The sequence below is a fragment of the Chiloscyllium plagiosum genome, unplaced genomic scaffold, assembly GCF_037043375.1.
Source record: "Chiloscyllium plagiosum isolate Xiang-an unplaced genomic scaffold, Cpla_swu_hap1 HiC_scaffold_4, whole genome shotgun sequence".
Lineage (NCBI taxonomy): Eukaryota > Metazoa > Chordata > Chondrichthyes > Orectolobiformes > Hemiscylliidae > Chiloscyllium > Chiloscyllium plagiosum.
Genome location: NW_028270142.1, coordinates 98,894,016 through 99,038,194, shown reverse-complemented (window position 1 = coordinate 99,038,194; position 144,179 = coordinate 98,894,016). Strand labels below are relative to the sequence as shown.

Below are 144,179 nucleotides of genomic sequence, written 5' to 3'. Positions count from 1 at the left end.
TAACCTAACTATCAATTTCTTTCATCATCCAGCATTCCCTATACCTACCAGACTTTCCTTTCACCTTAACAGGAATATATTGCATCTGGACTCTCATTATCTCATTTCTGAAGGCTTCCCATTTTCCAGCCATCCATTTACCTGCGAACATCTGCCCCCAGTCAGCTTTTGAAAGTTTTTGCCTATTACCGTCAAAATCGGCCTTCCTCCAATTTAGAACTTCAACTTTTAGATTCAGTCTATTCTTTTCCATCACTATTTTAAAACTAATAGAACTATGGTTACTGGCCCCACTGACACCTCAGTCACCTGCCCTGCCTTATTTCCCAAGTGTTGCACCTTCTCTAGTAGGTAGATTCACGTATTGAATCGGAAAATTTTCTTGTACACACTTAACAAATTCCTCTCCATCAAAACCCTTAACATTATGGCAGTCTCCGTCTATGTTTGGAAAGTTAAAATCCCCTACCATAATGATCCTACTATTCTTACAGATAGTGGTGATCTTACAAATTTGTTACTCAATTTCCTGCTGACTATTGGGGGTGGGGGGAGGGAGCTACAATACAATCCCAATAATCCCTTTCTTATTTCTCAGTTCAACCCAAATGACTTTCCTGGATGTATTCCCAGGAATATCCTCCCTATGTACAGATGTAACACTATCCTTTATCAAAAATGCCATTTCCCCTCCTCACTTGCCTCCCATTTTATCCTTCCTGCAGCGTTTGTATCCTGGAACATTAAGCTGCCAGTCCTGTCCATGTTTCTGTAATTGCTATGATATACCAGTCCCATATTTTCAACCATGTCCTGAGTTCATCTGCCTTCTCTGTTAGGCCTCTTGCATTGAAATAAATGCAGTTTGATTTATCATTCCTACCTTGTTCTCTGCTTTGTCCCTGCCTGCCCTGACTGTTTGAGTCGCTGCTTTTCTCAACTGTACCAGTCTTAGATTGATCTCCTTCCTTACTATCTCCCTGGGTACCAACTCCCCCTCCCCACCTTACTAGTTTAAATCTTCCCAAGCAGCTCTCGCAAATCTCCCTTCCAGTATATTAGTCCCCTTCCAATTAAGGTGCAATCTGTCCTTCTTGTACAGGTCACTTCTACGCCAGAAGAGATTCCAACGATCCAAAAATGTGAATCCTTCTCCCATACAACAGCTCCTCAGCCTGTTCTATTCTCCTATTCCTGCCCCCACTAGCTCGTAGCACCAGGAATAATCCAGAAATTACTGCCCTCGAGGACCTCTTTTTTAAATTCCTGCCTAACTTTCTACATTCTCCCTTCAGAATGTCATCCCTTTCCCTTCCTATGTCATTGGTACCAGTGTGTAAAACGACCTCCTGGTGGTCCCTCTCTCCTTTCAGAACATTCTGCACCCTCTCTGAGATATTCTTGATCCCTGCATCAGGGAGACAACACACCATTCTGATTTTTCTCTGCTGGCCACAGAAACATCTGTCTGTGTGCCTGACTAGAGAGTCCCTGAACACAATCAATTGTTAGGAACCGACGTACCCCTCGTTGCATTAGAGCCATTCTTGGTACCAGAAATTTGGCTGTCCATGCTACATTCCCCTGAGAATCCATCACCCCCTACATTTTCCAAAGCAGCATATTTGTTTGAAAAGGGGATAGCCACAGGAGACTCCTGCACTACCTGTCTACTTCTCCTAACTTTCCTGGAGTTAACCCATCTATCTGACTGCATCTGCAGCTTTTCTCCCTTCCTCAAACTGCTATCTCACCCCCCCCCCCACCTTTGCTCTTGTCAATTCCTCATTGCCTCTAACTGTGTGTCCAACCAATCCATTCAATCAGATAGGATTCGCAACCAATGGCATTTGTTGCAGATACAATCCTCAGTAACATGTAAACTCTCCCTAAACTCCCACATCCGACAAGAAGAGCATATCACTTTACTAAAGGCCATTTTTGATTTTTCCAATCTATAGATCCAGAAAATAGCACCATCTAATTTCTCTACAAAACACTGCTCTAGGTTAACTTAATACTTATGGCTTCAGAGACATATCTCAATAAAAATATAATCAATAAAGAACCCACTCTATTCACTATTGTAGATTACAGCAAGGCTATACTTAAAACTATTCACTAATCTGTTTCTGTGCTGTGACCTCTCCCAAACAGGTGCCTCCAAGATCAGTTGTGAATTTCACTGTTTGTTAATTTTTCCAAGATGCACTCCAATGTCCAGCAATCCATGAATTCAAACACCAAAGGCAATAACTACGCAGGTTCACTGCTGTATTAGTTAGCAGTTTGGGTTTCTTTCTCTCTCTCTCTCTCCTGCACTACCATGTGCTGCCTTTGTCTGTCCTCCCTTTTAAAAGTGCCGCTGTTTTGGGGTTTCTTTCTCCACAGTTCCAAAACAATGCAACTGCATATAAAACAGTAATTGCTGCTCCTGGAATTTGAGGAAATCACCTCCAACACCTCAAAACAGGAGCAGCATGTTCCAACCAGAAACATTTCCTGTCCTCCATCTTGGATTAGCCAGAATCCTCCTTCTTTGTGGTCGGGGTTGTGAGACTCAGTCTTGCAGTGCAACCAGTCCAAGGATGACAGGTAGGTGACTTGGAGTGTTGTGGAGACAGCTGGATTGTGATCAGTTGAGACTGTCCTGCCACGTCAATCTGGGTATTAGGCCACGGGCAACCCTGAGGTGGACAGAAGTTGATCAATAATGACGTTTCACAGAGTCTTGGGAAAGTGACAACACAAGTTTGAGAATGGACTTCATTACACTAGGTCACTGAGGGAATGGTGACAATTGATGAGACGGTTTGCGATAGTAGAATTGGAAGTATGGTCCATCCAGTTTCATTCTTTCCTTTAGACTTTGTAGCAGTTTGATACCCTTGACCACTTTGCTAGGTCATTTCATAGAGAAATTAAGAGTCAACCATGTTTCTATTGTTGTGTCATCTCATGTAGGACAAACCAGGTAAAGGCAGCAGGTTTCATTCCCTCAAGGATATTAATTGGATTTTTACCACCATCAGCAGTGGTCACCATTAGATAAGCTTTTAATTCCAGATTTTATTGCTTTCAAATTTCACCAGCTGATGTGCGAGGATTCAAACGCATGCCATTGAAACAGTAGTCTTAACTGTTTCTCAGTCTAGCTTCCTGTAAACAGACAAAGCCTTTTCATTCCCTCCCTTAAGGGACCAAATCTGCTTCAGATGTCCAGTAATCAGCCTCTTATTGTGGGTAATTGTTTCAGATTTATCCCCTTAATTGCTCGTGGGATTTTATTGCTGTCCACAGCTTTAAAAGCTTGCTTCCCCTTTTAGCATTGGAAAGACCCTTTTCAGACTTTCAGGGTTCTGGCCATTTCTCCTGATGATTTTTCTGTTCAGAGATGTTTCCTTCATAGTACTTGTTCAGCTCTTGGCTATTCTGACTGCCAGCTGGCCTTAAAGCTGTACTGACAATTTCTTGGAAAAAATGAATGTTTTAATTCATTTCTCCAGATGGTCTGACTCTTGATCATCACTGACTTCATGCATTTTCTAGGCAGTGGAAAACATTGCTGCCTCCATCTTTTATCACATGCTTTTCACTCTATAACTTTAGATTCACAGTATACTGGTTGAGGAGAAGACCAAGTCAAAAATTGTCTTGAAGATTAGACATCGGCAGCCCCCACTTTCTCCCATTAAAGTGACACTGTTTATATATGATAATCATTGATATACCACATTCAAAATAGTAGATTACATTGGGCAATAATTCATCTTCTTTGTGCGATCATATGCATGTGCTTTAAAGACTGTCTTACATTCTAGAGTGTAGTATAGTATGGTAATTTCCCTAACTGCATTGCAGTCTGATCTAACTCTGCCCAATTGTGCATATTCTATTCAGTGAAACACAGTTCCGTGGCATCATCACAGGGTTGCTGCAGTGAAATGAAGCTTGTCTGCAACAGAAGTGGATCTGAGGATCTCCGGGCACTGGCCTCTTCTTTGTGAAGGTTCATTGGATGTCGCTTTGAGAAAAGGGGGAATTAGGTAACTAAGAAGGTTAGAAGCCTGTGTAGGTTAAAAATGATTTAGCATTGGTGTTAATGGAGAGCAGAGCAGCAAAACATGACAAAGTTTTCTGGGTTGGTTGGCTATTGATATCTCTCTATCCACACATGAATGGTCGTGGTCTTCAGCAACTAATTGGAGAATCTTTTCCTCATATGGAGCAAGGAGCCTGATATCAGCCACCACCTCTCACTGGTCTTGGGCTTCTTGATTATTAGCCATTATTCCTGAAATGAAATACAGGGAGTCATTGGACTGATGGAAGAGCAGCTAGTGGTGCTGCAGGAGCAGCATAATTAGGAGATGCAGAAAGGTTTAGTTATTTAGGAAGATGAATTTGGTGATAGCCAGCAAATAAACTTAACACATGCAATAGTGGGAGTTGGACTCTATGGCCCCTGGTGAAATAGTGCAAAAGTTCACGTGAGTGCTGGCCCTGTGAGTGTGAGGTTGCAGAGAGAAGATGGCAGCATTACCCTTGCAGAATACAGAAGATCATTGACATTTTGTATACTTTGCTAGGTGTCCCACTTCACCCGGGACACTGCATTACCCTGGGCTAGCTGAGCCCAGGAAAAGAAAAATACAGGAAAACTGACAGACCTTTTCTCCATCACCCCATCCAGGAACACCACCAAGACTCTGTCTGAAAAGTAAAGTGTGAGATTTTCTTTGGTGCCGTACTGGTTGAGCACATAATTATGAGGGTCACACTCTAGCTTGTCTGAAGTAACATTAACATTAGTTATTACATTCTGACCTTTGCAAATATTGAGTAACAACATGAAGAGCCAAATAGCTGTGATGTTTGATACAATCCACCACTCATTGAGACCTTCTTCCAGTGTGCCGAGCTTCATAGCAGCACTGACATTTGTATATCATATTCTCATTTCGGTGGTCCTCAAAATGTTTTTTAGACTATTCACCAGCGTCCTGTTAAAACTGTTGCTGCTCCCTTTGAAATTTGGCATTCTTACATCTAGGAGACAGTGAGGTCTGCAGATGCTGGAAATCAGAGTTGAGAGTTTGTTGCTGGAAAAGCACAGCAGGTTAGGCAGCGTCAAGGAGCAGGAAAATCGCCGTTTCGGGCCAGAGTTCTTCATCAGGAATGGATGAAGAGCTCCGGCCTGAAACATCGAACTTCCTGCTCCTCTGATGTTGCCTGACCTGCTGTGCTTTTCCAGCAACGCATTCTTACATCTGTCCAGATAAGTATAAGACAGAAAGCTTCAACAACATGTATCTTTTCTTCACCTATATGTTATTCAGTAACCTGACCATGACTCAGAACTGAATTTGACTTAATTAAGAAACTAAAGGCATGAAAGAATTGTAACATATGTTTGAATTACTGAGTGCAGTAGGTAATAAAGTTAATGGCCAGATGTGAGTAACAAACTAGAGTGAAATACCACAAAATTAACAGACCTCACCAACATAAGGTAGTAGAGATTTTGTTTACACCCTTTACAGCAGTCAAGGTAAACTATACTATGTGCTGACATTTTACATTATGTTGGAGGAACATTCAAGTAGTTTGGGAGCCAGTCAAATGAGCAGCTTTACCCTGGATGTTTTTTGACTACTGCTTGAATTGTGTGCATCCATTCAATTGAAGAGTATTCCAACTCATCTTTGGTTTCTACCTAGCAGATGATGCACAGAGTTTGGGGAAAGAAAAGATGCATGACTTGCCACACAATTCCCAGCCTCTGACCTGCCCATGTACCGATGATATTTGTTTCACTGTTCACCTTAGTTTCTCAGCAATGCTACACCCTCCCCCCCTCCCCCCCCCCCGCCCCCCGCTATACTATTCCTTCTTTTATCATTATTAAACTTTCTTCTCAGTTAATTAGTTTGTCTTCATTAATGGTTCTTTCTTGTGACATGTTTACTTGCTCTGGTCTTTACCACTTGAAATCATTAGAATTATACCAGGCTCCTTAAACAAAACTGCAGCATCAGATCTGATTGATTTCTCATCCAGATCTGGTATTTCCAAGCCCTAATGCATTGAGCAAGCACTTTACTGATCTTCTGATGTGTGCTAAAACAGCTTTGCCTATATACAGAGAATACTAAATCATAGGGATGACAAATTGTTTGCATATATTATTAAATATTACATAATGATTGACTTGTCATATTTTCCTTTTAGTAATTATATATTTGAACATTCCTTGTGGCTAGGCCTGCATTTATTGTCCGTTTCTAATTGCCCAGAGGTCAAATAACCATCAATCACATTGCCATGGATCGGGAGCCACATACAGGTTAGACTCGATAGGGATGGCAGCTTCCTTCCTTAAAGGCATTAGTCAAGGCTAAACATATTTTTGTTTCATTGTCATGTTTACAGCAGAGGTTAGAGGGTGAACTTCTTTCTTTCCCAGTCCCCCTCTTCAAGTGGCGATATTAACTCTGAAGTTAAAAAGGGCAATGACATTGCCCATTATATAGGCATTCAACTGTGTTTAGCTCAGTATCAGAAAGCACATAGACAGGTTTCTTTAGATGAAAAATTACCAATTTATTACAAACATGACTTACACATGCGAAACGTTTCATAAGATTTTATATATAATTATCATTCCTGAAAACTAATACATGTATACACTCACACAGAGTCTGAGAGACAAAACAAGATCTGCAGTGAGTTATTTTAGATTAGATTCCCTACAGTGTGGAAACAGGCCCTTCGGCCCAACCAGTCCACACCAACCCTCCAAAGAGTAACCCAACCAGACCCATTTCCCTTTGACTAATGCACCTAACACTATGGGCAATTTAGCATGGCCAATTCACCTGAGCTGCACATCTTTGGACTGTGGGAGGAAACCAGAGCAAACCAAGGCTGGAATCAAACCTGGGACCCTGGTGCTGTGAGGCAGCAGTGCTAACCACTGAGCCACTGTACCACCCTATCTTAAAACTACTTTGAGAAAAGAATTATCCACTGATCTATAACTTTGGTCTGTAACCAAAGTAACTTTTCACATAAAAACAGTTGACGCAGGGGTGTTTTTCTCCATCAGTTCATGCTGCCTAAATTCTCTTCTCTGGAGACAGAAGGCCAGATATCAAAATCTACTGTAGGAACCCTGCTAACCAGTGAAGAGTATGTTTTTGATGCTTACACTTTCAGAGGAGGATTACAGAAGGAGAGAGAAATCACACAAAGGGCTGTTGCTCCTGAGGAAGGTGATCTAAGACTCTGTCTCATGTCAGTAGCTCCAGTGTACTCACAAACTGGGTCATTGCCCTCTCAGAAAATATTGTTGACTGGTCCTTGCAAATGTATCATTGTTACTGTAGTAGTCTGTGTCTTTTGCTTTGCAAAGTGACTCTTTCTAAAGTGACTCTTTCTAAAGACACAGATCCTATTCTAAAAGGGTAACCCCTAATTTTTAAAATGTGAGTCCCTTGTCTGACTGATCCACCTTCACTCCATGCCCATCTCGGATCTTACACACTTCAATAAGCCCAACCCTCAGTCTTCTAAACTCCACTGGCAAGACGCCCAGTCTGTCTGACCTTTCCTCATAAGACACTCCAGGTAATGATCTCGCAAACTTCTTTTGAAGCACCACTAATGCATCTCCTTCATGAAGAGATCAAAACTGCCTAAGGTATTCGAGCTGTGATCTTGTCAAAACTCTGCATTGCTGAAGCATAACAGCCATACTTTTATGTTTAATTTCTCTTGTATTAAAGAACAACATCCACATGATTCTCTTTGATTACATGCTGTGTTCAGTATGATAACCTTTTGTGACTTGTACACTAGGATATCTAAATCTTCTGCACCACAGAATTCCATGATCACTCTCCATTTAAATTATTTTCTACTTTTTCATCTTCCTACATTAAATTCCTCTAAATTTCTGCCCACTCAATCAAACTATTTGTATCTCAAGTACAGGAAATATTCATGGAGAAACTCACCCATATGCTATCACATTGTATGAGAAATGGGGGATGACTTCAGTCTTGTCAACCTCACTCATTCTGAGAATAATAATAAGTGAGCTTCATAATTATCTGCACAAAATTCATTGCTGACCATACATTTAGCTGTAACATGCACCTTAGTTTGAAAACAAGCAAAAGGAAAGATTAATTAATATAACACCGTTCATGAGTATTGGGGATTTCAAAGCACATTATAGCCAGTAAAACATATTTGAAATGCAGTCACAATTCTAACATAGGAAACACCACCGACAATTTACACAATGTTAGTTCTCACGAACAGCAAGGTGATAATGACCAGATAATCTTCCTCATGGTGTTGTCTAATTATTACATTTTAGCCAGGACACTGAGGAAAGCATTCTTGCTACTCTTGGAAATAGTGCCATAAGATTGATTTTATATCCTTTTGGACTAAATGTTTACACAGTGTTGCAGCCAACTTTTACATTTTGGGATAAATTTATTCTCCATATTCACACTACCTGTCTGTAACCAGATTGGTCCTTATTTTCTTTTTTTTTTAAGGAATTTTCTCCACTCCCCATGGCACCCTCTCCTAAAATCTCTGACTTTCAAGGATCATAACAGAACTGTGATAAAGATAAACCAAAAATAGGGCTTAAGTCACACACTTTTAGACACCGTAAAGTCACACAATATAAACATATTTACAAGCATAAAAGGAAATATAGAATCAGAACTGATAAAGATAATATTCAACTAATACACTTTAAATAGAAAAGAAACACCTCCAACCTTGTGGGGTGGCATGGTGGCTCAGTGGTTAGCACTGCTGCCTCATAGTACTAGGGTCCCAGGTTTGATTCCAGCCTCGGGCAGACTGTCTGTGTAGAGTTTGCACGTTCTCCCTGTGTCTGTGTGGGTTTCCTCTGGGTGCTCCCACAGTCCAAAGATGGGCAGGTCAGGTGAATTGGCCATGCTAAATTGCCCAAAGTGTTAGTCAGGGTGGAGAGTGGGTTTTCTCTTCGGAGGGGTGGTGTGGACTTGTTGGGCCGAAGGGCCTGTTTCCACACTGTAGCGAATCTAACCAGTCTTCAAATGTAACTGAGATGCACTTGTGTTTTTTTTTAACTTTAGGAGTGCCATTCATTCAACAAGCTGTCCTACATACTTCTCGTCTAGATCTGAATATAATGATTAAGGTCATAAAATCCCTACAGTGTGGATGTAGACCATTCAGCCCATCAAATCCACACTGACCCTCCTAAGAACAACCCAACCCAGCCTGACCCATTTCCCATGGCTAATCCACCTAGCCTGCACATCTCTGAACATTATGGGGCAATTTAGCATGGCCAATTCACATAACCTGCACATCTTTGGACTGTGGGAGGAAACCAGAGCACCCAGAGGAATATCATACAGGTACAGGAAGAAATTGCAAACTCTGCACAGACAGTTGTCCAAGGCTGGAATTGAGCTGGAAATGTGTTGCTGGAAAAGCACAGCAGGTCAGGCAGCATCCAAGGAGCAGGAGAATCGACTTTTCGGGCATGAGCCCTTTCTTCAGGAGCCCTTCCTGAAGAAGGACTCATGCCTGAAACGTCGATTCTCCTGCTCCTTGGATGCTGCCTGACCTGCTGCGCTTTTCCAGCAACACATTTTCAGCTCTGATCTCCAGCATCTGCAGTCCTTACTTTCTCCTACAAAGCTGGAATTGAACCCAGGTACCTGATGTTGTGAGCTAGCAGTGCTAATGACTGAGCAAGCATGTCACCTAATGTTTTAACATCACACAAAGTTAAGAGAGTGCAAAAATCAATATATTGCTTCTACATATTTTAACAACGGAAGAAAATCAGATTTAGACAACATTCTCAACACAGAAGAAAATGACAGGGTCAACTCTATATCATTGTTCAACTATTGTTTCTTTACCATTAACCTAAAGCAACACAAATATATCAACATTAGCCTGGAAATTCTTACCAATGATGGCTTTGAAATTGTCAAACAAGAACAGATGCTTCTTCTTTATATTCATCCAATCTATACATCACTGGTAAGCAAAGTCCTTTTAAGGTGTGTACATGCATGATCATGGTTTTCCAGCAATCCAGACTACACTTCCCAATGAACTGGCAGCTCACAGCAGCAAGCTCAAGAGAATGCCAGGTAAGCATCAACTCACAACGCAAAATTAAATACTGTCTTTCTCCTTACCTTTTCTAGAACTAATCTAAACCTTAGGATGATATGATCACTGTTCCCTAAATATTTCTCTAATGAACACATGATCCTCTTGCCTCATCTGATTTCCCAGAACTAGATCAAAAAATCCACCTTGCTTGTTGGATTCTCCAAAATACACTTCTGAAACTGCTCCTCTTCAATATCTTCTATATCATTAATATTCTGATCTCTCCACTGATTTAAAAGATTCTGTCTATTATTTTGAAGAAAAATGGGTAGATTATCCCTGGTATCCTGTTTAATGTTTATTCTTCAGTCAGCATTACCAGCACAGGTTACCTGGCCATTATGGTGTTGTTTGTGGATGCTTGTTGAGTGCAAATTATCTGCCATGTTTCTTACATTATAATAATGTCTACATTTCAAAGTACTTAGCTGATTGTAAAGCATATTAAAACATCAGCGATCATGAAGACCGTTATGTAAATACAGATTGTTCTTTTCTTCCCAATCTATATTTGAATAATCAAAGCCTCACAGAATTATTATTCTACATAAAGATTTGTGGTGAGTTTTTGCACCTCTCTATAACTTGCTTGTAAATTTGCTCTTCTGTATCATGCCCACAGTTGGTGGTCTATAGAATATATCAGTAGTAACTTTCTCATTCTTACAGATATTTTTATTAGAAATTTAACATTTTTACAAGTTTACAAAAATAAACAAAACTCTCAAGTACAAACATTGATATACAATTAAATCTTAAATATACAATAGCCAAAATTTAACAAAAGAAAAATACCGAGAAAGAAAAAAACAAAACTCAACTAACTACTAATCAACCTACAACTAACCAGAGTGTATATTTAAGTCTCTTACATTAAACTTTCTCATTCTTAACTTTAACCAAATGTTGCCTTGATTCATCTATAGCATCATTTCTTTCTAATGCACTAATTTTCACCCTTAATCAATGTTACAACACCTTTTTTTATTTACTTCTATATCATATCTGTACACTTTGCATCCAGGAATATTAGATTCATAGAGACCAACAGCACAGAAAAAGACCCTTCAGTGCCTCACAACTGTGCCAGTCAAAAACAACCACCCATCTATTCTAATCTCATGTTCCACTACTTGCCCAATTGCTTTGTATGCCTTGGTATCATAAGTGCTCGTCTAAATACTTCTTAAATGTTACCTCTACTACCTGTCCAGACAGTGAGTTCCAGATTCCAACCAGCCTCTGGGTGAACAATGTTTTTCTTCATATCTGCTCTAAACCTTCTGACCCTTACCTTAAATCCATGCCCCTCCAACAATACTCTAGTTATGGCCCAACTAACAGGTTGTACAGCTTCATCATAGCCTGCCTGCTTTAAACCTCTATGTCTCTGTTCATAAAGGTAATATACTATATGCCTCGTTAACTATTGGAACCACCTATCCTGATACTTTAAGGGACCCATGTACATACACACCAAGGTCCCTCTGATCCATCCTAGGTCCTACCATTCACCATGCATTCCTTTATCTTGTTTATCCTGCACAAATGCATCATCTCTCATTTATTGGAAATGAATTCCATTTTTCACTGATCAGCCCCTCTGACCAGCCTCTCATTATCCTTTTGTGGTCTAAGGCTATCCTTCTCACTATTTATCACCCCACCAATTTTGATATCATCTACAATCTTACTGATCATATTTAACACAGTCCTTTTTTAAAAGGCAGATCTCTGATCTTGCCTTGTCATCAACTTTCCCCGTAGCTAGTATTTGCTGCCATTTTTATATGTGCACATATGCTGCTGGTACTATTACCCATCCTGTTGCAATTTCCAGATTCTACTATTACAGTATTTCATTTCCCATGACACAGCAGTGAATCCTCCATTCTTTTTTGCCTTCAGCTCACCTAAAGCTCTGTCACTTCTATCTGTGCTGCTCACATATTTCCCTTGAGTGCATTGACCTACATTGACTCTTTATCCCTCAATGCTATAAATTCAATTTCTCATCCTTACATTGAAATTCCTCCTTATCTGCAGAACCTTTTTCAAAGTTAAAGTCACACAACACCAGGTTATAGTCCAACAGGTTTATTTGTAAGCAGTAGCTTTCAGAGCACTGCTCCTTCATCAGGTGATTGATGAAACAGCTGATGAAGGAGCAGCGCTCCGAAAGCTAATGCTTCCAAATAAACCTGCTAGACTATAACCTGGTGTTGTGTGATTTATAACTTTGTCCACCCCAGTCCAACACCTCCAAGTCATAACCTTCTTCAGGTTTTGATCTCTATATCTGAGGAAAAATGGTCTGGCTATGAAGGGAGTGCAACAAAGCTCTACTAGACTAATGCTGGGATTGGTGTATGAAGAAAGACTGGGTGGCACGGTGGCTCAGTGATTAGCACTGCTGCCTCACAGCACCAGGGTCACAGGTTCAATTCAGCCTCAGGTGACTGTCTGTGTGGAGTTTGCACATTCTCCCTGTGTCTGTGTGGGTTTCCTCCCACATTCCAAAGATGTGCAGGCCAGGTGAATTGCCCATAGTGTTAGGTGCATTAGTCAGAGGGAAATGGGTCTGGGTGGGTTATTCTTCAGAGGGTTGGTGTGAACTTGTCGGGCATGTTTCCACACTGTTGGGAATCTAATCAGTTTGGGTTTAATCACAGGAGTTTAAAAAAAAAATGGAGTGAGGTGGATCTTATAAAATTCTAATAGGGCTAGACAGGGCAAATGCAGGAATGATGTTCCCAATGGCAGGACAGTTCAGAACCAGTGGATTTTTTTTAAAAGAATAAACTTTTGATCCAGCATTTCAGGGATATGTGCCATTTTCCTGTCATGTGCTCCTCTACTGAGACACACATGTTGTGTAGGTACACACATGTTGCAGCGAGTACACTTCTTTTTTCTGGATTAACCGACTTCTAGTCTATTATCAGATATCAGGAAGAATGACTATCCAGTGTATGGAATCCCTACTTCTTCCACTTTGATGTAATTATCCTTATAGTCAACAGGCAGAGGCTTTAACTTTAGAATATTAAAAGTCTCCTATCTCCCTGTCTGTTTCCAGAACTTTCTTCCATGGTTCCTTCTGGAGGTGTCACATGGACCTCCTGCTGCTCAGTTTAAAACATTTCTTTCACACAAATGAATTGATCCCATTTTATCAATTAGCTCAATTTTCCTTCCCCAACTCATATTCATTACTATTCCAAATTGTTCATCAAAATTAAATTAATTGAACCAATTGTCACCATTTGCCTTCATCCAACTAATTATGAGAAGTAACACATTGCTGATTTAGTACCTCTGGACTTAATTTATGATTTACAATGTGCCCTTGAAACGTATAAAGTTCTATGTAAAGCAGAGAAATACTCAACAACTGTTTTGTAAATCAGGACAAATGTCCCTGTCAAACAACAGTGAGCTCCAGGATAGCAAATTTTATTCAAGCCCTCTTAGGACTGACAAATAAAATTCATGACTCTTCTGAATGTCCATTTCAGAGATCAGTAGAATAAGTTTCAAAGTCATTCATAGTACAAAAACTAAAATGTCATGAAAACTGTCAAACAAAATCTGCATTAGCAAACACTACACAATAGAAGTGCAGTTGCAAATAAAAAGGAACAAAATATGGGATTTTTTTTAGTCAAGATTAGGGTGGTGCTGGAAAAGCACAGCAGATCAGGTAGTATCTGAGGAGCAGGAAAATCGATGTTTCGGGCAAAAGCCCTTCATCGGGGCTTTCCTAATGAAGGGCTTTTGTCCGAAACGTCGATTTTCCTGCTTCTCGAATGCTGTCTGACCTGCTGTGCTTTTCCAGCATCACTCTAATCTCCAGCATCTGCAGTACTCACTTTTTCCATGTGATTTCTTTTATGATCACTCTCTAATTTTTGTAAGCAGAATATGATGATTTTGCGATGTTGTGAAGGAGCAAAGCAACAAGAGCACAATTGAGTGATGTTCAGATGAAAAAGCATTCGCAATTGTGTTTGTATTTGAAATATTAATCTATTATGAAAAGTAAAGAAATAACACCACAAATAAAACGTCAGGCAATGTAATTGTCCTATCTTAAGTAACAGAATTTTAAATATGGGCTCCCAACCTTGAGAGAGATCTGGTAAGGGAAATCAGAAGAAACCTTTCGGTTGTCTTAGCCATTCTTTCTTGCCCAAGTTTTTTTTAACAGTAGAGTTTTTTTCTAATTTATCCAGGAGATGTGGGCTTCACAGGCTGTGACAGCAACCATTGTCAACATGCTTTTGAGAAGGTGGTGGTGAGCTGCCATCTTGAACAGCTGCAATCCATTTGCTGTAGGTAGACCTACCATGTCATTAAGACCCACAATAACATTAGTTCCAAGATTTTGACCCAGAATCACCAAATAAACAATGATATATTTCCAAGTCAGATTAGTGAGTGACGTGGAGATATGCGCTGCCCTTGTCTTTATAGAAGGTAGCGGTCATGGGTTTGGATTGGTGCTATCTAAGGGAATTTCTGGTGAAGCGACAGAGGGCATTGCGATTTGTTGGGTTTCATTCATTTTAATTTTGGGCGAACTCGCAGTAAGAGATAACTTTGTGAAGAATGGAAAAGCTTTCATAGGTTCAGTGAGAGCCACAAAGAAAAATATTTTCATTGGGTTGGGATACCTGGTCGGCATGGATGGGTTGGACCGAAGGGTCTGTTTCCATGCTGTACATCTCTATGACTCATGCAGTCAGTCAATATGTTCATCCCTTCTGGGATCTCAGGTGTCTGACAGTTTTCACCAGCTGGAAAAAGCACAGTGAACACATCATTAGGTTCTGATGAATGGATATGAGGTATTACACTTTGGACACAAGTGACAGTACAATCCAAGTGAGAAAGGCGAAGGAAAGAAAGCTGGTTCAAAGGATTTGGAGACCTGATACATAACTCCCTGTTCACGGATGGGCCAGGAGACCAAAAATCCAAATATATTTCTGAGGTATCTGTAAGTAATTAGAACTTTACCAACTAATATCTAAGAATGTTGCTGACACTTTACACACAAGTATAATAAGGGTGAAGGTTTAACTCCAGTCCCAAACAATAATGTAATTCTAGGCACAAATTAAAATCACAGATTCACACTACTTTCATTGCTATAGCTACAGCAGTGAACATAAGAACTAGGAACAGGAGTAGGCTTTCTAGCCCTTTGAGCCTGCTCCACTACTCAAATGGCTAATCTTTTCATGGACTCAGCTCCACTTACTCGTGTTTTCACCATATTCCTTAATTCCTTTATTTTTCAAAGAAGTATTTACCTTAGCTTTAAAAGCGATTACTGAAGTACCATCAACTACTTCCCTGGACAGGAATTCCATAGATTAACAATCCTCAGGGTGAAGAAGTTCCTTCTCAGTTCAGTTCTAAACCTGCTTCCTCTAATCTTGAGGCCATGCCCTTTTGCCCTAGTCTCATCTACCAGTGGAAACATCCTATCTATTTATATTTTATCGATTCCCTTCATAATTTTATATGTTTCTTTAAGATCCCCCCTCAATCTTCTGAATTCCAATGAGTATAATGCCATCTACACAACCTCTCTTCATAAGACAATCCCCTGAATTCCACAATCAACCGAGTGAACCTTCTCTGCACCCCCTCCAGTACCAGTACATCCTTTCTTAAATAAGGAGACCAAATCTATACACAGTACGCCAGGGGTGGCCTTATTATACTGTTATATTGGAAAGTACAAGAAGTCTCAGTTTATTTTCAAATCAACCTGTTCAGGGATGTTATTACACACTTCTGGACAGGCAGGACTTGAACCAGGCTTTCTGGCTCAGAAGCAGGGATACTGAAACTGCGGTACAACAGCCTTCACAAGGGGTCTCTGGATCACATTCCTTCAAGCAAAATTTGTCTGTCTATTTATTCCAATAACATTATTATCCCTGTATTATGGCATGTTAGATAAATGTGTGGTGCTGTATTTTGGGAAAGCAAATCTTAGCAAGACTTATACACTCAATGGTAAGGTCCTGGGGAATGTTGCTGAACAAAGAGACCTTGGAGTGCAGGTTCATAGCTCCTTGAAAGTAGACTCGGAGGTAGATAGGATAGTTTGGTATGCTTTCCTTTATTGGACAGTATATTGAGTACAGGAATTGGGAGGTCATGTTGCGGCTGTACAGTACATTAGTTAGGCCACTTTTGGAATATTGCATGCAATTCTGATCACCTTTCTATCAGAAAGATGTTGTGAAACTTGAAAGGGTTCAGAAAAGATTTACAAGGATGTTGCCAGGGTTGGAGGATTTGAGCTACAGGAAGAGGCTGAACAGGCTGGGGCTGTTTCCCCTGGAACTTTGGAGGCTGAGAGGTTTATAAAATCATGAGGGGCATGAATAGGGTAAATAGACAAAGTATCTTCCCTGGGGTGAGGGAGTCCAGAACTAGAGGGCATAGCTTTAGAATGAGAGGGGAAAGATATAAAAGAGACCTGCGGGGCAACCTTTTCATGCAGAGGGTGGTACGTGTTTGGAATGAGCTGCCAGGGGAAGTGGTGGAGTGGTGGAGGCGAGTACAATTGCAACATTTAAAAGGCATCTGGGTGGATATGAGTAGGAAGGGTTTGGAGGGAGATAGACCGGGTGCTGGCAGGTGGGACTAGATTGGGTTGGGATATCTGGTCGGCATGGACCAAAGAGTCTGTTTCCGTCCTGTACATCTCTATGACTCTAAGTTAGTGTTAGGGTGGAATATCATAATAAAATCGAGTTCTTTGTATTGGTGGTACTAGAAGGAAACAAAGTTTTCTTGATGAAAAGGCATTGTCTTAAGAAGGGACACTTCAACTGGGCCAAGTTATTTACAATAAGGCCATTATGGGTATATCTGACATTGAGAATTTGCGAAGAAAAACATTTTGAGAAAGCAGGACCAAATGATAAAATTAGGAATCACATGACCAAGGGCAAAATAAAGGATAATGTGCAGCCAATATTTTCCAAGGCAAGGCCAGACTCACAGTAAGTATCATGAAGCAGAGGTAAAGAGTTGAATAGATGAGGAAGAATAGGAGAAATTGAGAAGATGAAGAAAATTGAATGAGCTGTATCTGTTGTTGTCAATAAGAAAATGTTCAGTAAAATAGATCTACATAATTACAATCAAACACAACTAACAAGGGTAAGAATTGCTTGCCATTCATGTTTGTAAAGGGTTGTACCAGTTTGTGAGATTACTAGTTAGGGTCTCTACATCTTCCATGGTATCATGAATCAGATGTCATTAGGGATGATGGGATTATGTTGTTTCCTAAATGACATTCTGATCAGCAGTAAGACTGAGAAAGAGAACCTTGCAAAGTTAAGAACAAAGTCCTCAATTGTCTTCAAAATTATGCCATCCAGTTTCACAATGTCCAGTGTAAGATTTCTGGATCACTAAATAGATTGTGAATACATCCATCTAATGCAGGAGATGGTTTTGAATGAAAAGGGACCAGAAAACAAATAAAAGCTGACAACAGTATTAGGGATTATTACATATTATTCTAAATTTGTACCACATTGAATACAATTGTTTTCAGATGGATTAGTTTGCTAATGGTCTGTTGAGTGTCAGAAATCATTTGAAGAGGTGAAGAAAGCGCTGACTAGTTATGCTATTTTGACTAACCTATACCAAGAAAAACTAATCCTTTGTATGTGATGCCACAACACCATAGTTGTAGTTTTTCTCACATACAGAAAACACTGTAGAAAAGCATCTGCATCACTGAAGTAAGGTTTGGGAAAATTATACACAAGATGCATTGGCAATCATATGAGGTGAACTAAACTTCCAAAAGTACCTGTACAGTAAAGGGTCCACTTTATTAACTGTTCACCAAGTCCATATGATGAGATTTGGTTTGAAGAAGGGTATAACATCTCTGGCACCAGGATGTTTTCACATACTATTTAACACATGCTGCCAAGAAGGATTTTTTTAAGCTTGTAAATTGCTATGGTCATATCATTCATATACACTACAGTTATGATTGCAGGAAGAAAACTTTGTAACCCAACCTGTTAAACTTCAGATGCAATCAACATTGTCTTAATCATTTTGTGTGTGCATGTATCATTTTACATTTTAATGTAGAATTTTTTTAAGCGGGAGAGAGTACAGTATAGTCTAGCATCTCCCTACAGGCCTCTCTATTGAAGAAGTCTAAAGTTCTTTAACATGGCAACTCACAGTTGAGCACATTTAAGCTTTTTGTCCGTGTTGTACACAAGTAGCTGTTTTTCCCTTGATTCCCATTGACTTCAATTTTGCTAAGAATTCTTGATACCAAACTCATTCAAATAGTTGCTCAGAAATCAAGAACGTTATCTCCTCTGGAATTTTATGGTTTTTTTGGACCAAAGCTGTAATGAGATCTAGCCCTGATGGAATCGCTACCCAATTGGTTATGTTCCTTGAGAAAAATGATTTACTCCCATTATTTTATTGGTACAAGTATAGGATAAAAATGCTTGATGCAGCCTTTCAGGTACATAGACAAAAATGGTATTCCAATATATTCAGAGATGAATTCTGTGGCAAATGATTTGTCAATGCTAGCAGTAGTGCTATTTAAGTTGGGGTGGGTCATAATCAAAAAGGCCATGGTCCAGGAATCACTTTAAAGTCAACCACTTTGGATGTTAGGACCCTGTTAAAACTGTAAATAAATGCTGCTTAACTAATAAATTCCCAACCGTGATTATGTTGCCATTTTGAGTGTGATATGAGCTTTAAGATGAAAGTGGGAGACATTGGCTCGGCTGTGCTGAGTCCCTAAAACTGGCTTTCACTTCCTTGTCTTTCAGTTTAAGCTCTTGTCCCAAGTTTGTGGAGAAATATTTATTTTTAACACCACTGAAAGTGAGTTAGGCAATTGAAATAACTGCACAAAGGCCGGTAACTGTCATCGGTTTCTGAGCAACATTTGAATGAGTTTTGGTATCAAGAATTCTTAGCAAAATTAAAGTCAATGGGAATCAAGGGAAAAACAGCTATATGCGCACAGCACTGACAAAAAGCCTAAATGTGCTCAGCTGCGAGTTGCTGTATTAAAAAACTTTAATTTATACTTCTTCAGTAGAGAGGCCTTTATTTGCATGTGCTCAGTATGTAGGCTGTGATCAGCCAGCTCAGAGTCAGTCCCGAGAATAAGGAGACTCTCTAAATCTCCTGTTTATATCTGTCAGCCAGAACTCCCTGATTGTCCCAGGTTAACAACACTAATTGAGGATCTCATAGTCAATGAGATCCACATGGTGCTCATTCCAATCACTACAGCATGGCTGGGAAAAAATGCAGTGTGCAACTTGTAAGAATTAGAAACTGCAAAATATGTATATAAACATTCCTATTTTGGGTTGTCAAATGTTCAAGTGTGAGATCTAGTAACAGAAATTCTCAGTAGAAAGAAATTGGAATCGGTAATGAAAAATAATGAATTCTGTGAGTGAATCAGTCCTTATGATCCGCCAGAGGCTATTTGATCATATCAGATATTTGAGTTACTTGAGTCTCTCTGTCATCAATCATACAACGTTTTTAGTGTCGAGCATGGATTTTCAGGTGAAACAGAACCTTGTACTAAAGCAAAGAATTGAAAAGTTTTGCAAGGGATTAAGAGTTTAATCATGGCTCTGTGTCATCAGGAAATTCACAAGCAGATGGGTTAGCAGAATAGAACAAAAGGGATTAGCATCTATTTAGTGCTGAGAGAATTTGGAGTGAGCCACACCTCAGTAAATTAGAATACCTTGAAACTAGGGACAGTAATTTTCAAAAGGTAGGAATGCCAACCTTCACAGGACTGCTGCTGCTTCCAAGCTTACACAAAAAAAATTAAAAGTAAAACAATTGAGAGAAACTTATCAGAACAGAAGCTACAGTTGAATAATCCTTGTATCGAATGTAATTAATGCTAAGTGAATGCGAAGCAACATGAATGGCAGGCAGAATTCAGGCACTGTGAAGGGTGAAGCAAAGACTCATTCTTCATATTTTGTAGAGGCAGCAGGTGCAATAGCCAAATACTGCTCTGTAAAGTAGATATTGATGAAAACTAAGGTTAGGACAATTTGCATGTTATACAACTGCTGACAGAGGCAAAAATCCTCTTTGAACAGTAAATAAAATGCCTCCAGGAATAGAATTGCTGTATGCAACAGGAATTAGACCTTTCTGTCTTTCTTTGTCAGTTTTCCAGGCTTGAGGATGACTTATTTCCACTCCAGGGATGGGGCCAGGAAATGGGGAACCAAGCTGGGGATGGGGGTGGGGTGGGAATGGGACCAGGGTAGGGTGGGAGGTGAGTGGAGTAGGTTCTATGGTGGCTGAGTCGTCCAATCCAGAGGGGCAGGTGGTGTTTGAGGAGCCAGTTGATTGGGACATCCCGCACTCTTCGTGTAGTTTGTGGCTAGCCTCCACATGTTCCACTCAGTGAGGCTGAAATGGTTGACTCCTTTACGAATACTTCTTCTACAGGTTGTAGGGCAAACAATTCCCATGTGTTGGTGAGCCTGTTGCATTTGTTTATGAAGGCTTTCAGGATGTCCTTGATGTGTTTCCTCCACAAACCATTGCAAAGATTGGAGTACAGCATTTTTCTAGGGAGGATTGTAATGGGCATGTGGACAATGTGGTCCACCCATTACAGCTGGTCACATACAAGCAGTGCCTCCCCGGGGACCTGGAAGAGGATGCTTACTTTGATACGGTTATCCTGCCGGTGGATTTGCAAGATTTTGCAAAGGCAACACTAATGATAACTCCCCAGGTGTGCCACAAAGGAGGCTGGTAAATGATATCACACCCCATGGTATTAGGCAAGATATTGGCATGAATAAAGGATTGGCTTGAAGGCGGAAAGCAGACGGTAGTGATAAAGGCTTTTTTCCAGGATGGTAGCCGATGACAAGCAGAATTCCACACAGGTCGGTGTTGGGACAACAATGACTAATATCTAGGTGGAGGAACTCAGGGCATCGTTGCTAAATTTGCAAATAACACAAAGGTTGGTGGAGGGGCAGGCAGTGTTCAGGAGTTGGGGAGGCTGCAGAAGTACTTGAACAAGCTAGGAGAGTGGGCAAATAAAAGGCAGACACAATGCAACATGGAAAAGTATGAGGTTATGCACTTTGGTAGTAAGAATAGAAGCATAGTCTATTTTATAAATGGGGTAAAGCTTCAGAAATCAGAAGTACAAAGACATTTATGAGTACTAGTTCAGGATTCTCTTCAGGTTAACAAGCAGTTAGGAAGACAAAAGCAATGTTAGCATCTGATTGAAACTTACAGAATACTGAGAGACTTGGATAAAGTGAACGTGGGAGATGTTTCCACTAGTAGGAGAGATGACGACCTGAGGGCACAGCCTCAAAGTGAAGGGACAACCTTTTGGATGTAGGTTTGCTCACTGAGCTGGAAGGTTCATTTCCAGCCATTCCATTACCCTACTAGGTGACATCTTCAGTGGGCCTCAGGCGAAGCAATGCTGAAAATTCCTGCTTTCTATTGATGTGTTTGGGTTTCTTTGAATTGGTGATGTCATTTCCTGTGGTGATGTTGTTTGCTGTGGTGAAGTCACTTCCTGTTCCTTTTCTCAGGGGGTGGTAGATGGGGTCTAACTCGATGGGTTTGTTGATAGAGTTCCGGTTGGAATGCCATGCTTCTAGGAAATCTCATGTGTGTCTTTGTTTGGCTTGTCCTAGGATGGATGTGTTATCCCAGTCGAAGTGGTGTCCTTCCTCATCTGTATGTGAGGATACTAATGAGAGAGTGTCAAGTCTTTTTGTTGCTAGTTTTCTGCCTGCTTGTCCAATGTAGTGTTTGTTACAGTTCTTGCATGGTATTTTGTAAATGACACTAGTTTTGCTCATTATCTGTATAGGGTATTTCAAGTTCATTAACTGCTGTTTTAGTGTGTGTGTGAGCTACCATGATGCCAAGATGTCTGAGTAGCCTGGCAGTCATTTCCGAGATGTCTTTGATGTAGGGAGAGTGGCTAGGGTTTCTGGACGTGTTTTGTCTGCTTGTTTGTGTTTGTTGCTGAGAAATCAGCAGAGTGTGTTCATTGGGTACCCATTCTTTTTGAATACACGGTATAGGTGATTTTCCTCTGCTCTGCGTAGTTCCTCTGTGCTACAGTGTGTGTTGGCTCATTGAAATAATGTTCTGAGGAACTACGCAGAGCAGAGGAAAATCACCTATACTGTGTATTCAAAAAGAATGGGTATCCAATGAACACAGTCCACCGATTTCTCAGCAACAAACCCAAACAAGCAGACAAAACACGTCCAGAAACCCTAGCCACTTTCCTTTACATCAAAGACATTTCAAAAATGACCGCCAGACTACTCAGACCCCTTGGCATCATGGTAGCCACAAACCCACCAACACACTAAACAGCAGCTAATGAACTTGAAAGACCTTATACAGACAACGAGCAAAACTAATGTCATTTACAAAATACCATGCAAGAAATGTAACAAACACTACATTGGACAAACAGGCAGAAAAGTAGCCACCAGGATATATGAATACCAACTAGCCACAAAAAGACATGACCCTCTCTCACTAGTATCCTCACATACAGATGAGGAAGGACACCACTTCGACTGGGATAACACATCCATCCTAGGACAAGTCAAAGACATGCATGAGAATTCCTAGAAGCATGGCATTCCAACCGGAACTCTATCAACAAAAACATCGAGTTAGACCCCATCTAGCACCCCCTGAGAAAAGGAACAGGAAGTGACTTCGTCACAGAAAATGACATCACCAACCCAAAGAAACCCAAACATATCATTAGAAAGTAGGAATTTTCAGCATTGCTTTGCCTGAGGCCCAATGAAGATGTTACCTAGTAGGGTAACAAAATGTCTGGAAATGAACCTTCCAGCTCAGCGAGCAAACCTACACCCAAAACCTCAACTTGAGCTACAAATCTCCTCAAATCTCGCTATGAAGGGACAACCCTTTAGAACTGAGATGATAGGGAGTTTCTTCAGCCAGAGGGTGGTGAATCTGTGGAATTCATTGCCGCAGAAGGCTGTGGAGAACAAGTCATTAAGTGCGTTTAATACACAGATAGATAATATCTTGATTCATAAAGGGATCAAGGGTTATGGGGAGAAGACAGAACAGTGGGGTTGAGAAACATATCAGCCATGTTCAAATGGAGGAGCAGACTCAATGAGCCCAATGGCTTAATTCTGCTTTATCTACTATCACTGAGTACGAGAACTATGGATGTCATTGTGCATAAGAAACCACCCATTTTGTGGTTGTAAGCAAGTTGCTGAATTTCCTACACTCTTTCCACCCACTATCTATTCTTTACATTGCACATTCTTTACTGCACTTCTGCTTTCAGTTGCCTATAGGCTTATTTCCTCTAGCTTGAGTTTTGGTGGAGCTGCCAGATCAGGCATTCTCATGTTTAGTCTTGGAGTTCCTGGATCTCCTTATCATTCTCATCGATCCAGAGTTGGTGTTTCCAGATGGACAGGTCAAATGTCTCTGTCGTGGTGCTGACTGTGGTGATTTCGAGGGCATACCATGGGTTGTGAGTACTCTGTGACTCTAGCACATTGGTCATCACCAGCTTGGCTGTGAGGTGCCGCCTGAGTAGGTTGATCATCTCAGGGTCTTTTGAGTCCAGCACCATTGAGTCTCCTGCAGCAGAGTTTTCTCAGCCTTTGCTGATTTGGGGCCATGTCGATGGAAATGAAAGAGTGGATTAGTTGGTTGTCAGTCCAGCAGTCATTGGCTTAGGTCAGGGTGTGAGTGATGTGGACATCTTTGTGATCCCTCACTCAAACAATGATGTAATCTATCAGGTACCAATGCTTGGAGCAGGGACTTTGCCATGGGGGATATGTTTTTGTTCCTTTGGAGCTACTGGGAGACTGTTCTGACAAGATCATGTTCTGGGCACTTCATCAGGAGGAGGACTCCATTGGAGTTTGCTTTCCCTGCACCTTCCTTGCCTAACATGCCTTTCTGAATGTTTACATTCCTCCTGATTCAGGCATTGAAATTGTTGATATGTTTTAATGAGATCACCTCTCTTTCTTCTAAACTCCAGTGAGATAGAGAAACAAACTATTTATTCTTTCCTTGTAAGATAATCCTCCATACCAGGGATCATCCAAGTGAACATTCTCTGAATTGCCTCCATGAAATGATGTATTTTCCTAAATAAGGAGACTAAGACTGCTTACAGTACTCCAGATGTTGTCTCACCAACACCTTTTAGAGTTGCAGTAAGATCTCCCATCTCTTATACTCCAATCTTCTTGAAATAAGGGCCAATGTTCCATTAACCTTCCTGAATACCTGCTTCACCTTGTGCTAGTTTTCTGTGTTCATGTACAATAGTACCCCAAGTCCCAAGTCAACAATTTACAATGCTTAAATTACTGTATATGTTATGATCCCAATTGATGGTAATATCAGACAAGTCAGACTCCAGAATGAAATCTGGTTTGACAGAGTATAAATTTGCTACAATAGTGGTTAATTACAAAACATACGCACATGTGCAAATGCTGGCTAACCAAAGAACACAGGTCGGTTCAACAATAGAAGAAAAACAAAGCTACATGTAATCTTTCTAAACTGTCATATATAAGGCAGTTTAGAAAGATTTTAACATAAACAGCAGACCAAAGTTTAATCCATTTCTAACCAATATCCCTGACAGATATTCATTCCCAGCGAAATAGCATGCCTACCTCAACTCCCCAATTTCTTACTTAACTGACTCTTTCCAATTTTCTTTTCTGAATTGTTGAGATGATTTTACAACATCTCTCCAAATCTTCTGGCATAGACCTTATTTCATTTGTAATTATCGAAACCTATATTCAGTTCTGACAACTTGCAAAGTTTGATTCAACTGTTCATCACTTAGAGACTCCATAAACTAAAATCCTTATACTCAGCTGATCCGAAAACCTGAATCTTCTACTCTGTAGTCAAGGCTAAACTAATGGCCTCTTAGCTGCTTTACTCTGTGTAAACTTAACTGCATATAAATTTTCACATTAACATCCCAATTGTTCTGACTGGATCACATGCATTCTTGGAAATTAGCACTTCAGTTCACTATTCCAAATGCTCTTCTGGTATCAGTTACTTACACTGAACTGAAATCACGCATCAACCTCCATTTTTAAAAACACTATATACAAAATGATAATATATTATACATCTTTTATCGCATATAGGAAAAAATGACAATCTTAAATATATAAACCTATTGAACAATAAAAAAAATTACATTTCCCTAATCAACATTGAATGAAATGACAACGTAAAGCAAAAAAAAAGATTGTAAATCATGTTGTAATTATGCATTTAGATCATTCTGAAATGGGAATGAAGATCAATTTCTTCACTCATATCAACGTAGATCTTTGAATCCTCTAAACCTGATTGTCATGGATATTCTATCATTGAATATTTCAAAGTTGATGTAGACAAATCGTTTGCTCTATCAGGGTATCATCCATGGTCATATTGAATGGCAGGACAGGTTCAAGGATCTGGAAAGACTACTCCTGCTCCTATTTACTATGCTCTTAAGATTTTGGCTTTGCTGACTGAGAAATAGTTTGTGCTCCAAGATGGGAGCACCAGCCTTGAGAATTGCAGTGCTCAGGTTGGTCGATACATCAAGACTAAGACAATAACTAGTGGACAGTTTCAAGATCCAGGGCATCCCGTGGACACAACACTGAAGAATTGCAGCACAAATTGAGTCAGGAGAACCTACTGAACATCTTGATGGAGAGATAACTGAGCCAAACAGGACACATCCTTTGCCTCCTGAACGTACACCACATCAGCATGGCAGTGGAATGGGTGTCACCAAATGGGAAAAAAGATGGAGCTGGTCAAATAAAGCTTGGAAATACATTTAAAGAGGATATTCAAAAGTAGGAGGCCAGCTGAGCTGGAGATTGTAATACACCTGGGTTGGTGGCAGTACATTATCTCACATGAAACCCAGGCATTTAACTTTAAGAAAGTAAGCGCGATTGTGGCAATATCTAAAATCGAATTGCAAGGAAAAAAAATCATAGCTATAAAACTGAAACATCACTATATAGTACATAAAAATTAAGAGCAGGAGCAAGCCATTTAACCCTTTGAGCCTGTCCCACTAATTAATAAAATCATGGCTGATCTCATTACCTTCACTCCACCTCTGATAAGTTTTCACCCCCTTGCTTAGCAATAGTCTATCTACTTCTGCCTTAAAACATTCAAACATTCTTTGAGTATTAGAGCTCTAAAAACACACAGTCCACTTGGAGAAAACGTTTCTCCTAATTCCTGTTTTAAATGAATCGATCCCTTATTTATAAACAGTGACTCCTAATTCCAGATTCTCCTCCATCCACCCTGACAAGACCGTTCAGGATTTTCTATACTTCAGTCAAGTTGCTTTTTACCCTTACAGGTTTTGCAATTCTTTTGGTAGCAGGGGAAGGTGCCAGGAGAGGAGGTTGAGTCAGTGGGAGGCATGGACCTGACAAAAGAGTCGCAGAAGGAATGGTCTTTACGGAAAGCGGATCTAGGTGGGGAGGGTAATATCTCTCTGGTGGTGGGGTTTATTTGTAGGTGGCAGATTTTATCCCGAGTATTAAGGTAGGTCCTCCACCAACAAACAGACCCCATCACCAGAGATATATTTTCCTCCATTTCCTCCACGATACTCTTGTCAGGTCCACGCTCCACCACTAACCCACCCTCCCTGCCCCTGCCACCGCAGGAATTGCAAAACCTGCACCCACACCTCCCCCGTCACCTCTGTCCAAGGCCCCAAAGGAGCCTTCCACATCCATCAGAGATTTGCCTGCATTTCCACTCATGCTATTCACTGAATCCGTTGCTCCGATGTGGTCTCCTCTACTTTGGGGAGACTGGACACCTACTTATACAGAAGACTTCAGAGAACATTTCCGGGACACACGCAAGAAGCAATCCCACTGCCCCGTGGCCGAACACTTTAACTGCTCCTCCCAAGGACATGCAGGTGCTGGCTTCCTCCATCACCAAACTCTAACCACCTGACGCCTGGAGGAAGAATGCCTCATATTCCACCTTTGAACCCTCCAAACACACGGGATTACTGTGGATTTCATCAGTTTCTTCATTTCCCCTTCCCCGTCTTATCCCAGATCCAACCTTCCAACTTGGCACCACCCTCATGACCTGTCCTATCTGTCCATCTTCCTTCCCACCTATCCGCTCCACCCTCCTCTCCAGCCTATCCCCATTACCCCCCACCCTTCATCTACCTATCACATTTTCAGCTACCTTCCTCCCCAGCCCCACACCCCTCCCATTTATCTCTCCAACCCCTGGACTCACAAGCCTCATTCCTGATGAAGGGCTTATGCCCAAAACATCAATTCTCCTGCTCCTCGGAATTGCCTGACCTGCTTGCTTATCCAGCACTACACTCACAACTCACTTTCATGCTTACTTTTCTGTCATTGGTAAATTAAGCCATCATACTTTCGGTCTCTGCATCTTTGTCACTTATATAAATTGTAAAAGGTTGAGGTCCCAGCATTAATCCACTCATTACATCTTGCCAACCAGAAAATGACCCATTTAGGTTTGTTTCCTATTGGCAAGCCAATATTCTATCCACACCAATATGTTAACCACAACACCAAGACATTTGATTTTCTGCAATCATTTTGATCCATGGCCAGCTCCAACAACACTGAAGAAGCTCAATATCATCCAGCCTGCTTGATTAGTACCCCATCCACTAGCTTCAATGTTCGTGCCCTTCACTATTGATGCACAGTGACAGTATTATGTACAGTCTGCAAGATGTACTATGGTAACATATCAAGGCTGCTTCAACAGCACCTCCCATTCCATGAATTTAATCATCTAAAAAGACAAAGGCAGCAAATGCATGGGAACACTGCCACTTGCAAGTTCCCTCCAAGCCACACACCATCCTTACTTTGAATTATATTGCTATTCCTTTAATGGTGCTGGGTCAAAATTCTTCCTAACAGCATTGTGGGTGTCCCACACCCCAAAGATTGTAGCTTACCACCACCTTCTCCAGCGTTATCAGAGATGAGCAATAAATGTTGGCCCAGCCTGTGACACTCATATGCCATGAACAATTATTAAAATAGCATTTGATGTGGCATCTTGTCAAACACCTTCTGGAAATCTAAATTCCCTTTATCCACTGCGCATGTAATTCTTCAAAGAATTCCAATAAATTCATTAAGAATGATTTCTTCTTCAAACAACTCCCAGTTAGCCTAATCTCCATTTTGGGGGGAGGCATCTCTTACCACTATTAGTTTTCATAGGGTTGGACCAGCTTCTCCATCAATCATGGTACATGGATCTCATGGGATCATGAACCGTGATCCAGTTTTGGTAGATTTTTGATAGGGATGTTCAAAATTTCCATGATCGTTCCATACCAACACTATGTCAACTTCTGCCCCGCATCCATCTCCAAATGGCCCTCATGCCTTCCATGACAATTTCCCCAGTATGCACTATGTACAAAACAAACATAATAATAGTATAATATGTGCATCTGCTTAGATTTAAAAAAACACTCATTTATAATATTTTGGAAAAACAGTGGTGCTGTTACTTGTTTGTCAAGATAAGTCAAAACCAACTCTAATATCAAGCAATATATACCAAGACTCATTATTAGGTAATGAATGAATATGTCTGAAAATAGATTTAGACATAATTTGTAAGCATTCTATAGATAGTCAAGTTTTTAATTTTTTGTATTGTGAGTTCAGTGGTGTGATTGTAAAGCTATGTCATTTGTTAATGACTTTAAGTATTATATAAATTCCCCAAATTATAAATCCTAAAGGTGAAACTTGAAAGATCTTCACTCCATTACTAGGTGAAGTGCTGCCACTTTGTGGACATTTTAGTTACTTCATTGAGAGTGCAGACAGATAGTTGACTCTTGGCACAACCTTCATCATGGCCAAACTAAGTGCTGGTATAACAGAAAATAAGTCATAGGCAATTATTTATTTGGCACGTATCATTTGAACAATTGTATGTTGAATTTAGCCCAAGAGCAATCAGACAAAAGTAGCATGAGAATGTAAAAAAAGAGAATGCAAGGGCTTTGTCAAAGACATAAAGGAGAACTTAAACAGATGAGGATGAAATGAAGAGGCAAAGAGCTTTACAAGATAATTTCACAGCACTGAGACTGAAAGCATAGTCAGCATTGGTGGACAAATCAAGTTGAGGATGTGCAAATAGTTAAAATTGGAGGAACTGCATTATTGAATTTTCTGGAAAACTGCAGAGTTGGACAAACTTGCAGGATAGAGAAGAGGTGGCCATTAAGTAACTTGAACAAAAAGATGAGAATTTGAAGTTTGAGTTGATGAGCGTTCAAGGTCCAACTTACATTAGCGAGCACAGAAGTAACGAGTGAGTGGAACTTGGTACAGTTCAGAACACGGCCAGAATTGAAGGCCGTGGAGGGCAGAGTTCAGAGGTCAATTAGAAAGGAATTAAAACCCTCGAATCATTAGTGGGAAACAAAAACAAAGATTCCGTCATGACAAGCTGTGACTAAAGTTGAATAAAAAGTGGTCCAAGTAAATTATTTTTTCTGATAGATTGGATATAGATTTGGAAAGTTGGAATGGGATCAATGGACATTAAGGTCCAGGTTTTTGCAGAGGAAAGAAGATTCTAGAGCTTATTAAAAATGGAAGGCTTGGAATTCTCCCCAAATTCACAGCCATAGCAATTTTTGCAGGCATGGGATAGTGAGCCTATTCTTATACTCCCAATTTGGCTAGTCTCCATCTTGAAGGTAGGCATCTCTTATCACTGTTAGTTTTCATGGGCTAGGGGCCATCTTCTCCATCAGTCATGGTACATGGATCTCATGGAGAAATAAAACACGATCTGGATTTAGGAGACCTGTGATGGGTAAGTTCAAAAGTCTCCAAGATCCTTTCATGCCAACACAATGCTACTTCATGTCCCCTTCCATCTCCAAAAGGCCTCTCACATCTTCCAGGACAATTCACCCAATATGCACTATGTACAAAATAAATATAATAACAATAATATGGGTGAATCTGCTTTTAAAAAACACTCATTTATAACACTTTGGAAAAAAAGTGGTGTTTCTACAACCTATAAAAGTGAGCGTTAGGTGAGAGCCCTAGACCAAAAATATGATCATGTGAGTGGAAAATTGTTTATATACCCAGAAAGAACTTTTGATCTTTGTTGATTGACATGATGTGATTATGAAAAGTTGTTCTGTTAAAATGTTTATTTGCACAAAATTATGATTTGTGAAATGCTTAGGTTTTTGCTAATTGTGCTGTAATAGCCTGTTGATTATCATTTTAAGTAGTAATGGGAATGGCAGTTTTGCAAAGATTATGAATGACCTTTTTTAAAAGCAGTTTTACACATCCATTATGATAGTAGTAAAATGGACTATAAATTTTTGACTTTCATTATTTGACTTTTAATGGCTGAGACCTTTCAAGGATTAAAATGTTTTCAAAATGGAAGAAAACTGACTTAAGATATCCACAGTGATCACCTCACTAGGTGAAGCCAATCTCAAGAAATAATCAATAAACAAGAGCCAAACTGAAATTAACATCAAAATGACTGAGGTCAATCACGAAAATCCTATTGGAAGTTGAACATATTGAGATAAAGGCACCCCAATGGAATGCCTAATTTGAAAAAAAAATGAAGTCAGGCACAGGAATACACAAGATGAATAATATTTCAGGCAATAGCTTTGGGCAGAGAGATTGCGAGAGAGAGAGAGAGAGAGAGAGAGAGAACAGAAAGGCATACACTGTCTCCCTCTCTTTCTTTGTCTTTCATTCTTTCTCTTTGTGTTCTCAGTCTCTTGGAATACAAGGCACAGTGGAAAGCAAATTGGAAAAACAGCAATAATTCACCAAAAACTTAAAATTATCTACAAATTTTCACTACTGTTTAGGATACATGTTAAACAACCACGATCTCAATTTAAACCTGACACTTCAAGATCTCTAAGGACGTTATTTTAATAAAAATGCCTATTCTTGATCTTTCATTTTATACCACTCTACTCCTTTTAAACTTTATACCTCTGTTTCTGTGTGTCTTTGACACCATATTTTATTATTTTTTCCCAGGGTTAATACAATAAAATTCTTCTTTCCTTTACTGAAGAAAATGTTGTAGTTAGCTGCTTCATTTCTGAATCAGGAAACTACTTTTTAATTGAAGTTTGATAGCTGCTTGTTAGGAAGGAATTAAAAAGCTTCCTTGTGATTAATCATATGTGCCAAAAAGAGGAGCTTGATTCACCCTCCTCATTTGGTTGTAACACGTTACATGAAAGAAAAAAAATAATGGAACATTGCAATTTGGCTTCACTTTGGACAATGCTGTCCCTGGGTGGGCATTCTGAAGGTTTAGGAATTACGTTTCCCTTAATAGCAGCCAATTAAAAGCATCGTCCGATTCACAAATCAAAGTCTTAAAAATAAGTAAATGCAACATTCTGAGGAAGGGTCACTGGACCCAAAACGTTAACTTTGATTTCTCTTCACAGAGCATCTGCAGTCTTTCTGTTTTTAAATGCAACGTATGTTTTGATGCTAGTCTTGGACCAATGATAGCACTCCCAACTCGGAGTCAAGGTAGTATGACAGTAAGCCTGAATCTGGGCTAATTGACACTAATACATCAGTACTGATGGACTGCTACAATGTTGATGGCATGATTTTGCAGATAAAATGTTAAACACCAAATACTATCTCAGTTAGACATAAAATATATCATATTGAAAAATAGCAGGGAGTTCTCCCTACAATCATTGTCAACAATATATATCATTCAACACTTCAAAAGAGGTATTCTGATCACTATCAAATGGTGTGGCCTTTCTGTGTATAAATTGACTACTGTGTTGTCCTATATTACAGCAGGGAATATGTTTGGATCTATTTAATTGGTTATTTTTAGTTTTTATTAGTACATTCTGTAGTTTTGAAACACACTGTGTAAAGCACAAGTCATCCTTCCTGAGAGGGAATATTCACTGATGAATATTATGCTGCAGATTTCTGTCAGACTTTATGCAAGTCAGGTGGGACATGTAGCCCAGCAAGTAAGTCACACCTGAGTCTTACATTTATCGCAGCTTTCACCAATAGTGATACACAAGTCTATCTTGCCTTGGACCCCACCATCTGCCTTCATGTCCCCATCCCATCTCACGGAGCCCAGTCACATGAAAAATCACCTGTATCTTACTGATATGACAGCTGAAAAAGCAACTAACAGCAGCATATCTATTGATCTATTAATCTATTTACAACAAAGAGATTAGTATAATCAACTCAGCCATTCTTCAAATCCATGGCTGAATTTTAGAACTAAATTTGAAACCTGACCAGCTAAGAGAGAAATATAATTTTAATGGTCCAATTTGAGATTGTCACAGAATTTTAAGCTCAGAGATGATACAATATGATTCAAGAATATCTTCTAACCACTTTAGAGATCGTTGATTTATAGACTCAAGTTTTGTTTTCCTATTCATTAATATCCACAAGTATTGTCACTTTTAGATTCATACATTCCAGTACAGCTAGAATCCACACAGATGAGAATAATTGCTGGGTAGTATAGAATTTAAACATTATCAAAAAGGAGACAAAGAATTGAATTTTTTTGTCTTGCACAGGACTAGGACACTAGAAACAAAAAGGGGCATTAATTTATATTACGTGAGAAACAAGTGCAGATTTGTCAGCCCATTGTTGACATGGTGAAGACAGTTAAAACTTATTGGATAAGAAAATTCACAGATGTAACAACCTAATAGCTTTTGGGGAACTATGGACAAAGGCTGATGTTGGCTTTTATAAAACTTAATTCATTCATAGAATCCATACAGTGTGGAAACAGGTTATTTGGCCCAACAAGTCCACACTGACCTTCCGAAGAATATCCCACCCAGAACCCATTCCCGTATCCCATTACTTTACATTTCCCTTTGACTAATGCACCTAACCTACACATCCCTGAACACTATGGAAAATTTAGCAAGGCCAATCTACTTGACCTGTGCATCTTTGGACTGTGGGAACAAACCGGAGCACCAGGAGGAAACCCATGCAGGCACAGGGAGAATGTTCAAACTCCACACAAACAGTCACCCAAGGTCCCTAGCACTGTGAGGCAATAGTGTAACCACTCAGCCACTGTGCGTACATTATTAAATTTATTTCAGCATATTGCAAATGAGCTGGAAGACAAGAATGTAAGAACTAGGAGCAGGAGTAGGCCATCCTTCAAGCCTGCTCCACCATTCAATAAGATCATGGCTGATCTTTTCATGGCCTCAGCTCCACTTATCCGCCCTCTCACCATAACCCTTAATTCCTTTACTGTTCAAAAAAAAATCTATCTTAGCCTTACTCATACGTGAAGAATAAGAGAACGATCAGGGAGAAGGTAGGGCCGATCAGGGATAGCGGAGGGAACTTGTGCGTGGAGTCTGAGCAGATAGGGGAAGCCTTAAATGAGTTTTTTGCTTCGGTTTTCACAAAGGAAAGGGAACTTGTTGTGAATGAGAACTTTGAGGAGCTGGGATACAGGCTTGAACAGATCAAGATAGATGAAGCTGATGTGCTGAAAATTTTGGCAAACATTAAGATTGATAAGTCCCCAGGGCCAGACCGGATTTATCCTAGGTTGCTCTGGGAAGCGAGAAAGGAGATTGCTGAGCCGCTGGCGAAGATCTTTGCTTCCTCATTCTCCATGGGAGTCATACTGGAGGAGTGGAGGGAGACGAATGTTGTTCCTCTTTTCAAGAAGGATAATAGGGAAATCCCTGGCAATTACAAACCAGTCAGCTTTACGTCTGTGGTCAGCAAGGTTTTGGAAAGAATTCTGAGGGATAGGATTTATGAGTATTTGGAAAAGCATACAGTGATTAAAGGCATTCAGCATGGCTTTGTGAGGGGCAGGTCATGCCTCACAAATCTTATTGAGTTCTTTAAGGAGGTGACAAGACAGGTCGACGAAGGTCAAGCAGTGGATGTGGTGTATTTGGACTTCAGCAAGACATTTGATAGGGTTCACCATGGTAGGCTCATTCATAAACTCAGGAGGTATGGGATACAGGGAGATTTGGCTGTCTGGATTCAGAATTGGTTGGCTGACAGAAGGCAGAGAGTGTAGATGGAAAGTATTCTGCTTGGAGGTCAGTGTTGAGTGGGGTCCTGCAGGGCTCTGTTCTTGGGCCTCTGCTCTCTGTAGTTTTTATAAATGATTTGGATGAGGAGGTTGAGGGGTGGGTTAGTAAATTTGCAGATGACACAAAGGTTGGAGGAGTCGTTGATAGTATTGAGGGCTATTGCAGCGGGACATAGACAAGATGCAGAGCTGGGCTGAGAAATGGCAGATGGAGTTCAACCTGGATAAATGCAAAATGATGCATTTTGGAAGGTCGAACTTGAATGCTGAATATAGAATTAAAGACTGGATTCTTGACAGAGTGGAGGAACAGAGGGATCTTGGTGTTCAAGTACGTAGATCCCTCAAAATTGCCACCCAGGTGGATAGGGTTATTAAGAAAGCATATGGTGTTTTGGCTTTCATTAACAGGGGGATCGGCTTTAAAGAACCACGAGGTTTTGCTACAGCTCTACAAGTCCCTGGTAAGACCACACTTTAGAATATTGTGTCCAGTTCTGGTCGCTCTACTATTGGAAAGATACGAGGCTTTGGAGAGGGTGCAAAGAAGGTTTACCAGGATGCTGCCTGCACTGGAGTGCTTGCCTTATGAAGAGAGGTTGACGAAGCTCGGACTTTTCTCTCTGGAGAGAAGGAGGAAGAGAGGAGATCTGATCGAGGTGTACAAGGTAATGAGAGGCATGGATAGAGCCAATAGCCAATTTTCCCTAAGGCAGGATTGACTGGCACGAGGGGTCATGGTTTTAAGATATTAGGAGAAAGGTATAGAACGGACGACAGAGGTAGGTTCTTTACGCAGAGAGTTGTGAATGCATGGAATGCGTTGCCAACGGAGGTGGAAGCAGAGTCATTAGGAACATTTAAGTGACTGCTGGACATGCACATGGACAGCGGTGAATTGAGGGGTATGTAGGTTAGGTTATTTTATTTTACATTAGGATTAACCCTCGGCACAACATCGTGGGCCAAAGGGCCTGGTCTGTGCTGTACTTTTCTATGTCCTATGTTCTTTAAAAGCATTTACTGAAGACGCCTGAACTACTTCACTGGGCAGGGAATTCCATAGATTCACAACTCTCTGGGTGAAGAAGTTCCTTCTCAACTCATTCCTAAATCTGCTCTCCTTATACTCCAAACACAAACCGTGCTTCACTAATTTTAACCGGACAATGCACTGGGGTAGTGCACTATAAATCAAGACCACCAAAACGTTACAAAATTTAAACTTGCTATAAAAGTACACACAATTTCCCAACGTATACATCTGTTTCGACCCTGGTTATCAGACATTATGGATCAGGTTCACTTAGATGATCCCTTTGCTTGATCTGACTCTCTCCTCCAGGCATATTTCATTTCCTTGCTGGAGGCACAGAGCTATGGATTCTCAAATTATAAGGTCTCTGACTTATTGATTAAAATCATCAGTTTATAGTTACTGGCGAGGGAAAATAAATAGGCTTTAATCAACATTAATTGTTTTTAACTGCAAAGAGGAGGATACCACCTCCCCTTCCGGAGCATGTACTATCTACAAGATGCCCATGTCCCACAAGTGGATTTAAAAAAAGCTGCTCACCTACCTGGAGTTAATCTCATTGCTATTGGCAGGCAGAAGGCCTCTGTCAGTGACAACTATTCATCACTCCACAAACCAATCAGCTACTTGTTGGTGGACAAATCTCACTTTGTGCACATCCCTTCATGGCCAGTTTGTCTGTAACTGAACATCCCCACTGGTTTCACAACAACAAGGCAGCCAACACTTAGAATATATGCTGGTAACTCGCTTTCTAAGAGTGCACCAATTGCTACCATAATCCTTGGTTTTTAAAACTGTCCTTTTCCCATTTCAATCATTTTTTAAAACTATTTATTAACATGATTTATTATTTGATTTATATGATTTATTATTTATCTTATTTTTCCCATTTCAATCAAGAATCTTACGGACACGAACCACTTCAGTATCTCAGAAATTGCATATGGTGCTGAAAGTTGTGCAATCACTGATGAACATCCTTATTTCTGATCTTATGATTCAGGCAAGATTATTGATGCAACAGCTGAAAACGGTTGGGTCTAGTACACTACGACAATGAAGTGCAGTGAAGTCCTGTGACTGAGATGATTGACCTCTAATACCATTACTTCTTGCTTGGTATGACTCCAATCATTGAACAGCTTTCTTCCTGTTTCCTATTGACTTCAAGTTTCCAGGTTTCTTTGTTATTATACTAAGTCCTTTTGATGCCAAAGGTATCACTTTTACCTCATCTCTGGACTTCAGCAGAACCCAAACTAAGCAACAGTGAGCAGGTTTTAGTTCTGTGAGCTGTTATTGTTGCCAGTCTTACCAGATCTTAGGGGCTGCTCTCTTTTAAAAGAGAAGCGACTGGTGGTGATTTAACCTGAGGGCTACCAGACCTTAGGTGAGGGGTCAGATTGAGAAGAAGAGTCCTTCATGGTAACCTCAAACTGGTGATGGGAATTGAACTCACGCTGTTGGCATCACACTGTTCTGTAAACCAACAATCCAACCAACTGAGCTAAACCAATTCCCAGCTCTGTGGGTACTGTTTGATAATACTGTTGATAACACCTCCCATTGCTTTGATGGTGATTAAGAGGAAACTGATAAGTAGTAATTGGCTAGATTGAATTTGTCCTGCTTGGCATACCTGGACAATGTTCCACATAGAATAGATGCCACTGTGATCATTGCAGTGGAATAGCTTGGCTCGTTTTGATTTGATTTGCTCTGGTTTATTATTGTCACACGAACCTAGATACAATGAGAAGTTTTGTTTTGTATGTGGGACACACAGATCATACCATACAAAGATCATAGGGTGATGGAACAGCCTGAGGAATGTACAATTATGGCTGCAAAGAAGGTGCACCAAAAGCAAGATCAACATTAGGTATGAAATTTGAGAGGTTCATTTAGAGGTCTACTAACAGCTGGGAAAATGCTGTTCTTGAACCTGTTGGCACATGTGTTTAAGCTTTTGTATCTTCTGCCTGACAGAAGAGGGTGGAAAATAAAAATTATTGCCGGGTTGGGAGGGGTCTTGGATGATGTTGGCTGCCTTTCCATGGCAACAAGAAGTATAGATGGAGTCAATGGATGGAAGGTTGGCGTGTGTGATGGACTGGACTATGTTCACATTCTCTGTAGTTTCTTACGGTCCTGGGTAGGGCATTTGCCATACCAAGCCATTATGCATCCAGATAGAATAATTTCTATGGTGCATCTATAAAAGTTAATGAGAGTCCTCATGGACTTGTTGAATTTCTTAGCCTCCTGAGAAAGAACAGGTGTTGTTATGGCTTCTTGACCATCGCGTAAATGTAGGTGGTCCAGGACAAATTGTTGGTGATTGTCACTCTACGAAGTTGACGTTCTTAGCTATCTCCACTTCAGCTCATCGACAGAGATAAGGGTGTATCCTCCTCCTTGCTTCCTGAAGTCAATAATAAACTCTTTAGTTTTGCTGACATTGCGGGAGAGATTGTTTGTACTATGACACCAAACATCTCTTTCCTGCACTCCATCTCGTCATTGTTTGATATCCTGCCTACAATGGTGCTGTTATCGCGAATGTGTAGATGGAGTTTGGATGAAGTTTGGCCACTCAGACATGAGTGTATAGGGAGTACAGTAAGGCACTAATTACATATGCTTGCAGGGCACCGGTATGGAGATTGATTGTGGTCTGTGGATCAGGAAGTTGAGCATTCAGTTACAGAGGGCAGAGTAGAGACCTAGGTCTCGGAGAGTGGTTTGGTTGGAATTATAATGCTGAAGGCAGAGCTGTAGTCAATAATTAGAATCCTGACATAGGTATCCTTATTATCCAGATATTCCAAGAATGAGCATAGGGCTATGGAGATGGTATTGGCCGTGGACTGTTGCACCAGTGGGCAAATTGTAAGGGATCAATACAGGCTGGGAGGCTAGAGTTGATATCAATCATGATTATACTTTTGAAACACTTCATATTATGGATGCCAGAGGAACCAGGCAGTTAGTGGGTGGCACGGTGGTTAGCACTGCTGCCTCACAGCGCTAGAGACTCGGGTTCAATTCCCGCCTCAGGCAACTGACTGTGTGGAGTTTGCACGTTCTCCCCGTGTCTGCGTGGGTTTCCTCCGGGTGCTCCGGTTTCCTCCCACAGTCCAAAGATGTGCAGGTCAAGTGAATTGGCCATGCTAAATTGCCCGTAGTGTTAGGTTAGGGGTATGGGTGGGTTGCGCTTCGGCGGGGCGGTGTGGACTTGTTGGGCCGAAAGGCCTGTTTCCACATTGTAAGTAATCTAATCTAATCTAGTCATTGAGGCACACTGCTTGTGTTTTCTTTGGTGGACTTCTTGATGCAGGTGGGGACTTTAGATTGTAACAAGGAGAAATTAAAGATGTCAGTGAGTACTCTTACCAGCTGATCCACACAGGATCTTAGTGCCTGGCTGGGGACTCCATCCGGGCTAGTTGCTTTTGTGAGTTTACTGTCAAGAAGGCCAATCTGACTTCTGTAAAGGGGCTGGAGCATAAGTCTTCACTGTTAGTGGCAGGATGTTGTTCAGCACCTATAAACTTTGCAGTGTCCAGTACCTTCAGCCATTTGTTGAAATCAATTGCAGTGAATCAAACAGTTTAAAGATGGGCATCTGTGCTAAAGAGGACCTCAGGAGAAGGCTATGATCATCCACTTACCACTTCTGACTGAATTTGAACTCAAATGCTCTTGGTGTTTTGCACAGTGTGCTGGGATTCCCCATCACTGAGGATGGGAATATTCATAGAGCCTCCTCATCCAGTGAATTATTTAATTGTCCACCGCCGTTCATGACTAGATGTGGCAAATGTATGGAGCTTAGGTCTGATCCATTGGCTGAGGAATTTCTTAACTCTTCCTAACAAATGCTGCTTCCACTCATTGGCATTTAAGGAGTTATGTGGTAATAAAAACTGAAAGTGCTGGAAATACTAAGCTAATCTGGCAATATCTATAGAGAGGGTTGGTGTTTCAAGTCAAGTATGACTCTTCACAACACTCAGGTTTTGGTGCGCTGTTAATGCCGTATACCTTTCACTGATCCAGTACTGATGCTTCGTGAAAAGGACCACAGTAGTTCAAGAAGGCAGCTCATCACCACCTGCTCAAAGAGATAGGCAGTAGAGTCACAGAGACGTACAGTATGGAAGCAGACCCTTTGATCCAACCCATCCATGCCGACCAGCTATCCCAACCCAATCTAGTCCCACCTGCCAGCACCTAGCCCATATCCCTCCAAACCCTTCCTATTCATATACCCATCCAAATGCCTCTTAAATGTTGCAATTGTACCAGCCTCCACCACTTCCTCTGGAAGCTCATTCCATACACGTACCACCCTCTGTGTGAAAAAGTTGCTCCATAGATCTCTTTTATATCTTTCCCCTCTCACCCTAAACCTATGCCCTCTAGTTCTGGACTCCCCGACCCCAGGGAAAAGACTTTGCCTATTTACCCGATCCATGCCCCTCATCATTTTGTAAACCTCTATAAGGTCACCACTCAGCCTCCGATGCTCCAGAGAAAACAATCCCAGCCTGTTCAGCCTCTCTCTACAGCTCAAATCCTCCAATCCTGGCAACACCCTTGTAAATCTTTTCTGAACCCTTTCAAGTTTCACAACATCTTTCCGATAGGAAGGAGACCAGAATTGCATGCAATATTCCAACAGTGGCCTAACCAATGTCCTGTACAGCTGCAACATGACCTCCCAACTCCTGTACTCAATACTCTGACCAATAAAGGAAAGCATACCAAACGCCTTCTTCACTATCCTATCTACCTGCGACTCCACTTCCAAAGAGCTATGAACCTGCAATCCAAGATCTCTTTGTTCAGCAACACTCCCTAGGACCTTATCAATAAGTGTATAGGTCCTGCTAAGATTTGCTTTCACAAAGTGCAGCACCTTGCATGTATCTGAATTAAACTCCATCTGTCACTTCTCAGCCCATTGGCCCATCTGGTCAGGATCCTGTTGTAATCTGAGGTATCCCTCTTCGCTGTCCATTACACCTCCAATTTTGGTGTCATCTGCAAACTTACTAACTGTACCTCTTATGCTCGCATCCAAATCATTTATGTAAATTACAAAAAGTAGAGGACCCAGCACCAATCCTTGTGGCACTCCACTGGTCACAAGCCTCCAGTCTGAAAAACAACCCTCCACCACCATCCTCTGTCTTCTACCTTTCAGCCTGTTCTGTATCCAAATTGCTAGTTCTCCCTGTATTCTGAGAGATCTAACCTTGACACTCAGTCTCCCATGGGGAACCTTGTCGAATGCCTTACTGAAGTCCATATAGATCACAATCTACCACTCTGCCCTCATCAATCCTCTTTGTTACTTCCTCAAAAAACTCAATCAAGTTTGTGAGACATGATTTCCCATGCACAAAACCATGTTGACTATCCCTAATCAGTCCTTGCCTTTCCAAATACATGTACATTCTGTCCCTCAGGATTGCCTCCAACAATTTGCCCACCACCGAGGTCAGGCTCACTGGTCTATAGTTCCCTGGCTTGTCCTTACCACCCTTCTTAAACAGTGGCAACACGTTAGCCAACCCCCAGTCTTCCAGCACCTCACCTGTGACTATCGATGATACAACTATCTCAGCAAGAGGTCCAGCAATCACTTCTCTAGCTTCCCACAGAGTTCTCAGGTACACCTGATCATGTCCTGGGGATTTATCCATTTTTTTGCATTTCAAGACATGCAGCACTTCCTCCTCTGTAATATGGACATTTTGTAAGATGTCACCATCTATTTCCCTACAGTCTATATCTTCCAAATCCTTTTCCACAGTAAATACTAATGCAAAATACTCATTTAGTAGATGCTGGCCTAGTCAACAAAGCCCATGTCCCATGAATAATATTTTTTAAAAATCCATTGCTAGGATGGGGATATTAAAGTGAGGGATATACTGAGCCAAAGGTTTGCAGATTGTGCTTGAATACAATTCTGCTGTTAGCGGCCACAGCACCTCATCAATGCCCAGTTGAGTTAGTATTATGTTTGGTGTCTAACCCATTTAGCACATTTGTAATGCCAAGCATGATGGAAGGTACGCTCAATGTGAGAATAGGACTTAATCTTTGCACTGTACAGTTTTCACTCTACCTATATTTTTATGGTCAGATTCATCTGCTATAGGTAGACAGGTGAGAATTAGGTCTAGTAGATTTCCTGTCTGAGGATATGCGATAGGCTGAGAGGGAAACACTATCTGGCAGACAGTCCTTCAGGACTCACCAACTCAGTCAATAGTTCAAAGTTTGTGCGAAGATTTGTGCAAAGTTTGTGCAACAACTACTTGCAGATATCAACACCTACCAAATGAAGGAATTTGACCCCACACCACAACTCACCAATAGGATAAATAACACACTAAGGAATCTACAAAAAAACGGACAGATAACCAGAGCTGACCTACAAAGAATGAAACCGGAAAGCAACAACACCCCCAGATTCTATGGATTACCTAAAGTACACAAACCAGACATCCCACTCAGACCCATAGTATCACTGCCAGGGACACCATCATACAAACTGGCCAAAGAACTACAGCAGAAACTGAAACACCTGGTCAGCGGATCCAAACACTCTATACAATCAACAAAGGAATTCTTGGACATCATCAGAAATATACACATAGACAAAGAAGAAACCATGATATCATTCGACGTGACGGCACTGTTCACTTCAATTGACAAAACCCTAGCCAGAGAAACAATAGCCAACCTACTGGACATACAGAACAGAAAACAGGACGCTGAACCTATCAACAAAGACGGCATACTTAAACTACTGGACTTGTGCCTCACAACACACTTCACATTCAACAACCAGATATACGAACAAATCAACGGAACACCCATGGGATCACCAATCTCGGGACTCATAGCAGAGGCAGTTATGCAAAGGTTAGAACAAACAGTCCTACCACAAATTCAACCCAAACTCTGGATCAGATATGTCAATGACACGTTTGTAATCATTAAAAACACGGAAATAGAAAAAACACACCGGATCATCAACGCCACACTCACAGGAATCCGATTCATGAGAGAAGAAGAAAAGGATAGCCAACTCCCATTCCTAGACGTGATGGTACAGAGAACACCGAACGGAGAATTCACTTCAAGGGTATACAGGAAAGCCACACACACAGACCAAGTCCTAAACTATGAAAGTAACCACCCCAACACACACAAACGAAGCTGCATCAGGACACTATTCAAAAGGGCCACAACACACTGCAGTACACCAGAACTGCAAAAAGAGGAAGAGGAACACTTACACAAGGTATTCGCCAAAAACGGATACCCGCACAACTTCATCAACAGATGCCTAAGAGAAAGACCACGGAACAAGGACATACCACAACCAAAAGGACTAGCCACACTACCTGTTTTAAAAAATTCTCAAGGTCAGGTTCGTAGGAGAGTAGTCTGACACAGAACAAACGACCAAGAGGCGAGACTGCTAGAATATGGGCATTTTATTCCCCGCAGTGTCGCACAACGGGTCTGGTTTATGCTCACTCTACATGTTACAAAAACTGGGAGCCGTCAGTTCTTGTAGAGCGGTTGCCAACAACCCACGCTCGGCGGTTAAACGTAACCCCGGAGCAGACTCACCGAACTGGAGACTTTTCCAGCTTTTTATTCTTTTCCAGATATAAACATTCATGTGAACAGCAGAGCAAGGCTAAAAAACACATTCCATTCTGGTTACATACAGATAAGAAGATTCACACGGGACTAAGCAACACCTCCATTCTGGTTAGATTCACACATGTATTGGGACATAATTTTTAACCGTTTCACCACATTCCACTGCTTGGAATTTTACACCACATTCCACTGCTTGGCCCAATACATGTGTTACATTATGCTTAATTCAGTTCAATTCGTTTCAGTTAATTTCAGTTCAGTCAATTCAGTGTAATTCAATTCAGTTCCGTCCATTTCAATTCAATTTAGCTCAGTTCCATTTTGTTCCGTTCAATTTGATTCACTTCAGTTCCACTCAGTTCAGTTCAGTTCAATCCCATTCAATTCTGTTAACTCCGCTTCAGCCTTTTGGACATGCCCACATCCTCCGCTGTACCCCAGGCAAGGGGTTCTTCGGCAGGACTGGGATCCTTTCTCAAACAAACTGCCACGTACATGCCCACATCCATGCCATCCCGGGACGGTCGGGACCTCCACAGTTTGTTCTTCTGGTTTCTTAGTCGTTTTCCAAAACATTGTTCTGTATCAAAATCTCTCCTCAATTGCGATTGACCCTGCTCGACTACGCCAAATGTTTTAAAAAATTCTCAAGGTCAGGTTCGTAGGAGAGTAGTCTGACACAGAACAAACGACCAAGAGGCGAGACTGCTAGAATATGGGCATTTTATTCCCCGCAGTGTCGCACAACGGGTCTGGTTTATGCTCACTCTACATGTTACAAAAACTGGGAGCCGTCAGTTCTTGTAGAGCGGTTGCCAACAACCCACGCTCGGCGGTTAAACGTAACCCCGGAGCAGACTCACCGAACTGGAGACTTTTCCAGCTTTTTATTCTTTTCCAGATATAAACATTCATGTGAACAGCAGAGCAAGGCTAAAAAAACACATTCCATTCTGGTTACATACAGATAAGAAGATTCACACGGGACTAAGCAACACCTCCATTCTGGTTAGATTCACACATGTATTGGGACATAATTTTTAACCGTTTCACCACATTCCACTGCTTGGAATTTTACACCACACTACCATACATCAGGAGCATCTCGGAACTGACAGCCAGACTACTGCGACCACTAGGACTCATAACGGCACACAAACCAACAGCCACACTCAGACAACAACTCACCAGAACGAAGGACCTGATACCCAACATGAGCAAAACTAATGTAGTGTACAAAATACCATGCAAGGACTGCACAAAACACTATATAGGACAAACAGGAAGACAGCTAACAATCCACATACATGAACATCAACTAGCCACGAAACGACACGACCAGCTATCCTTAGTAGCCACACACGCAGACAACAAGCAACATGAATTTGACTGGGACAACACTACTATCATAGGGCAAGCCAAACAGAGAAAAGCCAGGGAATTCCTAGAGGCATGGCATTTATCCACAAACACATTGACCTGGACCCAATATACCAACCACTACAGCGGACAGCTGAAACTGACAACCGGAAGCGGCAGGGACAGACCACTATAAACACCGGAGGAAATATCAAAGAAGCGCTTCGCAGGAGTCTCCCAAGCACTGATAATGTCGCCTAGCCAGGGGACGAAACGTTTGCAACAAAAACTTCCAGCTCGGCGAACAGAACCACATCAGTCAATAGTATTGCTGTGGATGAAATCAAAAATCACACAACACTGAGCTATAGTCCAACAGGTTTATTTGAAACCACAAGTTTTCAGAGCGTAGGATCTGAAAGCTTGCAGTTTCAAATAAACCTGTTAGACTATAACCTGGTGTCTTGTGATTTTTGACTTTGTCCACCCCAGTCCAACACTGGCACCTCCACATCGTTGCTATAGACAGACATTGAAGACCTTTCCACTACATGTTTTGCATCCTTGCTACCTTGACTGATTCACCATTCAATGATAGTTTCACCATTATTGACTCCAGTATTCAATTTCAGATTTTTGTTCATTAGATTCCAGTTGCCAAACTGAGATTTGAACCCAGGACCCTAATGTGGTTGTTGTCTGGGCCTAATTAGTCTAATGACATTGTAACTACATCACAAATCTTCCTTTGTCAACCAGCATTTCTTTTTTACTGTTATGCTTTAAAAATCCACAACAGGAGTTGAAACAAGTCATTAGATGAGGCTTAGTTTAATTACAGGTGATTAACAAAGACTTGTAACTGCTTGTGATGAATGTTAATTGGTTTCATAAGCTGATTGAAGTATCTTTGGCACATTGAGTTCATTTAGTCAGGCTTCTCTCTGTTCTCCAAATCCAGTCCTGTAGGGCTCAGTGGAGATTTCTGTTCTATATCTGTTTTCAGTTAAAGTCTATGTAGCAGAAGAGATTTCAAAAGACTGTTGGACATGTTTTATGAATAAAATAAATAGAAAATTATTAGCAAGATGGGAAATGATAACTCTTATTTGTGCTTTCTTAAAGGTTGATGAACTCCTGCTTTATGATTTTCTGAATGACCTCATTAGTCTATTTGCTAAAATATGGGAATTAAAGGTAGCAGTTTGGTGATTCATTATACATTCAGCACCTCGACTAGGTAGAAATGCATTACTGCTGATCATTTTTCACACTTTCTGGTGATGTTACTTTAAAACATTAAAATGCATTTATCGCATTTTTAGCATTATTGGCTCAACTTGATTTTAAAGTTTTTGACTTCTGTACAATTTATATCAAAAATTGTGCAAATTCCACAAGATAATCTTAATTACTGTGTCCATCCCATGCTTCCTCAAGCATAGAACAGTGAATGACATCATACCTAGTGACTTGTCAACATAAAGCTTTTGCAAAGACAGCACTTAGTAGATCATAATATCCTTCATTGCATGAGTACATTTTCTGCAACTTTACAGAATAATCGAACAGCCCAGCCAATAGGGCTGTGTACATCTTACAAAAGATTGAAAAGTAAAATATCTCAATTAAATTCAAGTATTCATTCCTTTTAAGGCCTCTTGCAGAAGACCCTGGAGTTGACAAGTTCTTTGTGAATTGCAAATTTGCAAAAGCATCATAGAAAGCTACACACATGTAACTCTAGCACTTCGCCAGCAAAGGTGCCACATTGCAGCAGGCTGCCTTGAGATCCTCTCTTCCTATCCATTGCTTCTCTGCCTTAAATTGGCATAAACTTACATAATGAATATTTGTTTTTACTCCTGCTGTGTATCCTCTGTCTCTACTGGTATGGGTGATCCTTTGCTGCATCCAGAGCAGCAATAGATTGCAACAGTCACAATGAGATATAAATGTCAGCACTGGGAATGAAATGCTACAGATTGCAGTTACATTAGATGGAAAAATGATTTTGGGATGGACACATGAGGAGTTAAGAACACTTACAGTAAAGGCAGGAGTATCAAAGCACAGTCTGTTGCTTAAAGAATAACAATTGTAAGCACCAAACTTACAAGGAAGTAATTATTTATGCCATATGTGTTTAACTTCCTAGAGTAATGTAGGTGAAAGTAAATCCTGTTACCTCAATACCTGGTAGATCTAAAGGTCTTCCTCAATGATCTGATGATTTTTTAAATGTTTGCATTATGCAGCTCACCTTGTGATCCTATGGTGGTCAATCCTAACCATGGCCCACTTATGTGTCCCAGAGACTACATTTTTAGCTACACCAAGAGAGTTTGATTACACATCTGTTAACTACAAGGAGGAAAAACATCTGTGACCCCTGGTCCCTTCCCTTATCGCCCATATGTGTTTTTTGAAAGGAAGGTATACACATTTTTCTTTACCTCTGACAATATGTGGACAATTTTAATCAGAATATTAAGCTTCCCATATGATTAAACATAGAGAATAATGTATTCACAATAAAAATCTAAAGTTCCATCAGTGACTCTCCCCGACTCTGTCACACACATATATATATGCAGCTGCAGAACGTAGAGTTAAAAGAGAGCTATGCAAAGTTATAACCAAACTCCAGTTGTAAATCATGTGATTCTCCATTGAAAACACATGGGGCAGGCTAGTTCCAATCTGGTTAAATTCAACACCTGAAATGATTTTTCAAAGTTGTTATAGGATTCTCTCAGAGGGACAAAACTTTTGTGGGTCACAATATCGGTCTCTTTACAGGGACAGATTTCTGTACTGGGGCACAAGACAGCTCCATAAAGCTGGGCTCGGAAAAGTCTAAGGACTCATGGGGGTGGGACATTGAAGAAGTCTTTGAACCACTTTTAATTTAAGTTTGCAGATGGTGGGGTAAAAGAAACCCACAAGCAGTATTGATTTAGTTTAGCTTCACAGTATCAGTACTCAGAGAAATTCAGAAACAGTACCAACTAAGAGAAACTGGCTGTCTGCAGTAAAGCTGGAGTTGTGGCTGTGAGCAGTTTCCAGAAACTAACACAAATGTCGTCCCAGGAGAGCCAACGGTCAGGACATGAGTAGTCATTGACAGAATAGCTTTTACGGGAACTTCTGAAGCTAGGTCTTTGAAAGAGAAAAATTGGAACACTTATAAAGTTTTGATGACATTTGATGACCCACATCATAACTGATGTCTGGGCAGAGAAGGACTGCTCAGAAATCTATGCAATCTATCCTGACCTCATTTGTTATTTGTTGTGCTTGGTAAGTGATTAAATATAGTTTATTGTTACCCATATTTACCTTATGTTATTTCTGGATGTTAGATTATAAATTGTATATTACTAAATATATAGTAAATTGTCTTACAGTTCTAACTTTGTATAGAAAATAAATGTATTTATCTTCCAAGCAAGTACCCAGGAAATCACGTTTTGACTACTTTTTAAAAAATGTTATTGTTCTCTTGCTAAATCATAATATAAATGTGTACTAACTACAAGATGCACTGCTGATATTAATCAAAGATCCTCAGACAGCACCTTCGAAATCCATGACCACTTCCACCTAGAAGGACAAGGGCAGCAGAAACATGGAAAGACCATCACATGCAAGTTTCCCTCCAAGCCACTCACCATCCTGACTTTGGAATATATTGCCATTCTTTCACTGTTGCTGGATGAAAATTCTGGAACTCCCTCCCTAATGGCAACGTGAATCAATCCAAAGCACATGGACTGCAGCAGTTCAAGAAGGCAGCTCTGAGATTGGAACAGGCCTCAGAAAATAATGGAGGCTATCCTCATTGTAAAAGTGGAACTTTAGCCTTACAAAGACTGTGCAGCAGTCACTCACACCAATGCTGTCATGGACAGCTGCAGTGTAAAGGTAACATATTAGAATAGATAGGTTTGCTGATTGGCAGAAAACAGACAGTATGCATAAATACATGTAGGGGTCTGTGCTAAGGCCTTAACTTTTCCAGCACTCATCAATGATTTAGATGAGGGGCCTAAAGGTATGGTAGCTAAATTCACAGATTATATCAAGATAGATCAAAAACTATGTTGTGGAGAATGCTTAAGAGGGTTGCTGACAGATGTAGATATTTGAGTGAGTGGCTAGAATCTGGTAGATGAAGCATAATGTGGTAATATGTGAAGCTGCTCACTTTGACAAAAAGAATTATAAAAGCAGAGTGCTGAATAAACTGCAGAATTATGAAGTGCAGAGAGATTTAGGTGTTGTGGTGCATGAAAACTTAAAGGTACAGCACGTAATCCGGAATGCTCATGAATTGCTATCCTCAATTAGAAACAAATTAAAAATAAAAGTAAGGATGATGTGTTGGAGCTATGCAGACTATTGGTGAGACTACATCTCAAACATAGTGCACGGTTTTGATCTCTTTATTTAAGGAAGAATGTAAATGCTTTGGAAGTGGTTCAGAGGAGGTTTACTAGATTGATGACTGGAATGAGTAGGTTGCTATATTAGGATACTTTGAATAGACTGGGCTTATTTTCATTGAAGTTTGGAACAGTGGGAGGTGACCTGATTGAAGTATATAAGATTCTGATTGGATTTAACAAGTTGGAAATGGAAAGGCTGCTTCCTGTTTTGATTGAGAGTCTAGAACTAACAGCCACTGCTTTAAAATTAGGAAGTTGGCTTTAGGGCAGGAATGAGGAGAACTTGTCTCTCAGAGAGCTGTGCAACTTTGGAACTCTCTGCTGGAGCAGACGGTGTCATTGAAACTTTTTATGACAGAGTTGGATGGATTCCTGCTGAGGCCAGGAAATCAGGGATTATTGATAATGATGGTTGGGAAGTCCTTCAGAGACAATTTATTATTCATGAATGAACTGGTAGTTACATGGAAAGGGATTTGGAAGAATCAACTTGAATATGTAAAAGCTTTAGAGTTATGTGTAACTAACCTGTTAGAGATTTTTGAAATGGCAACAGAAAGGGTGGATCAGGGTAACACTGTTGATGTGGTGTACATGGATTTCTAGAAGGCATTTGATACTATGCTACACAACAGATGTGGGAGGAAAGTTACACATCATAGAATGAAACATCGATAGCAACATGGATACAAAACTGCCAAGTGATAAGAAATAGAGAGTAAAGGTCAATGGATATTTATCAGGCTGAAGGAAGGTTTGTAATGGAGTATCCCAGGGTCAGTATTGGTACACCACCTTTTCCTGATACACATTAATGATCTCGATCTTAGTGCATAGGGGGCAATTTCAAAGTTTTCAGATGAAAACAAAACTTGGAAGAATTGAAAACTGGAAGGACGACAGTGTAAAAGTCTAGAAGGACATAGAGAAGTTGGTGGATTGGGTGGATAGGTAACAGATGAGGTTCGATTCAGAGAAGCATCAGGTGATCGGAAGACCATTGAAAGACAATATAAAATAAGAGTTATAATTCTAAGGGGTATCGAGGAGCAGAAGAACCTGAATGTATTTGTGCACAGATCATTGAAATTGGCAGAACAGGTAAAGAGAGTAGTAGATAAAGTGTACAATGTCCTCAACATTTTTAATGGAGGCATAGAGCAAGGAGGTGACGTTGCATTTCTGTAAGACACCTGTTAGATCTCAGCTGGTGTGTTGTTTACAGTTGTGAGTGCCATATTATAAGAACAATGCGAATGTATTGGAGAAATGGTTTACAAGAATGGTTCCAGGGACGAGGAACTTCAATTATGAGGATAGGTGAGCTTAGAGACTGGATTATACAAGCGACTACAATGTAGAAGCCAATACAGAGATATGGTTGAGAGAAGGGCAATACTGGCAGCTTCATGTTCCAAGACTTAGATGTTTTAGGTGTGATAGTGTGGGATGTAAAAGTGTGGGGAGTTCCACTACTGATTAAGGAGAATGTCCCAGCTGTACTAAGAGAGAACATCTATGAGGGCTCATCCAGCGAGACAATATGGGTAGAATTTAGGAATAAGAACAGTGCAATCGCTGTGATGGGGTTATACTGTCAGCCTCCCAATAGCTAGCAGGAATTAGAAGAACAGAAATGTAGGCAGATCACAGAAAGATATTAAAAACAATAGGATTGTGGTGGTGGGTGATTTTAAATTCTCCAATATTGGCTGGGACTCCACTAATGCCAGGGGCTTAGATAGAGCAGAATTTGTTAGGTGCATCCAGGACAGATTCTTGAAACAATGTGTAGATACCAATTAGGTAGGGGTGGCATTAGATCTTATATTGGGGAATGAACCTGGCCAGATGATCAAAGTTTCAGTTGGGGAGTATTTTGGGAACAGTGATCATAATTCCGTAAGTTTTAAGATAGCAATGAAAAGGGATGAGACTAGTAAAAGTACTAAACTGGGGGATGGGTAACGACAGAAATATTAGGCAGGAACTGGAAAAATTGGATTGGGAGAGATCGGGTAACTGTTTGAAGATAGGTCCACTTCTGACAAATGGGTATCTTTTAAAAGCCAGTTGACTAGAGTTCAGGGCCAAGTTTCTGTGAGCTTGAAACATAAATATGACAAGTTTCGGGAACCGTGGATGACAAGAGATGTTGTAAATTTAATGAAGAAGGACAAGTAGGCATATGTAAGGTTCAGGCTACAGAAATCAGGCAAGGCCCTTGTGGAATATAAAGAAAGCAGAAAAGAACTTAAAAAAATAAATTAGGAGAGCTGGAATGGGATCATGAAATATCCTTGGCAAGTAGGATTAAAGAGAGTCCCAAAGCATTTTATATGTATATTAGGAACAAAAAGGTCACTAGGAAAAGGGAATATTCATTCAAGAAAAGAATTTGTGTGGATCCAGAGGAAATGGGTGAGTACTTCACATCAGTACTTACAAAGAAGAAAGAAATTGGGCATTGCTAAGTTTGAGGAAGGTTTTGTTGGTGCACTAAGGCACATTAATTTTAAGAAGGAGGAGGGTGTCTTGCAAAACATTAAGGTAGATAAGTCCCGAGAACCTGATAGGACCTTTCCCAAGATACTTAAGGAGGCAAGGGAAGAGATTGATGACAGAGGTCTTTGCATTTGTTTTAGTCACAGGCAAGGCCCCAGAACACTGAAAGATAACCAACCTTCTTCCTTCGTTCAAGCAGCACAATAGGGATAATCCAGGAAATTACAGGCAATAAGCCTTATATCAATGGTAGGGAAATTATTGATGAAGATTCTTAAGGATGGGATTTACCTGCATTTGGAGAAGAATGGACTTTTTATGGTCAGTCAGCGTGGCTTTCCATGCGAGATGTTATCTCATAAATTGATTGGGATTTCTGAGGAAATGGCAAAGATGATTGATAAAAGATAAGGCAGTGGATGCTGTCTACATGGACTTTACTAAAGCGTTGATAAGGTCCCTAATGAAGGCTGCCCAGAAGATCAAACCACATGGAATCCATGGTTAGTTGTAAAGTTGGATTCAATATTGGCTTGGCCCATTGAAGACTGAGGGCATTGAGGAGGGGTGTGTTTCTGTTTGGAGGTCTGTGACCAGTGATGGTCCACAAGGATCAGTGCTGGGACCTCTGTTGTTTTTAATATGCATAAATGATTTGGATGAAAGTGTCAGTGGTTTTGCAGATGACAAGAAAATGGGTAAAGTTGTAGATAATGACTAAGAATATCAAAGGATGCAGCAGGAAGGTTAGGTGGAGAAATGTCTGATGCAATTTAATCTGGACAAAGTGCGAGGTGATGCATTTTGTGAGGTCAGATGCAAAAGAAAAATATACGGTAAATGACAGGACCCTCAGGAACCTCTCTATCCCAGAGAGATCTTGGGGTGCAAGTCCATAACTCCCTGAAAGTGGCAACATAAGTGGATAAGGTGGTAAGGAGGGCATACAACATGCTTGCCTCCATCTGTCAGGTCATTGAGTATAAAAGTTGGCAATTCATGCTGTAATTGTATAAGACTTCGGTCAAGCCACACTTGGAGTTTTGATTGCTGCACTACAGGATGTGGAGTCTTTGGAGAAGATACCAAAGAGTTTACCAGGATGTTGCCTGGCTGGATTCTATTAGCTGTAAGGAAAGGTTGGACAAACTTGGATTGTTTTCACTAGAGCATTACAGGTTGAGGGGCGACCTGTTGGAGTATATAAAATTAGATAGGTATGGATAAGGTAAATAGGTGGAGTCTCTTTCCCAGGATGGAAATGTCAAATACTAGGGGGCATAGGTTTAATGTCAGAGGGGGCAAGTTTAAAGGAGAAGTGCAAGGAAAGCTTTCTAACCATGATGGTAGTAGGTGCCTGGAATGTGTTGTCATTGGAGGTGGTAGAAACTGCTATGACAGCAAAGTTTAAGACAGCATTTAGACAGAAAATGGAGGGATATGGACCTTGTGCAGGCAGATGGGATTAGTTTTGAATAATGTCATGGTTGGCACAGATATGGTGGGCTGAAGGGTCTGGTATTCTGCTAGTTATACCATCTTTTGTTGTTACTTTAACAAATTAGTTAAGCTAAGTAATGATATTGTACTAAAACTATATAGTACACACACTTCCGGCAAAGTGCATGCATTCCCAAATAATTTTGATTTCTCATTTAGTTTTAGTAACAGGGAATTCTATTACATCCTTCACCTTCATTCTCTTTAGCAACACTTGGCCTGTCCAACAAGATGTCGCAGGTAAGTTACTCTCTCTTTCACATTTTCACTTTTGATAAAATGTATTACCAAACCACTGAATTGTAATTGCTTAAACAGATTTTACACTTGTCTCACTTCCCCTTCACATGTATTAGTATATTCCACAACATCACCTAAATAAATGACATTGTTATGGACCTACAATTTGATTCATAAGCCTATGGAATATAGTTGGGGTGTTATCCAAATGACGTCACTCTCAATTTCTTTATCCCACGTTGTTATTGGCACTTGCTATTTTTCACTCACCTCAGCATTTAACTCCAGCGTGTCCAATTTGATTCATGGCCTTTTCCTTTTGAGCTTTCATTTAGACTCATTCTTAAGAGCTCCAACAAGTTCTATGAGATTCTCCTGAAATAACCCCACAGAGGCCAGTATCCTATCACTAAGTCACCCTTTATTTGCATGTTGAGAGTCCTTGACATTGTTCCAGCTCCCTCAGAGCCAGAACCTCTGACACTCCTGTTTATATCTTTTAGCCAGGGCCTCCTGACTGGACTGGATTAATAGGGAACTCATATTCTATGAGTTCCACCTGGGTGACATTGTTACACTCACCACAAGCACATTTTTATTTTACCAAGCCTTTTATGGTCATATCTAAATGTCAAAATTATTTTTCTTAACCCTCTCAAATTGAATATGGATTTGCTCAGACTGTTCCCTTAAAATTTTGGAACTTTTTTTCTAAATATCTCAGGCAATAATTAATTTAGCACAGTTTTTCACAGGATCATAATCCAGAGAAACCACCTCTGACAGTTAAGCATAAATTTCCTTACCTGTCAACTTACCCTGCACATGCAGTATCTCTGCCTCAAATGTCCAATTCATGGCATTTTCTCAAATACTAAATACATTCTAGCTACAGGAAAATAACTATAAATTGTTGACATATAGTTTTACTAGTTAAAACTAGTAAAGAAAATTGGTGTTATGGATGGAGGGGCAAATTGAGAATGCAATTCAATGCCCCTTGTCCATTAGGTTCATGAAGATGATCCTTTTTGTCTTTCCAGGACTTGCTGATTGAGTATTTGTAGCTTGCCCTGTTTATATTTCATGGTTTCTGCCATTTGCAATACTTTGCTGCTTATTATATGCTTCATGCCATGCATTTGCAAGATTGGTTTGTTTTCATTTAAAATGAGAAAATATTTATCACTCCTTGCAATGTATAGATTTTCTGAAAACAAAACTAAAGTCTTTTGATGTTGCTGTTCAGATATTGGCTGTGACCAGGTTCAAAGTGAAGGCTGATCCATATTGAACAAACACATTGTTTGTAACTGGCTAACAAAGCAGCACCGGTCATGGGCATCACACTGAATCCTGACCTTTGATAGTTTGACACACAGAAGTACAGAGTAAAAATGTCAGGAAATTATGCTAAACCTGTAAAGGACCACTCAATCGCAGTGGGTCTATGGCTTCCAATTGTGAACACATGACAGATGTAAGAGGGAGGTATGTGCGTGTGCGTGTACATACAGGGCTTGGAAACAGGCAAAGTGCCAGGGCCTACGAGCTCTCTTCCTCACCTTGGTCCAGTGATCTTACCATTATGTCACCAATTGTGCAAATAACCTTTAACCTCATGCAAAATGGATCAGTGTATATTTTAAGGGAACATAAGGGGAACCATTGTCTCCGCATGCAGCTGGAGTGTGGCTGTTGATGAAGTTGTGCTCTCCTGGCAGCAGCCATGATGCTTTCACCCTGGAACAGTCAGCAGCTCCCAGCATACTGAGTTTAGTGATAAGGGCCAGTTGTTCTACACCTAGCTCATTACTTTCCTCCACCATCTGACCAAATGTGCACACATCCAAAAACCATGCTGCCACCAGGAACACTGGGGAACAAATTGACAGTGTGTTTTCTGTTATCTACTGTGCTGATATAGAGACCTCTGGTGCTCAGCAAAGCAAGTCCTTACACTCATGGTTGTCTGCTGCATCCTCTATGATCTAAGGGTGCAAACCTTGCTATATGTGGGAATCTTAAAGTAGATGGAGAAAGGAAGAGGGGTGTCCAGGATTTCTTTGTTCTAATGGATTGTCTGTGAGTGGCTATTTAGATTCTGGTTCCCCTAATGACTTATCCCATCAGTCTGGGGTATCTGGCAAGCCTGGGCAAGAGAACAGATGTGGTAGTGGAGACAGCATATTGTCCACCTAACAGAAGCCAGCAGGTTTGTGCATCACAGAATTACATTCCCTTGCTTTACACCTTGATAATCCTGGTAATTTATGAAAGTACAGATTGCTGGACTTCTAAAAGACTCTGCAAGCCATTTTGAGCAGCGGTTATCATATTAGCAAAGTACTCTCCAACCTTGCAACTCCCAGAAAAGTATAGGTAGGCCACAAGAGGGATAATCATAATAGGGGGCATAGAGCTGGACACACTGGTCAGAATGCTTCTACCCTCACCAATGCTTTCACTATACCAACCTACCACATCATTCAACCTCACCCCATAATGTTCTAACAGCCAAGTCAGATCTGCACAAACCCAATTGCAGCAGTGGTTATTGGGTCCCTCCAAAAACTAGAGGACATTAGCCCAGTGTTTCTCAGCAGTTTGAACATGGAGCTGAGCAGCCTACCTCTACCACTACTGAAACAGAAGGGATCACATCACATGCAAGTGCTATGAAGAGCAAGTAGTCTTCTCTGAATGTTCAAGCAGAAAGTGAGGACTGCAGATGCTGGAGATCAGAGCTGAAAATGTGTTGCTGGAAAAGCGCAGCAGGTCCGGCAGCATCCAAGGAGCAGGAGAATCGACGTTTCGGGCATAAGCCTGCCCGAAACGTCGATTCTCCTGTTCCTTGGATGCTGCCTGACCTGCTGTGCTTTTCCAGCAACACATTTTCAGCTTCTTCTCTGATGAATGGTCAAACAAAAGTTAACACAGAATAATGGATAAATGTGAAAGGGTTGCGGTAATGATTGCTGGAATCCTTTACCTGTGTGGGATGGGGAAAGAGGTGAGTGTGCCAAGTGGATGTGGCTTGTGGCTGCTGCATTGGTGCAACCCAACAGAGCCCTGCACTGGCAACCTGCATAGGACTGTGCAACACTGCTATTGCACTGACTACATCATGTTCTGCATTTTCTCTGAGGCTCCATGTCCCTCCTGAAGGTCCAAATTTATCCAATGTTGTGTATGAAGTTGTATAGAATATGGTACAGAGCACAGCACACAGACCATGACTATTTTGGAGACCATGGTTGTGCATGTTGAAGGGCATTTCCAGCATTGAGGGTTTGCTCAGTGACACATTCTGTCATCATAGCAGCTTTTATCGTATTGCTCCTTGATACATTGTTATTGGTTACATTTCTCACTAATGAACTCTCTTTTTAAGCGGCAGTAAGTTTATTTCAGTGTACATAGGGACGAGGGTGACTGGAGTGTTGCAGCATTACAAAAAATCACGTCGGCTCTCCGTTCACCTGTATTTCTCACCTTGTTGTGATTTCATATCTGCTGCTCAGTGATGGATTGGGATGGTGTATGGTTTATAAAACCCTTGGGTGATTTTGGAATGTCCCAATTGCCACATCTTTGCAGTCAACGCTCAGATGTTCTAACCTGTGGGAAAATAACCAAGCCTTCAAACCCAAACATCATAACCTGAATAAAATCTAGAAAATGCTGAAATATTCTGTGTCAAATCCTCAGATTTCCAGTGGTAGCTCAATGGTTAGCACTGCTGCCTCAGAGTGCCAAGGACCTGGGTTCAATCCACCCTAAGGCGACTACGTGGATGAGGTTAAAAAGCTTTTACTCCTAAATTAAACTTGTTAGACTGTAGCCTGGTGTTATGTCATTTTTTAACTTTGTCCACCCCAGTCCAACACTGGCACCTCCACATGTCTGTGTGGAGTTTGCACATTCTCCTGGTGTGTCTGCATGGACTTACTCCGGGTGCTCAGTTTCATCCCACAGTCCAAAGATGTGTAGGATAGGTGGATTGGCCATGGGAATTGCAACGTGATTAAAGAGTGGAGTTGGAAAAAGCACAGCAGGTCAAACAGCATCACAGTAGGAGAGTCAACAATTCAAGTTGGAACCGGTCAACATGGAAAAAAGCAGGTGAGGACTTGATGGACTAAATGGCCTGCTTCCACACTAAGGATTCCAGCAGCTCCAGTGCTTTGTTTTTACACACACATTCTGACTAGTACGATCATTGACAAGTGTACAACTGCCTTTGGCTGAAAAGCATCAGTCACTTGAGCGATTTGTTTGTTTGCTGCTGACTGTGGAATCCTGTCAATGTCAAAAAGCTGATCCCTGAAAGGTGTCAGAGACAAAGTAGAGAGGGTAGTGGTAGTTTTGACAGGTACTGATAAAAGCCACAGCCCCAGGTCTGCTTCAAAAAGTCTGTAATTGTCAGCCGTGGCCTAATACAAGACACTGAACCTGCTTTGATTTGTAAACGTGGCCAGGAAGCAGGCTGTCTGCTTGAACACTCTAGGCTGTGGATATCACCTCCTGTGAGGAGCATCTCATCCTCTGTCATTAGGAGTGGCAGGTCTGAGGAAAAGGCTGCAGCTCAGGAATTTTGCTTGTCATTCACTCAGCTTCCTCAAGTGCCACTGTCTTATTGCTTTGTTTTTACCATCAAGTCCTAGGAAACTTACGTTCAGTCAATTCCCAAAAATCACTCCCAAGATAGTCTTCAACTAATTACGAACGTAGCTCCCATGCAGCCTACAGCACTGTAATTAAACGTAGAGGTCAGCACTGAAGCCCGCTCCTCAAAAAAACAATGTTAACCTCTACGTACGTCCAAAAGTTAAAAATTCTCTCCAGTGTTGGAATCTGCCCACACTCTGAACGACATGAACTGAAGCAAGAAATGTGGGAGAAATGTATGAGAACCTGAGTGAAGTCTCTCTAAACATTGGGAGCAAGAAATTTTTTTTTCCGGCTACATTCCAGACATCAAAACAAGATTCTCACTTGTGGGCAGTCGGAGACCTATCAACAGAGCTTATCACTCATTATCACACACGTTACCAACAAATTTTACATAGTCATTACGCCCATTCCCATTCTGCTACACACTGAATAGCAACTACACAGAGAACTCCTGACCTGAAAATCAGAGAACATTCTCAGTTATTCCCCTAGACTTCCACCTTGGACATCAGGCACCAATATCTAAAGTTATGCTCTACTAACAGGCACAGATTGTGCTCCACATTCAGAGATCCTGCCATCTGACACCTTCCAGCCTTTTGCACTCTCAAGGCACATTTCTGATCCACTTCCATACATTAATTTCCATACTTTAATGATGCATTTTGGAATGCACCAGCATCTCTCATTTGAATGATGTTGCAAGGATACTTTGCAAAAAGGGTTAGACATCCAGCCCTTCCACTGGACTAAGTTGGTCACTTGCTCTTCGTGCTCACTTACAAAGAGCATACCTGGTGTCTCTGGGCATCTGTTTAGCCTTCCTTTTTGCACTTTGCTCCTTATCAAAAGCTTAATAGTTCACAGTATTGCTGCATTGCTTTGCTGCTCAGTACAGACGCAGAGCCAAGCAGATTGTCACATTGGTCAGCATTCAAAAGGGTGGCTATTTTGCTGTGTGGTACATTGTTATGTCAGTTTCATACTTGCACCACATACCAGTTACATACACAGAAATGCACTGCATGTGCTACAAGAAAAATGGCCCTGTCTGAAGTGAAGGGAGACATTTACCAATCAGGGAATTCTTGGCACAATAGGTCAAGGGCAGTCACTGACCTCAATCCAGGTATTTCAGCACAGTCAAAGAGTCACTCAGGGCTTCAGGAGCAGTTTCCTCACACAGAATGAGAAGATGAATGTTGGGTACCCCACTACGCAGCATGGCTCTTTCTGTGCTACTGTTGGCGGTTTTCTCCTGAAATGAAAGAAAATTCAGGATTGTATGAGATCAAAGCTATTAGTACTTGTTAGGTAGGTTCTTGGTAGGTAGAGGGATCAAGGGTTACAGGGATAAGACAGGAGAATGGAGTTGAGAAAGATATCAACACGATTGAATAGTGGAGCAGACTCAAATAGTCCGAATCTGCTTTGATATCTTATGATCTTATGTGTCAATAAATAGTATAGAGGCCATGCCTTGGTTAGTAGCATGGGAGGGTTTGGGGTGGGTAAGAGTGAGGATGCAAGATGCTGCAGGCAATAGTGAGAATAAAAGGACCATAAGCCTTAGGTGACATTTGGGTTCAGTAGCAGAGATAGAGTATGAGGTAGCAGCGACACCTACGCTGATGGAGCAGAGAAGGTCATTGACTTCCTCCGTATGCACTATTGGGCATCCCTCCAGATGGCTGAGTTACCCAGGTGGGAACTATGTACTAGGTTGGCGGCATTGGGTGCAATGGCCTCCTCTGCTGGTCCTGGGGGAAGTTGGAACTCACCTGCACCATCCCACCCTCCAACCTATTTCCTTCTCTGTCACAACTGGGGCAAATATCGTAAACTGTGCAGCTCTGGACTAACAGTAGTTGACTGGATGCACAACAGCCTTTTAAAGGTGGCACCAATGCCAGAGATATTCCAACAATGGCAAGTATTACCAGCTATGCTGAGTGGAGAACCAGACAAACAACAGATGAGAGGGACACCATGGGGTGTGGCAGGTAGTTCATGAAGCAAGTTTGAGATGATAGTGAGAGAAAATTCACAAGGTCCTGTGAAGAGAAACTCTCAGAGAAACTCAAAAAAGACACTTTGCTAAAATATAGCCCCATAGGTCTGAAAAGCTCCAGAAACCTCATGTATAAAATTATTGAGTTGAAGACATAACATTGAGTTTTACCAATCAAATTCCAGGGTCAAGTCATACATTTAATTACAAAATTAATCAATGAGTAGGTAACACATCAATGAAGGTAGTAATAAAAGAATCTTTTTGTCTACAATTAATATGATAGCAAATCAAAAGAAAAGCATTGTCACAAAATAACAAGTAAGTTTAAATTAAATAAAGAGTCACCCAATACTGTGGTTTAAGGACTGGATGAGTTTATTGAAGAGATGCTGATGAATTGTTGAACAATACTATTATTTTTTCATGTGTTTGAATTTTGAGGTCAAATAGAAATGCATACAGTACAGCAGTGTAAATGACTAAATTACAAGATCCTTTCAAGAAAGGAGTAGTAGGAGCTGATTAGGATAAATCCAGCACTGGGTACAAACAGAGCGTGGCAAATGGAGAAATCTGACTCAATTATGTAAAAGCAGCATAATTAAGAGGAGAAATGCAATTAATCTTAAAACTAAAACTGAAAATGCCTGAACTGTTCAGTACATTTTTGACATCTTGATTGGAAACAAAAGTCTTCAGACACACCAAGGATGTTGGGGGAGGTATTACAGTCTTAATCACCGCGAACCGGCCAATCTTGATGTTTCCGGCTGCTGGAATATTAACTTTGATATTATTCAGCTGTCAATCAGGCTTACTGGAGGTTTAATTAAACTGTAAGAGTTACCACTTAATGACATTGGCATTATACCTAGCAAAGCCTTATATGCCAGAACCATGGCAAAGAGAGGGTGGGGTACTTTTCAAAAAATGTCTCTCTCCTTGCTTTTTGGAGAAGAAATAAGAAGGTTGTCTGCAGATCTTTGAAGCAGTCTTTTTCTATTACTAAATTTCTATTATTAAATTTCCACTTCTGCTGCCAAATCAGGGAATAAATCTGACTGGGTGTCCAGCATCTTTTGAGGAAGCTTGATTTAATTCAACTCTCCAGGTTTGACACCCCAACTACTAGGCTTGCACAAACAAATCTTGTTACCTTGTTAAATTCAAGACAAATATCTTACACAAGGCTCTTTTCCTGTTCTAAAGCCATCTCACTTATATAATAATAGTCCTTGTCAATGGCCCTACACATATCAACCATCTTTTTGGCTTTTGCCTTGATTTTGGTCAGTTATCTAGCATATGTTTTTATATTTAATAGACAACACAGAACTTAAAATGTTAAGAATTGGTTTAAAAATTGCCAATTAATACAGCCAATTTTAAGTCAAATTGCATCACATAATAACATATGTGATGTTATGATGTGTTAAAAACTGCATCATTTATACAAGACTAGGTGGTGGTGTGATGTACTAGTAATCCAGAGCTCCCACACTCAATGGCCATTGACTTCCAATTTCACCTAAGCAGCCAATGGAATTTAAATTTAATTAACCAACCTGAAATTGTAAATATACTATGAAACAATCATCAATGGTTTAAAAACCCATCCAATTCACTAATGTCCATTGGGGAAGGATACCTGCCAGCCTTAGTGACTCCTGGTAACGTGGTTGACTGAATTGCTGACTGAAACACACCAGCAACCATCTTATTTTAAGGGCAATTAGGGATAGACACACCCACATCCTATGACAGAATCAGGAAAAATAAACATGGGTTGGATACAAAGTCTATATTATGATTAGCTTTACTTCTATTCTATCTTCAATTACTAAACCTAAAAAATGTAAAGCTCATAAAATACAATTACACAATACTATGATGATATGCAAACAAATCTCAATTTTAGAATTAAACAACTGAAACTGCTGTATGCTTTGGTGCCAGATACAGGCATATAGTCCAAAAATCCAAAAGTTAAATTATCATTCAAAACAACAGTACAAAAACTGTAAAAGGTATTGGAGGCTGACAAAAAAAAATCTGCCAAGCATTACTAAAAAGGTTATCAAAGACAATGAACATTTTTACAAAGACAGCAACTGGTAAATGATTATGATACAATGGTTTGACCTCACTGAATTTTAGTGGATTGTTTCAACTATATGCAACAAAAAAGTTGCCTTAAATTTACATACAAAATATTTATAATCCAATAAACTATTTTAAATAATTTTAAAACTATGAAAAATTTCATATACAGTGTTTGTTTATCGTTGCGTTTTTAAATTTATTTTGAAGAAAAAGTATCAATTTATTTGATGTAGTGTATTTCAAACATAGCTGTTAATTTAGAGCAGTTAAGGATTAGGTTCATTTGGGGGACGAAGTTTGCGTGTGTTGAAGTAACACACCACTTGTTGAGGCAATTCAGCGAGGACACTTTGTGCAAGAGCTTCTTTTGTTGCCTGTAGAGATAGAAATGTTAATATAAAACAAGTCAATTTAACGTGAAATCTGACAATAAATTGCTTTTAAGATTTAAATAAAAATCCACATGCTCAAAAATCCACATCAACATGCCCAAAAGTATATCAAATACATATAAATTAGAGATTCAAATAATCTCAACATTGTATAAATATTTAAGGGTAAAATTGCCCAGTAATTAAAATCCAAGACACAAATCTTCTGCCTTGAAAAATGTCATCACATTTCTGTCAATAGTACTTCCTGCAAATTTGCATTGACAAAAATAATGTATAACCAGAAAGGAAGAACTTGCTACAAACAGTACAAAGACAGGTAAACTAAAGTACATTGTCATTATTAACTTTCCTTAGAGCACAGAAGGTAAAACAGCAAAAATAAATAAAACTGAATTTAGGAGGTTACAGTAGTAGGATGATGCAAATCATGGAGTCAATTCCAGTAAATTAGTAAAACAGATACTGCAACTCAGACAACTGTCACTTTATAATTTGGTTAAAATGCATCAATGAGAGAGGATTCCAGTAATTCATGAAGATAGGGTATAGAATTAGGCTTTAGAGGGTAACTCCTGCAAAGACCTAAGAGTTACTTGGCCATAATGAAGCACTTATAACAATTAGCTAACAATGCTCTGGAGTCCACAAAAGATATAAACTAAACATACCCTTTTTTGGCAGGATAGTGCAACGTTTGAAATGGAAATGGGTAGAGAAAGGAAGACTATTCAATAAGAGGTCTTTGAGAAATTTTCTGGGTGTGACATTCGCAGAGCCAACTTCAAGTTAAATAACATTTCAATCTTACTACCATCAGATTATGGATACAGAAGTGGATGGTTTCTCGGGTCTGTAGGTAGGGTAGATGGCTGAGAGGCTAAGCGGATGCACTAATAATCCTTTGCACGCTTTTAGGCATTTAGCATTGAAATGAGCAGTGGGCTCAAAGGATTATATGGTTCTTCTGATGTGCTTAATTTGGTTTTACTCAATAGTGACAAATATCCAGATATTATAATCTTGTGTTGAGTACATATGCTGATTGAGTTTAAAAATATTTTCATGAACATAGAAACTGGCAATAAAATCACTTCACAAATCACTTTCCTGTTTTATTCAACAGTTGCAAATTAATCAATAATAATGTTTTTTCTCAAACTTTCTTTCCAAACTTAGTTACTCTTCATTCTAATAGGATTGAACCAGAAAGAATATCTAAACTGAATTGCATGTGCATTAGGTCACAGTGAGTTTAACCACCTGAAATATAGATTTAGAAATTGTAATAATCTCAAATGTATTAGGAATGGGAATATTAATAAATTATAAAGAAAAATACAAAATCAGCAGTGCAAGTAGCAATGTCTAAGCATATGGTGATTAATACAAAGCTGCTTACTTCAGGAATGATGAGGTGGTTGTTGTTATTTATGCATAAACAACAAACAAGGAAGCAAAATGTTACTCTGAGACACAACTAAACTCAAATATGGTTTTCCAACTTGTGCCACTCCAACTACATAGAAATGGACACTCACTTACTGCCTCACTGTTGAAACGCATGAAAGATATGAGAGTTGTTTTACTTATATGATCAATTAAAATTAAACTTGCCACAGAAAATTAAATACTAATCATTCTATTTAATAACTTAGGTTAATAATTGTTCTGACACTAAAACATAAATATCATAAGCACAAAGTCTCATTCTTTCAGGTCTTAATTGTTAGAAGTTTAAAAATGATGAAATTAATTTAGTTTTTCAAAGTGATGTTTCAGGTTTCCATTCAAAAGTATTTACAATGTCACAAAAAAATCCTTCATAAAACACACAACTGAGCACTGCTTTGCAACATAATTATTTTCGTCCTCACATTCAAACAATTCTTGATATACTTAACAGCGGCAAAAGTGTGTATTTTTAATATAGCGGAAAATAGGTTAATCATAAATAATATAAAACAAAAAGAACCGTGGCTGCTGGAGATCTGAAACAAACAAAAACAAAAACAAAAACTCAGTAGGTCTGGCAGCATCAGTGGGGGGAAAAACAAGCTATTGTTTCAAGCCCCATGACCCTTCTTCCGAATTCTGTTTGCTCCCCACAGATGCCACCAAACTTGCTAAGTTTCTCCAGCAATTTATGCTTAGGTTTATCAAGAAGGCAAGAACCTTTAGCAAGTGTCTGGTACAGCAGCTATATGTAATCCAATTTTAAATTTAAAAGCATACAGGACCATTTACTAGCTTTATTGCTGTACACTACCAGATAGGTACTTAATCTTCAAATTCCTACTTAAGTCCTGCAAACAGAGCCAGTTAGTGGAAAATTGTTGAGCTGGTTCATTCAATTTAGGGTTTGTGGACATTTGTGGATGGAGTATCTTTCAGAGCAATGATCTTTAAAACTGATACAAACCATCCCAGAAACGTCATTTACAATGAACGTGACTTGTGCTGGAAAGTTTTTGACTCTTTGAACAAGGTTACAAAAGCCTTAATGCTGATAGTATCAAAATTGCATTTTATTGTTTATTTTTCCCAATATCTTCTCTCGCTCTCTGAAGCTAATATTTCACTTTCGGTGTCTGACTTCACATTAAACCCATTCCGTTATAACCAAGTTATTTATTGAGAGCACAGACATGGATCATTTGGTCCAAAAGCTCCATGCCTGTTGTGTTCCACACAAGTTTCCTCACACATAACATTCATCTAATCCTATCAACATTTCCTTCTATTCTCCTTCATCGGTGTGGTCAGGCAGTCAGCAGTAGAAATGCTTATAAGACTGGTTAAGGGCTACAATCAAGCATGTTGGGAGTTTTGATCAAGCAAGTTTAAACTCTGACCTCATTTAGATCTGTAGCCTGGATATATTGTGACCTGCAGTTTCTTGTGTTGACCAAATAAAGCAGGTGTCATTAGACCAGCTAGATAGGCTGGCACTATACTACCTTATATAAAGAATGGAATGTGACTAATTTTTGTAAGTTTTTTTTCAATCATAAAACTTCATTGGCTTGGATAAAATGATGTCAGGCTTTGATCAATTAATTGACTGAGTACCAGAAAATGGTCTGAAAAAGGAGCACATTTTGACATAAATTAAAAGAACAAGAATTTCTTTTTCCTGGAGAAACCTTCAAGACCATATTTGAGAAGTACAGTCTGTTCTGATATAAAGCGATAGTTTTGTTCTCACTGGATGTTTTGTTATAAGAAAATCATGCAATAACTGTGCCATTTAAACTAATGGGGCCAGAATTGCGTTATAGCCAATACAGGTAAGGAAAGTTCGCATTCTACAAATAACTGTCTAAATTCTTCAATCACATTAAAGCCGATTTGTGTTGAGGAAACACACATTACAGCAGAACTGACTGCACGTGTCCTCAAGTTATTTTTAGAGAAGACCAAGAACCACGAGGTGTGATCTAAATGGTGAGCAAAGTTAGCCACTTGACTCCAAATCGGAGTAGTATTTGATTCAAACTTTAACTCAAAATTAGTTTTAACTCAAATATGAATTAAATGAAGTTAAATGAAGTGAGTTAAAACTGAAGTTAAGATAGATGAAGAAAGATATAAATATTGCAATGATGTATGTTTTATATGGAGTATTATACTTAATAAAGAAGTTAAAATGAAGAAGATTGCTTAATTCAATTCTGATTTGGTTCCCTGCTTTTGTTTGTCACAAAAGGAAAAAATACCCGGGAAAAAGGATTTGGTCCTCCTTTTTGGGCAACATCAGTTTACCAAGTTCCCTCTTAAGTACATCTAAGCTGTTTCTTTTAACTTCGTCCGATTTCAAGTTCTACATTCTTAGCGCCATTTTAGTAAAGTGGTGTGTGCTAAACTCCCTGCTGCGTGTATTAATGATGACTTTATGACTTTTGTGGGCGGCACGGTGGCACAGTGGTTAGCACTGTTGCCTCGCAGCGCCAGAGACCCGGGTTCAATTCCCGCCTCAGGCGACTGACTGTGTGGAGTTTGCATGTTCTCCCCGTGTCTGCGTGGGTTTCCTCCGGGTGCTCCGGTTTCCTCCCACAGTCCAAAGATGTGCAGGGCCAGGTGAATTGGCCATGCTAAATTGCCCGTAGTGTTAGGTAAGGGGTAAATGTAGGGGTATGGGTGGGTTCGCTTCGGCGGGTCGGTGTGGACTTGTTGGGCCGAAGGGCCTGTTTCCACACTGTAATGTAATCTAATGTAATCTAATGTAATCTAATGTAATCTAATTTATATTCATAGCTTTTAGCTCTGATCTTGCTTGCCACAGACACCACTGCTCCCGCAGTTATAGCCTGAGACAGAAGTAAACTGTTAATACTGGCGCCCTATCTGACCCTGAACCAAGTTTCTGACTCCATATCCTCCCCAGAACCAACAGTGCCTCCTTCCTTCCATCCATATCCCTGTAACATCATTTGCCTTCAACCCCATCTCCTCATTTCTTCTCTCAGAGCATTTTTAACCTTGGGAGTTGTTTTCTCTATCACTTAGGGAGCCTGGAACTTTGAATATATTCAAGATTAAACTTGACAGATTTTTGAAGTGCAAGGGATTAAATGTTTATTGGGGTGCACTAAAGGAAGTGGATTTAAGACCATAAACCAGATCACCTGGGATCTTATTGAATGGCAAAGCAAATTCAAAAGATCAAATGATGTACTCCTTCCCCTAGTGTTTTTTTAACATTCTTATTCTGCTGATACCATCATCTACATCTTGAGATTTCAATAATCTAAATTTCTTGAGTATTCTCTCCCCTTACACCCACTGTAAAATTCTCCTACTTGTATCTCAATTGGCTCCAAGTCTAGCAATGTCTCAACTTTGAACCTTGTTTTCAAATCCTAACAAGACCTTGTCATTTCCTATCATTGTAATCTTTTCCAGCCCAAGAACCCTCCTAGTTTACACTTGCCACATCTGTTAGTAGTTGCGCTGTCAAGACCAACTAAACTTTGGAATTCCCTCCCTCAACTCTCCTGCACCAATACATCGTTACATGGCTGTGTCAAATTTTGTTTGCTAACACTATTGTGTTATATACAATATTGAAGATGCCATATAAATACACATTATTGCAGGTGTTGCACTTGACTGTAACTAAAGGACATCTCAAAACAATGTAATCAGTTCAGGTATAATTCATTTTGATGAATTCTAGAGTTCTTTTTCCACCCACTAGATAATTATCTAAAAATACTTGGTTTAGAAGAATTTGAGCATTGGTGGTGGTTGGGGGGGGGGGGGCAGGTGGTGGTGGTGTCAACTGCAATCTGCAGCAAACAATGGGATAGGGCAGGATAAAAGCTACTGCAATAAATATGCAGGCTAAATTGGAACAGGTAGGTGAGACAGATGCTAATAATTCCCATAATGTAAACTGCATTTCTGCATAAACTTGTACATGAAGTCAGTTTTACAATAAAACAGAACATGAAATAAATTCTTCAAAGAGTGATGTTATCATTGTAATTAAGTAAAACTTACGTTATGAAACTTTCTAAAAGGCACAAACTGGACTATATCTCGGATAGCTATTTCCCCAGTGGGTGATTTAAGAACACATTCATCACCATCCAGAAATTCCATGGCACTGAAATCTGCTCCACCAACACCGACAATGATGATGGACATTGGCAACTTGGCAGCATTAACAATGGCTTGTCTTGTGTCATCCAAATCTGTAATCACTCCATCTGTGATGATCAGGAGGATGAAATATTGCTGTTCAAGGAAACAAAATGACAATTCATGATTTGCAATTCAATATGCTGCAACTGAATTTTATACCAAACACGGTAAATGAATATTTAATGCATATATAATGTGTGTTAGACATTAAAGTTGCATTTACAGTATGTCTTATTGCTGTTAACCCTATTGGAATTAAAATTGTGGCTCCGATTTTTAGCTTGAGGATAAAGGGATGATAGAAATATTAAAGGCATGCAGGAGAATAGCATAAATATTTATGGTGACCAATATCTTAAAATAGTTAATTTGTAAGATAGTTTTCAAAACAGCTGAAATCAAAGGAAGGTGATTCTCTTCTCTAATCGCAAACAGAAATCGGGTGACGCTGCTGCAATAACTGTTGGAAAATTCAGGTGGAGAGACCACCTTGTAATGCTGACTGGGATGGTCTTCCTTAACACCCACAGGAGCTCTGTTGCTGCTTTCATACTCACAGTATGCAAATGAACTGACTTTATACAGATTTCCGTCCTTTCCACCCACTGTTGCTTTCTGGGCCTGACAACAGGTGACAATACGTCATTGGAAACAACAAGAGCTCCCTCTTAGTAGCTTCTATCTTCCAGTTTACTCTTAATACCTGCCCTGTGCTTTACTCTTGGACAAGGTCTTCAATAGGTGCCTTGTTTCTGACTTTTAGAGAGCTTATGATTTTTCCCTGCCAAAAGTTCCTTCTTTGCAATAAAGCATTCCCTAATAATGGTCAGGAGTCTTTCATGTAAATTCAATAGCTCCCAATTCAAGAAATGGATCAAAATTGGGAGATATAATTCAAGCCTCAGGGAACCTGTTTCAGAGGAGAATTCACCTAGAGATGTCTTGCCCGTATACAGTTCCCTGTTAATGTTAGACTACCTATTCGTGAAGAAGAGTTTCACATAAGAAATTAACCCTGTAACCCTTCCATCAGCCTCAGGCTGTAAATGAGATGGAAATTAGGCTGCAGGAACTCCATGCCATTACTTATTTCTCTCTTTCTCTGAATGCAAATTAGTATAGAAACACTGTACACTATTCAATACTAACTCTCACACGGCAAAACTTTTGATGGTAATCAAAAACACTCAGTTTGACCATTACTTGTCTTAGCAAGGGTTTGGTTAGGTAGGGTTAGTACTTGTGAAAGTGAAATTCTCCAACTCCAGTAAGTAAAAGAGTGCTTTGTTTCTTCAACTCATGAAAGAGCTTTTTAACCATAATGTTGAGAAATGGAGCAGTTATTGCAGTTTGATTTGTCGTGGGTTTTCGCTGGAGTGAGACAATGAGGTGATAGGTGACTGCCAGATTGAGTTGAGTTTCCGTTTATTTCAACTGTTGGACATGGTTAAAAAGAATTATTTCAAAAGGGCGCTAATCTTTGGGGTGGCATGGTGGCTCAGTGGTTAGCACTGCTGCCTCACAGCGCCAGTGACCCAGGTTCGATTCCAGCCTCGGGTGATTCTGTGGAGTTTGCACATTGCTCCCCGTGTCTGTGTGGGTTTCCTCCGGGTGCTCTAGTTTCCTCCCACAATCCAAAGATGTGCAAGCCAGGTGAATTGGCCATGCTAAATTGCCCACGGTGTTAGGTGCATCAGTCAGGGGTAAATGTACAGGAGTAGGTCTGGATGGGTTATTCTTTGGAGGATTGGAGTGGACTTGTTGGGCCAAATGGCCTGTTTCCACACTGTAAGGAATCTAATCTAATCTTAAAAAACTCAACTTTCAACTTAACCTCTGTGCTCTAGTGAATGCTAGATTTTTAATCTTTCCATTTGTAATGACATGACATCATCATCATGTCAATGTACAAAGCATTTTCTTTACTCAGGTTAAAATATTCAAAACAGCACACAGTAATATTTTGTTTCTTCAACATTTGCCAGACACTGCATAATGTTAGTAATGCTTCATATGGAATATACCAGCTTGGTGCAATTCATGTAATATTTTAAAAAGAAAACATTTCATTATTGCAAGAGTTAGCTTCTCGAAACAAAACCTCATCATAAATTCAATAGAAAACACAGTAATGATGTCTTTTAATTTCTTTCTGAAGGCACTCTCCAAGGATATGTCCCACGTGTAAATGTAAAAATACTCACGGAAGCTATTGCCTGCTGTGCTGCTGCGGCAGCAAACCTTGCCACATGATTTATTATTGGTGAGAAATTTGTAGGTCCATGGAGCTTGACTTGAGGCAGACAGTTTCGGTAGGCATCCACTATTCCCTGCACTCCTAACAATTACAGTGATAAGGACATATCAAAGAAAGAACGCTTATAGTCATTCCAGTCATTAGTTTTGCAGAATAACATATATTAAATGGATTCCTGCTTTTATGTAAGTCACCTTTACAAAATGATTTGGAATAATTTTAGGAAAAAGAAACAACTATCTGCATTTATATATCAAGTTATTTAAACAAACTTTGCAGCCTAACTCACCTCCCCAATGGTTGCAACCAATTTAGTCTCTTTTGTAAAATAAATTCAATGAACAACCTTTTCCTCCTACTGTTGGCTTGATATTGGAGGAAATGGAGACAGCTCCTGCCCCTACTTTGCAGGCAAGCTGCCTTGGTTTGCCATTAGAGAAACCAACAACTTTTCCTGATTGCCTGGAAGGCAGGGAATCAAGTCAGTGGAGAGTTGAGGCCCTTAATCATCCCTTGATTTACCACTTAAGTGCCTCAATAGCAGGTAAATCAAGAATTTCCCTAAAAGACCCAATTGCTTAAATGGGATGGGGAGGTAGCAACTCTCTAAGGTAACTTGACCATTTGTCCTTCTCATCACCTTTGGGGAGGGGAAATTATACCCTAAAAATGATATGGTGGGCTTGGTAACCAAAATATGGGAAAAGAGATAGATTTTAACAAGGAATTTAAATAAAGCAGAATTAGTAGGATTGGAATTATTCCATATCATTACTTAAAGCTTTAAAAACTAACTTTCCAAAACTGAAAGGACACTTAGATCAATTATCACCTATTGAAATTAAAAAAAAGTGAAAGAAAAATAGCCTAGATACCGGAAACATCGTTCACACAAGGGTGAATTTTGATGACCTTAACAGTAGCAGTCACAATATTTTTTATTAAGCCACAGAATATTGGCATAATTGATTAAGCCTATATTTATTACCGATCCATAATGAAGGTTTAAAACTAGAGCTCAAAATTTTCAATCTGGATGTCAATTCTGCGGTTCCATTGAGTATTAATTTCACATCATCTCCTCCAAAACATACACTGAAACTACATCCTAAATATTTTTCAACAACCACTGATAAATAAACCAAAAACATTTACCCCCAAAACATAAGCCAGCATTTGTAATATTAACTGAAAATACTGAAGAAACTCAGCAGGTCTAGCAACATGTGTGGACAGTTAATAGAGTTATGTCTTCTTCAGAATTCTATTTGCCAGTATTTGACCTGATTTTGGATCTCTTAGCATCAGGGTTTACAATTTACAAACAGCAAATAGAACAGCATAATCACTATCATTTCATAGTATGTTATGTTGGTTAACATAATGAGAAATTAAATAGAATCACATCAACCCTTCTCAATTTAAGTATACTTTAAATCTTTCCATCTTGTATACACTAAACAGTTAAATGAATTATTATTCTATTAAAACTTATTTTCATTAACAAATAAAATATCATATAACTTTTCACATAATGTAAAACATGAGTATATGCAGTTGATCTTCTAAAGATTTTGCTGTATTTACATCTTTCAGTTAATTATGTTTGATCATTCCCACGAGCTAGGCATTGTCAAATTGCACTGCTACAAAATATCTCCACCATACACAATACTGTTAAACACTAATTCAGTATGAAATTTTGTTTTTCCATGACAATTTTAAAATAGAAAATGATAAAAAGGGAGCACCATACCTGCACAGAATGGATTGGTAGGGTTGAAATTAAGTGGAAATTCATGTGATACCTGCAGGGGAAGAAAGCTAAAGCATAAACTGTACACAAAATATAAAATCCCATTTATAATATCTTCAATTATTCCATATTTACCTGCCAGTTTGGGGGTATCTGTGCACCAAATCCAAATGCTGGAAACAATTTGTCTCTAAAACAAAAACAATCATAATCAGACAACTGCCAAAAAAAAGGAGAAAGTGAGGTCTGCAGATGCTGGAGATCAGAGCTGAAAATGTGTTGCTGGAAAAGCGCAGCAGGTCAGGCAGCATCCAGGGAACAGGAGAATCGACGTTTCGGGCATAAGCCCTTCTTCAGGAATCCTGAAGAAGGGCTTATGCCCGAAACGTCGATTCTCCTGTTCCCTGGATGCTGCCTGACCTGCTGCGCTTTTCCAGCAACACATTTTCAGCAACTGCCAAAAAAAGTAAACTCAGCAAATAACCAACAAAAGCTACAATAAATATTCTGCAAAAGCAAGTCAAACAATCCATCTCCATTATTTACATGACAACCACTTGTACCCAGAACACCTCACAATATATGTTTACTAACACCCAGCTCAGATTGTCATTTACTTGCCAAGATATTGGTTTGCACAATTGCGCGAACAAGCGAGCACAGAATTCCACTTGGGTAAACACTAAAATCTCTTCAGGCAATCCAATAGAAATCATACAAAATGGATGGAATTTGGACAAGGAATTCAGAGTCTCCAACTGTAGCTCAAGGAGACAAAAGACACACAATGCTTCTTTACAAGAAAGTCTGGCAAACCACAAGCTGGGGATTCGGAGGAACTTACCCCTCACCCTGGGACCATCGTCCCATCTAGCAAGAGCTGTTGGCCAATCAAAAGCTAGCAGTTCTTGAGCTCAGCGGCGCCACTGAGGAAGCTATGGCTGTTGCATGTTGACAAGGTCCTCCTCCAAAGTCCCAGGATCCAGGCCATAATTAAGGAACTGGCAGAAAAGGTTGCAGGAACCCAGTGTGTGGAACAAGGAAAAATGAGGGTGAAGGAATTCTGGAGGAAGGGAAGGCAGCGGAGTTGGTTCGACGTGGGGTGGGGCGGGGAGGCAGGACTCTCAGTACACCCTCCACTTTCTGATGCCAATTTCTTCAGACAAGTATTTGATTAAAAGACACCCCTACCAAGATGACAAGTTGCCAGCACAGTTTCACAGTGTACATTATATGGTACCAGGTGCATTAGCAGCTAGACTGATCCTGGAGCCAGTGGATGATGGCCCTTAAATTAGTCACTATAGGGCATTAATTGCCAGTGGGGTGGAGGCGACAGAGAAGGCAGCAGTTTCTGGCACAGCACCCTACCTTCTTACCTCATTGAATGCCCAGCCCACCTTCAGGCTCATCACCTGCAAGAGCAGATGATTGCATTCAACATTCCTGACCTCAAGAAAAGTTTTAAATTTTCAAATCCCCACACCAATTGTATTGCTGACACTAGTCCCAAACCCCTTCTAATAGTTGCAGCTAGTACAGAAGGCTTCTACTGCACAAAACTAAGCTGACTGTTCAAATTACATAGAATTAGATATAACAGAGAAACAGAAAGAACAAGAGGTGTATGGGTGAGAAAATATGAAACAATGGTCATGCTGAAAGTGATCTTGCTCCACTTCCAATTTATTCCCCGCCAGCTGCAACTGGGGAAGGACAATAAGTGCTGGCCATGCCAGATGTCTCACATCCTAAAACTGAATTTAAACGCATGCATTAGATTATTACAGTTAAATGTCGAATGATGAGGAGGAAATAGGTTATAGATATCTAATCACATAGATCAATCTTGGAAGACTTTCATTTGAAAATCTGGAAAGCCAAAAGATTTTATGACATATATTAATGATTGGGTTTGAATTTTCACTACAGAGGCAGATAGCTTGAGTTAAGAAAATTACAGACTGGGTAGACCTACCTCAGGTTTTGAAAGGGGATCTCTTCGGAGGCAGCCCCCTACTCCCTGACACCAATCCAAAAATGACAGGGATGGGAGAGGCAGGTACTGAGGTGAACAGGTTAGAAGGCGAACCTCACTTGGCCAGTACTTCACCACAGTTGCAATAAAGAGTTTAGCCCTCTAGACCTCACCTTTCAAGACCCATATGTCCCCATGGGTTGCCTTCATTACACACGCTTAGCTGAGACCCCATACCAATGAAGGCGTGACCGCAGAGATTCTGTTTTAACCAAGTGAACCAAATTGTTGGTTTTGCTTGTTTTACATCTTTCTTGGGTTACAGCAAGTTGCTCTTTCTGTGATATATTTCGTCTCAATGTTTATATGGACAAGGTTAAGGTGGGTGAAATGTTTGAAGCCTTTTGATACTGTAGTAATCTGATTGACAATTTTATTCTGAGTTCTGAAGAAGTCATTCCAAATTCATAATGCTAATTCTGTTTCACTCTCCACTGCTTCACCTGGAAGGTGCATTTGGGACACTGCACAATGAGGAGAAAGGAGTTGAATGGGCAAGTGTTACACCTTAGCAATTGCATAGCAACATATCATAGTGGAATGAGGAAATATTAAGACTGATGGTGAAGTAGACCAAGGTGTTATTGGAGGAAACAGTCCTTGGGAAATACTGACAGTGAAGAGAAGAGGAAGATGTGTTTGATGGTGGCATCATACTGGAGATGGCAGAAATCACAGAAAATTATTTTTTGAATACAGAGACTGGTGTGGTGAAAAGAACAAGGGGAAGCCTAATGTTGTTTGTCATGGAGGGGGAAGGGTGGAGGGCAGAAGTGTGGGAGATGGGTTGGACACAGCTGACAGCCCTGTCAACCATGTTGGGGGGAATACTCGGTTGAGAAAAAGAGGTCATGTTGGAGGCATCCTAGTGGACAAACCAGTTCATCCACCCTCTGGCAAGGGTATAGCCATTGTGCAAGGAGACCAAGATAGCGGATGCATAATAAAAGGTAAGAAGTCAGATTGATAAAATAAATAGTGATGTATTACGTATCGTAGTCTTGAATGATCATTCCAACAGACCAGATTGCCATCAGGTATTCATTAAATCCATTAGGACTAATATAATGTAGAGAGTCAGGTTTACGAGGGTCTCCATTTGAGCCTGTGAAATCAATGCCAACCTGCAATTAAGAAGCAAGAAAACATTTGCTAGAAGTTATTATAAGACAAAATACAGATCCTTAGCATAGCTTCATTAATGCTAAACAGATGTCATGGCAGCTTTATTAAGAATGAAATTCCTTAGCTTTATTCTCCGTATTGCATTTTATTTGACGGAATACTGAAGGATTTTCAAGCTCCCCCTTGAAGTGGCAGGCATGTTAATTTTTTAAAAATTCATTCATGGGATGAGGACATTGCCAGCTAGGCCAGCATTCATTGCCCATTCCTAATTGCCCAGAGGGCAGTTATGAGTCAAACACATTGCTGTGGGTCTGGAGTCATATGTAGGTCAGACCAGGTAAGGATAGCAGTTTCCTTCCCTAAAGGATATTAGTGAACCAGATGGTTTTTTCCAACAATTGACAATGGATTCATGGTCATTATTAGACTATTTATTCCAGATTTCTATTAAATTCCAATTCTACCATCTGCCATGGCAGGATTCGAGCATTACCTGCGTTTCCGTATTAACAGTCCAGTGATAATATCAGTAGGCCATTGCCTCCCCATTAATGGATCAATCTTTAGTTATTTGTTTTCAATAGTAATGCAATTATTAAATACTAATCCATTTGGTACTATGATTTTAATAAGAACTATTTCCATAATTTAAAAGCAACCAATAAGGAACTCACCTCTGGGAAGTCCAGGAATTGGGCCTGCACTTTGCACTAACTCATGAGGGGGAACTACAGCCACTGCTGACCTCAAAATAAGCCTCTCACCAGGGATTTTGTGGGCTCTAAAGTTTCAATGACTCATTTCAAATTAACTTCAGTCTGAGTCAGAAGGGACAAGTTGTTCAGAACCAGTAAACAAGGAAGCTGAGCAACCTCAGAATTCTCACTGGCAGGGAATTAGGATGTTAAAAAGTACACAGTCACTTTTAAATTATCTTTCCAAAAGTAAAATAATGAAATGTGACATAGTTTTGGTTTAATATTGTAAAACAACACGGTGTACATTAGAGGTGGGTGGTCTTGGTGAAGGATAGAATATAGAGATGTCCAGTCTGAAAATGGTCCGATACACCTTGAGATGTTTCTATGCATTATGTGGAGATCTCCTTTCTCCATGTCAGTGTATTCTTGGTCTCAGATATGTCATTTCCTGAGGAAGTGATGGATGTAGGTACAGTTACAATGTTTAAAAGACACTTAGATAAGTACATGAATAGGAAAGATTTGGAGGGGTACGGGCCAGGAGCAGTCAGGTGGGACTACTTTAGTTGGGATTATGTTCGGTATGGATTGGTTGGACAAAAGGGTCTGTTTCCATGCTGGATGGCTCTATGACTCTATAAGAACTGCTTCATACACCTAACAGTGGCAATCTAGAGTGGTGGGAGGCATGGACCAGTTGGATCACTCAGTCATATTTGGCCTGCGGCATAACAAGAACAGATGCTGTACAAAAACTTACACAGATTATTTTTCCAGTACTCCAGTAAATACAGTAAAATAGAGTGAACATATTGCTATCAAGACTAAAAACTACATGATTACACAAGTATGCACGCATGCCCATAAGAAAGGACTGGTGACAAAATAGGCAAATAACAACACAATGCAGTACGACAGGACACGTGAATGCTGCAGTTATCTGAGTGGTTACGCATCATCTGAGGTTAAGCACCATCATTCCATGGGTGGAAAAATAACTAGGACCAACACCATCATTCATTACTCAACAGAAAAAAAAGTGTCAGTTTTCTTGTTTTGGAAATGCTATGGAGCAAAATAAAGCAGAGAGTAAAACAATAAAATAAAATTAATCCATTTATATTGATATGACAGTCTCACACATTAATGTTATACAACAATTTATTCTTATTCCCATTTTACAGCACTGCTACCAAAGTGTAAAAAAGAAAAGAAAACAAAATAGAAAGAGATTAGCCATGAGAAAATTATGTTTGAGCATAAACTCCAAGGATTAAAATTAAATGAGGTCAACTCATTAAAGTGTAGAAACTCAATTTGTTAATTTTAACTCAATAATAAAAAAAAATAGGTTGAGTGCTTAAAAATCCCTACGTTGCTCATTTTCATTTCCAAAACAGGAAGCAATTTTGGGCTCACATTCATCAGTTTACATACTTGAACAATTTACTCACAATGAAGTTCATCTGACAGCCACCCATAATGTAATCCAAGAAAGAGTATTCTTTCACAATCTGCAAATTAAACATTGAGAAGCATGGTGGGTTTTTTTTTTGAAGCAACAAACTGACAATCAATGCACAATCCATCAGTGCAGATGCTTACCTGAATATTAATACATATTAGGGATGAGCAACAAATGCTGGCATTGCCTGCGACATTCACATCATATGATCGAATAGAAAAAAAATCTGATCACTTGAAAACATTCAATTGTTTTAACCAGCAAGAAGTATTGTGAATGTTCTTAATCGTTAATAAAGGAAATCACTAATTGTCTCCATTGATAGATTATCCAGTGTGAAAACTAAATTGAGGAATAAAGAACTAGCACCTTTCAAATCCTCAGGCCATCTCACAGCATTAAATACTTGCTTCCCACATTTTCTGCCACTACAGAACAGGTCATTTTAAGAAAAAGGTGCAATTCTACAATTTACAAACCCTATCTGTGACAGTGACGCACCTGCCCATGGTACTGCTTGCAGTGATCATTGACACAAAGCCAAGGTGACAGTGACAGTGTCAAAATATATTGTGCCATTGTTATCACATTGAAAAACAATTAATGGCACAAGAATTTCCCTAAAGAATGGGAAAGTGCCTAAATTAACAAATCCACTGAAGCGGAAGAAAATGAAAATGTGTGTGCACAAAATTACTGTAATTAAGAGTAATTTTCTTTTAAATGCATCCATTAGAAAGAAAGCCATAAACCAGAACACAAGGCTTAATTAGGGTTCATATATTCAATAGAAAAGGTTGCAACCAGCCGAGTGTCAATTTGACTCCACTGAAGATTCTTGACAGTTGAACCGAACTGTTACACTTGGTCTAAAAGGGCTAATATTAGAGACTGTATCAAGTTCCTGCAAATCTTATGATGGTATAAGGACCTGGGTGGAAAAGGACCTTAACAAAGAACAGATGTATTATCATAGGTCTCCCAAAAGCCTTATTAACAATTATGTAATAAGTTATATCCTGTTTAAGACAAGAAACTGTTCATGACAGACTACCCAGTGGGTTACCTTTTCCACTTTAGACCGACGACACCCAGTTGACTCAAATCAGAAGATAAGGATACGAAACAAAAGAAATAAAATCTGCAGATGCTGGAAATCAAAAACAAAAACAAAAAATGCTGACAAACGGGGTTCTGAAAAATGGTCACCGGAACCAAAACGTTAACTTTGATTTCTCTCCAGAGGTGCAACTGGACCTGCTGAATTTTTCCAGTATTTCCAGAAGATGAGGATAGTGGGTGCAAACTACCCATTTTCATGTTGGCAGTGGTTGGCATCACACGCTCAATAGACACCAATCAATTAGATAGGAGACTAAATAAAACATGCTGTGTTGAAGTATCATCTAGACTCAGGATATTAGCTTGGTTTGTCTCCACAGATGCTGCCTGACACACTTATCTCCAGCATGTTTTGTTTTCAGTACAGTTTCCAGTATCTGCAGTAATTTGCCCGTGTGAAATGTTTAACTGATTTATGAACCAAAAATCTACAAAACACTTACCTGGCATAACTTGAAACTCACTATCCCTGAGTTTTTGTATCTTCTCTTTTTCTGCTTCTTCTTTGGATTAATACACTCAAACTCTGCCTAGAAATGAACCACCATGAGAAACAGATCATGAGTAATCGATGCAGTATTAAGCTGATTTAAGATGTTCAGTATGAAAACAGAAACCATACCAAACAGTAAGGAAGAAAGGAATGTTATTAGCATTGGCTAATTCAACAGTTTTTTTTGGTATTATTTTTGTATGTGGAATTATTCCTATGTTAAGCTTGCCAAGAATGCTTCCAAATCTTTTCCTCAGAACCTCACACAGGCAGGTTGCCATGGGTGAAATGCAGTCAGTCACAGAGGGTAGAATTTTCTCAAGCCCTAAATGATGCGAGCTATGTTGAGAAATGCGGGAAATATTCCATGTAATGCCAAGTGAGGCCTTTCCCAATATCTGGAGCAACACATTTCTGACACTGAAATTCTTTTTTGCAAGCAACATGAGACCTATTTGTGGGGACTGTCATTCATTGTTACCAAATCTCAACTTATTAGTAAGCAGGTTGCTATTCTACCACCTGATAATTGTAAATTAGACTGAGAATTCCTGTCAGGAGAGTCAGATTGCGCAGTTGGAATACAAGGCTACTTGTTCCTCCAGACAGCCATCTTGGATATCCACCACCAACTTCTGAGGGACATTCCATGGACAGAAGATGCATGTATCTCACGTCTAAGGACATGGGCATGTGCTACCCACGCGCACCCCCGTGCACATCTCCGATTCACTGAAAATTAATCTTCACAGCTGTACTTAGGAGCCCACCAGAGCATCCATCATTGCAATGCTGTTACAACATTACTTTACACACAGAAACAGGCACCCTTCTCAAGATTGGACTAGGCATCATCTCAGGGCTGTTTGCTTGCTCTCTTAAAGCACAATCACTTAGCACCTACCAAAATATCATCTTGCACTATGGCTCCTCTGACGGAGCTGAAAGACTTAGCACAAAGACAAAGACAAATATCTTGTCATGCTTACCAGCAGCCATCAGTCAAGGGATGGATATCTTGTTTAATGGTATGGTACATCAATCTCCCATCTGTGCAATGTGGTCGTAGCTTACACTGCATATGCTGCAAGCAAATGACCATGTCTCAAAGTCTAAGGGGAGTAGCCTCAATGAAGTCCAGGAGGCAATCAGTCAGGGGTCCCAGTAGAGTCAGTTAACCTCGCCTCTGATACCATTCAAAGGATTCAAAACAGTCAAGCACCTGGTTGGGTCGATCACAGTCAGTCAGTATCAGGGATTTGAATATGATCAACCATGTGATTCTAGTGCAATCCATCCAGGGAGGCACAGGGGAACTGAATGGATATCAATCAAAGGTCTGGTCACTCAGTGTGCTGGCTAATTCACTCAAAAGGGTGGGCCATGGTTAGTCCAGAGGTTCTGCCTACGAAAAATCAAGATGTGTTAACAGGTGGCCTGCGCTGTGGTAGCGAGGCCAGGGAATGTCTTCACGGGGGCAAAATATTGGAAAGTGGGAGCATAAAAATATTGAAGAGGGTCAACTCAATAAATAAGGGAGGAGAGATGATAGAACATGGTTGGGAAAGGAGTCATACAGAGGGGTCATCAACAGTGGGACCAAAGAGGGCAGATGCAGACTCAAATAGATGGATTGAATGAAAATTCAGAGAGGTATAAAGACCCTGGGGTTGACGGGGAGAGTTATCAGAAGGTAATGTTGGGGGGTTCACGTATATGGAAGGTCGAAGCCTGCCACTCTCTGCCTAAGGAGTGGCTACCCTTTTCCTTCCATCATGCTGTAAATAACAACTGAGCAATGGAAATGAAAACAGCTGCAACCATACCCAGAGGGGACACGTTAAGCGCTTAATCCTGAGAGAGTGGGCTCCAGTTCAAGTAATGGGAGGCACTTTAGAAGGCAGCACATTTCACTCTCAGTCACACAGAGGCTGGAACACACCTCAGAAGTACATTCTTGTGAACTTTAGACACTCGCCTACTCTGTGCAGTCCAACTCGTTCTCCCAAGCAATTGTGACTATTTCATGATGGAAAAAAAATCACTGAATCCCACAAATGCTTCTGAAGCAAAAGCATTGCATCCTTCCAGCTGCATAGGCACAGTTGCTAAAGGTGAGTTCTCCTACAATTTACTCACTGCCTATTCATGGTGGAGGAGCTAATGCCTTCTCACTTTGGTTCATGCAACACTATGTAGAGATAAGGATGGATGACTTGGTGGCTATTGATGTTGCACAGTGAATCACACACAGATGGCAAGAACAAAACATTGATTTGCAAGAGGGATAACTTATCGACAATAAAATGTCACCCATGCCATCTATGTGCTCTCTGATGGGTCTTCTACTTCTTTGTTCTAGCACGATGTCTCAATTGAGATTTAGATTTTGCAGCTGAGGTGGAGGTAGTCTGCCTTAGAGTGAAGCCCGTTGGCTTTTGAGGTTTGGTTGGATGACCTTTGTCTAGAGGGTCCAGACATACTCAATGTGTCCTTACCGGATTTACGCACACACTTTGCAGCTTCAATTCCCTGAGGACTAGGGTGATAGGCAGTCTGAGCTGGAAGATCCAGCCACCTCCTGCGTGTCCTGAATGGAGTCTTCGCTGGGGCCTATGTTGTTCCCACTCCTGCTGGATGCCAACCTGCATGTCTGCCTGAGACAGCAGCATTCCAAATGCATTGTTGCACAGCATTTTAAATAGGTCACTGCCGGCAGTAATATCAGTACATGCCAGGAGTATCCCATCAAGAGCAAGTACATCCTGCTGTGGTGAACGAGAGAGCTGGGCTGACAATCAGACAAGCATGGTGCAAAAGGGACAGAGAAGGTAGTTAATGAGGTCAGTTTGGGATGATTGTCCAGTGAGATTTCTTGCATATCGCAAAGAGAAACTCAATAAATTTAATGTAAATGACACTTTGTCAAAAAAAAAGACTCAGCCAAGACTTATTCCCAAAAGTAGGAGGGCTAATCAAGCCAGAGGTCTGCTTGAGATAAGTAATATTAAAAGGTTACTTTCACATTGAATACCTGCCCATTTTGACAGTAATTGTATCGCTTGCAGCAAGTGAAAAAGGCGAGCATCAAAGAGCAAAATTGATTCACTATTGGAGATGCAGGTTTGGGTTATGTGATAAGGTGGAGGTACCAGTGTTGGACTGAGGTGGACAAAATCAGAAGTCACATGACCCCAGGTTATAGTCCAACAGATTTTTTTGAAATCACAGGCTTTCAAAACACAGCCCCTTCATCAGGTGTTGTGACTTCACCCAATGAAGGGGCTATGCTCTGGAAACTTGTGATTTCAAATAAACCTGCTGGACTATAACCTGAAATCATGTGACTTCTGACTTTGGATTAAATGAATTGCACATGTTTACACACCGATTAAGGACAGGATTGGATTCTAAAAATCTTTGCTGTGCATTCAAAGCACACTCCTTTGAACGTTTAAGCTATACTGCACCAGGTTAAATGGTATTGTAAACTCATGTACCTTGAAATGATTTAAGTGATAAAACTATGCAAATACAGAAAGGTTTCTAGCCAATTTAGACATTTTTAAAATGTGTTTTTTACTAGAATACAATTTTAAAAGTTAGCTCCAAAAACATTACATAAAAAAGGACATGGATGACTTTATTGCCTATTGTTTTAAAAAGTCCTGGAATTTCCATTATAACAGTAATATCAAGAGTTACACCAATTACTCATTCAATTTATCAATGGGAATTTAAAGCAAAATTTCCTCAGCAGACCATTGAGTCTTGTTGACATATCAAAAAATGTAAACTGGACATTACACTTTTCTCTAAATATTGTATTTATATCACAGCTGTAAGGGTGGGCTTTACTTTCAAAGATCAAGTACATTACCTTTCCTGTATTGATGAAAAATTCAGCGTGATTACTTCAGACCAACAATCCAGTGCCACACTGTCAGTTTCAATAACATAGAAGGTGCGTGTCCCAACATTTCAGAGTCATTTATTAACAAGCAATTAAAGTTGTTGACAACATAATCCATCCACAATTCATCGTCAAACGCACACTATTTTGGTATCGGATGTGAAAAAAAGGGTTTGAAAGTCTATTATGTAGCACAAGAGGAGGATAAATGACCTGTCACCAAGACAATGGATAAATCAATTGCTGGAATGAAGGAAGGGAAATATTGCACTCAGGAAGTAAGAGACAACTGTCCCTTTTGAACCGCTGTAGACACATCTACAATTATTTAGATTTATTAAATCTTTTTGTCACATGTACCTGAGTACAGTATTACAGGAGTATAGTGAAGAGTGTATACAGGCCACCATTCCAGGATGCCATTTTAGAATTCAAAAACAGACAGGATTCTTAAAAAAAACAGAAATAAAAGATACAGCCAAAAGAAAACATTCAGATCACTCCCTGCCCACGCCATGACTGCTCACCACCAGAAATATAAAGCCACAAAGTCCATCCCTCAGTCTGCGAACACTCAGGTGCCCAGAGTCCCTGCACGCCAGCTCAGCCAGAACGCCACCACGTTCCCGGTCATGTACCCGCAGCCAGTCAAGTCCTGGAGCTGCACCCCGCCACTGGAACTGTGTCGCCATTCTTCGGCGCCATCTTGCATCCACCGACGTCCTTGCCACCATGAGTCTGGTCTTAGCCAATCTCGGCAATCCTGTCACTGAAACTGCAGAGTTCTGAACTGGGCCCAAACCCATGCTAGCACCATCATACCAAAGCAGCCAGTGCCTCATTGTAGTTTATTTTGCTGCTGCTACAAGCTTCCGCTGCCAACACTCCAGGAAAGAAATACTCCCGGAAGGGGACTACCACCAAAAAGGAACAAAATAAAAAGGAAAAATGAGCAAAAGTAAATGAAAGAAAAAAAAAAGGCATGCAGAAGCAGATGAGCCCAGCCCCAAACAATGCCACTTCGCTGTCGCCATCTTGGTAAAGGAAGAAAGCTGTAAGGAGGGAGTTTCTTGATCCAACACCCTGAAGGAACAGCAATATTGTTTTGAGCCACAATGGTGTATGATACGGGTGAGGGAGAGTTGAGAGAAATATGCCAGAGGTGGTGTTCCCATACATCCGCTCCCCTTGTCGTTTGCAGTGGTGGAGTTCACAGTTTTTAAGGTACTGTCAAAACAGCCTTGGTGAGGCACTGCAGTGTACTTTGTATATGGTACACACTGTTATCACTGTCACCTATGGATGGAGTCAATAAGGAAGGTGGCAGATTGGCTGCCAATCAGGCAGGCTGCGTTGTCCTTGGTCGTATCAAGCTTAATGCATATTGTTGAAATTGCATCCACTCAGGCAAATTGGGCAGTATTCCATCACATTCCTCATTTGTACTGGACAGGCTCCGGAGAGTGCAGTGATGAGTTACTTCTATAGAACTGCTCGCTTCTGATCGGATTTTGTTGCCACAATATTTGTGTGGCTGATCCAGTTAAATCTCTGGCCAACGTTAACTCCAGATTAAGTGATCTTCTTGGAACCAATAATTTATATTTCAGACCATTCAGTAAGATTTCTTTACCAAAATGGAATAACAAGAAACACTTGCTTTTCAAATTATTTAATAAAAAACAAAAGGCCACATTTATGTTTCCAAAATAGACACCCCAATTTTAATGTTACATACTCCCTTGCCATCTCTACTCAACTCTGCCTCAACTATCATTCCTATGGCCCTAGCCTTCTCCTTATGATCACCAGCTTTGGATTATGACCATTGACTCCCCAGCCTTGATATGCTGTTGACTGTCTCAGGGTTAAGGTTATCTGACTGTACTACTGTAAATGCAGTAATAATTGGGAATGGTATAATCAAGGAACAGATGCTGTTCTCTGCGGCCAGGATTGTGAGCTCTAAAGGCTATGGTGCCCAGGTTCAGGGTATCTCAAACACAAAAACAGAAGTTGTTGGAAAAGCTCAGCAAGTCTGGCAGCATCAGTGAAGAGGAATCAGAGTTAACGTTTTGGATCCGGTGACCCTTCTTCAGAACTCATTTCGGCTGTAGAGGAACTTGGAATGGGAAAGGAAAGATCCAGTTGTCGCAGTCCATGTGAGTACCAACAATTTAAGTAGAAACATGAAAGAGGTTTGGCTGAGGGAATACAAGCAGCTAGGGGCTAAATTAAAAAGGAGAACCAAAATGGTAATAATCTCTCAATTACTTCATAAGACATGAGCAAATTGGTACAAGGTCAACAAGATTAAAGCGATGATCTCAAGAAAAGGAACTCATGGAACATCTACAAGATTTCTTTTCGAGCAGTTTGTGGTACAGCTCATTAGGGAACAGGCAATTCTGGGTGTGGTGATATATAATGAGGCAAACTTGATTAGAGGGCTTACGGTGAAGGAACCTCGAGGGGACAATGATCATAACATGGTAAAATTCACACTGCAGTTTGAGAGGAAGATGACTGAATCATTTCTAATGGTATCACAATCGAGTAAAGGTGACGATAAAGATGTGAAGGAGGGGCTGACCTGTGCGGGTTGGAAGGAAAGCCTAACAGGGAAGATAGTGGGACAGTAAATGGCAAGAGTTTCTGGGGTTATTTCGAGACGCACAGCAGAAATTCATCCAAGAAAGAGAAGCATACTAAGGTTAGACAACCATGGCTGACAAGGGAAGTCAGGGACATCAAAAAAGCAAAAGAAAGAGCATACAATGTGGTGAAGATTAGTGGAAAGCCAGAAAATTGGGATGCCTTTAAAAACCAGAAGATTAGATGAGATTACCTACAGTGTGGAAACAGGCCCTTCGGCCCAACAGGTCCACACCAACCCTCCGAAGAGCAACCCACCCAGATCCATTCCCCTACATTTACCCCTGACTAATGCTCCTAACACTATGGGCAATTTAGCATGGCCAATTCACCTAACCTGCACATCTTTGGATTGTGGGAGGAAACTGGAGCACCCAGAGAAAACCCACAGACACTGGGAGTATGTGCAAACTCCACACAGACAGTTGCCAGAGGCGGGAATTTAACCCGGGTCCCTGGTGCTGAGAGGCAGCAGTGCTAACCACTGAGCCACCGTGCTGCCCCAAAAAGCAACACTGGAGGAGATGATGAAATCGGAGAGTAAGATAACGAGTAATATAAAAAAAATCTGGCAATCTTTTTAAGATATCTTAAAAAGGTAAAAGAGAGGCAACCATAGACATTGGACCACTGGAAAATGAGGCTGCAGAAGTATTAATGGAGAACAAAGAAATGACAAATGAACTGAATACCTGTGGTACTTTGCATTAGTTTTCAGTGGAAGATACCAGCAGCATACCAGAAATTTAAGAAAATCAGAGAGCAGAGGTGAGTGTAGTTACCATCACTACACTGAGGAACCTGAAAGATCTGAGAGTGGATAAATCACCCAGAACAGAAGAACTACCTCAGTGTTATAAAGGACATAGCAGACATGGCATTGGTAGTGATCTTTCAAAAATTATTGAAAACAGCAAGCGTCCCAGAGAACTGAAAAATAGCTAATGTAATACTCCTGTTTATGAAGGGAGAGAAGCAGAAGACTGGAAACTACAGACTGGTTAACCTGACCTCGGTCATTGGAAAGGTTTTAGAGTTCACTATTAAGGATGCGATTGAGGAGTACTTGGAAGTGCATGGCTCAGTCAGCACAGCTTCAACCAGGGAGTTCATGCCTGACAAAACTGTTAGAATTCTTTGAGGAGATAACAAGCAAGTTAGACAAAGGAGAGCCAGTGAATGTGATCTATTTGGATTTCCAGTAGGCCTTTGACAAGGTGCCACACAGGAGGCTATGAAATACGAATACAGCCCATGGTGTCAGAGGCAAGGTATTGGCCTGGATAGTAGATTGGCTGACTGACCAAAGACAAAGAGTAGGGATAAAGATTTTTTTTCAGGATGGCAGATGACGACTACTGGAGTTCTGCAGGGTCAGTGTTGGGACCACAACTATTCATGTAATACATAAACAATCTGGATAATGGAACTGAGGGCATTGTTACTAAGTTTGCACGTGACACAATGATAGGTGGAGGGGCAGGTTGTATTAAGGAAGCAGGGAGGCTGCAAGAAGGTCTTGGACAGGCTTGGTGAGTGGGCAAAGAAATGACTGATGGAATACAATGTGAGAAAGTGAGAGGTTATGCTCTGTGGCAGGAAGAATAGAGGCATGGATTATTTTCTAAATAGGGAACGGCTTCGGAATTCTTAAGCACAAAGAGATTTGGAGTGCTGGTTTAGGATTCTCTTAAGGTTAACATGCAGGTTCAGTTCGGAAGACAAATACAATTTTAGCAATCAGTTCAAGACACATTTCTAGAATACAAGAGCAGAGATGTATTACTGAGGTTGTATAAGGTTCTGGTCAGACCACATTTGGAATATTGTGAGCAATTTTGGGCCCTGCATCTAAGGATGGATGTGCTGGCATTAGAGTGGGTCCAGGGTGATTTTCAAAAATGATCGCGGCAGCATCCAAGGAAAAGGAGAATTGATGTTTCGAGCATAAACCCTTCATCAGGAATTCCTGAACAAGAGCATATGCTCGAAACGTTGATTCTCCTGCTCCTTGGATGCTGTCTGACCAGATGTGCTTTTCCAGCACCACACTCTTCAGCTCTGATCTCCAGCTCACTTTCTCCCCTTTCAAAAACAATCCCCAGGATGAAGGGCTTGTCATGTGAGGAGCATTTGAGGACTCTGGGTCTATACTTAATGGAGTTTAGAAGGATGGGGAGGGTGGGGTGGAATCTGACTAAAACTTACAGAACACAGAGGCCTGGATAGAGTGGATGTGGAGAAGGTGTATCCACAAGTAGAAGAGACAAGAAGCCAAGGGCACAGCCTCCAAGTGAAATGATGACCCTTTCGAGCTGAGTGGGCGGCACGGTGGCACAGTGGTTAGCACTGCTGCCTCGCAGCGCCAGAGACCCGGGTTCAATTCCCGCCTCAGGCGACTGACTGTGTGGAGTTTGCACATTCTCCCCGTGTCTGCGTGGGTTTCCTCCGGGTGCTCCGGTTTCCTCCCACACTCCAAAGATGTGCGGGTCAGGTGAATTGGCCATGCTAAATTGCCCGTAGTGTTAGGTAAAGGGGTAAATGTCGGGGTATGGGTGGGTTATGCTTCGGCGGGTCGGTGTGGACTTGTTGGGCCGAAGGGCCTGTTTCCACACTGTAAGTAATCTAATCTAATCTAATCTAATCTAATCTGAGAGGAGGAGATTTTTCAGCAGCAGAAGGTGGTGATTCTGTGAAACTCATTGCTGCAGACGGCTTTGGGAGGCCAAGTCATTGAGTATATTTAAGACAGAGATAGATAGGTTCTCAATTAAAAGGGGGAAATTGAAGGTTACAGAGAAAAGGCAGGATAAAGGGACTGAGAAACATATCAGCCATGACTATATGGTGGTGTAGACTCATTGGGCTGAATGACCTAATTCTGCTCCTGTATTCTATATAGCATGCAACTGCAACCACTGTTATTGCTTTATTCTTCTTGACTGGTCTGCAGCCATAGCGTCCCATCTGAAGAGCTACTCCTCCATCGTGCAGCTCGGTGGTGCTGCCCTTGCTTGGCTCCATTCTTACTCATCCTGCTGTAGCTGGAAGATCATCTCCGATAGCAATTCTGATTACAGAATTCATGCTGCCACACCTTGAAATCTGAAACCCCTAAAGATTTGCATTTGTTCCTCCTAAATCCCAAATGCTTGCTGTCCTTTCCCATCAGCATTCACACTGGAAAAAAGACAACGTTATCAAGGAGAATACTGAGATACAGGCTACCAGACTAGATGGGATTGAAGTTAACATGGAGTTGGTGTTAGCAATTCTGGAAAGTGTGAAAACAGATAAGTTCCTGGGCCGGATGGGATTTATCCAAGGATTCTCTGGAAAACTAGGGAGGAGATTGCCGAGTTTTTGGCTTTGATCTTTATGTTATCATTGTCTGGAGGAATAGTGCCAGAAGACTGGAGAATAGCAAATGTTGCCTCCTTGGTAATTATAGAGCAGTGAGCCTTACTTCGGTTGTGGGTAAAGTGTTGGAAAAGGTTATAAGAGATATGATTTATAATCACCTAGAAAGGAATAAGTTGATTAGGGATAGTCAACACGGTTTTGTGAAAGGCAGCATATGCCTGACAAACCTTATTGAGTTATTTGAGAAGGTGACCAAACAGGTGGATGAGGGTAAAGCAGTTGATGTGGTGCATATGGATTTTAGTAAGGCGATTGATACGGTTTCCCATGGTAGGTTATTGCACAAAATACGGAGGCATGGGATTGAGGGTGATTTAGTGGTTTGGATCAGAAATTGGTTAGCTGACAGAAGAAAGAGGGTGGTGGTTAATGGGAAATGTTCCTCCTGGAGTTCAGTTATTTGTGGTGTACCACAAGGATCTGTTTTGGGTCCACTGCTGTTTGTCATTTTTATAAATGACCTGGATGAGGGCACAGAAGGATAGGTTAGCAAATTTGCAGATGACACTAAGGTTGGTGGAGTTGGGATAGTGCTGAAAGAAATTGTAGGGTACAGAGGGACATAGATAAGCTGCAGACCTGGGCTGAGAGGTGGTAAATGGAGTTTAATTTGGAAAAGTGTGAGGTGATTCACTTCGGAAGGAGCAACAGAAATTAAAAAGCACTGGGCTAATGGTAAGATTCTTGGTAGGGTAGATGAACAGAAATTTTAGTGTCCATGTACATAGATTCCTGAAAGTTACCACCCAGGTTGATAGGGTTGTTAAAAAGGCATACGGTGTGTTAGCTTTTATTGGTTGAGGGATTAGGTTTCGGAGCAATGAGGTCATGTTGCAGCTGTACAAAACTCTGCTGTGGCCACACTTGGAATATTGCGAACAATTCTTATCACTAGGAAGGATGTGGAAGCTTTGGAAATGGTTCAGAGGAGATCTACCAGGATGTTGCCTGGTATGGAGGGAAGGTCTTCAGGCTGTTTTCATGCGAGAGAAGAAGGCTTAATTGAAACATAGAAGATAATCAGAGGGTTAGATCGGGTGAACAGTGAGAGCCTTTTTCCTCGGATGGTGACAACTAGCAGGAGGGGACAGTTTTAAACTGAGAAGTGATAGATACAGGACAGATGTCAGAGGTAGTTTCTTTAATCATAGTAGCAGGGGCGTGGAATGCACTGCCTGCAACAGTAGTAGACCCGCCAACTTTAAAGGCATTTAAATGGTCATTGGATAAACATATGGATGAAAATGGAATTGTATCAGGTAATCAGCTTCAGATTGGTGCCACAGGTCGGCTCAACATCGAAAGCCGAAGGGCCTGCACTGCGCTATAATGTTCTATGTTCCAAAAGCTATCTGAAAACATCTGTTTCCGTGAGGACACCGAATGCTGTAATTACCAGCAACCTATGATTTGTCACTTATAGAACTCCTACAGTGTGGAAACAGGCCATTCAGCCTAACAAGTCCACACTGACCCTCTGAAGAGTATCCCACCCAGACCCATTCCCTCTAACCTATACATCCCTGAACACTATGGGCAATTTAGCATGGCCAATTCACCTAACCTGCACAACTTTGGATTGTGGGAGGAAACCGGAGCACCCAGAGGAAACCCAAACAGGCACGGGAGAAAATGTGCAAACTCCACACAGACAGCCGCCAGAGGCTGGAATCGAACTGGGTCACTGGTGCTGTGAGGAAGCAGTGTTAACCACCGAGCCACCATGCAGCCCTACTTCTTGTCTGAAGTTAGTACTGGAAAAGTAAAGGCTTCCTCCAAACAAATATTGAGAACTCCCCCTGCCACTTTCTTCAGCACCTACTGACCATTCACTAGTCACAAATGACTCCATGTCTCTATCTAGTTAGTCTAAGACTGAAACAGAGTTTGAAACCTTTCAACTTCATATCTATCACATTACCAAGACTGCTTACTTCTAACTCCATACTGTTGTCGATCTCCTTCCTACTCTCAATCATGCTTTTGTTGCACACAAACTGAATTACTCAACTGTTCTTTTGCCAGCCTTGTTCCTTCTACTCTCCATAGGCGCAAATGCATTCAAAACCCTGTTGCATATATTTTCTCTTGCATTGCACATTCAACATCACCACTCTATTCACTCACCAACATTGGCTTTTGGTCCCGCAATGACCCATTTTAACTTTCAAAATTGCTTTAAAAAGGTTTTTCTGCGACTTTATCCATTCCTATTTCTATATGTTCCAGCAGAATTCTACAATTCTATGATAATGTTGCACTCCTCAGTTACATGCCTCTGTGTATTACTGATTTTAGACCAGGCCATCATGAGCAAAGCACTTTCAGTTGCCTGAGAATTTGTTCTAGACCGCGTCACAACAGAAAAAGAGAGAATAAAATAGCTGAAACTCCTTCTGTAGCAGAAACATAGAAACTTACTGGTGAACTTTGCGATGCTGTTTGCAACACCTCCATATTGGTTTCAAATGTTCCAATTAGATCATGTGATCCATCATTGTCATAATCATAGCAGGTTACCTGAAATAAAAAAAACGTCCATTGAGAAGACTTTAGAGTGGACAAACCAATGTACCGAAGAGAATACTTTTAAAGTATCTTGCTAATTCCTAAAGTAAATCATATCCCTAAAATAGCTTATAAGTTAGGGCTTGGTTTATAGGTACATTTTCTCGCAAACTTTAAAGGATTGTTCCTGCACTCAACTAATACATATGCAGCGAAATTAAACCAAAAACATTCAAAACAGAAAATCACCAGAAACATTTTAAAACATGCTCATTGGGTGGAATTAGCCCCTCCCTGGGATGGTGTGGAGAATATGAGAAAGTTAGGAAAATACAGCAAGAATGCACAACATTAGAACCCTAATGTCATTAAAATGTGATCAGATTTTCACTTAAGGTTTAACTGATATCGTCATAATCTCAATATTGAGTGCTAACTATTTTATTTCACTGCACATGCACCTCACTTACATGCCAAATTGTATTACTTACATGCTACTTTTAATTCTCTTCACTATGGGGCAGCATGGTGGCTCAGTGGTTAGCACAGCTGCCTCACAGCTCCAGGGACCCAGGTTCAAATCCACCCTTAGTCAACTGCCTGTGTGGAGTTTGCACATTCTCCATGTGTCTGCATAGGCTTCCTCTCACAGTCCAAAGATGTGCAGGTTAGGTGGATTAGCCATGCTAAATTACCCACGGTGTCCAGGGATATGAAGGCTGAGTGGATTGGCAATAAGAAATGCAAGAGTTACAGGGTTAGAGTAGAGGGGGTGGGTCTAGGTGGAATATTCTTCAGAGTGGATGCAATGGGCCAAATGGCCTGCTTTCACACTTTTCCAAGAAAGTAGATGGTGCAAAACCTTAACATACAAGTTACAGCAGGTGGTTGACAAATTGCTTATCCCAGTCATCACCCAACTGCACCTTCAGCACAATGTTCCTGCACATTCACCATCTTCCTTGATTCTTCATCCAAGCAAGTTGGCATTAAAAATCACCAGCCATTAGCGTCACCATCCTGAAGATCTGCTCTTAGCTTGCTTTCTTAGCATTCACTCACTTTACCCTTAATTGCAAGCTGCCAGCCTCTACATATTTAACACCCAGGCTCTTTATTGCTTAGTCTCAACTGCCAGCCTCTGCAACTTTTATTGCTATTTAGCACCAAAGGAGAGGTAGGCAACTGGTAATGGTGGAGTTGATACTGACAGTGAATGTCAGTGTACTGCATCAGTCCACAAAAACATCACACTTGCAGCATGTGCAACTTACAAGGCAGCAAACACAATCGCTTCCAGCAAATGATCATTCAGAAAGTCAAGGATGAACAGTTCTTGGTGGGGGCCAGTGCAGGGAGATTACAGTCAGTCAGTCAGGGAGTCAGTCAAAGAGCTTGTCAGATTCCAATCCAGCATTTGGCCACAGTTAGTCAGTCAGGTAAACTGTGACCATGCAGCTGGAGATTGGGCTGTGGTCAGCCCTGCAGGTGACCTGAACCAGTCTGGGAGCCATGGAGACATTAGTCCAGAGAATGGCCACAATCAGTCTTGGGGCATTAGGCAATAATGGGTCGAGGCTATATCGGGGCAGTCAATGGAGTCCTGGAGAGAACAGGCAAATTTGAGGATGGAGTTCATTGCACTAGCTTGATTGGGAAAAGTTGTAAGTGGAAGGGTGGGACTTTACAGATCATAGACGGGGATTGGAACTATCCCCTGGGGAGGAGGATAGGAGAGTACTCTCACAGGTCATGCCCGGTGTGTAATTCCTCCTATGAGTGTTCACTGTTACTATCATCGCTCCCATCAGGAATGGTCAAAATCCTTCACCCTGCTCTCAAATTGCCAGTGACATTGCCACTCCAGAGCCAGCACAGCATTGATAACATTGGTAGACTCCAACAGTCTACAATCCTGCTTTACCAAGTGCCTCTGACAAGCCCGCCTGCTGTATTTTGATAAGTCATTAATAGCCAAGACTGTGAAATCATCCTCTGCCTGGTCTCTGGTAGCACTTGGAGTGCCAGAGACCAAGAACTTTTCTTCCTCAACTGAACATGGAGGTTATGTGCACACCAGACTGCTCCTGAGTCTAATCCAAATAGAGAATCCATGAAGATGACAGGACAGTGCAGGTAAAAGCCATTCTGATATACTTCTTAAAGATTCATGGATTCCTTCTCAGAAATGAAAGTGAAGCTGAGAATCTTCAGTTTGCTGGGTACCATTAGTGTATGCATAAGAGAAGAATGAATTAGTTGTCTAAGAGGGATAAATGCTGGTGCAGTTTATGAATGAGTTAGCAACATAACGTTAATGGGAAACAAGTGCAAAACAGAATGAAGAAGCTGACTGCCTAGGTTGGCCATTGAGGTCTCCCTACCCCCACGATTAACACTGCTCTTCTCTGGCCAATTCTAAACCTTTTCTCCTTGCAGGCAAAGAGGAGCCTAAAAGCTGGCATTCACCAGCTGGTCTTGGTACCCTCTGCCCACTGAGGGCCAGATTTTCCTGCAAAGGATAAAGAGTGGAATTAAATATGAAGTGGATGGAAAAGCAGTTAATGACGATTCAGGAGCAGGAGATGGTTTGTAGGTGTGTGAGGTGGTTTGTAGCCTTCAGCATTTGATGTTAGGTGAAGCTGGACTTTAACTGTGGTGCCAGCAGCATAAACAATGGAAGGTCTTGGCAGTGGCAAGCACTTCAGGACCTTTCTTGTGCCATCGTGTGGCAAGAGAAAGAGAAGAGCCTGGGTGTATAATTAATGAGATGAAAAGCAGATGACAAAGTGAGAAAGATCACAGTGAGCCATGGCTGACCATGAATCACGGCTGGCAAAACACTGAAAATAAGAATGTCTGCCCATTAGTCTTTAACAAGCTGGTCATTTAAACCAATTTTTTCAGAAATTTTCAAACAAACAATAAGTCTTTAAACAGTAATGGCAGTTTAACCATTGCCATGAACACTACGTATTGAAATAGATGCTGGTGGTGATGGTGAATTGGCAGTACTGCTGCAGCCTTTCTGAGCCATAGTTGTAATTCAACACCAATCAGACAGGCACTTGTTTGGATGGTGTCAGCAAGCTCATGGTGTTCAGGAGTAATTGCCACTCAAGAGCTACCAATCAGTGGCCAGGAGCTCAGTACTACTGGTAGCACCACTGGCACGGTGACCATTTCTGGTACTGCAAGTGACCTAGGCTGCAGGATTTTTGCTGGAGCCTGAAATGAAGTTAGGCAGTGTTTCTTTACCAGGGGCCAGTTGGAGGATGAAGCCTCACCTGCCACCAAATCTTGAACCAGAATTTCTGGTAGGTAATTCAGATGCTCTAGTTCCCACCTGCCATTGGTTGCAGACCAGCAACAAGTGGCCACTTAGGAACTTCAATTGACATCCAAGTAGAAAGGTCATATATAAATGGGGGAGTAAGGAAGACAGCAGGGTCTCCACATTTTCCTGTACGATTATACAGCCAACCCCCTTCCTTCCCTGATCCAACCTCACACCTCCTAGCCCACTTCTGTGATTAGCACTAAATTCCACCCTATATTCTAATGTACCTCACAAGTAATTAACCAGATGAAATAAAGCTGAAAGCTAAACTAATTTAAGAAAATGTCTTCCTTAATAAAAGCATCAACAAATGTCTATGCTGATAAACAGATTTAAAAGTTGACAAAATCCTCTGCTCACAGGCTTCAAGTCCGTTTTCCACAAAATAAAACGACTGCATCCCAGACTAGGTAAGTCAGTTTTATAACAAGAAACAGGAAGGTGACCACAAGAAAAAAGGGATGTCAGAAGAATGGGCATGAAGATGTGTTAAAGTATCTCACTTTAAACCAGATGACAGTCACTTATGCAGACTAACCAACCCTCTATCAGTGAGGCTGGTGCAAGTTTTCAGTCAGTGGCTCTGTTTAATAATTTATCAATCAATAAGCTGTGTAAACATTCTATTAATATTTAGCAATGAGAATTCAAGCCCAGAAAAACATGTCAAAAAAATTCCTCCAGTAGGCAAAAATGAAAAATACCTTGATTGGTTTCTGTAGGTCACTGTTGCAAAGTGACTGCAAAGGAATTTTATATGGTTTCCAAGTGGGGTTCAAATTTTTTTTTATAACCTGAAAATAACAATGAAACATTAATGATCACAAAAAGTATTTGCTTTTCTGCATCTTTAGTCACCATAATAACTGTATTAAAGTTTAATTAATGAAACGAACATGCAGTACAGGGCAGCATGGTGGCTCAGTGGTTAGTACTGCTGCCTCACAGCGCCAGGGGTTCGATTCCAGCCTTGGACAATTGACTGTATGGAGTTTGCACATTCTCCCTGTGTCTGTGAGAGTTTCCTCCGAGTGCTCTAGTTTCCTCCCACAGTCCAAAATTGTGCAGGTTAGGTGGATTAGTCATGGGAAACTCACGGTTACAGGGATAGTATCTGGGTGGATGGTCTTCAGAAGGTCAGTGTGGGTTTAATCGGCTGAGTGGCCTGCTTCGACACTAAGAATTTTATGATTCTAACTGAAAATGTTACACATGAAGGATGTGTTTGTCTAACACAGCTTACAAATGTAACCACCGTTTGTTGGGGGATGGAGGGGAAAGAAACAGCATCCCATTGAATCACATTGTGAAATAACTTCTTGGGAATACTTTCTTCAATTAATAGAACTCAGCAGAAACTAATATGCTCAAGTACCCAATTTTCTATATTTTAAAGAATGATGTTGTAATTATCAAATACAAAACTTTCTATGCAAGCAAGATTTTGTCACTGATCTCTTGATGAATCTCTTTTCCCCCATATTCCATACGCTACAGTTTATCTGAAACTCCGCTGCCCACTTTCTTCCTTCACCCACTGTACAGAGAATTATCGATTCCTGGTCTCCAGCTGCCTCAAACTTAAAACTTTCACACACTTATCTAAATTCTGTCATGGCCTTGTTGATTCTTTGTAATAATTTTTAGCCCTTACAACCCTTTAGGGGTGTTACATTCCTCTGGCTCTAGCTGTGTGCTTCCATTATCCTACAAAAAATGACCAACTCCTCAGCCATCTAGACCCAACAAGATAAAATTACTCTTTAAACTACTGTCTCTCTCCAACAAGCTCTCCCTTTTTGGATATTTGCTGAAGTTCATCAATAACCAACTTTTAGTTAACCCTCCTAATTCTGTTCTCTGTGACCCAACATCCATTTTTAGAAATATCCTTTAAACGCAAGGCCATAATTCTCCACATTAAAGAAGCTATATAAGTTTTTGTTGTTGTTGTTGTTGTTGTTGTTATTGTTAGCTTCAATGCAGTAATAGGACTAAAGTTCACTTATGCTAATACTCCAGTGTGATAATGAGGGAATGCTACAACGTTGAAGTGCAGCACTGAATTATTTTTTATGAACCTATTCTTCTTATCAACCTGTTCAGAGATGTTATTACACACCTCTGGAGCAGGTAGGACTTAATCCAGCATGGAATTTTTAAAAATTGATCAATTGGAAACAATGTGATTAACTGACATTTCTCAAAGAGTCATACACCACAGAAACAGATCCTTTGATCCTGGAGTCACAGCATGGAAAGAGATCCTTTGGAGAAACTCGTCCACACCAACCATGTTACCAAACTAAACTGTTCCCACCTGTCTGCATTTGGCCCACATACCTCCAAACATTTCCTATTCATGTACTTACCCAAATTTCTTTTAAACATTGTAACTGTACCTGTGTCCACCACTTCCTCTGTCAGTTCATTCCACACACATACCACACTCGGTGTAAAAATGTTGCCCCTCCTAAATCATTATCCTCTCAACTTAAAAATATGCTCCCTGGTTTTGAACTCCCCAACCTTAGGGAAAAGACCTTTGTTATTCACCTTGTTTATAACCCTCATGATTTTATGAACCTTTATAAGGTCACACCTCAACCTCCTACGCTCCAGTTAAAAAAAGTTCCAGCCAATTCAGCCTATTTTCATAACTCAAACTCTCCATTCCTGGCAACACCCTGGTAAATCTTTTCTGAACCCTCTCCAGTTTAAAGGTATCCTTCCAGTAACAGGATGACCAGAACTGCACACAGTGCTCCAGAAGAGGCCTCACAGATGCCCTGTACAACCTCAACATGATGTCCCAACTCCTATATTCAAAGGAGCAATGAGTGACGGGCACCGTGCCTTCCCTCCCCATTCCATAACAACCACCCCTCCCATCCAGCTCCTGAAGGTGGAATAAATTTTGACCATGGAATATCCTAGCAAGGGAGGGAAGGATGTCAAATGAGAGAAGTGATCTTTGTTATATTTGTACTCCATGAGAAACACGCCTCACATTTTTACTAATTTAGTTTTATGGATTAAGGTACTAGAGTTTCCAGAAAGCAATTTAAAATCATTTTCCTTCAGCCAGTTGTAATGTAACCTTTGTTACCCACAAAATCTGAGGCTAAGTTTCAATGTTATGTCAAGTAGTAACAATTTTATTTTTTGATCTAATGCAAAAATATGGTATACCTTAATTAAAAATCTTGGCCTACAATTTTGAGAATTCCTCATAATCAAACTAACTAATTTGATATGGTTTATTTGGAAAGAAAAATGACTGTTACCTTATCATTTAAGTAGAGTTAGGACATTGTATGAAGTAAAGGCACCATTATGGAACCGGATATGGAATTTACAAAATAATTGTGCCTTTCAGAAAATAATTCTCACCTCTGTCCGATGCACCATTTGCCATTTTCCATCTTCAGTTTGCTTGCAGAATTCCAAATAAGGGTCTGATTTTCCCCAAAAATCCTACTCAATACAAGTAATAGAAGTAAAACACTGACTTAGTTCTAGAGATAAAGAAACCCTTTTAATATTGTAAATCAATAAGCAGCAATAAGACAAACTTTATACTATGACTTATTTTAAAAACTCTACCTTTTTATCCAACTTGCGTGCTTGAACTTCAAAGTTAACCACTCGGTTATCTTTTACTTCTTCTGCAAAAATCTGAAGTAGATAAAGCCAATGGAGAAGTTTTACAAAAGAAAAAACACATCTGCTTATCCATTTATCATCTTTTTGCTTAAAGCCCATCTGCTTGTGAGAGTTAGCATTGGTAATCTTGCCCAAGGAAATTAGCCTTGCTATGTTGTACCTGGTTAAACAAAACATATAAGTAGGGCCAAATAAATCTAGCCTGATGGGAAAACTGCTTCTATTCAGTCCCTTCCTGCAGCAAAAGGTACTTAGGTATCAAGTACTCAGCAGACTGGAAAGTAGTTATTTATGTTTACAGCATAAGCTGAAACAATGTCATGCTTTTTCTTAATATAGGTTTATGAGATGTGAGTGTCACTAGCAAGGCAAGAGTTTTCTGCTCTTAAAAGCAAGGTAGCGAGCCACCTCTTGAACTGCTGCTGTCCCTGTGCTGTTTGGGAGACAGCTCCAGGATTTTAAATTTAGTGACACAGAAGGTCAGGCTATCTAGTTTCAAGTTAGGAAGATGTGTATTCAAAGTTGTGGTATTCCCATATATCTGTTGCTCTTTTATCTTCTTGGTAGCAAAAGTCACAGGTTTGGAAGGTGCCACAAAAGCAGGCTTGGTGGGTTACTGCATGGTAAACACTGTAAATGGTAAATGGTAAACACTGCTGCCACAATGGTGGACACAGTGAATGTTGAAGGTGGGATACCAACCAAGCACTGAACAGTGTTAGACAGGAGTAATTTTGCAGCTGCCCATTCAGACAAGTGTAGAGTATTCCATCACATTCCACACTCATGCCCATTACATATCCAATGGACTTGGATTAACAGAAAACACTGACCAGGTTTCTGCACTTAACATGACATTACTTGTTATGACAGAAAAACTCCATTGTAACCATAGAAACGCAAAATATCAATTTATAACCGCTAGCTAAAGCTACATCCTCCCTTTAGAGCCCTATACACAAATGCAAACATACACAGAAAAACAAACATGGATGCTATGGATGAATTAAAATCCATTGGGAAACACAGTTAAATAGCACCAGTCCACAGGATTTGATAATGTGTCCTCATTGCTTCTTCCATTGTCCTTCTGATCTCCAATCACCTTATTTCCAGATCCTTGCAGTTTTCTTAAAGTAAAGACAGTTGACTCATTAATTTTTCAGCTTCTTGGTCACTGGTTAGAAGCAACAGTTTATAGCAAATGGTGGGAGAGATTTAACTCCTTTTATGTCTTTTAGTGCTTTCCTTCAGAGGAAGAGAAGAGAAATGCTTTCTCTTGCAGTCAGGAAGCTTTTATCTCACTATTGTTCAGCCACAACATTCTTGCCATGCTGATGACTATGGGACTTCACAACTGGTCCTGATTGCACAAACAAAATCAGCAATCGGTCTCTAGGCAAAGCGATTTCTTAACCCACATATCCAGGATGCCACAATGTGTCAAATATCAAATCCCAGTACTTGAACAAACCAACTCAAAATGAGTTCCAGTAACTGGTTTTAAAAGGACAGCTTTTAACTATGCAACTCTATCCACAGTCCTTGGTTTAAAATAGGACTTTTCCAATATTGGTCCACAAGCTGTAAATGGTGGAGGACAATTCAACTATTATTAGGAGGAAATGATACAATTCTTCCTAAACTCAAATGATGAGAAGTCTAGCACATCAGTGCAAAACACAAGACGAAAACTTGGAACTTTTTTCAGCCACAATGCCAAGTCAGTGATCAACCCTGCCCTCCACTCAACCTGATATTGAGAAACAGCTGAAAGGCCCTGGAAACTGCTAAGATTATGGGTCCTGAAAACATGCTCGATGCAGTAATAAAGACTTGGAGCCAGATCTTGCTACACTCTTAGCCAAGCCAAGCTCTAGTACAGTTACAATACTCGTATCTGTAATATAATGTGTAAAATTGCACAGATATGTCCTTTGCACAAATCTAATCCAATTTAATCCATCTGCCATCTCAGCAGTTTTTTCTTGATCATCAGCAAAAGAAGATGGAGTTTCATCGATAGTACTGCAAAGTGACACTGACAGAGCTACAATCAGCTGCCTGGCGCTCAATTTGGATTCTGCCAGGACAACTAGGCTCCTGATCTCATTACAGCCTTGGTCTGATCATGGATAGAACAACTGAAATCTAGAGGGAGGTGCAAATGACTGGCCATTATATCAAGACTGCATTTGATCCTTATGTGACATCCAGGAGCCTTAGGAAAATTAATGCTAAATAGAGGAAAAAATCCTCACTAGTAGGAGTCATCCATAGCACCATTAGTAAATGGCTGAGATTGTTGGAGGTCAATGAATCTAGCTGACGGATATCTTTGGAAGAGTTTCTCAGGGAGGACCTGACATTCCTTTCCTCGCTTTTGTTGTTGTTGAATAAAAATGGAAGTTAGTTATTAATTATTTGAAGGAATTCTAGTGTGTGATGCTCCCACAATGAACAATGAGAAGAAGTTAGGTGGCAATGAGTGCTAGGAAAGTGTAGCACGCTGTTAGACATGGGTTTAAGGCAGGGTGAAGCTAAGAACAGGTAAATGATGTAGCTTGCTCATAAAGAGCAGTACACTCCGAAACGAGTGCTGTATTTGCAAAAGTAGTATCAACTATACCACCTATGTGCTTTCAGAAATATTCCTTTTGGGTTCCCTTTTCATGACATGCCTAACGAAGAATAACTTCGAGCTGGCAGCACTTGACCTGGTGTATGGCTGGGAATTCAGGAGAACCTGGCAGTGCTACGTATTTCCAGGATTACTGCGCTGAAGACAGCACAGGCACGTAGCTGCAGAGGATAGTATGAGAAATCTTGCTAGGCTTCACAGAGAAACACGCCACTAAATTCACCAAAATGAACACATGGCCAATTTCTGGTAATATTCAGTCCAAAATCTCTTAAATCAACTGTAAATACATACTCCATACAAATCCCTTTCTTCACCAAACAGAATGGGCACTGTAATCTTGTGGGAGCTCCCTTGAACTTTAGTCATTAGCCCGATCCCATGATTTACCAAACAATCAACAACGGGGCTGTAAGCATGTAGTGCCACAACAAATCATCAGAAAATTTAAGGTTCACTTGACCACTATCAAGCTCCAGACACTACATAACATATGTCAGTTTATACCGTGATTGTCCCTTTTCCGGCTGGTTTCCCATTGTGCAACACAAGCGGCCTGGTCAATTTCTTGCTGGAGACAATCTGTCAAAACAATTCATATGTATTAGTTTGTCATAAAAATAATTAACATAGAAACAAAAGTTAGGAGGCTGGAGCAATCCTTTAAAAATGTCATTTTCCTCAAACATTAAACCTAAATATAAGAACAATACATGATGAATGAGTTGCTACTCTGTTACAGCATGAATATTGCTAAGAAAGAGACATGCTCTCCCAAAGGGGTTAGTTGAGAACGTGCAATTCAGAACACAAGGTCAGTCACATCTTATCGAATTGTGGAGCAGGCTCAAGAGACTGAAAGTTCTACTTCTGTTCCTAATTCATATGATTATATATCAGTAAACACATCAGGACAGATGCAACAATATCATATTTCAGTGGACAATCAGAGAATTTATACTAAAATCCATCACACTGATTTTGTATCGTGAAGCATTTTGACTGTAAAGAAATTCATGATAATTACTGCAGCGCTTAATAATTGCCATAATAAATGACAAAACCATTTCACTTAAACCATAAAACACGAATTAAACAGTTTTGTAGAATTATTTAAAGTCTTCAGTGACTTAGCAAACTAAGGAATGAAATTTTTGTATTTACCTGGCCCAGAGTACATTCAAATTCTCCAAGGAAATCATCATCGCCCAGATCAAAAGTTTCATTATCAATATCGTAAACTCCAAATTTCAATTTCTGTACTTGTTCGAAATAGTAATCTATCAGAAATTTCTTTGAAAATTTTGGGCTAAGGCAGTTCTTAACCATTTCTGTGCGGCCAATCTAGGAAAGATAAAGGAACAATGAACCATTAATTATAATAATACTTCTAATTTGAGTTTACTAAGCCAAATCAGTCATAGGGTTATTTTAGCATGAAAAATGGCTAATTGGCCAATTATGTTCAAGCCAAAGAAATCTACAAACCAGGTAGGATTAAATTTACAACGTTTTGTGATCAGATATTTTATGGGAATCCTATTCTAAAGGAATCACAATTCAAAGGATGGAGGAAATACAACATAATGTCAGGCCATGCTTCTCATCAAAGCCACCACTTGATGGCACAGCGATCTTGAACTTTTAGAAACACAGTTTTGTAGTCAAACTCCACCTCACAGAACTCAATGGATTTTATAGTATGGCAGAATTGAATCATCAGTGTGGGGTACTATTAAATATATAGCACAATAACTGAAAAAAGCATCCATGCAAGAGGTGTCTCAGAAATGGATTAGAAAATAATTGGGTCAGACGTATGCTCAGAAAGAATCCTAACTGCGTCACTTGCAGGTGTGGGTAAAATGGGTAAGGTCCAGCCACAAAGATGGGGTTAGGTTGGGTATTGGGCATTGGAGGCAGGCAGGCATTTGGGGTGGACGCAGGGCCAGAGTGCAGTGGATTATGAGCAGTCTCCAGCATTAAGGGAAGGTAGGGAGTTGAGCTGAATCAGTGAGGATTGCATGTAGATGAGTGGTGAGCTAAAAGGGAGGGGAATGTGTGGCAGCACCCAGCAGCGAGTGAGTTGGGCAGAAGTCATCAGAGACAGAGTGTGGCTGGCTAACAACCTAGAGGCCAGAAAGATATCTTGCAATTTGATAGCCACTGTTCTTTTGCAATGATGGTATGCCATCATTGTCACCTGTGCATGTACAGACAGTCAACGGGCAAATTGGCATTGACAACACACTATCCAATGATAATAAAGAAATTCTGAACTGGCTGTATTATGTCAAGCATATTTCTTTAATCTGCAATAAAGATATAGGAAGTGACAGTCACTCAGTTTGGTCAATCAAACATCAAACCTAACTGTCAGCAGCTATTAGTACGCAAAATTAACTACTCGTCACTTGGTACAAACAGACAATCAGTCGAAGCCTAACAGTATGGCTGCTGTAAAAGGACATCAGTGCTAATGCTGGTACAAGTAGGAATTCACTTTTCAAAATGTTAAGTTGCATCAGCATTCACTCAGTTGAGTGAATGTAAAAATATAAATGAAAATGAAATAGAACAAAAAAAAAATCAAGTCATAATGATATTTTTCATTATGTTCTATCATTAACTGTAGGGCAGAAAAACAAGACTGCCCATAATCCACTACACTCTAGGCCTGCCTGCCTCCAATGCCCAATACCCAACCTAACCCCATCTTTGTGGCTGGACCTTGCCCATTTTACCCACACCTGCAAGTGACGCAGTTAGGATTCTTTCTGAGCATACGTCTGACCCAATTATTTTCTAATCTATTTCTGCCCATTTAGTAGTCCACCTTCATCCCAGGAAACTAGTGCAGTTAAAAAATACTATGCCTCTCATGTGAATATATACTATGTAAGGTACGTAAATATATTTCTTACCTCAACCCATTGGTTTCCACCAGTATTTATCATAAGTGCACACAGTGGATCAGATTTAGAGAAAACATCTTTATCCAGTAGATTTTCACAGGATATGCTTAGTTCCACCTTACTCACACAATCTGCCATCTGCTAACCTAGAAAGCACATTAAAATAAATGCATTACTATAAAATCAATTATTAATGCTTTGCATTTTTAAAATATGCTATATAAAAATCAAACAATACCTTTTGAACTCAACTAGAATCTATTTTGATTTTAAGGAAACTTTTGTACAATTTTGTTCTTCAGATCAGATGGAATCTTTCTCTTCTTATAAATATAGAAACACAAAATATGATCAGGAGTAGGCTGTTCGGCCCTTTGAGCCTGCACCACCATTCAATATGATCGCGCAATTTCAATACTCCCGCTTTCCCTCCATACGCCTTGATCCATTTAGCCACAATGGCCACACCCAGCTCCCTTCTGAACATAGCTACCAACAGCTTTCTGTGGTAGAAAATTCCACAAGTTCACAATTCAGTGAAGAACTTTTTCCTCATCTTAATCCTGAATGCATATTATTACCCCTTATTCTTAGACTTATTCTTTCATGCAATATGATATTCCTGGCAAAACCAATATGTGTGCTCCATTAATAACTGATCTTGAACAAGGCTGGCTCGGCCATTTCACAGGTTTACTCAGAATCAATTGCAATGTTGTGGACCTGGAGTTTTGTGCAGGCCACTCGGTAAAGCCAGCAGTTTTCCTTCTCTGAAGGATGCTGGTGAAAATGAAAGCTTCCTGATCATCATTATAGAGGAGAACTTACAACTACAGATTTTTTTTTAAAAATTAATTGAATTTAAATTCCACCAGTTGTCATGGTAGGATTTGAACCTGCTTCCCCAGCACATTCCCTTGGTCTTCTTACTTACAATTCCATTGACATTCCCACTGCATCACCATGTCCTATTTTGTCATACTGACATAAAATTGAAACTAAAATAAAACTACATTTCTGGTCGAGGTTGGATTTATTTTTTTCTTAGCCAAGTGGCAGTATAGATACCACAACAGAGTTCCTTGACATGGAGGGGAGACTTAGCCCTAGATTACTTTTATGGTATATGAATGGTCAGGTGAGCAAAGGGTTTCATTCAATTGGACAAGACACAAACTGGCAAGATGTGCAGTTGCTACTTTCTTGGAACTGCTCTGAAACAGTGACAGAAGGGACAAGAGAAAAAAAAGGCAGGAATTTTGGCAACAGAAGTGCAATATAAAAATGTTTCGCAATCGAAGAGCTGGCCAATTTTAAAAATTAGCTTGCAACTTCTCTACACTATCTCAATGCTTTTCCTTCCATCAGTAAATCCTGGCCAATAACCAACGATGGTGTTATGACTGCATATAGTCTGTTTGCTGTACAATCATGTTTTTTGGGGGAAAAGGATTATTGTTGCACTGTTTGTTTTCAGTAGCTTGTGGATCAAACAGCAAGAGTGAATTTCTGGCACCAGACACATGCCATCAACAAACAAGCCCACAAATTTGTACAATAAAATCCCCTCTTCAAGTCATTAACATTATTATTTATTATATCGCCACATTCTTTCTGAACTTTTATTTTAAACATCTGTCATTAAGATATGGGTGGTGCAGATATAGATTCATAGAGTCAGAGAGATGTATAGCATGGAAACCGACCCTTTGGTCTAACCCGTGCATGCCGACCAGACATCTCAACCCAATCTAGTCCCACCTGCCAGCATCCGGCCCATATCCCTCCAAACCCTTCCTATTCTTATACCCATCCAAATGCCTCTTAAATATTGCAATTGTACCAGCTTCCACCACTTCTTCTGGCAGCTCATTCCATACACGTACCACCCTCTGCGTGAAAAAGTTGCCCTTTAGGTCTCTTTTATATCTTTCCCCTCTCACCCTAAACCTATGCCCTCTAGTTCTGGACTCCCTGACGCCAGGGACTTTGTCTATTTATCCTATCCATGCCCCTCATAATTTTGTAAACCTCTATAAGGTCACCCCTCAGCCACATGTATTATCTGTTCTTGTTGGCATGAAAATTTGGTAGTAGGTTGGTCTACTGCTGAATTATTGTAATCCCTCTGGTGATGGTACTTCCACAATCAGACCAAGACTCTGACCAGTAATGTCAGAGTCAGGAAAATGTGTATCTTGGAATCAAACTGGCAGATGATGATGCTCTCCTGCCATTGCTGCTTTTATTTTTCTTGGATGATAAAGGTTGCAAAAGAAAGCAATACTGTAAAAATAACATTGGTAAGTTGCTGCAGTGCATGCTATTGATTGTACATATGACAAGCACAATCTAGAGGTTACTAACATAAATGACAGCAACTTACTACTGAACAACCTCGGTTAACTGAACATCGATTATCCGACCAAGATCTCAAGGTCCCAATGCTTGTGTAAACTGTGTTATCCGATCATTTGATTATCCAAACAAAATACTTCCCGTCCACATCATTCAGATAATCAAGGTTGCCCTGTGTATCAGTTACAAAAACGGAAGTTGCTGGAAAAGCTCAGCAGGCCTGGCAGCATCTGCGAAGAAAAATCAAAGTTAATAGTTTCGGCTCCGGTGACTTTTCCTCAACTGCCAATAGCTAGGGAAATGTCAGTTTATATGCAAAGTTAGGGGTTGGGGGGTTAAAAGAGTAAACAATAGGTTGGAATAGAGACCAAAGGAGACAGAAGAACAGTTGGGCAGACAAAGGAGCCAATAAAGATCTGGCTAGGAGGGTGAATAGTTGTTTATGGAGACTGTTAATGGCTAATGATGGGTAGTGTGTAATGGCAAACTATGTGATAACAAAGCCTGGCATGTGTGCTGGGGGGCTAGGACAAGGAGGAGTTCCCACCCTAAAATTATTGAACTCTATATTGAATCCAGACAGCTTTGAGGTGTCCAGGGGAAAATGAGGTACTGCTCTTCCAGCTTACACTGAACTTTGCTGGAGCACTGCAGCAAGCCTGTGACAGAGATGTTGGCCAGAGGACAGGTGGTGTGTTCAAGTGGCGAGCAACTGGAACTCAACGACTATATCAGTTGTTGAGTTTCTGAAGCCACTGAATCCACACAGCCAAGCGGTATGTATTTGATCATAATCCTGATTTATGCTTATAAAACGCTTTCAGTTTCCATGATGTTTCCATGCTGCTTGTCATTTGTTTAAGTTCACAGACCCTTTTCTATTTTTTTTTGTACTCATGTCATTGATATTATCAATCCAGGTCACATTCTTGTCTAGCATGCTGGATGGTTGGACTGGAGCTGTCACCAGCATTGAAAGTTTCAAGTAAGTAGGATGATTACGGAGGGTGATGATCCCAGGGATTTACTGACCAGGTTATTTCTCCAGACTTTAGTTCATTCAAGGGCACAAAGAAATTCATTGCACCTTGTAGGTTCCTTATTGTGGAAGTAGAAGATTCTATCAGCTGAAAGAGAGCTTTGTCAGTCATTAGAAGGGTCCTTTCAAATTGTTACGGTAGAGGTAGACAGATCCTTGTTAAGGGGGTGAAAGATTTTCTGGGGTTGGTGGAAATGCAGATTTGAGATTACAATCAGAGCAGTCATGAGTTTACTGAACAGTAGAGCTGGGTAGAAGGGATAAATGACTTATTCCTGCACCTAATTCACATGTTCACATAATGTCTGGAGTCTAAAAGAATTCAAAGAGACCTTCATTGAACCATACAAGAGCGCATAGGAAGATTACAGGAAAGATTGTTTTCATTTGTGGAGAGTCTAGAACTGGGTGACATAATCTCAGAGTAAGGGGTCACATGTTTAAGACATGAGGGAAGATCATTTCTCTTAATTCTTTATCTCAGAGAACTGTCAAGGCTGGCTCATTAATTATATTCAAGGCAGGGATAGACATATTTTTAATCTGTAAGAGTTATAGGGAAAAGGCGGCAAAATGGAGTTGAAGAATAGATCAGCCATGGTCTCACTGAATGGCAGAGTGCACTCTGAGCTAAATGGCCTACTTCTGTTCCTACATCTTATGGTTTTATTGACAGTTGGAACGATTTTGAGAACAAGTGCTAGAATATTGGACAGTGATTGCTAATATCTATGCGACCACCGGTGCTGTAGGAGAAAATATACAGTGCAAGCTGTTTTATCATCCTTTGCCTTGACTTACATCAATAGACATGCATCGAGAAGACATCACTTCTAGGAATGCAATGCTTCCTCATAACTGCACTAGAGTGTTGGCCTTCATCTCAGTGCTCAAGCCTTGTTTTTGGATTTGAAGCTACATCCTTGTGATTTTCAGATAAATATGCTGCCAACCGAGTTAGAGCAAGTACCTGATGAATACGTGACTAACAGGACCTAATGAAGAGCAATACTGTAGTCACCATAGTAATGTTTTTTATACTTAATAGTTAGTAAAAAAAAAACAGCTTCTTCATAGAGAATTTTATACTTAGTACATTAGAAAATCTTTTTAGAGTGACTTTTTTTTTCTTAAGGAACGAACGTATTTAGACATCCTGAAAATATGATGAGGTAATATATATATTTTTATATTTAAGAAAGCATAAATCAGCAATTCCGTAATCATTCAATAATTTACACCTGCCTTCCTGTTCTGTACAATTGCTACTGGCAGGGAGTATATATATCAGAAATTTAAGGCGGCAGCTTGAAGAGAGGAAGACAGGCATGATCCTGATCTTGGGTCCTTGCCAGTGACACGATCTATGGTGCCACGAGACCTACTCAAAATTTATGCTCCAGTTGTGTAATATACCTGCTGTACAATATGCAGTGTGCACTCGACGAAGGTATACTGGTCCTGGAAAAAGTACAGTGCAGGTTTGAGAATGATGCTAAGAGTCTCAGCTAAGCCATGGGAAAGAGTACAGAAATTCTCCGGAATTTTTAAAGTTAGGAGTGACTTGTTCTAATTTTTCCGAGGTATTGAGGGAATAGAGCTGGCAGATAAAACCTATTTCCACCGGTTGGGAGTTTACAACTCAGGGATACAGATCAAAAGGTTGACAAAACAGTACAGTAGTGAAATTAGGAAATACCGTTACATGCAAAATGTGGCAGAAATTTGGAATTCTTTTCTGTAAGGAGCATTTTTAATTTTATATTTGACGCGGCTGGATTTTTTTGTTAGTAGATATGAAGGATTGTGTTTGTTACAGGGTAGAATGCTGAAAATTGAGTTCAGCTAATCCAGAGTGGTCACAAACTTTTTTTTAATTTTTAATCAAAGTACACAAAGTCCCTTTCAACCTGGCTGATGACTCGGGTGTGTATACACAGGTGTCTCCTCGAGTCATAACGCTGTACAGCATGGAAACAGACCCTTCAGTCCAACTTGTCATGCCAACCAGATATCCTAAATTAGTCTAGTCTCATTTGATCGCGTTTGGCACATATCTCTCTCAACCCTTCTTATTCATGTATCCACCCAGATGCCTTTTAAATGTTGTAATGTACTAGCCTCCACCACTTCCTCTGACAACTTGTTCCATACATGCAGCAGCCTTTGTGTGAAAAGGTTGTCTGTTAGATTCCTTTGAAATCTTTCCCTTCTCACTCTCCACCCATGTCCTCTAGTTTTGTGCCCCCCCCCATTCTGGGTAAAAACCTTGACTATTCACCCTATCCATGACCCTCATGATTTTATGCATATCTATAGGGTCATCCCTCAGCCTCCAACACTCCATGGAAAATAGCCTCTAGCCCAAACTCCTGAAGAAGGGCCTGTGCCCGAAACGTCGAATCTCCTGTTCCCTGGATGCTGCCTGACCTGCTGTGCTGTTCCAGCAATAAAGTTTCAACTCTAGCCCAAACTCTCCAACTCTTACAATATCCTTGTAAATCTTTTCTGAATCCTTTCAAATTTAACAACATCCTTCCTATAAAGGAGGCCAGAATTGAGTGCAGTATTCTTAAGTGACCTAAGCAGTGTCCTATAGAGCCACAACATGACATCCCAAGTCCTATCCTCAATGCACTGACCAATAAAGGCAAGCGTACCAAACGTGGCCTTCACTATACTGTCCACCTGCAACTCCGCTTTCAAGAAGCTATGAACCGGCATCACTCTCCAGAGCCTTACAATTAATTAACTGTCTATGTTCTGTCCTGATTTGCCTTATCAAAGTGCAACTCCTCACGTTTATCTAAATTAAACTCCATCTGCCACTCCTTGGCCCATCTGATCAAGGTCCCATTGTACTCTGAGATGTCCACTACACCAATGTTTGTGTCATCTGCAAACTTCCTTGTATATTCACAGCCAAATAGCTATGACAAAGAAATAAACTCTAACCACAGATAAACAACTATGTACTATTGATGTATAACTCTTCCAGCTAAAACATTTGATGCTCTCTTAATAGTCCCCTGTAAATATATACATAAAGACACCAACAAAATATTGAGGTTATGGATGGAGGAGAAAAAAGTAGTGGGGAAACAGTTCAATGGCACCAGCCCTCAGGATTCACTGGAGGGATTCCTCTTGTTTCAATGTCCTTTCAATTCGCCGAGCTTTTCCTCTGAATTTTTTCAGCTCTTCACAAGAGGCACAGAGCCACTGGCTTGCAAATAATAGTCTCTTGACTTATTGGTTAAAAGCAACACCTGACAGCAGGAGAAACCTTTTTAAGCTTCAAGCATTTTACTGGAGACAGAAACATATCACTTCTCCTTACAGAGATCGAAGGGTTTTTTGCTGTACTGTTCATACCCACAAGCTGTTCAGCCAATCAAATAATTGTCGTCAGGCTGATGACTTGTAGCATTGACAACTGGTCACAATTTCACAAACCAATCAGTAATTTGTTGCCAGCTGAATATCATTTTCTTACCTCACTCTGGTGCAGTGCTCCCCTTTTGTAAAGCACTAAGTTAAAGATGACCCACAATGAATTTCAGTAGCTTGCTTTTTAAAATTACAACAGACCCTTCTTCAGCCATTTGTTGTAAGACAGTCAGTCATTTTCTCAATTCAGGCAAAAGTGAGGATTGCAGATGCTGGAGATCAGAGTCAAGATTAGCCTGGTGCTGGAAAAGCACAGCAGGTCAGGCATCATCCAAGGAGCAGGAAAATCAATGTTTCCTGACGAAGGGCTTTTAATGTCAATTTTCCTGCTCCTCGGATACTGCCTGACCAGTTGTGCTTTTCCAGCACCACTCTAATCTTGATCCATTTTCCCAATTCAGTCCACAATCAATAATAAAGTAAACTTAAAAATGAAGTATTTATAGATTGCAAATCAGCCATAATCATATTGAATGATGGAATAGATTTGAGTGGCTACATGACTGATTCTTCTTTCTAGAATTCCACAGCTCACATCCCATGATGCCACATTCTTGTATATTGTCTTAAAGTATCTTTCACATCTGAACCCTATGTCAAAAGTCCCAAAGCTGACAAGACATTGTTATTTTGGGTAATATTTCTTACATTATGACTGTGCTTCAGAGAACATATCACGAGTAATCTCAGGAAATGTACTGATAGTTTATAATTTGACATGTGATGATATTCCCTAATTATTAGGAATTCAAACTCATCTAAGGAATATAATGAGTCATTGCATCATTATACCACAGAAAGAGTCCATTCATCCCATTTAAGTTCATAGTCGCTTTCATGATTAGATTCTCTACTGTGTGGAAACAGGCCCTTAGGCCCAACAAGTCCACACCAAATCTCTGAAGAGTAACTAACCCAGACCCATTTCCTTCTGACTAATGCAACTAACACTATGGGCAATTTAGCATGTTCACCTGACCTGCACATCTTTGGATTGTGGGAGGAAACCAGAGCACCCGGAATGTAATCAAGTCAGTGATTTATCTAATTTCCTTTGAAATCTTTGTTTGTTTCTGTCTTTGACTCCACCACATTCATAGACGATGAATTCCACCTATCACTACCACATGTTGCTTCAATAAATTCTTTCTCATACCTACCTTGTTTCCCATCCCTCCCCTCCCACTTCCTTAACTCTAGCCCAAACTGCAAAGAAGTGTGGAATATTCCTTGAGCTAATAGAAACAGTTTTTCTTCGTCTTTTCCTATATAATTCTGCAATAATCTTATACATTTTAATACAATCTTTCTTCAAACAATTTTGCTTCATTGAGAGTAATCACAGCTTCTGTAATCTAATATTGTAGCTAAATTTCCTCAATTTGGGAAACATTCTAGTATATCTTCTCTGTACCCAATTAGGAACTTTCATGTCCTTCTTGAAGTGGATGCACTAATCCACTTGTGACATAATGGGAGCATCTATAAAGTTTCAGCATTACCTCCTTGCTATTCTATTCAATACTTCTACTTATGAAACCAAAGATCTGATAGACTTTACTTACTAATCTCTTAATATTCTAGGTTAGTGTGGCGCTGGAAACGCACAGCAGTTCAGGCAGCATCTGAGGAGCAGAAAAATCAACGTTTCGGGCAAAAGCCCTTCATCAGGAATAGAGCTCTATTCCTGATGAAGGGCTTTTGCCCGAAACGCCGATTTTCCTGCTCCTCGGATGCTGCCTGAACTGCTGTGCTTTTCCAGCACCACTCTAACCTAGAATCTGGTTTCCAGCATCTGCAGTCCTTGTTTTTATCTACTCTCTTAATATGACCAGCCATCTTCAACAATCTGTGCACATGAAGGCCAACAGGTGTCTCTGCCCTTGCACATTCTTTAGAATTGTACCCTTAATTATAAAGCCATGAGATGCAGGAGCTGAAGTAACCTGTGACGCCCATTGGGTCAACTCCACCATTCGATGAGATCATGGCTGATCTCATGGCTTTTGTAGGTATAACACCTACAGTTCTGTTAAGGAGGGACTTCCAGGATTTTGGCCCAGGAACAGTGAATTGGAATACATTTCCAAATTAAGATGGTGTGTGAATTGTAGGGGAACTTGCTGGTGGTAGTGTTCTCATGAATCTGCTGCCCTGGTCATTCTAATTGACAGAGATCATTGGACTTTTAGGGTGCTTAGGTTGGAGTAAAAGATTGGCAATATTCAGAAAATAAACAGTCCCTCTCTAGTTTGACACTGATACGCAATGCTGGTCTGTGTTATAGATTAGTTGAAACTTACTCAGGATGGAACGTAGGAAGTAGCCAGGAGAGTAATGGAATAGTTGAACTTGGAACAACAACCTGGGGCTTGCTAATATCCAGACAGACATTCATTCATTTCCTTTGAGTGGCTTTGCTACGCCGTTTATCTCTAACACACTATATTGACATTTAATGAGTAAAGCATACCAGGACACTTCATGCATGTTCCTACAGAAAATTGAAACTACATTGGAGTAGATGAACAAAGGCTTGCTTAGATGCAGATTTAAGGATTATCCTAAAGGGAGTAGGAATTAGTATAGAGGTGGATTAGTTTAAACTTGCAATTCCAAGGCTTGGGGCTTAGCCAGCTGAAGCATAGTGCCACTGCTAGAGCTGAAAAATTAGGAAGCCGAAAATGGAGAAATGTAGAGTTCTCAGAGATTGTGAAAAGTTACAGAAGGTGAAAGTCACAGATGTATAGGAGCATTAGCATTATGTCCTGTATTGTTGGACTGAGAACAATTGTTGGGTGACTCCCATAAGGTTGATAAGTACATGGCATTTGATCCTAGTTAATGCTGTGGATGAGTTGAAACTTGCTAAGTGTGAAAGATTGGAAGCTGTTGGAGAATGTTGGAATAGTTGAGCCTGTACCAACACCCTGGCAGTTATTATTTACCAGAAACTGAACTGAACCATCCATATAAATACAGTGGACATAACAATCAGTCAGAGATTAGGAAAATATCAAGTAACTCACCACCCCATGTCTCCCCAGTGCCTGTCCACTGTCTACTAGGCAGTAGTCAGGAGTGTGTTGAAATATTCTTCATTTGCCATTAGCTCCAACAATCAAGCAACTCACTGCCATCTAGGAGAAAGTAGTCTGCTTGATTGGCACATCCACTACCTTCAATGTCTACTCCATCCACCACCATAGTACATATTAATTCCACTGAATTATCAATAAGATGCACTACAGTAACTTAAAGGCTGCTCCCTCAGCATTGTGTATGCATCTACTCCTCAATATCTGTAATGATTCAGGAATGCACTACACCACCACATCCAGAACAATCAGATTCAGGCAATGAATGCTGGGCCAAGGCAATTCCAGCCGTGTCCATGAACAAGTAAAAAGCTTCGATGAATGTGGCATTGCAGGAAAGTAAGTGATTTTAATAATGGAAGAGGTATAGAAATGGAACCTGAACTCAGGAAATTTGTATGGATATTTTGGAGTTTTCAGTTTGAAATAATCCAGTAAACATGATAAATCAAAGTAGCAGTTGCAAATTGGTCTTGGATACCTGGATCATAACTGCATATAATTGCCTTTCTTGTTCCTTTACATTGGTGACACTGAGCTTTATGTCCTTTCTCTATATCACTGACTGTTCAACTCACACTGTACAATCAATTACTTGTCCAATATTAATCAATGTATAAATCAGACAGCCAGCTTGACATTAACAGGATCTGATCCATTCTATTTGGCATCTAAATATTCCTCTGCAATTCCTTTCAATTGAAAGTAATATTCTAGCCTCCTGATTATTCAATTTCATTTCATCAAACAGTGTATTATCTGTACTCATTTCTTCTCTACCTCTGGCCCAGTTACCTCTCCCTTTCTCAAGTCCCTTGAGGTGTTTTTACTGTGTCAGTGTTTAAATATAGGTCAATTATTAATATATCTAATTTAATTTTTTTGCTTATTTAACTGCCAAATCTATTTTTAAGTTTGGTCCAGTTTCTAATTATGAATGGTAAGGCATTTAACAAAAACAAATGGCATGTGGCCAATGCTGGCGAAGCCAGCACTGCTGCCCATCCATAACTAGCCAGAGGGCTATTGCTGTGGGTTTCGAATTATGTAAGACCAGGTAAGGCTGGCAGACTTCCTTCCCCAAAGGACATTAGCAAACGAGATGGGTTTTTATGACAATTAACACTGCTTTCTTAGGCATGATTAGGCTAGCTTTTTATTAGATTTATATTGAATTCAAATCGTACCATCTACCATGATGAGATTTGCACCAATGTCCACAGTACATTAGCTGGATTACTACTTAATTGACATTTGTACTATTCCATGTCCCTATGGCTTGCTTCACTTTCCTTTCTGTCAGAAAGGAAATACAATCATAGAAAATGCCTTTGATGAGGAAAGGATTATATAATTATTTGTAAGTGACTTGAGAGAATTAATTGTGCTGCTATGATCTATTAGCTGTGACTTCATTATAGATATTGGAATAGTTTTCCTGAATCACTATGGAGGAAGAACTAGTTCTGTTGTGCATAGTATAGGAAGTTTGTAGTAATCAAAGATGAAAAATTAGTTCAGATCTTGAAGTTAGCATACCAGGTGATACATTTTGACACACCCAAATGTGGTGATTGAGACATCGTAATGTTATCTGAGCACCTGTTGTATAAATTAACATCATCCTATTGTAACATAGATTGTGTTGTAAACAAAACAAATGTTCCATTTGTGTAAAGAGAAAGTTTTCTCAATATAAAGCCCATGGGTAAAAGTTTAGTTTTTGGATTCTGCTAGAATAACCAGTGTTAGTTAAACAAAAATAAAGCAAGAAAATGTTTTATAATTTATCATGCTTTTAAAAAAAGCATTTCAATTTTTTTGAGGTAGATGAAGGCAAGAGATGCTGGTTAATCAGTCGTGTTCAGTTACACAAATTTTATACCAACTCTTATCTTTCGGGTGAACAATACTGGCCCTCACAGCCTTCAACAAGTTCTTGCGACTGATTTGAAGTATGCGAACATCTGATGGATCCAGTTTATTGTTATAAAAAGAAATGCACAGATGTACACAATAAGTGATTTTTACCAGTTGAAACTGGTTCAATGTAGTATTTGTATGGACGGAAAAGATAACTAAGGGTCACTGCAAAGTATCCATGTATATATATATTTTTTAAACAAAAAAAGACGTATTAACGCATATAATAATTATTATTTGACCTAATAATATTTGTTCAAGAAATTTAGTATTTTTGATTTTCCTCCAACATATGTTGACTTTTTATATTCATTCCTTGGATGTGGGAAACATTGATAAAAGTAGGCCTTATTGCCAAACAATTGCTTCCAAGGGTATTTTGAAACAACCATTTAGAGTGAGATTTGAGTTAAAATTCATAAAGGGCATTAGTGAGACCACATCTTGAATACAGTATGAGTTTTGTTTCCATATTTAAGGAAGGATGTAAATACATTGGAGATGATTCAGTGCGAGTCTACTAGATTGCTAACTGGATTGCGCAGGTTATCTTATGAGGGAAGCTGAGATAGTCTGGGATTTTCACTGGAGTTTAGAAGGGCGAGTGATGACTTGTCTGAAGCATATAAATTCCTGAAAGGTCTTGATAAGATCAACGTGGAAATAATGTTTCCTGATGAGGGTGAATCCAGAATTAAGGAGCACATTTAGGACTGAGATGAAGAGAAACATGTTCTGCCTCAAAGTGGTCAAAAGAGGATCATTGAACATTTGTAGGTTGAAGGTAGATTCTTGGAGAAAGTGAGGACTGCAGATGCTGGAGATCAGAGCTCAAAATGTGTTGCTGGAAAACCGCAGATCAGGCAGCATCCAAGGAGCAGGAGAATCGACGTTTCGGGCATGAGCCCTTCTTCAGGAATGAGGAAAGTATGCCAAGCAAGCTAAGATAAAAGGTAGGGAGGAGGGACTTGGGGGAGGGACGTTGGAAACGTGATAGGTGGAAGGAGGTTAAGGTGAGGGTGATAAGGTGAGGGCGATAGGCCTGAGTGGGGGTGGGGGCGGAGAGGTCAGGAAGAAGATTGCAGGTTAGGAAGGTGGTGCTGAATTCGAGGGTTGGGACTGAGACAAGGTGGGGGGAGGGGAAATGAGGAAACTGGAGAAATCTGAGTTCATCCCTTGTGGTTGGAGGGTTCCTAGGCGGAAGATGAGGCGCTCTTCCTCCAGCCGTCATGTTGCTATGGTCTGGCGATGGAGGAGTCCAAGGACCTGCATATCCTTGGTGGAGTGGGAGGGGAGTTGAAGTGTTGAGCCAAGGGGTGGTTGGGTTGGTTGGTCCAGGTGTCTCAGAGGTGTTCTCTGAAACGTTCCGCAAGTAGGCGGCCTGTCTCCACAATATAGAGGCCGCATCGGGTGCAGTGGATGCAGTAAATGATGTGTGTGGAGGTGCAGGTGAATTTGTGGCGGATATGGAAGGATCCCTTGGGGCCTTGGAGGGAAGTAAGGGGGGAGGTGTGGGCGCAAGGTGTGCATTTCTTGCGGTTGCAGGGGAAGGTGCCGGGAGCGGAGGTTGGGTTGGTGGGGGGTGTGGACATGACAAGGGAGACACGGAGGGAGTGGTCTTTTCGGAACGCTGATAGGGGATGGGAGGGAAATATATCCCTGGTGGTGGGGTCCATTTGGAGGTGGCGGAAATGACAATGGAGGTTGGTGGGGTGGTAGGTGAGGACCAGGGGGTTCTGTCCTAGTGGCGAATGGAGGGGCGGGGCTCAAGGGCGGAGGAGCAGGAAGTGGAGGTGATGCGGTGGAGAGCATCGTCGACCACGTCTGGGGGGAAATTGTGGTCTTCGAAGGAGGAGGCCATCTGGGTTGTTCGGTATTGGAACTGGTCCTCCTGGGAGCAGATGTTGCGGAGATGAAGGAATTGGGAATATGGGATGGTATTTTTACAGGGGACAGGGTGGGAGGAAGTGTAGTCTAGGTAGCTGTGGGAGTCGGTCGGTTTATAGTAAATGTCCGTGTTGATTCGGTCACCGAGATAGAAATGGAGAGGTCTAGGAAGGGGAGGGAGGAGTCTGAGATGGTCCAGGTAAATTTGAGGTCGGGGTGGAAGCTGCTAGTAAAGTGGATGAACTGTTCAACCTCCTCGTGGGAGCACGAGGGAGCGCCAATACAGTCATCGATGTAGCGAAGGAAAAGGTGGGGGGTGGTGCCAGTGTAGCTGCGGAAGGTGGACTGTTCCACATATCCTACAAAGAGGTAGGCATTCTTGTTTGGCAAGGAGATATCAAGTTATTGGAAGCATAAATTTTGAAAGGTCTTATTGAAATCAGAACAGGCTTGAAGGGTCGAATGGCCAACTTGTGCTGCTAATTCATGTGTTTGTAAGTACTTTGAGAATAGATTAGATTCCCTACAGTGTGGAAACAGGGCCTTTGGCCCAACCAGTCCACACCAACCCTCTGAAGAGCAACCCACCCAGACCTATTTCCCTCTGACTAATGCACCTAACCCTACGGGCAATTTACCATGGCCAATTCACCTGACCTGCACATCTTTGGACTGTGGAAGGAAACCGGAGCACCCAGAGAAAACCCACGCAGACACAGGGAGAACGTACAAATTCCACACAGTTGCCCGAGGCTGGAATCGAACCTGGGACCTTGTGCTGTGAGGCAGCAGTGCTAAGCACTGAACCACTGTGCCACCCCCTGAGGATAGCAGGATTGAAGGAAATTAATAAACTAGTTGTGCTTTTATGGCAGCTCAGCATCTTTCATGGCTAGATCAAATCAGATTTGAAGTCAATTTCACTATTTTCTAAAGTGGAATTTCAACCATGAACTCTGCAGATCACTATCAGAACCACTAAGGATTCAATCTTGTTATGGTTGGCTATCTTGCAGGCTGTAAGGGATTCAAATTCCCAAATTGGTCAATGTACACACTTTACAATAACTGAGATGCCGTCAGGGTCATGGGTCAATACAACAAATGCATTGAGCCATGCTGTCTAAACCTCAGAATCCTATGAGCCTGAACACATGTTTTGCAGCTGTACAGTGGGAACTTGTAGTTTTGAATTTTGTGCATGTCAATCAATAATGAGAGCAGCTTTCATTTACAAGATGAATTGAACAATCAAAACATGCTGAGTTATTGCACAGAAGTGCAGAGTAAATAAGAACACCAAGCTAAAACAACAAGTTATTTAAAGAGGTGACTAAATGTTAGATCAAAAAAGTAGTTTTTAAGAAAGTTCCTAATGAGATGTAAACAGCAGAGAGCAGGGGGTGAAAGGTCAATTGAGGGTTGAATAGGACATGGTGGTTGTGAACATTGTGGTTCAGCTGAGACAATAGTTGGGAGGATGGAATTTTCACTAGGGTTATGGCTCTTGTAATGGACACTGGCATCGATGCTTTGGCCTCACTGATAAAAGAATGTAACAAATGGGAACAGGAGTGAATTAGTCTGCTTCCCATTCAGCTGATCTTATGTTTCACTCCACTCTTCTGCCTGTTCCTCATCTTCTTTGATTTCCTGACAAAGTTCTATTCCAGCATCAAACATATTCATTGATGGAGCATCTAAACCCTGTGGGTTAGGGAATTCCAATGAATTCCATAGCCTTCAGAGTGAACACTTTTTTTTTCATTTCTCAGTCCGAAATGATCAGTCTCCTATCCTGAAACTATGCCCTCTGTCCTAGATACCCCAACCAGAGGAAGCAACCTGTAAGCATCGACCTTGTTAAGTCCCCTAAGATTCTGGAATGGTTCCAGTAAGGTAACCTCTTAATCTTCCAAACTCCAAAGAGTACAGGCCCAACCTATTCCTCTTCTCATTAGAGGGTCATAGAATGTTACAGCGCAGTACAGACCCTTCGGCTCTCAATGTTGCACAGACCTGTGAAATTAATTTGACACGCATCTAACCTACACTATTCCATTATTATCCATATGTATGTCCAATGCCCATTTAAATGCCCTTAACATCCACGAGTCTACTACTGTTGTAGGCAGGCCATTCCACGTCCCTACTTTGAGCAAAGAAACTACCCCTGATATCTATGCTAAATCTATCACCCCTTAGTTTAAAGCTATGTCCCCTAGTGTTAGCCTTCACCATCCAAGGTGAAAGGTCCACCTGATCTAATCCTCTGATTATATTATACGCCTTGATAAAGTCACCTCTCAACCTTCTTCTCCAATGAAAACAGCCTCAGTTCCCTCAGCCTTTCCTCATAAGACCTTCCCTTCCATACCAGGCAATATCCTAGTAAATCTCCTCTAAACCCTTTCCAAAGCTTCCACATCCTTCCTATTATGTGGTGACCAGAACTGTACACAATACTCCAGATGCGGCCTTACCAGTATCTTCTCCAGCTGAAGCATGACCTTGTGGCTCCAAAACTCAATTCCCCTATCAATAAACGCCAACACACTACATGCCTTCTTAACAACCTGATCAACCTGGGTGGCAACTTTCAGGGACGTATGCACCTGGACACAGAACTCTCTGTTCATCTACACACTGCCAAGAATTTTACCATTAGCCCTGTAGTTTGCATTCCTGTTACTTCTTCCAAAACGAACTACCTCACACTTATCCACATTAAACTCCATTTGCCATTTCTCAGCCCAGCTCTGCATCTTATACATGTCCCTCTGTAACCCACAACATCTTTCAGCACTATCCACAACTCTGCCTACTTTAGTGTCATCCGCTAATTTAGTAACCCATCCTTCTATGCCCACATCCAGATCATTTATAAAAATGACAAACAGCAGTGGCCCTAAATCAGATCCTTGAGGCATACCACTAGTAACTGAGCACCAAGATTAACATTTCCATCAACCACCAGCCTCTGTCTTCTTTCAGCGATCCGATTTCTGATCTAAACCGCTACATCACCTTCAATCCCAAAACTCCATATTTTGTGCAATAGCCTGCAGTGTGGAATCTTATCAAATGCCTTACTAAAGTCCATATACACCTAATCAATTGCTTTACTTTCATCCATCTGTTTTTTCACCTTCTCGAAGAACTCAGTCCCTCCATACTTGGCACCAAGTATGAATCTTCCCTGGATTGCCTTCAATGCCTGTATCTACCCTCCACTAAGGGATCAAAAGAGTTCATATTTATTTGTGGATGTGGCCTAACTAGTATAGTTTTAGCAAAATGTCCCAACTTTTATACTCCATTTACTTTGAATTAAAAAGGTCAGCATTCTATTTGTCTCCCCTATTGCCAAGCGTGTGGATACTACCTTTTTATGATTCATAGAAGATAAAAATCCACCTATTTTGTAGTTTTCAGCAGTCTCTCCACATTTAAATATTCAGTCCCTCTATTCTTTCTGCCAAAGTGCATAACCTCAAATTTTCCATGAAGTTTATTCCATCCGCCAAGCTTTTGCCCGATTGTTTAATTTATTTCCGAATTTAAAAGTTTTAGCGTAGTCTACATCTTCAACAACTCTTTTAGTCACTATATCCACTCCAGATCAGTGTTTATTCTATGCTTTCTCTGTAAAGTACTTTGAGGTACTTTGCTACAGTATAGGTGAAATACGAACACAAGTTGATTAAGATTCTTTCAGTAGCACTGAAGATAAGGGAAGAATGGAGGAATTGTGTAAAAGATAAATACGATTCATCATCCACAAAAGCCAGCAATCCAGAAATGGACACAAGTAAAATAAAGATTAGGAACATGAGGACAGGAGTAAGTCAGTTAGCCAGTCAAGGCTACCCCGCCACTCATGGCTGATCAAACACTTTAGCCTTTTATCCACCCCATTCCCGTAATCCTGTACACCAGCGACAATCAGATATCTACCAATCTCTATACTTAACACACTTAAAAGCCTGAATCTGTGCTGCTTTCGCTGGCACATAACCCCAAAAGGTTCACAATCCTCAGAGTAAAATAAAGATTCAGAGAATTTCACAGCACACCCAGAGGCCATTTGACCCATCGTGCCTGTAATGGCTCCTGATAAAGCTACCCAGCTCTATCTCTGTACTCCCCTAAATTCATCACTTTGAAATACTGTATATAGCCAGCTCTCTTTCAAAATCTCTTACGGAATCTTCCTCTAACCTTCTCTGAGGCTGTGCTATCTAAATCCTAGCAATTATCTGAACACAGAAGTTTTTCCTCATCTCACTCCTTGCTCCCTTACTGACAATTTTGAAATTGTGAACACAAGTTACTTGACATACTACTATTCTTCTTTACCCTGTCAAAATTGTTCATAATTTTATACATCTCAATAAGGTCACCTCTTAAATCTCTGCTCCAAGAATAAGCTCAATTTCTCAAATCTTTCCTTGTATCTAAAAACCTGTCATTGCTGGTATCATTCTCGTAAAACCTCCTTTCAACTTTCTCCAGGCTTTAATATCCTTCCTTTAATAAAGGTGTCCAAATATGGTCTGACCAAATGATTTGAAGAGGTGTAGTATCACTCTCCTGCTTTTATACTTTCTGCATCTATTTATGAATCAAACAATCCTATCAGCCTTAACAACTATTTCAACTTGCCTGGCTATCTTCAGAGCATCACGCACATGAACCCTGAGGTCCTGTACTCTCCTCAAAGTTTTACCTTTGAGCCTGTGTTATCAGTGTTTCTTCTACTAAAACACATTACCTTGCATTTCTCTGCATTGAAATTCATCTGCCAGGTATCTGTCCATTTGGCCAACTTGACAATGACTCTGAAATCACTCAGCTCACCCCAGCTTAGTATCATCTGCAAATTTAGAGATTTTCCCCTCAACACCCATCTCCAAATTATTTATATAAATCAGAAAAATAAACAAGAATCACTTCATTACAGAGTTAATTAACATTCCCCTTAATTTTAACTTATGCCCTCTGCTTCTAGGCTCCCTAACCAGTACAGGAGTAGTCAAGGTACTGTGACAAAATCTAGCTGTCAACCTTCTTTTGACCCAAAGTTGAAAATAAAAATTTGACAGGGCTTGGGGAGAGGTAAATTTTGGTTTTCAGTGAGAAAGGTATACAGAACAAAGGGCATGGAGGTATGATACAGAGAGCAAAATTCGACACTAATATTTCCACAGAGTTAACTAACCAGTCATGCAATCAGTTATATGTAGATTCCCAATAAGCAACATGCAACTTGTGCCTTTTATACCAGACACTAATGTACACCTCTATCTGCCAAAGGACATACAAAAGCCTTTGAGAAATGTCAAGAAAGGTCTCCATTTTGAAAGTGCCACACCGTGGCGGCACAGTGGCACAGTGGTCAGCACTGCTGCCTCACAGCGCCAGAGACCCGGGTTCAATTCCCGTCTCAGGCGACTGACTGTGCAAACTCCACACATTCTCCCAGTGTCTGCGTGGGTTTCCTCTGGGTGCTCCGGTTTCCTCCCACAGTCCAAAAAAAAAAATGTGCAGGTTAGGTGAATTGGCCATGCTAAATTGACCGTAGTGTTAGGTGAAGGGGTAAGTGTAGGGGAATGGGTCTGGGTGGGTTGTGCTTCGGCGGGTTGGTGTGGACTTGTTGGGCTGAAGGGCCTGTTTCCACACTGCAAGTAATCTAAAAAAAAAATCCAGCTAACGCTTTTGTTCATGAAAATTGCTGACCACTTGCTCATTATGAACTTTGCAGAGAGAGACAATGCACATGCACTCTCAGTTTTTTATTTGATCTTGAACACTTTAGAACTGTGTCCTTTTGTTAATATTACCTCTTTCTATTCTATGCAAAACCTCACACTTCTGTATTAATTCAATCAGCCACTTTACTACCTGTTTTGCTAGTCTGTAAGTGCTGTTGCAAATGATTTCCACTAACCTCACTGTTTGCTACACTTCCACATTTGGCAGAATAGGAAACATTAATAGTCTATTCTGCATTCCAAAATCCAAATCATTTTTACATAGCAAAATAAATTAGTGGCCCTCTTCCAGATTCTTGGAGAACACAATTGCCTATCATTATGGGCTCCAGCTATTCACACATTCCGTATGAATGACTGGACGTAAAGAAAAATGTAAAATTTCTAACTTTACTGACGACACAAAAAGATGTGGGTCTGTTAATGTGAGGAGGGCATATAAAAAGTTGCAAGAAGACTTAATCAGGCTGTGTGAGTGGACAGTTGGAATATAGCAAAATTGCTAGAATCTGGAGACTAGCTATATAATTACTATGGCTACAACAGCAGGTCAGAGGCTAGGAATCCTGCATCAAGTAACGCACCTCTTGACTCCCCAAGGCCTGTCCACTATCTACAAGATGCGAGTCAGCTGGAATGGAAAGTCCTCACTTGCCTAGATACGTACAGCTCCAATAGTGAAGAAGCTTGACACCATCCAGGATAAAGAGCTCGCTTTGATTGGCATCACATCCACAAATATTCACTCCCTCCCTCCACTGACATTATGTAGCAACATTGCATCTTGCAGATGTACAATGTAGAAATTCACCAAGGTTCCTGAGAAAACACGTTCCAAAACCACAACTACTACCATCTAGAAGGACAAGGGTAGCAGATACTTGGGGAACCACTGGCTGCAAGTTCGCCTCCAAGCCATTCATCATCCTGACTTGTATTGATATGCTGCGTCAACATGGACTGCAGCAGTTCAAGGCAGCTCACCATCACCTTCTCAAGGCCAACTAGGTATGGGCAATAAATGCTGGCCCAGCCAGTGCCATACACATCCAGTGAATAAATAAAATGTGAAGTTATCTACCTTGATAGGAAAAACAAAATGAGTATTTTTTTAAATGGTGACGGGTGGGAAACTTTAACATACAAACAGACTGGAATGTCTTTGTTAATAAATCACTGAAAGCAAACGTAGAGGTGAAACAAGCAGTTATGAAAGCAAATGGTAAACTGTCCTTTATTGCAAGCAGATTTACTTGTAGGCATGAAGAGTTCTTCCTGCCAGTGTATGGAGCCCTGGTGAGTGCTCATAATTGGATTTCCTAAGGAAGGTTACATTTGCCATAAAAGGGAATGCAAGAAGATTGAAGAAACTGAATCATGGGATGGCACGATAGTCCTTTGAGGATTACAAAGACCCAGCTTACATCCATAAGATGGTGGCGGAGTAAGATACTTCAGCCGGAGCTCATCCACTCAGTCAGTTTCTTCACTGCGTTTTAAACTCTGCATGTTCTTTTCTCTTTTCAGCCTCAGTGCGGACCTGCTAAGGCATCCTCCTGGCACAGCGTGGCATCCTTCCGGCAAACTTGGGAGTCTTTCTGCAGCCCATGGCAGTCTCTCAGCCCGGCAATCAAGGTGGCCAGTGGCGAGAGCAGCGCCCAATGCATACCCAGTGCTCAGAGACCATGAGTGGACCTTGCCCAAGCATGTTCTAGAGACAGGAAGTCAGAGGCAGCATTTTCAGCGACCGCAGCGGTGATGGCATTACGGCTCAACATGCGAAGAATGAGTGGTAAGGGAGGTCCCTGGTATCTTCAGTAGCAGTGCCCAGAACAGGCTGCTGAGGTCTCACAGACAGCGAGTTAAGCAAAAGAGACCAGGGTCCCAGCAACCACTCATCAAAAACTGTTGAACTTTTAACTTTATTCCTTTTTTTTCTAATTTACATTAAGGAGGACTTTAAGTGTTAACTATTACCTGATTTCTGTACTTTTCTACTTAGTGAAGGTCTGTAAAGCTTAGGCTTTCAACTTTGCTTCTTTTACTACTTTCTACCTTAGATTTTTGTACTTATGTACCTTTGTAATTAAATGTGTGGCAACATTAGACACTTTTCATTGTACTTCTGTGCTTGAGTACATGTAACAATAAAATCTAAATCTACATTTGAGTATTTAGAAGCATGAGGGGTGATCTCATTGAAACCCCCAACAGGCTCAAGAGGATAGACATGGGGAGGATCTTTTTCCTGCCAACGGTGGAAGGGTTTAGAACTAGGAGACAGTCAGGAATTAGGGGTGGGCCATTTAGGATTGAAACGGAGAGGAATTTGTTCACTGAGAGGATGATGAATCTTTAGAATTCTCTAAATGGAGGGTCAATGGTCAAGTATATTCAATATGAAGATCAACAGATTTCTAGATGGTAAATATATCAGGAATAGGAGGGTAAATGGTACTGAGGTAGAAAGCTAACTATAATCTCACTGTATAGCAGAGCAGGCTCGACAAACTGAATGTGTTGCTGGCTTATGCCCGAAACGTCGATTCTCCTGTTCCCTGGATGCTGCCTGACCTGCTGCGCTTTTCCAGCAACACATTTTCAGCTCTGATCTCCAGCATCTGCAGACCTCACTTTCTCGACAAACTGAATGGTCTACTCATACATCCTGTATTCCACCAGCCTGAAATAAAACCATCAATCACAACTTGCAGTTTATGTTAAGATTTTAAACAGTTAGAGACGGATTTTCAAGCATCTATGTAATACCTTATCAAACACTTCCTTGAAATCCATGTAGACAACATACATCGCATTCCCTTAATAAACCTTTACTGTTACTTTACCAAAACATTCAATTAGAATGGTTAAGCACCATCTGCCTTTTACAAATCCATGCTGGTTCTCCTTAGTTAACTTAAAACTATCCAAGTGGCCCGTTGATGTTTTTTACCTCCTGTCTATTGTTTCTAAAATTTTACCCATCCATGATGTTAAACTAATTGGCATGTAGATGCTCAGATTGACTTTATAGGTTTCCTTAAGTAAGTGTGTCTGTGTGCAACTCTCCAGTTCCTTTACATCTCCTCCATATCCAGGGAAGTACCAAAAGATTAAAATAAGCTTTTGTTATCTTCATCACTAATCCTTTTAGAAATGTGAAAGGAAAGTCATCCACACCAGGTGACTTGTCAACCACAAACATAATCAACTTTCCAAGTACCATCTCCCTCTCGATTCTGCTCAAATCACTGCCTCCATTATTTTCGTTTCAACCAACATTTTGCCTCAGTGCCTGAAGCTCTCCCTCTTCCACTATACATCAAGCTATACCTTATTCCTCTATATCTTCCTAATATATGGCCTTAGGTGCAATCCTGAGATTACTATCTTTGAAATAATATTTCCTTAGGGGTGTCAGTCGCTATTCCAGTATTAAGGTTTTCAGCCTTAATCATCATTGTGAATATGCTGGTGAGGTACCATTTTGAATCACAGGAGCCTTGTGGCTTATGTAAACCCATTATGCTGCTAGGAAGGTGTACTGAGTGTAACAAGCCGGTCAGCCGGGTGGACCTCATAGAATATGAATTCCCTGATTGGGGCCCTTAACCTGGTTCAATCAGGCAGCCCTGGCTAACAGATGGAAACAGAACTGTCACACAGCAGTCCCCTGCAACCGCAGATTACGATGGTTCATGGTCTCCCAATCCAACTGCTTGTTTTGTGGTGCTGTGGAGTCCATGGACCATGTTTATATTGGGTGCAGGCACTTGCACTCCCTTTTTGATTTTCTCAAAAACCTTCTCCTCTGCTTTTGGTCGCACTTCAGTCCCACACTCCTGATCCTTGGGCACCCGGTGCAGAGGGGGGAGGCTAGGTTGAAGGACCTCCTTGTGGGTCTGCTCCTGGGCATGGCCATACTGGCCATAAACAGGTCCAGGCAGCGGGGTGTGGAGGGGGTGGTTAGGGCCAATTACCTGCCCCTCTTCCGTGGTTATGTTCGAGCCCGGGTATCACTAGAAACGGAGCACATGGTGTCCACTAACACCCTCGAGATTTTCAGGGAAAGGTGGGCACCGCAGGGAGTGGAGTATATTACTTCCCACTCCAACTCTATTTTGATTTAATCCCTGCCCTCCGCTTCACTGTTTGATCATACAGCATTGCCCTTTGAGAAGGTCACCGCTTGTCACTGGCCACTAGTGTGTTTCCTTTCTGCCTTGTGTGGAATACAAATAAAGATTTACACTCTTGTTTTTCACTGTGTCCGACACCCGCGCACACATGACATGGTGCTGGGGAACAATAAGTTAAGTGGTAGTGTGGGGAACAAAAAAAAAAAGAAAAACATTTTTTAAAAAGAAACAGAACTGTCAAATATCCTGTTCATTCTAAGAGGAAGTTGGATCAGTGTCAAGTACTACACATCTGTCAATAAAGGATGACCTGGTGATTGAACACCGGCCTTTGTGCAGTTACTTCAGTGCTGACAAGAGAAAAGGATTCGCTCCTGAAGAAATTCACTCGCAACAATCATCTGTGAGTTGGGGTAAGCATTTTTGCATTATGCCGTTATTTAGGAAGTTTGACTTGTTTGACCCTGAAGACTGGAGCCAGTATGTAGAAAGGATGTGTTATTTTTTTTCCTGGGCAAACAATGCTATCAGTTTTACTCGGCAGTTCCAGAACTGGAGGAATCTGTGCAGAATTCTTGTTGAGGTTAAGATGACAGGCAGAGGCATGTGACTTTGGTTTAACCAAACTCTTTGGTGAGATGCTGAAAGACCATTTGGTATGTGGGATTAATGATGCAACTATGCGAAAGCACCTACTAGCTCAAGCCCAATTAGACTTTAAGCAGGCACTATAACTGGCTTTATCATTAGAAAATACAGCAAGCAGAGCATGAGTTACAGGATGGAAGGGGCACCACCTCTAGGCCAACTGAGCTTGGGGGACACCACTTGAGTGAAGGCAATTGCATCGCTCCACTTAGGGCATATCCTGAACAGAAAGATTTTAGGTCAGCCCACAGCAATAGCCCAAAACAAAGCCTAGCCTCAATTGAACAGTTAACATTTTCTTCAGGATCCAGGTCAGCAAACCATTGTAGTTGTCTCTGGTAAGTGGACTCAAGACGGCAAAAGAGTCCAAGTCTGAACTGAGGAAGAGAACCATAGGCCGGTATCCAGGACAGTGCACACCCTGGAAAGTCCAGCTGGATCTGGTTTGGGACAGTTAAATTGCTTAGCAACATCCAATTCAGAACTAATCAAAATAAGCATCTGGTTAAATGGTCACCCAGTTCTCAGAGGTTGGTACTGGCACAGCTGTATCAGTAATTGCAGGAATGGACTTTAACAAAATTCACTCTGGACTCCAACTCTTAAGGGTGCATAAGATCTCGGCTAGACTTAGAACTTAGACAAGAAAGCCCTTACAGATTAATGTACAACTTTGGTTTAGTGTCTTATGAGAAGCAACTGGTTCAGTTACCATTCATTGTGGTAAAAAGCTTGGGCCCAAGCCTGATTCAATTAGAAAATGACTGCCTGAGTGAAGTCAGAATTAAATACCTCGATGTTTTTCGGAAAGTTCAAAGGAACCAAGGCCACCATGCATGTCGACCAGGAAGCAATTCCATGATTCCGTAAGGCAAGCCCAGTGCCATTTGCCTTACATGCAAAAGTAGAGGCAGAAACCCAGGAGGCTGGAAAATGAAGGATTCATCAAACCAGAACAGATTGTAGAATGGGCCGCAAATGTCATACGATTGTGAAGCCCAATGGGTCAGTTCACCTTTGTCAGGATTTTAAACAAATGGTAAACCACTTCTCACAGCTGAATAAATACACAATCATTTGAACAGGGGACTTATCCACAAAACTGAAAATGTGTTGCTGGAAAAGCGCAGGTCAGGCAGCATCCAAGGAACAGGAGAATCGACGTTTCAGGCATAAGCCCTTCTTCAGGAACAAAGCTGTCCTTCACGAAGCTGGACATGGGCCATGAGTACCTGCAATTGTGGTTAGACGAGGAATCCCAGAATTAATTAAGACACTTGCCACAACTAATGTCAATAAGGATTTGTACTAATGTCAGACTGCCACTTGGGGGACCATTAGCCTGTGCCATTTTTTAGCAGGTGATGGAGAACATTTTACAAGGTCTACCCCAGGTCACCATTTATCTAGATGATGTGCTAATAACAGTGAAGGTCTGTTAGACGCGCCTCAAAGGCAGGTATGTATCTCAGGTGATGTGTTTTCCAGGTACCCAAAGTGACTGGGTTACAGAGTCGACAAGACTGGGTTACACCTGTTGGAAAACAAAATGAGGGCAATCAAACATGCCCTTGCTCTTATGTCTGTACCAGAACTTAGGTTTTTCCTTGGATTGGCAAATTACTATGGACAGTTCATATGTAACCTGGCCTACATCCTGGTATCCTTACATCTGCTACTGAAAATGGGTCAACCTTCGAAATGATCTAATAGTGAAGATGTAAAGAGTAGTGAAACGGCATCAGGAACACCAGTGCTGCACATATGCCTTCTCTAAGTGAGATGGGGGACAAAGTTTGGTGCTGAAACCACGGAAATGGCCCTACATGAGTAAGAGGCATGGTTAACGCGAGGTCAGGACCCATGACATACAAAGTTCGGGTAGCTGAGGTGGTCCTGAAAAAGTACGACGACCATATGAAAGCTGCAAACTTGCAAAAAGGGCGGCACGGTGGCACAGTGTTACCACTGCTGCCTCACAGCGCCAGAGACCCGGGTTCAATTCCCGCCTCAGGCGACTGACTGTGTGGAGTTTGCACATTCTCCCTGTGTCTGCGTGGGTTTCCTCCGGGTGCTCCGGTTTCCTCCCACCGTCCAAAGATGTACAGGTCAGGTGAATTGGACATGCTAAAATTGCCCGTAGTGTTAGGTAAGGCATAAGTGTAGGGGTATGGGTGGGTTGCGCTTCGGCGGGTCGGTGTGGACTTGTTGGGCCGAAGGGCCTGTTTCCACACTGTAATGTAATGTAATGTAAGCTAATCTAATCCCCGGCCCCTCAGAGCAGCCAGAAATGCTGTCAGAACCGGTGAGTTTTCCCCTTTGTCTAGTGTCAAAGAAAACTGCAAGTCTGAAATGGACAAGGCAAATGTAGCAGTCTTGACATCTTTACTACCTGAAGAACAGGATGAATTTATTCCAAATCACTGTGGATGCAAGAGGTGGGCTACAGTCCAATACCATCACTGAATCTCCTGTGTGTAATGTCATTGAATATCAAGGGATTGGACTCCATCTTGTTGAAGAAAATCACTGCTGAGTATTGTGTGGCCTGAATGGTGCTCAACAATAGCCAGCCCCTGCTTCAATTCTGCACTTGTATGTGGACAGAATCAGTTCAATGATTACAGATCTCATTTCTGACCTTATAATGGAGACAGAGTTGTTGATAAAGGAGCTGAATAATGATAGAATCCTGAGGAATTCCTGTTGTGATGTTTTGTGACTGAGATGATTGACATCTAATAACCACTATAATATCATTTTGTGCGAAATATGACACCAGTTTTCCCATTGATACCAATTTTGCTAGGGCCCTATATGATAGACTTCAGAACTTTAGTTGTTCATGGATTGAATTAATCCAAGTTGTCCATGTTTGGATGAAGGCTGTTGTGGGATCAAGAGCTGAATGACCTTGACAAATCAAACTGAGCATCAAAAAGCAGGTTATGTGGAATAAGTGCTGCTGATAGCATTGTAAATGACACCTACTATTATTTTGCTGATGATGGAGAATAGACTGATGTGACATTAATTGGTTGGATTGGATTTATCCTGTTTTTAGGGTGTACCTGGGTAATTGCCATAGTTGGATAGGTGACAGTTTTGTTTATGTACTGGGAAGTGTGGCTCGGGGTGCAGCTTTTCCTGTAGAACATGCCATCAGTACAATTGCCAGAATATTGTTAGGCCCCCTAGCCTTTGCAGTATCCAGTATCTTCAGCTACTTCTGAAAATGATGTAGAGTGAATCAAATGGCTGAAGACTGTATTTGTACTACTGGGTATCTCAAGAGGGTAACAGCATTGTCCACTCGGAACCTCTGACTGAAAATGCTTACAAATGCACCAGCCTTGACTTTTGCACTGATGTACTAAGTCCCTCATCTTTGAGGATGGCAATATTTGTGGAGACTCTTCCTTCAGTGGGCTATTTAATTGTCCATAACCATGCATGTCTGAATGTGACAGGACTGCTGAACTTGGATCTGATCCACTGGTTTTGAGATTACTTCACCCTGGCTACTGTTTGGCAAACAAGTAATCTTGTGAGGTGGCTTCACCAGAAAAACATTTTTTAAGGTACTAGTTTGCTCATTGGTCCATCAAACCAAAGTTGTAGGTGTTGACTTTGACAATGAATTAGAACTATTAGCACTGTTGATCAGACTGATATCAGAGATTGATTTATTGGATAATCATTTACTGGGATCAATGATCAGTGATGCTCCAATGAAAGCTGCTCTCATAATGGCCACACTGAAAATTTCCATGTTTTCCTCCTCTGTAACAGGAAGATCGTGTTGTTGCAGCAGGAGCAGCAGCAGCAGCATTTTACAGTCCCAGCTGTTCTTCTACCTTTCTCTATGGCTATCTGGAAGAAGATTTCAATTATGTTCCAGTTATTTCCAAATGTTGATTGAAAATAACACTCAGCTGGGAGAAGCAACGTGATGCACTCTTGCAGCTTCCTGCATTTCTATAAAAAGTGCAAATTATTCAATTTTTGCTGCCTTAAACCATCCCTGCACTTGGCACTTTTCCACATGCAATACGGTAATAACTAATGCAGTGCTAAGAAATTGACACAAAGAAAATCAATTCCAATTGTGAAATTAAGGTAGCCAAAGTTTGGTAATCAATGTAGGAACTCACGGCAAATGTTGCGTGTTTCCCTTGGGAAAGCCCCAGAAGAGCTGTGACACACACACACACACTCTCCATTTATAGTGAATGTTACATGCTGCTTGTGGTATAGCCTTGCACCCTTGAACCAAAATTGACTTTCCAATCACCACCATGAATACTGATTCCCTTTACCATCATCACATTATGACAGTGATGTTTACCATCGACAAAGATGTACTGCAACAATTCAACAAGGCTCCTGCAAAGGCAACTTCCAAATCTACAGTTTATACTGCAGAGAAGAACAAGTACAACATCATTATTTCAAACCAGACCCTGTTCACAGAACAGAATCATAGAACCATACTGTGTGAAAACAGGCCACTTGACCCAACAAGTCCATACCGACCCTCTAAAGAGAAATCCACTCAGAGCCATTCCCTACCCTATTACTCCACATTTACCCCTGACTAATGCACCTTACCTACACATCCCTGAACACTATAGGCAATTAGGCGTGGCCAATTCCCCTAACCTGCACATCTTTTGGATTGTGGGAGGAAACCAGAGCATCCGGAGGAAACCAATTCAGACACGGAGAAAATGTGCGAACTCCATATAGACAGTTGCCGGAGGCTGGAATCAAACCCTCGTCCCTGGTGCAGTGAGACAGCAGTGCTAACCACTAAGTTGATGTCCCAGTTTGATGGAAATAAGATTGGAAGCTATGCCAAGCTATGAGGCTACAGACTGAAGTTGAATACAACTCTGCTGTGACAGATGGCCCCAACTATTAACGGATTCTCAGTCTTGAGTTGGCAGAACTTTCAAAATCTATCCTATTCAGCATGGTGGTACTGCCACATAACACAACAAAGGGTCCCCTCAATGTGAAGGTGGGACTTCATCGCCATAAGGACAATGAAATGTTTATTTCTACCAATACTGTTGTGGTCAGATGTAACTACTACTGGTAGATTATTGAAGATGAGGCCAAGTATGTCTTTCTATCTTATTGATTCTGTTACCACCTGTTACAGTCCATTCTAGCAGTTATGTTCTTTCGGACTCCACCATCTTAACCAGTAATGGTACTATTGAGTCTCTCAGATATTTCACTGAACACTGAAATTCCCACATTTATGTCAGTGTCCTCAAAGTAGCGTTCAACATGGAGGAGTACTGAGTCATCAGTACAGAGGAGATGATAAATGATAATCAACATTTGTTCATACAGTACAAAAAAAATCTCAAATCTCTTCTGTTCCTCCAATTCCAGGAAATATACTGGATTGAAACATCATGGGGCCCAGTATTCTGGGACTCCCATTACAAATACCAACTGTATACCATTGGTAGGTCAGTCCTATTGGATGAACAGGTCGTACACAATAATGGTGACGGTGCATCTGGGATGTTGTCTGCAAAGATGTGGACCGGGAAGGGGGGGGGGGGGGGGGGTGTTCTCTCCATTCCATGATCAGTCAGTAAGCAATCACAATCGGTCTGGTTCTTTAAAGACTTCATTCTTTATTTTCTTCATATGGCTGGGTACAGAGCATCTGGAAACACATGGAGGAGCTGCACACATGGCTTAAGACAAAGACATTTTTATACTTTTCTTAAAGAAAAGTACAGGCCATGATCGCATAGTACAGACAGTTACCGATCAACATACGATATTACTTTATTTGAGTTACTTGGTCCAATGATATTTCCTGAGAACCAACTTTGTTTTCCATCACTCAGGCCACCCTTATCTCACTAATCGAGCCTTTGCACCTGCAGCTGAAGGTCAGTTAGGATGGCCAGTAATGTCTTAGCTAATCTAGTTATTTCTACGATGTAAAGGGAGCATTGTCTGCTAATCTCTAATGAAGCAGAGTGTGGTTAGTTAATTATGTAGCCATAGCAGAATTAATAGACATTTTATGCAGTTTTTAGCATAAATTGTCAATTTGTAGCCTAGAAGCCATTTTGTCACATTATTTGCATTAAGAAGCCATTTTATTGTCACCTTAGCTATTAAGAGCATGTGTTAAGTGGTTGTTCCTGACAACAACTAGTTACCTCAGCCTGTATTCAGGTTTCATATATCCTCATGTATAAGACAAGATTCTTTGAAAATAACTTTGTCACTGTTTTGCTGGACTAGTCTGTGAAACAGGTCTTCCAATTTTGGCACAAGCCCCCAAATGTTAGTACAGAGTGCTTTGCAGAGTGGCCATGTCTAGATTTACCACTGTTTCTGATGCCAGTGTCAGTGTCAATGTTGGTCAGACTGCCCTATTTCATTCCTTTTATCATATTTTGTAACACTTGTCAACAAATAAATGACTAACTAGGCTATTTCAGAAGACACTTCAGAATAGATCACACAACTATATTAAGACAGATGACAAACCTAGGTTAAAAGATATAGATTTTAAGGGTATCGAAGAAAGTAAAAGAAACAGAAGGGTTTAGGAAAGGAATACCAGAGCTTAGAACCTAACCAGGGAAAATACAAATACAAATGGAGGAGTGAATCAAAGGCTCAAAAGACAATGGAAGAGATTTTTCAGAGGTTTTTGGAATTGGATATAAATTACAGAGCCTGGCAGATGTGAAGCCATAAAGGAATTTATACACAGATGAAATTTCTAAAATCAAAGTAATACTTAATCAAGAGCGAATGTAGGTTAGTGAACACATGGTTAATAGGTGAACAGGTTACCATGCGAGTTAAGACACAGTAGAGTTTTAAATAGCCTCAAATTTACACAGACTTTTGAACTTGGAAAGACAGCCAGGAGTGCAATAGTCAGTTCCAAGACATGGCTGGGATTTTCAGCAGATCAAATATCAAATTGGGCAACGCAAAAGGCAGAATGAAGTTATGACAGAGATCCAAAGTGGGGTGGGGAAAGTGAGAGAAAAAAAACAAAACTAACTCAGTGTTCAAAAATATAAAGTGCTAAAGAAATGTTGCAATGTACGCACAAACTGACGATTTCACAATTACTTTTGTATCCCTCTGATTTAATCCAACGTCGAAATCGGTTGTGTGTACAAACTGAAACCAACCACTGAAATGCTAACAGCATCAAGATATGCCCACTATAATTTGTTAGTTATGGTACGTTCCATTACAATGTTGAATATTTTGCACGACCTCATATCGAAAAAAGAAGCTCTGAAATACAAAAGCAAACGAACCTTTCTTTTTTTAGAGAAATAGTCTGCCCACGCCCCTTTTCCCCCCGGACAGTGACTATTTATGTGGACAGGGTGATTATGAGCACTGTATTTTGGGGCGTAGCGTCTTAACCCTTCACTGCCTCCACAACATGGGAGAAATCTTCCACACAAGTGGCCACCCCGGTTCTCTCCTTCGAGATTGTGCCAAGCTGTAGCACGTTTGCAGAAGGTGTTTTTAATTGTGAAAGTCCCGTTCCTTTCCTTCGCTTGTTGAATGCAGCAGAATGACAGATGCTCTTTCTTGTTTTGGGGAGCTATTTAAGAGAAGGGCGGAATTGTCAGAAAGAAACAGGTCACTAAGTTGTTGAATCCTGGCCAATATTTTCAGCCCTGTCTTTTTTGTAAATACCAAGATGTACACGAATCCTACTCAACTGGGGGGGGGGGGGAGGGGGGGAATCTGCTGACCGACAACTCGAAAGTCTGACTACCAGAATCCACACTTGCTAATGTTGTTTCTTCTCTCCACTCTCGGTGAAGCTGGCTACGCCCTCGAAAGTTTCAACACTCACCGACAACAAATGTTATATCGTGAAATCAGACTTTTATTTTTGAGGCGAAGAATGAAACATTCGGACGCCAACCTTACCTGAAAAGTCACCCAAACTCCTTCAAGAGTCCCCTTCGGTCTCGGCACAGCCAGAGAAGAGGAAAGTACGTCGAAATTAATTAATTCACGGCCTGCAAATCCTAGCAGTGACGGATATCTATCCCTCCTGGTCCAAGCCCGCTAGCTGAAGTGAAAATCCACAAGTGTGAGTCAGACGGTCAGTGAGCTCGTTCCACTCTGACCACACTCTGCTCCAGTTTTACTCAAACACAACTTCCCAGAGGCCGGGCACTGCGCATGTACTGATCACAGGAAGGCGCACATTTCACTTCAAAGAACAACATTCTCTGGCGTCAACTTATTAAGGAAAGCTCCGCATCCCTTTGACTTTATAACATCCAACAGTTTTAGACCTCATCGTTCTACCTGGAGTTTCACTCGTGAATTAACTTTTTTTTTGTGGACAGCTTCCTGAAGAATTTTCTCTTGGTTTGCTAAATCCACTTTTACTTCTCGATTAAAATTGGGGGGCAACCTCTTGTCTCCCGCACTTGATTGTCCTGTTTCTTGTTGATTTCTGGACGTTATTTTTCTCCTGGAGAGCATTCAGTTTGTATTATCTTTTCCCTTCTAAACAGTTACGCGGTTTTATCAGTGAACGCTGACGTTTGATCGCTCAGCTAAATTATATCCTATTTTTGCTCTCTACGAGCTGAACATATTTAGTGTCTATTAAAATTCCGAAAGTCAGTTTCAGGTTCATTACTGGCTTTCGGTATCGAACTGATTGGCTTTTTTTTACTATGTTAAGTCAATAACGGGCACAAAGTTACAAAATAAACATATTCGAGTTAAATCAGTCGACAATCTCACCTATCCATGCTTTCTAGTTCCCTAAATATTTCCAGAATGTTTGCTTCAGATATCTAAAAGGAAATTCACTCCATGTTTGAATCTTTTTAGGGTTAATTTTCTAACATCTGTAGTAACATGTCATTAGTGTTAATGCCACAGTATGTACCATTTGCAAGATGCACTGCAGATATTCACCAAAGATCCTTGGACAGCACCTTCTAAATCCAAGACTCCTTCCATCTCGAACGATAAGGACAGCTAATTCGTGGGAACACCACCACTTACAAGGACACCTCCGAGCCACTCACCATCCTGACATGGAAATGTATTGCCATTACTTCACTGTTGCTGAGTCAAATCCTGGAACTCCCTGCCAAACAGGATTGTTGGAATTCCTGGAGCATATGGACTGGAACACCTCAAGGAGGCAGCTGACCACCACTTTCTGAGGGGCAACCTGGGAATGCAGTGAATGCTCGCCCAACCAGTGACGTTTACATGAATAATTGTTTTAAAAATCTTTATACACTTGAACTAACTCTGAGTTGCTGAGTTTGAGTTACTTTTTCAGATCTATCTTTCTTGAACAGTTTAGCATTTTTTACCTGACAGGATGAATGTCCAATATTCACAGAACTTTATCATTAACTGTAAAAATCTCTAAATAAGTTAGAAAAAACTACATCCATCTTAAAATATATTGAAAAATTGCAATGTCATCATTCTCCTCACCATTTCATCCATGTGCACTTATCCCAATAACCAGTTGGTGGTGCAAAACTTCAGCATTCATTGCTTATTTCTTCACAACCCAATCCTATATATTGTGTGTGTGTGTGTCTGTCTGTGTGTTTATACTCAGCTGCCTACGAATGACTTCCACCAGCTTCCAACAGCATGATTGTCTTTATTCCAGAGCTCTAGATTAATAATTTGAAAAATGCAACTTCAAATCTCACCATGGCAGTTTTAGAATTTTTACTGTGTTCAGTTTACAAATTTGCAAAAAAAAAACTTATGACAGTTTTATGACAGTGTTCCCAGAAACAGTGTTTGCATTTTGAACATCTTTAGTTCAGATTTTATGAGCTGCAAGCTGAACTAACATTGTGCATTTGGGAGAGGGAACTTACTTGGATTCTATGAACCAGGAGGCAGTTACACCTCTGAGGGAAAAGTATCCTGATATGGTCAGAGACAGGAGGGTGTGGCTGCAAGTGAGGCATTAGGGGGACCCAAAGGACAGAATTGCAGGAGGGTCAGCTCCTGCAGTTGTCTTAACAGGTTTGAGGTTCTTTCAGCTTGAATCCTTCATAGTAGGTATTGTGGGATGGATGAAAAAAACATGCCATTGTGATACATGAAGTGTCAAACGAGGGAGGCAAAAGTGGGAGGAGGGGACAGCATAGTCAGACTGACTGACAGTGTTCTCTACAGCTGTGAGTCCAAATGTCTGTGTTGGCCCATTGTGAGGTGTCAAGATATCTGCTCTGGGCTGGAGAAGAACTTGCGGTTCATCTTGGCACCAGTGAGACAGGCAGAGCTAGAAAAAAAGTTCTGCACAGCCAGTATATGGAACTGACACCAAATTATGAAGAGTCTCAAATCTCTAGATTATTACTTGAGTCATGTAAAAATTGACAGAGGGCAAACAAAGTTAAGGAAATGAATGTGTGGCTGGAAGACTGTTGTGAGAGAAATGGGTTCTGGTTCTCACACTGGTGAAGTTGGATCTGTCCTGTTGGGAAAGTCTACATCTGAACTTTACTGGGACTGATGTTCCTGGAAGCTGCGTTTCGAGGGAATTAGAACAGATGGTGGGGCAAACTAAATGGTGGGGCAAGGGCCCAAATTTGAGATGTCGCGGTGAATCAAAGAATGCAGAAAAAGCAACAGAGGAAGGAATTAATATGGGAAAAGAAAAGCAAACAATGACAGGATGGGACAAAGAATGCAGATCTAAGAGTAAATCAGATAAGACTAGAAGTTAGAAAAATAATAAAAGGACATACTTAAGGCACTGTACGTGAATGTACATATCATTTGAAGCAAAACAGATGAACTAATAGTACAAATTGAGATAAATATGTGCAGTCTAGTGGCAATTACTGAGACATGGCTGCAGGATGACTGAGATTATGATTAGGATTGAAGGGTATGTGACATTTATGAAAGACTTAGAGCTCAAAGTGTAGAGAAGTGGCTCTGTTAATGAAAGATGATATTAGCAAAATAGAGAAGGATAACCCAAATTCCGGAAACCAGAATATAGATGCAGTTTGGGGAAAGATCAGGGATAAAAGTAGGAGGTCACTTGTGGGAGTTGTATACAGGCCCTCCAACAGGAACGACCTGGTAGTACAGGGTATCAAGAAAGTGTGGTGCTGGAAAAGCACAGCAGGTCAGGCAGCATCCGAGAAGCAGGAGAATTGACGTTTCAGGCATTAGCCCTTCATCAAGAGGTGCTTCTGCTCCTTGGATGCTGCCTGAACTGCTGTGCTTTTCCAGCACCACACTCTTGACTCTGATCTCCAGCATGTGCAGTCCTTGCTTTTTCCTAGGGTATCAAGAAAGAAAGAATGGGAGGTGTCAAAAGAGTACAGGCATTATCACGGGGGGGGGGGTTTAACCTACATATAAAATGGAAAGATCAGGTGGAAAAAAAAGGATGAGGAATCCATTGACTGTTTTCCAGATAAATTCTTAGATTGGTATGCTATTGCACTAATGTGGATGAGTTGGACTGAAGGGTCTGTTTCCATGTTGTACATCTCTCTATGACTGTAACCAGACAACAGATTAAATTAGACCTGGTTTTGACCAATGAGACTGGATTAATTATTGACTTCATAGTGAAAACATCCCTGAGTAGCAGCAACCATAATATGGTTGAATTTTACATATAGTTTGAGGGAGAAAAGTGTGTGTTTAAGACTAGCGTTCCTTCTAAGTTGCATAGTGGTGCTCGTACACAGCCATTCCAAGATTCCATGCAGAGTGACTGGCATTGGCATGAGAACCATGGCATTGAGTTCTGGGTCTGGAAGTCATTGCTCCACATGAACCTCAGAGAGTCACGTAACTAGTACGGAAGTTGAGGGAATGCTGTCCAAGAATCAAATATAAACATGGACAATTGTGAGGACATGAAAGCAGAGCTAGAAAAAAGTGAACTGACAATTTTGGTTAACAAATACATCAATAGAGATGTAGTGGCAAACATTAAAAGAGATATTCCAGAAAGTGCAGAATGGACGCATTACAACAAGCAAGAAAGGCTGTACGGGACATACCCACTATCTGTGGTTAATTGAAAATATCAAAAATTGCATTAATCAAAGAAGATATTCAATTGTGCAAAGATAGGTGACAGAGCAGATTAAACAGAGTAAGAAAACTGCAGAGAATTATCAAAAGATAGGGAACAAAATAAAAGAGTACCAGAAAAGGTTATGCAAAAATATAAAAACAGATTGGAAAAGTTTCTTTGGACATTCATGCAGTGATGTGAGGCATCAGCAACAGCAGAAATGTACAGTGAGGAGATGTTACCAAAACCAGCATTATGCAAACCTAAAAATCAGATGCCAACCATCAAGGTTGGCAAGCCACAACACTGGACTACATGCATGCTACAGAGTGGAAGCAGCATGCAACAGATCACTAAGCAAACCAACAACCAACTGATTTGATAAAATCCCTGTAGACCTGTTACATTCAATTGTGAATCGTGGCATAGGAAAATCCAAAATATTCCCATCCTCGAGGCCATGGAAGCTCAAAATATCAATGCAAACGACAAGACTTAAGTAGTACCAAACCTTGTGTTATAAAATTATTACTAAACAAGTTAGATGTCTGACTGAAATCTGGTTTGTTAGATCATATTTCATTTTGTTTCAATGAAGTGATTTCTTCTACTTCGAAAGAACATGCCAGTAAGCTTTGGCTGATTGAAAAGGACATCGGTAGACTGTACCATTACTGGAAGACCTAACATCTACTAACTCAGTGCCAGCTAGGACAGAAACTGTTGAGGTGCTGGAAAAGGATTTGAGGAGGACAAAGTTTTCAGTCCTGGGACATGGATGTCGCTGGATGGTCAGCATTTATTGTCCAACCCTAGTTGCCCTTGTGAAGATGATAGTGAGCTACCTTCTTGAACTGCTACCTTCTTGTGCTGTAGATAGACCCATAATGCCCTTGGGGAGGGAATTCTGGTTCATGACAAGGAGAGAGATGTGAAACTGCAGATCCTTCCTGACAACTTCAAATCTGAAGTGTTATGAGATGTTCATGATGTAGTAGGACACCAAGTGACAAAAAAGGCAACTGCTCGAACAAGAGTGTTACTGACTCGGGATGGATACTGATACTGATGATTACTATCCTAATTGTGAGAGGTATACTTTGGCCAATGCAGGGAAGCAACTTCACCCCAGCATGGGATCACTGGTCAGCAAGAGGCCTCTAAAGATTCTTGCAATGAATTTTACAGTCCTTGAACTCCTATTCTAACAGAACTGAACACATTTTCATCCTCCTCGATATCTTTACCAATTTCATGCAGGCCATTTCCATCTGTGAGCAAATGGTCTCAACTACAGCCAGGGTGTTAGTACATGATTGGTTTGTCCATCAAGTGTGCCATGTTCCATTGATCAGAATACAACTTTGAGAGCAAGGTCCTACAGGTGCTTTGCAAGGTCTGTGGCATTGCCAAGAGTTGCATCACTCCACATTATCCAGAGAGTAATGGACTGGGTACACAATTCAACTGTATGACGGTCTGCAGACAGGCCTCCTGAGAGTAAATGAAAGTCAGCTGAATACCATTCCGAGGTGGTTTATGCTTAGAATAGCACCCTGTAGTTATCCACTGGCTGTTCCTTACACTCTCTCTTTCTTTGCATGAGACCCAATCCTCCCCATAGACCAACTCCTTGGAGCCACCACACCCTCTGATAGTCGAGCATCAAGCAAGACTAAGCCTTATATTCAAGATGATGTCCAAAAGGACAGAGGAAGTATTTCTGAGAACAGTAACATTGAGTAATCACAAGACTGTTAAGATTGACCTTTTGATTGGTACAAGAGCATTGCAAAATTGCAGTACTAAAGTTGGGAATAAGATACAGAATATTTGGATCCCTGAACCCCACAGAATCATCAAACGCTGAATACAGGAGGTTACACCTATGTTATTGAACCAATAAATAGAGGCCAGCTTCAGCAAACAGATCATGGAGGGGAGTTGCTTGAAAGGAGACAGCAACTGAACCTGCAAGTACCATTAATCTCACAATGCATTGAGACCAACTGACCTGGATCCTTATATGGGTGATCCACTGCAGAGGCTTCGAAGGTACGGGTACAGATAAGTGGTTGGGAAGGTCTTCTCAACCAAATGCTGGCTATCACCTCAACACTTAACAGTTTCTCAGGCCAGTGATGACAGAAAAGAGAAAGTGTGGACCCACACATTCTAACTGTCATGGTGCAACTGATCCTGCTAACCATGCAACAGCTTAGCAAATGGTTACTATGCACCATGTGCAGTTGCTGGGACAGCATATTTCAAACAGAGAAGGGTGTAACAGAGTCACCAGGAGCAGGTGGCCACCATGTGGGAGGGCAACTGCAACACTTAAACAGACCCTCTCTGGAAATAAGGGTGACTCTAAGGCCTCTTGAGAAGAAGAAACAGATTGACAAAAGGTTCTTTAACCCAATGTAGACCAAAGGCTATATTCCTTGCACATACTATAAATATTTTTTGTTCACCTTCAATTTCCCTCATGTTTGTAATGAGCTAATGCCATTGGAATAAAGAATCCCTGTTTCATCCGTTAGTTCAAATCTCATGTCACAGTTGTAATGACACTGATGCACAACTTGGGCTGAATGTTGCAAGGGCTGCCTTGAAAAAATGGTATAATAATTGAGCACTTGCCAGCATAGCTTTGTATTAGCCACAGTGATACAGTTAATGACAGGGCTATTGCTAAAGTGGGCTCTTGCCGGGGGGAGAAAAAGGAAATTGTAGAAAGTTGTCAGGAATATTACAAGTAAATGATTACTTAGGTTAAGGATTTGCTGTAAGATATCCAGCTATAAGCATGAAGTCAGCCTTAGAATCACTATTATTAAAGCTAAAGAAAATGAAAGTAAAATATATTTGTTCGGTTGATATTTTTAGCAGAAAGTACTCAGCAACAGCTGGAGAGAAATGCTTCCCAAGCTTTTTCCTACTGTGACACCATTCGGCCTATCACGTTTGCACTGACACTTCAAAGAACATCCCAACCAGAGTTCCACTCTATCCCTGTAAACCTGCATTTCCCATGGCTAATCCCTGTAACCCTGCATTTCCCATGGCTAATCCATCTAGCCTATACATTCCTGGACATTACAGACAATTTAACATGATCAATCCACCCAACATACATATATGTGGACTGTGGGAGGAAACCAGACCACCTGGCTGGTGCGCACACAGGGAGAGAACATGCAAACTCCACAGAGACAGTCACACCAAGGTTGGAATCAAACCTGATCCCTAGTGTTGTGTGGCAGCAGTGCTAACCACTAAGCCACCGTGCCACCCTAATAAGAACTGAATAAAATTAAGTTGACCAAGGCAAAACTTAGAAGTATACTATGAGCTAAGAAATTAGGTCAAAGAACCAAGAACAGAAGACTTCAGAAGTCCCAGAATCTATGGAAAGACAGACCAACATGTAATTCATATTTATAATCCATAAACCTGTTAGTTTGCATTCTAAAATAGTGATGGTACTTGTTGCCAGCAATTACTTCCTGCCAATAATCTTATCCTAGAGTTGAATAGAGTCCAAATGCCAACAAGGGTTAGTCATTTGACAGTTCACAT

General features: G+C 40.7%; 1 protein-coding gene across 3 annotated transcripts; it reads right to left on the bottom strand.

The window, feature by feature from the left end:
• Window positions 1–60,386: 60,386 nt before the first annotated feature.
• Window positions 60,387–137,478, bottom strand: LOC122549016 (copine-3-like). 3 transcript variants are annotated; one of them, XM_043688138.2, is made up of 17 exons: window positions 136,472–136,786; window positions 106,586–106,787; window positions 104,209–104,345; window positions 102,449–102,628; window positions 101,792–101,866; window positions 98,584–98,655; window positions 98,371–98,454; window positions 95,682–95,771; window positions 91,551–91,649; window positions 79,089–79,175; window positions 77,513–77,572; window positions 75,220–75,353; window positions 72,327–72,381; window positions 72,192–72,243; window positions 70,383–70,516; window positions 68,035–68,271; window positions 60,387–62,511 (listed from the first exon to the last, which is right to left on the bottom strand). In XM_043688138.2, the coding sequence occupies exons 3-17, from the start codon at window positions 104,335–104,337 to the stop codon at window positions 62,404–62,406; spliced, it is 1,596 nt and encodes a 531-aa protein (XP_043544073.1). In that variant the 5' UTR covers window positions 104,338–104,345; window positions 106,586–106,787; window positions 136,472–136,786; the 3' UTR covers window positions 60,387–62,403. The 3 variants fall into 3 exon arrangements, with proteins under 3 accessions (XP_043544073.1, XP_087842634.1, XP_043544074.1); XM_087986508.1 differs by lacking the exons at window positions 106,586–106,787; window positions 136,472–136,786 and adding an exon at window positions 137,454–137,478; XM_043688139.2 differs by lacking the exon at window positions 106,586–106,787 and having other exon boundaries at window positions 136,472–136,779.
• Window positions 137,479–144,179: the final 6,701 nt, after the last annotated feature.

Excerpts from the sequence above, each read along its gene's own strand:
- LOC122549016 (XM_087986508.1), bottom strand. The coding sequence starts at position 104,337 with ATGGCAGATTGTGTGAGTAAGGTGGAACTAAGCATATCCTGTGAAAAT. Across the intron at positions 102,629-104,208 it reads GTGGAAACCAATGGGTTGAG|ATTGGCCGCACAGAAATGGT; the intron begins GTAAGAAATATA and ends TATCTTTCCTAG. Across the intron at positions 95,772-98,370 it reads AAATGGTGCATCGGACAGAG|GTTATAAAAAAAAATTTGAA; the intron begins GTGAGAATTATT and ends TGTTATTTTCAG.